At 39.6% G+C, this 144,179-nt stretch overlaps 4 protein-coding genes across 13 annotated transcripts; 2 read left to right on the top strand and 2 right to left on the bottom strand.

Moving 5' to 3' along the window:
- Positions 1–26,592: 26,592 nt before the first annotated feature.
- RAF1 (Raf-1 proto-oncogene, serine/threonine kinase) lies at positions 26,593–105,521 on the top strand. Of its 7 annotated transcripts, none has more exons than XM_082768420.1 (20): positions 26,593–26,785; positions 42,795–42,914; positions 67,549–67,604; positions 77,777–77,992; positions 78,882–78,994; positions 80,064–80,166; positions 81,151–81,308; positions 82,285–82,383; positions 83,823–83,976; positions 85,492–85,551; positions 87,376–87,403; positions 87,497–87,624; positions 88,188–88,305; positions 92,766–92,850; positions 93,900–94,076; positions 95,731–95,777; positions 97,210–97,328; positions 100,400–100,531; positions 102,169–102,303; positions 103,298–105,521. In XM_082768420.1, the coding sequence occupies exons 2-20, from the start codon at positions 42,890–42,892 to the stop codon at positions 103,436–103,438; spliced, it is 2,094 nt and encodes a 697-aa protein (XP_082624546.1). In that variant the 5' UTR covers positions 26,593–26,785; positions 42,795–42,889; the 3' UTR covers positions 103,439–105,521. The 7 variants fall into 7 exon arrangements, with proteins under 7 accessions (XP_082624546.1, XP_082624550.1, XP_082624547.1 ...); XM_082768426.1 differs by lacking the exons at positions 26,593–26,785; positions 42,795–42,914 and adding exons at positions 58,253–58,286; positions 62,087–62,182; XM_082768424.1 differs by lacking the exon at positions 82,285–82,383.
- Positions 103,806–121,554, bottom strand: MKRN2 (makorin ring finger protein 2). Of its 3 annotated transcripts, XM_082768428.1 has the most exons (9): positions 119,652–121,554; positions 117,420–117,548; positions 115,584–115,762; positions 114,447–114,751; positions 112,952–113,166; positions 111,331–111,441; positions 108,991–109,135; positions 108,211–108,366; positions 103,806–103,924 (listed from the first exon to the last, which is right to left on the bottom strand). In XM_082768428.1, exons 1-8 carry the CDS (start codon positions 119,789–119,791, stop codon positions 108,226–108,228), a joined length of 1,365 nt encoding a protein of 454 aa, XP_082624554.1. In that variant the 5' UTR covers positions 119,792–121,554; the 3' UTR covers positions 103,806–103,924; positions 108,211–108,225. The 3 variants fall into 3 exon arrangements, with proteins under 3 accessions (XP_082624554.1, XP_082624553.1, XP_082624555.1); XM_082768427.1 differs by lacking the exon at positions 103,806–103,924 and having other exon boundaries at positions 105,852–108,366; positions 119,652–121,553; XM_082768429.1 differs by lacking the exons at positions 103,806–103,924; positions 119,652–121,554 and adding an exon at positions 117,710–117,876 and having other exon boundaries at positions 105,853–108,366.
- Positions 117,720–122,802, top strand: MKRN2OS (MKRN2 opposite strand). Its single transcript, XM_082768430.1, has 4 exons — positions 117,720–118,072; positions 118,158–118,207; positions 119,056–119,218; positions 121,602–122,802. Exons 1-4 carry the CDS (start codon positions 117,855–117,857, stop codon positions 121,825–121,827), a joined length of 657 nt encoding a protein of 218 aa, XP_082624556.1. The 5' UTR covers positions 117,720–117,854; the 3' UTR covers positions 121,828–122,802.
- A 2,308-nt stretch (positions 122,803–125,110) lies between these two features.
- Positions 125,111–135,061, bottom strand: TSEN2 (tRNA splicing endonuclease subunit 2). 2 transcript variants are annotated; one of them, XM_082767972.1, is made up of 12 exons: positions 135,011–135,061; positions 134,692–134,887; positions 133,602–133,683; positions 132,709–132,745; positions 130,405–130,945; positions 130,211–130,288; positions 129,578–129,628; positions 128,756–128,894; positions 127,342–127,378; positions 126,576–126,687; positions 125,893–125,982; positions 125,111–125,419 (listed from the first exon to the last, which is right to left on the bottom strand). In XM_082767972.1, exons 2-12 carry the CDS (start codon positions 134,863–134,865, stop codon positions 125,360–125,362), a joined length of 1,401 nt encoding a protein of 466 aa, XP_082624098.1. In that variant the 5' UTR covers positions 134,866–134,887; positions 135,011–135,061; the 3' UTR covers positions 125,111–125,359. The 2 variants fall into 2 exon arrangements, with proteins under 2 accessions (XP_082624098.1, XP_082624099.1); XM_082767973.1 differs by lacking the exon at positions 135,011–135,061 and having other exon boundaries at positions 134,692–134,992.
- Between the last annotated feature and the right edge of the window lie 9,118 nt (positions 135,062–144,179).

Genomic DNA, 144,179 nt, shown 5'->3' with positions numbered 1-144,179 from the left:
GCAGCCCAGATACACCCAGATTCTAGAGCAGCCTCTCTAAGTTACCAAGAGGCAACTGTAGGTAAATACAGACTGTTCTAACTTGACTTGATTACAAGAGGAGAGAGCCTAGAAAAGTACAAAAGCAAAGCTTCTCTGTCCTTTCACACTCCCACCTCTCCACACTGCCAGGTTCCTAACTTAGTTTGGATGTACTAATACTCAGCTTGGATCCAAAAATGAAATGAGCTCTTTATCTGCACTTGACTGGATTCCAAATGACTTCAGTAAGAGAAGGCTGAGTAAGGACTTGGCTGTAGGTGGATCAGAGACTTTGCAGTGTTTATTTATTAAATACATCCCATTTGGTGTTCTGTTTGCAGCTTGTCAAAGCAAAAAAGGATTAAAACTTCTTTTCCCCCTAGATCTCATTACTGAAATAAAGAGGTTTTTTTTTTTTCCTTTTTTTTTTTTCTTTTTTCTTTTTTCCCCTCTACATTATTATTGGAACAATCTGTCAAGAAAGCAATTGAGTTGCTTTACCGTATCATAATCTTTGCCAAGAAAGGTTTAGCAGCAGGATAGGTTAATGGAAAATATTATAGCTGCATTCCTTTCAGACATAAATTCCGTGTAGAAAGATAGACATCTAATGGGAAAAAAAGTTTTTGTTCATATTACAGAGATTTATCAGCTTTATTGTGCTGTTTTTCCAATGTGCCGTTTTACCTGAAATAGTGCTGAGCACACGTGAGAGAGAGCTAAGTGAAGTTATCCGCCTCTTACTGAAGTGTGGATATAAAAATGACAGCATCCTTTCAGCTTTATTACACATTAAGTAGAAGTACAATCATAATGATTACAACTACTCTTTTGTAACCAAAAGGTAATTAAAAAAGATGTCCACTTATTGCTGTGCAAAGCAAGGTCAGGGGGTATGCCTGTTGGGAAGCAGCAGCGTGAAGTCAAGGCAGAAATTATCTAAAAAATGTAAACCTTATCAACAACAAAAAGATAACTGAATTCCATGTTATTTTCAACTAACTAACAAATGAAAACTATCAGGCTCTACCAATAGAGATGACAAACAGTTTTGTAGTTCCTAGAATATTTTTAAGTGCTAAAAATAGGCATGTCTCACTTCAATTGCATGAGAAACTACAAGCTGAGGATGAGTAAAAGGTCATAAAAAGGTGCATGGCATGAAGGTGAAAAAAAGCATCAGAGCAGTATGAAAAGTTATGATTAGGATGTGTATGTTAAATATTCTGCAGACCTGAATTAAGAGCTGCTTTAATTGTGTCATGAGAAGTCAGAGCAGTGTTACAAGAGCCCAGATAGGGTGGGGTTCCCCAGCAGTGCAAGTGTATTGCATTTGGAATTGTTAAAAGTGAAGACTTCCATGTAAAAATGCCTATAATTAGTCCTGACTTCCACTCTTTTCATGGCAATTCCATATGAATTAGATAGAAATTAAACAATATTCTTCTTGTGACTGTATAGTAATACAATTTAATCTTCCTTTTTTGGTAACAACAACACTAAATTTACTGATCTAATTGTCTGCTTCAACCAAAAAGAAAAACTTCGGCTTCAATACAAGCTATTCTTCTACTGGGATATTCTCAAATTGTTTTAGTGGCTTCAGAGGCCTATTTCTTCCTAGAATAAATGGCCCTGGAAATGCAAAAGGACATTGTGAAATATTCAGAGGTTCTGGGTTTGGCTGGCTGTTAGAGCACAAACAGCCCGAATCCCTAGACTCCATGTGTTAAGGGTAACTTAAAGCCACCTTCACAAACCAGGCCCTTGGAAGCCACTTGTAAAGGCTTAGGACATGCTTTGCATTTCGGAACAGTGCTCAGTGCTGTTTTCACTTCTTCTGAGGTTATTTCACTGTTTTAAGCAAGACTTCTACTCAGGAAGGAAATACCTTGATTTCCTAGGCTTCTTCTGATTAACATGTAAAATTTAACTTGGTGGGTAGCTGTCTAAGTCTTGGGTTTCAGGAAGAGGATTCACTTGTGAGTGTGTATGGTCTGTGCTGTAAATTCATAGTTCATAATTCACACTAGGTGTGGATGTACTGGTGTATAGTAAATAAAGCCTTGGAAAGAGTCATATATTGCACAATAAACATTTTTTTTTTTTTTTTTATATTGCTTTGGAAGAAGCAGGGGTCCTGTGGGATAACAACTTCAGTTCCAGTCCTGTGATACACACAGGTTGAAAGTGAGTTAAGAACACACATTGCCATCATCTGGACCTTGCCTAATCTTGGGGTGTTTTGACATCTCTTAAACGTGTATCTGCATGTGTGAATAGGTAGGAGAATCAACACAGCTCAGTGTTGTTAGCATGCCATTTTCTAGACAGTAACTGCACATGTTCTTTTGAGAAGGACAGTGCTGGATTTTCTTAGGTTAGGTTAATCTCATCAACCTCCGTTATATGCACACCTAATGCTGGTATTCCTTAAATGTGCATTCACTGGAAACGGTGTTTCCAACATCTGACCCATAGAGAAGCTGATTATTTCTGGTTATTTCTATTTTGTAATTTTATATGGGGTGACATTTTGTTTCCCTTGCGTTTTTTCTTCCCTTGTGGTTTCTCTGCAGTGGCAGGAAAATCCGCATACACATTCTGCGTGACTTTGGCATTGCACGTACGGCACAAGTAGTGCACACAGGTGGTGTGCTATGTAACTAAATTCCCAGCTCACTTTTGTCAATGCCACAACAGGACAATATATCATTCGTCCTTTACTAAAAAAAAGTGGCTTACATGGCTCATAACAGAAAAACAAACAAACAAACAAATAAACAAACACCACCAACCCCACCACCACCAGATACTATTATGAAAATGATAGGATTAAGAACTGCTATATCAAAAACAGCACAATTATAAAACATTAAAGAGAAAGATGTTCATTCTTCCATCTTCTGTAGCTTGACTAAGCTGCGTGGAAAGGAATAAAGTGAAGAGACTCTCTGCTCTGCTGTTTACTGCTCACTCGTAATGAGGGAAAGAAAACAGTGCCCAGATAAAAAGGGACACCCATTTGGAAGAGGTCTGCCTAAAGTATGCATTAAATACTTGCTGACTTCTTAAGGCAAAATAATAAGTGATTTTTTTTGAAGTTTTAGTCTTAAGAATGAAGGATGCATCAGAATAAACCCAAGTCTTTCTGAATGCTTGGAAATGCTGCTTGAATTTCTTAGCCATGACATGAACAATGAGACCTCACAGTTCTAAGGCATTTTTTTCCCCAATGGTTCACGACTATTAGGCAAACTTTACAACACCTTGGGAATGGAAGAAGAGAAACAGGATCGTTGCTGAAATACGGTCTCTTGGGTAGAAAACAGGATCTGCTTAAAAGCGCCGTTGATTCAATTTGGCCAGCGTTTTAGATTATAGCTCTTTCAGGAAGTGTTTACAAGAATAGCAAAAAGCAGGAGTACAACAATTATAAAGTATTTTTTAAAAGAGCTGTCAGCAAAATTTCTTTGTCAATGTAAGATACAGATGGGCAGAATAAAGTGTTTATTTATACTCCAGAAGGGGATTCCAAATGAACTACTTGAGTGATTTAATTGTCCTGGTCTATTTGGCAAATTATATCAAATGGTGCACATGGATTTCAGAACTGCAGATACTTGGTTTTCAAGGCATCTCTACTCCCAGGTTGGCAGTACAATATATAATATATGAAAACCGTTTCTTATATAAACTCTATAAAAGCAGATAGAGAAGAGTCACCTAAATGGATGATGCAGAAATGGTATTTCTTTACAGCATTCATTACTCAAATAAAATGGAGATAAAGCCTCTCTTTACTCAAAGGTAAGGATTGTTTTTTTGTCACTGACTTCCTACTTCATATTATAGTAATTAAATATGTGAGAACTCATCTTAGCCTCACATTATTTGTATTATCACCAGCTTTAATAGGAACACTTCATATTAAGGTCTTTAAAAATTATTCCTTTAAGATTCAGGCAACTGAAAGCCTAGGCATAACTGTATCATAAACAACCATCTCTAGGGTTGGTCGTACTAATAAAATAAGTCATCCAGAATGATGTTTTATCCATATGAGTTTGAAAATGATGAAATACTGATTTATAGGGAAGGATAAGAAAAATGAGGTTGTATGTAAAATTACAAAAAAAAAAAAAAAAGAGAGAGAGAGAGAGAGAGAGAAATGGGATACCCCTGAAAACTGAAAAATAAGTAGAATTGTTTTCTGCATTTAATTTTCAAAAATTAGCATGTGTCTTTGTCTTTGGTGTATACCAGGATAAAACACATCATCTGCGAGGATCCTGATTATTTTCCTGGAAGCAGCTCTCACTCAGCTTCAAATTGGGAAGAGTGAGAAAAGTGACAGCAAGTGGAAAGCACACTAAGAATGTATTTTCATCTGTTAAGTTTGGAGTGACCTTGGGTGTTGCCTGGTCCCACTATTGTTACAAATGCTCATAGGGTGACTAACGTTGACACTGGAACACTCAGAAACAAATACATTAATTAGTCAACTTGATAAACAGGTTCATGGGCATGGCACTCCTGCCAGCCTAGATGAGTAATTAAAAGCTCCGTGCTCTTGATGTGAAATAGAGGCCTGAAGTCCTTGGCCTCCGTTCTATTGCTGCCTGTCACTTACTCTTTGTACAACTGCAAGTTGTGTTGTAAATGGTCCTGATGACTAAAATCCACCTAGCAATACCATGATCAATAGCCAAACTCTTTCTGCATGGAGCTGAGACTCTTCCTCCCCTAAAGGTGCTGATTGCAGCAAGCCTGGACAAGTTTCCAGTCTGAATGAAGAAGAGGGAGGCATGTTAACCAAACTGTGCCACTGTCCTCCTCTGGTGGACACAGGAGTCGCTTCCCCTTGTGCGTGCATCAAGGGAAGGCCTGATGGCGCTCTCCGGTTAAATTTTCATTTGATGAGAGGAAACCTCCCTCTGCTAACATGGGAAGTGCCTTTTGGCAAGTCCATTTACTGCAGAACAGTAACTGCAGCATGTTGATGATGCCTATGAATTTCTAGACAAAATTAATCCAGAAAACCATACCAGTTATTAGAAGACATACAAAAGGTTGCAGACCAAGCACTCAGAGATTGCGGCATACTAGAGATAAGGTCCCTTATATTTTTTAATTTAGGAACCTTGTGGACAGAAGTGCAATAGCCTTTAAAGAAATAATTCAATGCCATTTTTTCCCTAGCCTCCTTGGAAGTGAATCAGGGCGGCATGCTAATGGCATGTGTACCGTGTTGCAAAAGCTGGGAGATGCACAATGGGACAGGAGACTGCAGGAAAGGGAAAGGACAACGTGATCGCTCAGAGCACTGATCGTTGTCCCCTTTAACTGAATTCTGTCCATGTTTGTGTCACCTAAATATGTGTGATAACAGACAGGTCACAAAAACAAAACTTTTCACAGGTGGTGTCTAAGTCTATATGCTTCATTTTCAAAGGTTCTGTATTTGAGACACTTTTGGAAGGGAGGTATGACCACAGCTGTAGGCAAATTCATACCTTGAAGCATGGGGACGCCTGAGTTACTCAGAAGAGGTCCCAGTAAAAAAAAAAAAAAAATGCAGGAAAATTATTAGAATTTGTTACAGTCATGAGCAATCCATCAGAGTCTTCCAAAGGTAAACCCTGGGAAATAAAACACGTGATGCTCTAGCCTTCTCTGAACTACCTCCAGATAAGTGGGGGAGCCAGTGGGAGAGATGACCAAGTGAGGAAGACACAGAATTTTCTGCCTTTCCAGTTTTAAAAAGTGTCATTGTTACAGAACAGCCTGAAAAACATGATTTTTAAAAGCATAACAAACTGCTCGTGCAAGTTCCTTCACACTGGTCATTCCTTTAAAACTGAGGTTGCTCAAGTACACTTTCTACTAATAAAGATACTAAAAACCAAAGCTCCTGCATCTAAATGCAATGTTAAGCTTTGTACCTGCTTCACGTGCTTCCTCATACTACCATTATATCCAAGTCTCCTGACTCTGAAATTCTGAAGTCTCCTCTCTGAAGCATACCCCACCCAGTGACTTAGAGGGGTTGAGCAAACCAATCAGCACGTATCCAGCTCTACGGTTATTAAACCATTGCAGTCAGCCTTTCTGAGTCTTGGGTGTGATGCTGACCTCAGCAAGATCATGGTGCTTTGTTAATGCCAGACATACTAGTTGACATTATTCTTACTCCTCCACCCCTCCACCTCGCCAAAAATATTCTTGATCTTAGTGCAGTCTGAGCTGGCATCAGCTGCTACTTTCAGTCGCATTGGTAAGGCGATGCAGATGAGGAACCTCAGCTGAGGCGGAGATCGGTGTCCTGTATAAGAGTCCTGTATAACTTCGTAATTTCCCACTGTGCTGCGCAGGTCTCATTTGGAACTCACAGGTTTTGATGACAGCTTGCAAGACTTTGCATTGTTTCACTTTCTTTTTAGAGAATAACTGGATAGAAATATGTTTCCCAAGTAAATTACTCTGGAGTACTTGGAGACTGATCAAATGCAATGTAAGTCAATGACTTTCAGTCTCTTTAACACAGGACAACTGGAAACATAGACTCTTACATAAATTGTCAAAATATAATCTGAAACTCCTGTTCATCTGTGTGTTATTTTTATTTATTTTATTTTATTTTATTTTATTTTATTTTATTTTATTTTATTTTATTTTATTTTATTTTATTTTATTATTTTTGATGCCTCTCTTTGTGTGCTTTAAGCTGAAATTCAGGAGTTCAGTACTTGTGGAAAACAGGAAAGTGAAGTCTGCTAGGAAAAGTTGAGCAGAGCCAGGGGAATCCCTCTGTACAGCCCAGCCTACGTTATGACTGAGAATAAAATCATTGTTCATGTCATACCCTTACTCTTGTGCTGTGTCTGAAAATAAGCAATTTAATTCTGGAAAACCGGAAAAGAAGATACTGAGAAAAAGGCTATCTCCAGCTAGTCACTAGCTTCCCCATCTAGACTGAGTTTAAACAAACCAGCTAAAACCACACCCAGTTAAAGAAGTCACTTTAAAATATTCTAATATACAACCCAGCTTACTTTTATTACTGTATCCTAGAAAGCCACTGGTTTAACCAGGTCAACATTTTGCTCTTGCACTTAGAAGCGTGACTGGATCTGCGAAGTAATTCTATACCTGAATAATGACAAGGCAGGAGCCACACAGTACGGGACGTGACGTGACCGTGGTCCATGCAGGATGAAATTCAGAAACTGCAAGGAACATGTCACCCTATTCATACTGTGTAGAATAGGATGTGTGAATTCCAACAGATCTAATTTCAAGTTAACTCCATATTTATATTTCTTGTGCTCATCTGTTGCACCAAGAAAAGATCATCAGAAAAATGTGATCCCTGTTAACAGTTAACAGATCCCTGTTAGAAAACTCATTCAGCTCACCGAGAAAAGCAAGCAAAACGATCACTGGCAGAAACAACAGATGTGTGCTTGACCTTTACCCATTCTTTCTTTTCTAGCTTCACATTCAGGACCAGCTCAATGCATTCTTAGGAGGCATGTATTTGTAAGGAGAGGGCTATTTTAATTCACTGTGTGGTTTCTCAGCATAGCAGGTCTTTAGGAATATTTCCTTTCACGTCAATCCCTTTAAGCATTCTACAGAGCTTAGTCTGTTCTGGGAAGTCAGAACATTTCAATTCACATTTTAAAGTTTTCTCATGACTCGGAATATAATGTATAGAAGGCATATAGCATAGTTAAAGAATAACACAAATGCAGCATATCCTGCTAAAGCTATTACCAGAATATTTTACATTTTCCATGCACCCAAATGAAACCCTTCATACAAGCAAAGTAATCCAAAACCATCTGGCACCAGAATTTGGGATTTCATAATGTTTTAATGCAAAACATGTGAGCAGGATGTCCAAAATGTCTGTGCCAGTAGGTTGAATAAATACATGTAAAAAAGACTAACTTTTCAACAGTTTCGTCCAGTTTCCATTACGTCCAGTCAGTGAATACCCTATAGCACTGCTGTTCAGCAAAGGTCCCTTCTGCACTGTTACCTTCCCTTGCCTGCTGGATGTTACTTCATTGTGCGTGAACACAGAGGAGTAGCCAAGATCACAGAGAGGGAGCCCAAACTATGAGGCCAGATGTACAACTCCAGCACAAAGCTAAATAGCCGTATGATTTTTTTTGCCATCTTTTTACTGGATGACAGTGTTTGTTACTACGGGGTATCCAAGACTTTTTTGGCCTTCAGTATGGAAGAGATGCTCATCCTTGGCCTAGTTGTTCTCTTGAAATCCTTTGGTACACCACATTTCTATTTAACATTCAGTGGTAATAGCTGTGACAAAAGGAGCTCACGATCACTTTGAACTCAGCGTCCCTCCCCGCCTCTCAGGGCCGAATGCTACAATGAGTCACCACTGGGTGACCAGGCCAATACTGGTTCTGCCTGGTGACAGCCCAGTGTTTTCAGGAACCAGAGCAGACTGCTGGCAAAATGACTGTTTACATTTTTAACAAACGTATACTTTCTGTCTCCTGACCATGCCTCTCCAAGATCTGCTATGGAAAGTTTTGCCAACACACACTTTATCTTTCCAGACTCCTTGGAGTCCCAGCCTGTTATCTTCTCCAGGTGGATTCCTTTGTCTTCTCTATCCCTGCTTTTTGAGGGCCTTGCCAGAAGTCTCCTTTGCTCATCACATTGGGTCTTGGGGTCCTAGGAACGCTGATAGGCTGCAATGGCCTTGCCCAGCCTTGCCTGGGGCCTCCAGCCCTGGGCCTTCAGTCCTGGCCCACGCAGGGTACTGCGGAGTATTGCTCAGCCACAGCTGTACCTGCCCATGGACCCACTGACCCTGACCTGCGGCTTGACCCCCCACCTTCAGCCTTGTTAGACTGGGGCTATTTGCAGCTCCCCCAAAATTCAGAAAATCCGAAATTTGGTGACAATGTAATCAAAAATAGACTTGGAAGAAATCTTGACCAAAAAAAATGAATTCAGAACTCTGATTATCCCACCAATCCTGCTTCAAAACAGAAACACTTCATCCTGTGTTGATTATTTTGCATTAACCCATGCGATGTCCTGCTTGATCGGTGCAGTGAATTCTGTGGACTGGTGTTGAAATATCCTTGGGACGTTCACACATTATGGCAGTACTTCACTGCCTTTTCAGCCCATTTGGCTATTGGCAGTAGCCTTCTGGCTGTACCATCACGAAGAAAGGTGTTCCAACCTCAATATTAGAAGACCTAGGTTCATCTCATCCTCTCTTTGAGATATGTTTCCTGTGCTACCACCTTCTTCTTTTCCCTAAATACCTTTTTGTGGATGGCCTGGGATGCAAAGTTAGGGGCACAGGAGGAATTTGTCCCAGCTGCACAAGCATTATGCAATGCTTTTCTTCTTCTTTCCCTATGTCCTGAACCTCCTTGCCTCTAAGACAAACTTCTCACATTCCTCAGTCCTGGTGTTCTCATAGAAGAGGTGGACCCTAGCAAAGCACTATTGTTGCATCCCTCATGAAAGGAAGTAGAGGCTCAGTGTGAAAAACTATGTGCAATAACACCTGCTATAATAGGCCTGAGTCTGGAGGTGGAGCAGCTATGTGCTTTGCATCTGGCAACTGAAATGTGGTAGGCATCTGGGAGAGCACAGCACAGGATGAGAGAGCTGGGCAGGGGAACCTGCTATGCACACAGTGGGGAGCATGGATGTGGAAAAACACAGTGTAAGGTGACAGGGAGGTACGGATAATTTATGTGTTAACATGCAGCTTCCCAAAGACATTTGAAAGTTATGCCTTCAGCAAGGAAAGACTTCTCAATCCATTTTAGATTTTACAGATGATGTGTTTTATTGTCTTTGCAGGCTCATCTTTTCCTTCAGAAGTTTTGCTCACAGAACGGAAGCAGAACATGTGTGTCTTCCTTCTTTCAACCCATCCGTTCTCCGTGATTTATGTAGTGAGGTAGTGAGACGACTTAAAGCCAGTCCCAAACAGGTCAGTGAAAGGGCAAGAAGGGCCTCTAGAAACTGTGGTCTGGCCAGCATACAGATCAATCACAGTATGGACAGGACTAAAGGATTCTGCAGATCTGAAACTACTGCCAGCTTTCAGCTTATGTTGGGCTGGAATGTAAGACAGCTTTGCCTTGGCAGGGTGGAGAAAGAGAATAGAGGATTCATCTGGCACCAAGTGTTTTTAAGACAAATTCCAAATAAAAAAATAAAAATTAAAAAAATATAATGGTGTTAGCAAAGTAAACACAACAATTAAATAAATCTGGAAGTCCAGGACTGAGATCCTCATGGCATTTTGAGTTGCTCAGTTATGTTAGGTAGTCAATCAAGCAAGGGATCTAGTTTCTCTAATTTAGTTATAGTTCTCTTGAAGCCTTGGGCAGCTATTTCTTATTTGGGAGAAGCACAGCTTACCCCAGCCACCAGTCACACCACTTTGTATTTCCACCTTCAGTGTCTGGATGGGCAGAGCAGGCTGGGAAGGGCAGCACGGCCAGACAGGGCAAACAAATGCCACATTGCTGCAGAGAGGTCAAGGTGCAGTGCTCGGTATCTCCGTTGCATCCAGTTTTTCAGACACTTTTCTACCAGCACTGGATCCAAAGTGGGACAAAATTTGGAAATGTCGTTTCCAGAATGTCTCTAAAATTTGCCAGCCTTATTTCTCTTGGCTGTCCTCTGGAGCTTTTCCCTTTGTTCCTAACTCAGACAAGCCACCCCCAGTTCCCAATTACCCATCCTTGCCAACTTTCCCTTACTAGTGTTCTCTCAGTACAAGCTATTCTCGTATCAGTAATTTTAGCAGGACTGTTTACTGTTAATTTAGTAGTTACTTTATTCCAGAATAATTATAAATTCTATTTTCCAAATTAACAAATTCAAGTATTTTGTTATTCTCTTTTTATAAAGCTGTTTTTATATATCTTTGAACACCAAAATAACTGCCAGGCCACCGTCTGTGTTGCCGGGTCGTGGCTAAGGACAGCCTGATCCATTTTAGGGCTTTAATGCACATTCCCCAAAACTGTGTGAATCTTCTTGTCAGCCACAAGAGGGAGGACGTGACATGCAGTACACTGAAGTTTCTAGTTTACCAAAGAAGTTTCCAGTTTACAGGAAAGTTACACTGGTTTACGTTAAGATTCTATTTTAAATCAGTTTAGTCAAAATCGGTGCAAGAAGTTGGCTGACATTTGTAGTCAAGCTTAAGAATAGCTTATTTTGGGTTGCCATAAACAGATTCCAAGTTGACATAAACTAAACTAAGAGACTTTACAGAAGTGTTTATACCAATTTAACTGAATAGGTTAAAACCTCCATGGAAGATTAACCATTGGGACTTCAGTGTTTGCATAAACATTAAGCCTGAAATACACTAATTTAGCTTAGAAAAGAAATGAAAAAGTCTAGTTTAACATCAAAAGTAAACTGTGTACTATATTCATAATCAAATTCACAAAAAGTCCCCCTTGAAGAAGAGACTCGAAGAAATACCCACATGCATCTGCTTGTTTCTATTTCAATATTTCTCATTAATTGTTGTTGTTGATTCTGCATCATAAAATCTCATAACATTGGGGCCACGATGCAACTGAAGACATGAGAGAGAAGATGTTATGGCACTTGGATATTTGAGAACTTTGCATTTAAGCACAATTTGTAGTAGACTTTGGTAGCTCTTTAATTTCCTCACAGTAGAAATTGTTTTAATTATGGTGCTGAGGTGTTTCTGGTCGGTCTGACAGGATTCTTCTACGATAGGGGGGAAAATCAGTTTTCTGAGTGACTCAAAGGTAAAAATTTTGTTCAGCTTTGAAAGGTCTGGATCTGTAGAATAACTTCCAGATATTTTTTGTTTCTCTCAGTTAAGATTGCCTTGTTCCTCCCTTTCATACACTTCCTTCTAGGCTTTGTAATCTACATTGCCCCGAGGAAGTGCAGCTGTCATGATGGTTCACAGATCAAAATTCAGCCTTTAAAGTAGCTAAGGCTTGATCCATTAACTACTTTGAAGATTATGACCAAAGCTTTAAACTGGCATCTGAAATATGAAACTTCAGCATGAGTTAATGAGGCCCAGGAAAGCAGCACAGGAGGCAGCTATTGTATCCAATACGATGTGATTATAAAGAGAGACAAAAGCAATTAGCACTGCAGCAGAAGTAAGTAGCAGAGCAAAGTCTGAGACAGTCTGAAGCAAGACTAAATATGGTCAGTTTTAAAACTAAGAGGGTATTTTTTTTTTTACTTCAACATTAAACAGACAAAAAAGCTAGTGAATTCTGAAGACTAGAGTGACTTGACCCTCCTCAGATTAACAAGAAGCAAGGCAGCAGTAGTCGTCACATTTAGGAATTTCCCTGATCAACACCAAATAGAGTGAGAGGTTGCCCTAGTAGCCAGAGAATGGGTAATGGTATTCCTAGAATGCACAGGAATAGCTTGACATTGGCAAACTCCAGTGATGCACGTTTTGATACCCAATTTTCACACTGTGGGTCAAGTCAGCTCAAAGTACATGGAGGAAAATAATCTAAACTGACCTAGCTGTGACAACCACATGTTCATATCTGTACGTTTCTTTTGAGTAAAAACTTCAAATATTTGAAACTTCTGTTACAAAACAGTTGCACCTACATGTTTATCAGTCCAGTATTGGAGTGCTAAAGACAGACCTACAGTTTTACTGGGTGTGAGCTGAAGGAGAAAATGAGAAGGAGTCATTCACAGTATCAACGAAACAGGATACATTTCAATGCCAGCATAAAGAGAGATGCTAAGATTAAGGATAGACCACAAATAGCCCAATAAGTTTCCATTCAATCAACATTTTCTGGTGGAAAACTGTCCTGGCTGGAAAGTTTCAGCAAGCTTAAATTGTTACATTGAAAGTACTAGTTTTCACTTCTCCATTCTATAAATAGCAAGTGCTCATGATTGCTGGCATTTATTACAATTCTAAATATGATCATGCTGTGACTCACTGGAACGCACCAAGTGAGAGAAAATGTAAATTGACAAAACTTAAGAGATTCGGGTATTAGAATTATTCCATTCAGCATATACTTCTTGGAGGCTTCCGTTACAAAATACATTAAACTTTTCAACTACTCACCACTGCTTGTGCAATTCACAGCAAAGTCACTACAACTTGGTTGTACTCCACATGTTCACTGCCTTCTCTTCTACACATCACAACACCAGAATGTGTTCCCTTCTGAATACTGAAGAGGACAGCCTACAGAGAAAAAAAAAAAAAAGTCAATTATTATATTTTCAATTTCAATTCATGCACGAGCAAATCTTTTATCAGGTGACACAAAGAAAATGGTGATAGCCTTGTTCGCAGTCCTAGGGTATCCTCCAGGCTTCCCCACTGGGCCAGGTAGGATTCAAATAGGAACAAATGGGAGATGGCAGGTCATCATTCGATAGATAACGAGCAATTTTTCTGTGATAGGAGAGCTAGACCTGAGGTTCAATGAATTTCTTCCTAGTTTTATGTCCTAATTTAGACAGCAATATAGATTAACTCAGTAACGTGGTCATTGTGAATGAAATAATCCCAGCAGAGTCAGTTCACAGCAGGTTGTTAGTGCCAGAGTCATTACATCAGACACATGCACATTGTAACTGTCTGTTGAGGGGACAGTTCAGAAATGACTTCTGAGAAGTGAAGCTCTAATTTAGGATCTGATATTTACTGCTTACTGTTAGGACTTTTGTTTTGAGCAGGTCTTTATTTTGTCTAGTTGTTTGACAGCCAGCTGCACTGAGGGGCCTGTCAGGCTCGACTCCCTGCAGCTGAGAACAAAAACATGAAATGCAGCTCAGTTTTTCATCGTGGCTCTTCTAACTTCTTCAACACCAGCTGAGGTATAGGTATAAAGGTATACACCTTCTTGCTTGTTTCCCAGGCCCTGTCTCACAGCTCCTTACAAACACTGGTACTTTGGGTCGTGGACGCCATAAGCACCACCGTGACAATGCCTTGAATAGCAGCTATGTCCTCCAAAACAGCTCAGCCCTTGTGCCATGGCAACAGCTCATGCATGCTACAGTCATACAGGCTCCAAACACATCTTAAAATACAGAGTCCTCTATCTACATGTGCAGCTGTGCTCGCTAATGAATTACAGTGCCTCTCATCTGCAAAGCCCAGACACAGTTTGTGGTTTATGGATTGCAAGCACTTGGCTGCAGGAGCTTCCACATGTTCTTTATATCCTTGTAGTTGGAATTTTTTAGTCTGCAGCCATAACGTGCCAGCTCCAGCGCTCCCATACTACCAGCAAGCACAAGATCCACATTTTTCTGAGAACGGCCTAAGCATCACTGAACTTTTGTGATACAGGACTTGAATAAAGTCACCTGAAAGAGGGGTTTCAGATATTCAACCCCTTAATCAATCTCCTCCACCCAACACTGCCACAGCCACAACCATGGGAAGAAAGACTTGTTACTGCTTGTCTGCTAGCCGTACAACGACAGGTTTGCAGAATCCCCTCTGCTCCTATATCTCAGCAGTACTTGTTTTTAGCTACCTGCAGGTATTTTGCTGGAGGAAAGCCTTGCTGCAGGACAGCAGGAAAATTATTTTTAACTCTTTCCAGGTGAGTCTGTACTCTGAAAGTGAGCTAGAAATCATGGATTGACACAAGAATGGCGGTGTTTTATTTAGGGGCTCCTCACAACCAAAGTCACATTGATGGCACCAAATAAAGCTCTTGGGACTCTGAGTTTCCATGTAAGAGTACATGGGTATCACTTGCTTTGAGCCACGGGGAGAGAAGACAGGGTTTACCCTCATTTGGTCCTCTTGCAGAGCTCAAGTCTGAATAATTGCCATTGGAAAAAAATGTAAGTCCACACAGAAAACCTACTTTAAGTCAGACAAAGAATACAATCTCCAAAACAGCATGTGCTCAGTATAGCATGCAGTCCCCTTTCGTTTCATCATCAGCCTCTCCTGCATCCCAGATCTGATACCTGCTGGAGGCTGGGTTCACCAGATCGCACTGTTACTGTAGCAGGCTGCTTTAAGGGATCAAGTCCAGTCAACCTCCAGGGTCTGGATGTCCAATGCAATTTTCCCCACACAACTTGTGGACACTTCAAATATTTTCAGCTTGGTACTGATGTAAATACAAAAGGAAATATGACAACAATGAGAATACGATGCAAGATCCTACACAGACTTGTTCATCCTTCAGCAGAAATCAAAGCTGTTTCCAGACTTTCCAAGGGAGGGGAACTTTAGGAGTCCGCTTACCAGGTAGTCAGAGACATTTATAAAACTAATCTTAGAAGGGATTTGATTGTAATGGGTTGTACTAACATATCAATTGAGCATCATACACCTTTTGTTAGACAACAGAATAGGAACATTTGTATAAAATAAGTTTCAAGCTACTTTGTTAAAAGGCAGAATACAAATTGTATAGAAATCTGAATTGTATAGAAATCTGAAAAAAAAAAAATGGTTGTAGTTTTGGTATTTTTTAAGCTTATTTTGGATTGCTATAAAATAGTTGTTATGGTTCTTCATTATTTATGGTAGTGTGCAACAGCCTACCAGTTCTCTTTCCCAAATGCTTCCCAGTTCCAAAATGTGTTATCTTGATTAGAAAAGCATGATCTCTGCTGCAGTTACACACAAATGATTGAAATCAAAACCATTTCTGATTCATCAAAAAATTAGTCCCGAGCAAGAATTTTAACAGGTTCCTACTTCATCTTTTGAGTATGATCATACTTCTTTTAAAATACATTCTTTTTAAGCTCAACAAATCAAAGAATTCTGACTATGAGGATGTCTAAAACATACCAAATCATTGAAAGGTGTGAGCTCCTTCCTTTTCAGGCATTCAGAACAGATAGGATTATTACAGTGTTGTCAAGAAGGAGTGCAGGAATCCACATATGGAAAGAAGCTAGTTTATTTCTTCATGAAGATACTTTTAAATGTCTAAAAGTACTGAAATATCAAATTAGCATCTATTTAGTTTCTTGCCCATTAGGTCATTGTAAATTGCAGGGCCCCCAGTCATTGATCACCATGTACCAGGCAATTTATTTTCCCTGAAATTATAAAAATAAATTAGTCTGAGTCTGTGATTATGTGCTATTGACAAGGAAGAAAAATATATAATCTTCCTGAGATGCAGGGGCCTTTCTCTGTTCCTCAGAGCCCCACATCACGTATCCCAGCAGCTTTGCAATTCCACCACTTTTGCTATTCCAGACTTACAATTAGTAGAAGGCAATCTGCTATTAGCTCTACCACCCCACTGAAGTCATCTGCGCTTACACAGATGTACGTTTCTCTGTGTCAGCAATGACTCTAAAAAAATCTCAAGTTTATCCATATTGGAACCTTGTGATTGGAAGGTCTTTTTCTGATACTATTTGTGATTTCTAACATTATTCAGGTATTAGAATCACCCGTTCACCCCTAAGCATTTTATCATAGGTAGGTTTCAAACATCTATGAAACAGTAAAGAACAACACAAAGCTGTTACCCCCAGTTCTAGGTAAATGCCGGTAAGCCAATGTCGCTAATGCAAAATTTGTGTTAAAGGCATTTGATTGTTTTCCTATGGTCAACAGGTAAAATAAACAGAGAGGTGAAGGGAGTGCAGGTGGCTACCTGTTTTACTGTTGATGAACATATGCCCCGCAACCTACTTAGTGAGTCTCTTTCCCTTTCCTTGGGATACCCCATTAGTCACAAACGGCTGTGCACTATTCTCGTGCCCCAAAGGCTGTATTTGCAGGCTCCTGTCACTCAGGCTGTTTCATCAGGGAAAGTATGTTTAACAGAGCTGCCGTCATAGGCACGGAGTCACTTGGTGGTGGTTAGGAAATGGTTTGGATTGCGTCTTGCTACTGCCCAGCAGCAGGAGTTTTGCAAGGGGGTACCTGTAGGTCCGTGCGACAGCCTCAGCAAGTTTGTTTTTTCAGTGTTCTGCTCTTGCCACAAGAAATCTCCTCCATAATATTTCTAGCAAAGCTTTGAAAAAACACTGTTTTCAATGTTTTCCATTTTACTGCCTTGTCACAGTTATGCACACATGGAATGACTCCTTGACTCCAAACTTCAGGAGCTGAATATTTGTGCCCCGAGTTTGGCCGTAGGTCAGTCTTCACACTCAGAAAAGTAGAAGCTCTTTCAAGATGAGATATAAAGCTCAATAAATAAATAAATAAATAAATAAATAAATAAATAAATAAATCAGCTGAAATTCTAGGGCTAAACTGTCACAGCTTTACAAGTAACTTTTATTCTGTGCAGCACTGCCCTACATTTGGTTACTGCTTATGCCATTCTACATAACATTTAGGAAAAAAGGGGGCAGCAGACTCTATCTGGAGAATAAAGACTCTGCTAGGGAGTCTGCTGTGTGAGGGAGTCTGTAAGTGATTTTTCTGGCTCTCTGTATATTCAGACAATGTGGGTGAGGACACGAATTCTGTTAGACCTGACAAATGGTAAGAAATGGACAAATAAGAGGACACCAGCTTCACATGGGTATGCAACGCTGAGCAAAACAATACCTTTCTGAGCTTCATTCCCGCTGTACGTACAGAACACAGTGCTGCACTGCTCTGCATGCTCGCCAGCATGCAGGACCCAGAGGTAAATTCACTTGATTGGGGTCCTAGGATGAAGCAGGGGTTAAGCCAAACTGAATTTATACATTCACATTACTGAATCATCAGTGGAGTTTATGTTTAATGAGGTTTAATGAAGTAGAGATGATTATCTGTGTATCTCCAACTGTTCCCTTGAAGCTTTTCAGCATCTCTCCCCATCTAGGATCCCCTGTCTTCTGGGAAGGAGCTGAAAGGCAGCTAACACACCTTGACTGCCTATGTCCCGGGACACTTCTTACCCAGATACAGAACCCCCGCTAACAAGGGGAGCAAAAGTGCTCAAAAGCAGCTAATAAATGAAAATGATTAGAATACCTAACTCTTGCTTTGAGGAAGGACTGTACAGAATGGTATTTAGTATTTAGCTCCAATAAATATAATATTTTATACTGTATCTGTAAGTTGAAGCTTTGTAAACAACCTTAGCAAACTCATGAAGTAGCCTCTAAAATGCAGAGTTGGTAGTCAGTTTCAGCCCCTTGCTTCTATGGTTTCAAGTTTTAATAAATACATTCCTCTTGGGTCAAAGCTCTCCATGCGTGGTTCCAGATCAGAAGCCAACTCTCATGTTTGAAAGACCGAGTGAAATGAGTTTTCAGCTGTGAGTTATCCAGAAATGGGGTAGGAAGGACAGAGACTTTAATGTTGTGATAAAAAATATTGCCCTCTGGTTACTCAAAATTTCTAATCAGCTTTAGCCATTAATCTGCTGGGACTCGGGGAATCAGTTCCCAGTGACTCTGTTCGGCCTGACTGGTTAAGTTGCTCTGGGAGACATTCTCTGCAGGGATTCTCATAGCTTTATTGGGGTCGGTGCAAGAGCTGGGCATCAGATTTCCCTCGGCCAGCAGTCCTGTACTAAACTTATCTGCACAGAAGAGAACCTGCATACAGAAGTCACAGTGCTCCTTCCTCAAGATGGTGCAAAAGCTCTCCCATCCGAGTAACTCTACATTTGTGTGAAGAACATGTAAGGGAAACGTGAATGCCCCCTAAAACAAAGCGCCTGAGCATGCAAAAGTTGGTGAATTTCTAAAGGTCACGCTGTTCTCATACTACCTTGGCTCTGGTTACAATTTCCCTTTGTGAGGTAAACCTCAGCCGGTACTGCTGTTTGCTCTTTGCATATAACATAAAGCATACAGGATATGAAACATGGACGATGACGAGATGCAGGAATACTTCTAAACTACATTTTCCAATTTAATACTGAACAAGAGTTACATTTGCACTTCTGGTTCGGTAGTTCCTCTCAGCACTTTGCAGTGCTTCCTTCGCTACTGAATTACGACGTCTCTTCTGGATCCGTGGCTGGCGACACAGGAGTGCTACGAATTGTCAGGGATGCTGTGCCTGAGTCAGCAGCGTGCCTTTGGCCTTGTCAGCCAGACTGGCTGGAGAGCAGACGGGCAGGCAAAGCAGATCAGCATGTTTTGCCGCAGATGCAAGAGCCCAGTTACCTTTATATAAAAAGCCTTAGGGGTAGGTGTCATTTGGAATTCAGATCCAGCCTGAAATAGCCAAAACCATTTAGGCAATATAATGAAACCTAGATAATGACTTTGAAAAAGACCTCACGTAACCACATATGAAGGACAGATGCAATCTTCAATGCTCCAGGTACCTGTGCCTTTAAAGGAGCTGACATTCACTTAACCTCCCTGGTATGCAGTGTCAGATAACCAAAGCTCTGCTGAACAATAGATAGAGAGCTGACAGACTTCCAGAGGAGCAAGCTAGGTTTACATTAGGCATTTTCCATAAGGTCTTTTGACAAGGTACGCCCAGATCTGAGAAAGAGAGCAAGCAATAATAACTGCACTTAGCAATGTGTACAGTAAACAGGCTCAAGAGCAGGTGACAGGCTCAGCTGAAGTGTGTTTCTGAGCCTAAAAGGGACTCACAGTGACATTGTGGAGGGCTGTCCCAATCTGTCTGTCTTTTGTTCATTTTATAAACAAGTTTTTCCTTGAACTGCCAAGGCTGCCTGTTCCCCAGGGAGCATAAAATCAAGTGGGGTTCCTCCTGACTCATGCTTCATAGACAGCAACTGGAGATGTGTAAGTGAAGCTCATTTAACCCTACCCTTGCTGCAAACTGTTCGCTCGGCATGGCTGAACACACGTGCAGCTGTGCTCCAGGTATAACTCAGCTATCTGAGCTGGCTCAGGAATGGTTTGAAGTGACTGAACTGAAACCATGCAGGGATTCAAAGTGTCACAATTAGACCAAAAAGCATCTTATTGTCACTACTGGAATTGTCACGCTGTCACTAACATGAAATAATCTAAACATTTAAAATGATCACAGACTTTTAAAATCATGAGTTTTTCTGCTCTTGGAGCTTAGAGAGAGCTCACCCTGCTTAGTATTTCTTCTGTTATTGTCTAGGATCTTCTACTTTTTGTATGGTAAATAGCAAGGGCTGATCAGAAAAAAAGTTCAGGCTGGTGCTCCTCTGAAAGAAAGAGCTGCAAAATGTTCTTTTTCTTGTCTGTACATTAATCCTGTGGTGGCTGTATAGCCTACCCTTCCCACAACCTCATTAAGGGCATGTTAAAAAAATACAGGGTCTGTAGCTTTGTATCAAATTCTCTGGCTATGAATCAGGGCAAGAAGCACTGTGCTGTGGTGGCCCTGTTTGTCTTGTTGGGCAAGGTAAGGGTATGTCTGTGGTTGTGTAGTTAGAACAGATGATTCTGAAAAGTAAAGTTTTTATTGTCACTTTTATTGTATATAGTCACTATTGTGACTGTTAAATGATTGGATTTAAAATTTAACTCCTATTTTACTTTGGACTAGAGTTTCCATAATCTTACTTTCTGTCAAGGGAGGGAAACTAAATCAGTGAATTGAATTTGTATCTATTGAGTTTCACTTTTAATACCTTTGCCACAGCCTGTTTGGTTTGCAAAAAAAAATAATACAGATAGATAGATACAGATACAGATATAAAACCAAAAGCTGTTTTCATTGATTCGACTTTTATTGTTGCTTTTTGTTCTTCCTAAGGTTAAGACACTGAATCCAAACTTCTTCATAAAGCACTTGAAAAGCTGTTTTAGCCCTCTGTAAAAATGAGAGAGAGCCCCATCAGGAGTCAGCCTCCTCTAGGAAAGAAACTCTAGCACTTGCTTCCCAGCCGATAACAGAGGAACATGGAGCCTGGGGACTCCTCCCACCACACCACATAAAACAAGGCACTGAACATCAAGGATCCAGTTTCAACCACAAAGCAGTTGTTATCAACACCAAGGAGTGTCTTTATTCTCATCCTGGCTCTTGACCCCGTATCATGAAGATAAATACGCTTTATGGTTGCTTTTCCTATGTATGTATATTGCATGGGATAAGGAAGAATGAAGAGCAATGAAAGTCTAAAGATCTTGTTCCAACAATTTCAATTGAAATTTTGGCCTGATCTCAGTATGTGCACCACCCTTTTTGCAACTTGCCTTTAATGAAACTATGACTTACTTGGAAGGACCTATAATGGTAATATTTTACATCTACCACACATACACAGCAAGTATATATTTTTCAGAATCCTTGTTACGTGTATTTACTGCTGCTCCATGCTGTTTAGATGGCACGTTGACCATGTTGATAGTAAAACACCTAACACTGTATTACTCAATTATGTTATTAATGGCATCACAGAGAATTTGTCTGTGGTCATGTGAGGGTGGCAGGTCTAAGACAAAACCCCTTACGTCTGCCCCACAAGTCCTTATGGTAACTCAGGCATAACTGTTGACTTGGAGGACTCTAGGATCCTCCCCCTTCCCCTTTTTTTTTCCTCTGCTGAGATGCCACATTGCTACAAGGACAGTTTATAAAGCCCAACAACTTAGTGCTTCCTAGCTGCATTCAAGAATGTACTAACTACAACCTAGCTCACCCCGAAGAATGATTCTGGCCATCAGTTTTCTGAGGCAAACAAAATGAAGCAGTTCTTTCCCTCCAAAATGATATAACTTCTGCATTATCTTAGACTCTCATTTTTAGACTCAGCCCTGTCCCAGATGTACAAAAATTGTAGTGTGTTACTTAGTAATGTGGTGTGATTGATCTAAGCAGGAGAGAGCCTGGTGGTACTTCCCAATGATGTAACAGTCACATGGGAGTTCACTCCCGACTCACATTCACTTGCTGGTTTTCTGTGTCTCCATCTACAGAGCACTATAAATTCCACGGAGATTTCAAGGGTATTGAGAGCCTGTATATGAAGGGCAAACCAAATGTTAACTGCTACATCATCTTAGATTATCAAAATGGCCAGGCATAGAAATTCCAATAAGAAATCCAGGATATTGATGATATTATTTTGGTTTTAATTTTGGTCAGTTTTAACCCCAAAAGTGAGGGCAGTAGTCTACCAGGACATAAAAGTGATGCAAAAAGTAGAGTAGCCTACTTCTCTGATTCTGAAATAATGCTAAGAATTAAATATATATATATATATATATATATATATATATATATATATAAGAAACTGTATCATCTAAAAATAAATTTATTTGGAGTAACACATTTGCTTATTTAAATAGTGACGTGTTTAACTGTAGCCAGAATTTGTGTTTGTTACAGACATCCAGGCAGCTGCTTGCCTGTCCTGCCCAAGTCTGTATACGTGCAATTGTGAGAGCACTTATCTCCTTTGGGCTTGGGTTTCTGTTCTGAGCAAGGAACCACAAAACATAGTCAAAAAGAGCGAGAAAGAACTAAAATAAAAATCCTGTAACAACAGTCATGAGGCAAGTCCAAGCCAATAACAGAATGGTCTTGCTAGGAAACTGAGTCCTTGAAAATATTCTTTGCATACATAATATTTCACCAAGCCTGCTACAGCTACTTCAAATAATTGACCTGCATGTGAACAATTAATTAAAAGAAGCACACAGTATAGGTTATAAATCAATGCTCCGTCTGTTGATAAATTCAGATCATGATACATATGAAATCCCTACATGAAGGAAATACTTATGATAGTAGATTTTGAAGCTTTTCAGCTGGTGGCATAAATGAGAGGCAAATGTGTCAATGAGATACATGTACTGAGCAAAATACCACACTCTAGCTCAGGGATCTGAATCTGGTTAGCATTTGACAGGAATTTTTTCATTCCAAGTGAAACAAGAGAGAGATCAAATCCTCCTCAGTCTAAAGCAAAATCCTCACGTTGAAGGAATTAATGTAACAAGGTTTGGCTCTGCTAATCCTGGCACACTTTGTACTCAACAGAAAGAGACAGGATCTTCCAGAAAGCAACTCAAAATAAAAAATGGGAGTCTACTTCTTTCTATAAAGACACTAAAGTTTGATACTGCAAGTTGGACTGTGGAGATATTCCCATCCCCTCTCAAAAACACAAGTAAAGTTGCTCTCCCTACAGTTGCAGAACTGAATAAAAACCTTAGGATTTGAACTTAAATTTTCTATGCCTTCCACACTATATCTCCGTATCATTAGTTTTAGAATCTGCTTTTTCCACAGCACAGATGCCTAACCTTTTTTTCACAATGTCCAAAAAAGAAAAAATAAATCAACAAAGGAAAGAGCAACACGCCTGCAAGAGGCATGACGGGGTAGGTAGGAATCTTTCTCTAGAGATTAGTTGAAAAGAAACTGTTTATTAGTGGCAGCTACACAGCACCAAGATTGAGGTCTGAATAAAATACACTTGCATTTGAGAATAAAACAGAAAAATGTATGTTTACCCTAATGCTCAGGACTCACCATCTGCTTTACAAATATTTACATGGTAAGAGCTTAAGGCTTCTTGTGTGTTCTGCTCTCATGGACTCACTCCTTTATATTGCTCGGTGATAGATATGCAAAAAGTTGATGAATCATGACCAGTAGTGGTAACTCAGTCCCCACTGTTAAATATCTAAGCAGCACCCCACATTCTTTTTACAGCTGCCTTAGGCTACTGTGGAGGCTTCCTAGAGTATCTGGCTGAATTTTCTGCCCAGCGCAAGCATTTATGCATCATCCATCATAGAAAAAGTACTGTTGCGTACATTCAAAGTACATACAAAGAGATACCACATTTAAAGCCACTTTTAGCCAAATAACTTATTAAATAGAATGTAACATGTACCCCCAAATCACACTTTGGTTCTCAATATCTTAGGGACTTGTAATTCTGCCATCCATGCTTCATTATGGAAAATTCTTCCCAAGTGGAGAAGAGCCCCTGACAAAGCCCAATGTGGCGTCACACATTTCTTTCCTGGTGCTCACCTACTTTCAGTGCCCATTACATCTTGGATTGTGCTGACCTCAAGAGGCTGCTTGGTGGTAGATAGTCCATAGTCCATAGACGCTTCCCAGAGACCAGGCCACTTAGGATGCACTGGACTTTCTGCCTTGTGAGGCTTCTGTGAGCCCCGTGGACTAAGCAGAAAGTTACTACTTCTGAGCTCTCTGACAACTGCTGTGTCAGCTTACACTGTTTTACATAATCTGTGAATATCTTGAATGCTGGAAAACAAAAAAAAAATAAATAGCAGATCAGAAACTCCCTTTCCAAAATCAACAAAGTTTTAGCAATTAAAAAAAAAAAAAAAAAAAAAAAAAAAAAAAAGTAACTCAGTGGACAAATTGACAATGAAAAATTGACAATGAACAAATTGCAAAAATCTTTGACTCATCATTAAGCCATGATCTGAAGCATTTTCAGGGAGCTGTATCAGGCTGCTAGCCAGTAGCAGGAAGACAAAGTTACGGTTTTGGGTCTCTTACACAAAATTCTTGATGTTGAGAACAACTCTACAGAACAGTTGCTTGAATATGGGAGACCTGCAAGACTTCCACCTTAGTTACACTTAATGTGATGAAACACTGAAGCATCACAGTGACAACGGAGACTCCTAAACTGTGCTGTTCAGTGCCAGGTGATAAATAAACCGCAGAATGATATCAGTTTTCTTATGTTTCCCTTTAAGAGCTTGCAAACTAGGACAATGAGAATGGAAGGTTAGCCATGGAGCAGATGTACCAAGAAGAACCAGGAGGAACTGTGATCCAAGAGGAACTGAAATGTTACAAGCATTACGCTGGGCCCATTTGTCCCATCTCTTCCCACACCAACAGCCCAGTGAAGGCAGAAGACCCTGCATGTAAGTAACGTGGCATCACTCACAGCTGGCAGAACTGCTTGGGGCTGGCTTTCCAAGTTTCTCATTAGCTGAACAAATGTGAATACCAAATACTATCTCTGCCAGGAGAAGAAAATATGCCAAGGCTACAGAAGTTGCCAAATGGCTTAAAAAATACAGAACCTTCTTCATGCAACGGAGAAAAGGGACATACAATGTCAGTTGCTCTGTTCAAGATCTTTGCTTTAGGGGTCTTCTACTCTGCATTTTTTACTTATAAAGAGACAAAAAAGCTGTCCTGTCAAAAATCAAGCAATTTCAGTGCTACATACAACTGTGTTCCAAGTGCAGACCACTCTTGTTCTCACAAAGTGGAGTTTTGCTGTTGCAACACTTCTCTGAGGATAAGACCAACACTTTTTCTGTTTCTCTTGATCTGTAGCCTTTCTTGGCAACAAACAATTAAGCCTGCCAAAACTTAGATAAATAACAAGGTGAAGAGTGAGGGCAGGAGTTGAGCATTTACCACCTAACTAAATGAACTTTATTCCCTTGAGGCTGCAGGAGGAACAGTGGTTTAGTGAGCTGCATATGGGATGGGCAGTCTGAACACTGTACTCTAATCTGGGCTCTGCTGCTGACTCATCATGTCACCTTTGGCAAATAACTGCCTTGATACTCTTGTTTTTTCTTCCGTGAAGTGGTCACACTCTGTTGCAGACACAAGTTACCAAAGTTAGAGATCCTAGAATAGTTAGGATGAACAATTTCTCACTCACATAAACTGTCAATCCTTAATTTTGTTCTCTTTTACAGGAAGAAGGGGCAGCAAGTGACAGAAAATTAAAAGTTCAAGCAAGGTAATTCAGCTCCGTAGTCTCAGAGTGGATTTATTCCAGTTGCGCACCGTGTAAAATCAAGGTAAAAACCTGAGACCTAATTATCAAAGGCTGGTTGAGAGACGCTGCTCCATATTGTTCCTAGACAGAAATGGTAGTTGGAGTTATGAGTGTATTGAATGAGCTATGAAACAAATTTGGAAAATCTGACCTGTGAGATTATTGTCAGCAGTGATCTGCTGCCAAGCAGCTTATTCTTATTTATTCCACTAAAGTCAACCTTGCTGACACAAGCCTTTTTTAAAGGCAATCTGCTTTGTGCGTGCCTGTCCTGTTACTAGGTTACTAGAGAATAAAATATCTGTTTTTTTGTAAACCTCTGTTCTTGCTTTTGGAAGTCCGGTCACACAAATCTGTTGTAGAACAGATCTATTTGCATCTTTGATTTCTGTTTACTTACCCCTAGCCTTTCCCAGCTATTCCTTTTTTACATTTTGATGAACTCCTCTTGCCTGCTTTCCCAAGCCCTGCCATAAGATAAATAGAGGATTTAGACTATTTGGTTTTGACCAGTGCCAAGGTTTTGCTCGGCAGCATGCTGATCATGGCTGCAATTCCTGGCTTGCAGGGATTTGGGATCCAGTTACATTTGCTGGCGTCAAGCAGACTCTACAGACCACTGTGAAAAATTGAATCTAAAAATAAAAGAGTTAAAAAGTATGAAACCAAAGAGAGAGGGATATTAAAATTCCAGGAAAATCTTAGAAAAGTTTGGAAGAGACACATAAGCTGCCTCAGGGGAAAACACTAACATATTGGGGGCAGTTTAAATTAAGCCTATGGGTTTGCCTTTTTTAGCTCTGTCACCCATGTGACACTCAAGAGTTCAGTGTGTGGGTCCAGGTATTTCTGCTAACACAAAGAACGCGTTACAGCCTTTGGGAGAGGCAGATCGTTCTGTCTCAGCTTATTCTCTTTGCTCTGCTGAGAACTGTTAACCCCAGGTACACTTTGTTTTTGTTTACCAAAATCCTCCCAGATGGGATCCCTTCTCGGTCTTCGGATTTCTCCTTCGGATGAAAACCACTCCTGATGGTGCCAGCAGGCGAGCTGGGCGTGGGAAGCATTTTCAGGCTCTGGTGAGTCTCGGGGGGGATGAGTGGGGGAATATTATTTTCACAGTTTTTGCAGAGCTTTTAAATTCTTTTTTTTTTTTTTTTTTTTTTTTTTTTTTTTTTTTTTGGTACAGTGACATACAAAAGATTTGTTAATCTGTGAAATGTCCAGGCTAAATGATCGAGATTAAATACCCGCAGGATTAAATACTGCTTCACAAGGTTGCAATAATGAGTCAGATAGGAAGAAATGAGTGCTATTTCTAAGAGGCATTTTATGAATCTATCATGAAAAACTTGGTGGGAGTTTGCTTGTGTTCTGAGGAAAGATGCAATTATCTATGAAATTATCTTTTCCTGTTTAACATTAAACCAGCACAAGAATTAGATTTTATTAAGTAAAAAATTGCATTTTAAGGACAACTTTTAAGGGCAACTGTCCTTTTCTCACTAGCACAGTTCCATTTTAGGATTTCCAGACTGCCTGTTTTTGAATTGTTTGCAAAAATTCTTTCTAGATATAATCAAGATCTATTTGCAAGAGACTTTATTTTTGCCTCCTTTTTGATGCTTTGAAATTAAAACCACGATGACTGTGAAGCAGAGGTTTAAAAGTAGATGTGTGTTTGCATAACAATGTATTATATACACACAATCCTAGAGCTCCATGGCTACCCGTAATTGCAGTGATAATTTATCTGCAGTAGCTCCTTGGAAGTTTGCATGTAGGTCAGAAGTTTCCAAATGATGACTGAGATTATATGTATTATGGATTGCACTCTCAAAATATGCCACGGTTTAGTCATGGGACTCATTAGCATTCACGAGAGCTGTGAAGTTTTGCTCCTGCACAGCAAACCGAAAGTCCAGCCCTGTGTACCTCTACCAGCCCCGTTCCAGGTTGCTGGGATGTTACAATGCCTCCTCTTAGCTCTTAACTCAATTTCTCAATGCATTGCTGCAATGGGTTCTATTGCAGGGGATGGGGCAATAGGACCGAATACCTTACTTCCTCGGCCATGTAACGTTATGCAATTTTGGGATGGCCTTGGTTCTTGATCTGTCTTAAGTTTGGTAGCTCACACTGTGCTTTCTAAAGAAACCTCGAAGTGACCTCCTGCCAGAATTAAGTGGGAGTTTAAAACTGCACAGGCATTTCTATTGGGGGTCCTTCTAACATGCGGAGACAGAACCTCTGTTGTCCCAACTGCGTGACCCAAAAGTACCCAACGTGCAGCGTTTCATGAGTTATGTTTTTTCATAGTGTAGTTAAAATGAAATGCTACAGTAACATATAATAATTTAAAAGGCACAATCCAAGTATCTTAAAAACTGTACTGCTGATTTATATTTCTTCATTTCTCTCATTACCTTCATAGTACAAATTTGGAGCTATGTATTTTACTTTGCATGAGAGGAAAAGCTAGTGGAACCAGCAGGCAGGCATTTGAGCTCTTTCACATCATCTCAGGCTGTGTGTGTTCTAAACAAAGACACCTAAAAAATAAGGATTCAAAATACCTGTTACTTAGGTATACGAATGTGACAGATTCCTTTATAGTTCTGCAGCACATCAGGTTTTCAGCTTAATAGCTGATTAAATTTGCCGTACAGTGAGAGGTTCTGAGAGTACAAAGGAATTAAATACACTGCTCTGTTACGCTATGGAAGTCACCGGGTCAGTGAGCCTGACTTAGTGTGACTCAAGGCAGAGCTGCTGTGGGAACTCTCCCCATTAGGAAATAGCCTGAAGGCTAAGCAAGGATCAGAAGCCCAGTGAGCCAGGCACTGTACACACGCACCTACAAGAGGGTTCACTCCTTGCTCTCAGTCCTGCTGGGCTTCTGTAATATCCCATCAAATTGTTGTTTCAGCTATAGAACAAATCCTTGGAAGCCCCTGTTTAATAAAAATGATTGCGTAGGTTACATTTCTCATGAGAACAAAAAGCTGTCAAACTCACCTCCCAGAGATATAGATTTTTAATTTTTTTCCTAGATAGTCTGAGGTTTAATACATTTCACCCATGTATATGGAATTCATTTTAAGGGTGTAACAGCCATTTGTATGTTATGATAGAAAAAAGTGACAAGTGTTTTGATGACTGTCCAGAAAGGGACAATTTCTGACAGCAGGTCAGAAGCCCCAGAGAAAGCAATAGCATCCCCTCTGTTAAGTTTGTATCAGCCGGGACATTAAGGTCTGAAGTTTCTGCCTGACTCCTAAGTTCTTCAGCTGCCGGAGAAGTCTAGCTTCTCTTAACTCCCTCAGTCTTGTGCTGGGTGTCGAGGTTCTTGTGAAATCCTTCCTCTTGCAGCTTCGTAAAAATAAGCGATTACATGCCTAGTATGCAACCCTACCCTACCTTTTCTTGTAACTGAAACAGAGGTCAAGACAAAAGGTAAGGCACGTGAAATACCAATTATTTTCCAAAACAGAGAACTGAGGCAGAGACTGCGTAAGTTGTTCAAGGACACACAGTTGCCTCTCTCGGTGAAGGAACCTAGCCAGACTCACTGAAGCTCCCAGGAAGCTACGACCACCACAGAGGAAGAGACGAGCAGGCTTCTGTACCAGACAGATCCAGTTTAACGGTAGGACAGAGCGCTGCCAAAACAGGCTGACTTTCGGGAGCAGTAGAACAGGTAGAAGTTTGAAGGGAAGCCAAGATAAGGCAAACCAGAATCATGGAAACCTGAAAGCTGCTTAGCACAGTCCCAGATCTGTTCAGGTGCAGTGAGGAAAGCATGTGTTAGAAGGAAGGAGGGGACTTTCTTCTTATTGTCCCTCTGATAGACTTTCTAAGTAAAGAGTAAACACATTGAAAGTCACATCCAGAGTCTGAGCGTTGTGTTCTCTCATTGCCACGTCTGAACAGTGCAACCTGTGATCATGGGGCATGCCCTGGGCAATGTGCAGGAATTTCTTGAGGTTTCACACCGGTGTTTTATGTTTCAGGGCTTCAGTGTTTAAGCCCCACTGTGAGGAAGGACACCAGGCACAATGCTGGCCCCTCGCAGTCATGTAGGAGCTGTTGCTGGTTATTAATTGTTTGCTGGGGATTGCAAATGACCAAGTGACTCAGCCTCTAAATGAATCTGGTGGATGACCAGCAAGGGGAATTTTATCAGTCTAAAAGATGTCAGTAGACACATCTTTAACCAAATGAATCCATTCATCAAATTTGAAGCTCTTGCTTGAAAGACTGGGTACACTACAACTTCAAAGAAATAGTAGAAATAGTTGAAAAATCCTTAAAAGAGTAAAGTTTACTTTTTTTTTCCTTCCTGAGAAGTTCATCAACTGTTGCTCTTCTATCCACATGGACACCCACACCCACAAAATCACCTTAGGGCAGAGAGCCAGCAGGAAAATTTACAGCCCAAACAATCTGTTGGCAAACTACCAAGCAACAGAAATCAGAATTTTGTCCTTGGAAACATCAAGCAGGCATGGCTATCTACACCACTCAGATGTGCAGTGTATGTTATGTGTCATGTTCTCAGATAGCTTTAAAATCTAGCATACTACCCTTATATGTTCAAGTAACTCTATCTGTTATTCTATGCCTTTGCTTTTGGTAGTATGCGGCCATAGCATTTCACAGAAGTCAGCTAGGTTTTTGTTAACTACGTTGCCTAATATCCCCCAGGTGTCTCTGCATGCATTTTCACTAGGGTCAGCAGCCGGTGCTAGCCACTGGCACTGAGAACAACTGAACTCTGGGGACAGCCTGGAGTATGCTACCGAAATTCTTTGGCTATTGGCTGGCCATCCAAACATTAGCAATTCAAGACCTGCAATGTTGAGCAGGGTTTAGTGACATCTACACTAATGCTGCCCCTTTTCCTGTAGCTATATTTAAGGCCCACATAACCAGGGTAAAGGAATTAGGACTAGCTCTCCCAAGATCCAGCTCACAAAACAGTTTCATGAGTTTCTGGGGTTGCTAACTAAGGTAGCGGCAGAGTTCACTTTGTTTGGTGTCCATTATTTCCTGTCTTGTTTTAAAGAGTGATTGCTGGAGCAAGTAGGATGTGTTGCATCTGAATATCAGTGAGGCAGGAATGCTGCCAGAACAACCAAGGAGCCAAACTTTTAGGCAGTTTTCCATATCTACAATAAAACTCAAGTCTCTAGCAAAGTTATCTAAGGAATCCAGGCTTAGAACAATAAATGAAAAAGGAATGACACAGATACGGCTCTGCCACGAGGGGAAAAAAAAAAAAAAAAAAAAAAAAAAAACATTTAATGACTTTGGACAAAGTTTCCTACACAGTTATATCACTGCACTGCTCTTATTTCTCATACAAATCTGAGTCAACTTACTGCCAACTTCAGTAGGTAGGTTCAGATTCTCATTCTGAATCTGGGTAATCTAGGCAAATGAAAATGATCCTGAAGAGAGATCAAAAGTTATTGCTCACCCTCACCCATTCAAGTGCTACATGAAATAAATTATGACCCTCTAGCCAATGACCAAACTGCTGTGTATACTTCCATCCAGCATCTCAATTATTTGGTGCCCCAGCTACATTGTAATTTGTAACAGCAGATAAGGATATTTTACTATATTTCTTATTCCAGTGTCACCCCCATAGAGCAAAAACCTCAGATGCTGTAGCTAAGCAGTGCCTGGCTGGCCTGTTATGTTAAAACAGTATGATGCACAATGGCTGGTTGCTGAGTTCTCTCTTTTTTTTCTTTTTTTTTCTTGTTTTCCTTCAGCTCAGGAATGAATATGGTTCCTTTTTCTGTCTTTGGCTGCTGACTTCCAAGAAACTTGTAGAAATGTAATTATTTTTGAGACCTTGGCTCATGTGTTAAACACGTCTGTAATTTGGAGCGAGAGATACACTGAACCATTACATAAGCTTCCTTTCCTTAGGAAAGCAAGCTAATCAAGATTGTTCCATGAAAATCCCCACACCCAAATGACTGGAAGTGCGTTTTTTCACAGAGACCAAAGCCAAACACTAAGCATCAGAAGCCCTTTGCCCAGTGTCCTTTTTCTTGGCAGTGATACACGCTTGTGTTTCAGAATGAAGCACATATTGTTTGTCATCTGCTTCAAGGAAGGAGCTTCTATGTTTTTAATAGTAATGTCACGTTACATTTCCAACAATTCAGCCAAATGGAAACCATCAAAAGATTACCACTAATCAGGCCACAAGAAAAAGAATAGGTATAACCAAATGGAACAGTAAGATTTTTTGCCTGAATGCTAGGTTACTGTACTTCTTCCCTCTATGCTCCTAAGCTATATTCTAGCTCATAGCACTGGCAGACTCCCATACATCTTCAAAATCTGAAGCAAAAAGAATGGGATGGGTATTCTGGGCATTCATACCATGTCAGATTAATATTGTTGGCTATCTACGCTGCGTACCACGATTAAGTCAGTGCTGCCTCAGCTGCAAACTAGTCTGGATCACATCATTGTAGCTGATGTGGTCACTACCTGCTTCAGTTTCGGAGCTTGTATGCTATCTTTGCTGGAGTTCATATGTTCCTATAGCATGGATTGTGCTGTCTGCTGAACCCTCTGTGCTCCTTTCCAGTACCTCTCTGTAGGTGGGGGAACAAGGGAATTTTGCTTGTACTTTCCCCCCCCAAAAGCACAAAGATGCTCAAAGCACAATCTCTCCCAGTGGGCAAGCCAATGGGGGTAGTGGTGCCATCTGTATAAACAAGACCAGCAGCTGTGCTTTGTTGTGTGCACAGCTGGAAGAACGGACCAGCATCTGCAAGAAAATGAGCTATGTTCCCCTTGCAATTCAGCTGATCACTTCACAAAATGCTACTACATTTAAATAGTTTTCCCACAAAAAAAAGTGCTTGGTTTTATATTTTTTCATCATACTGCAACAGAAGTTTAGTTGAATCCCTGTTCATTTTGATACTCAGAATATATTGAATTTGACAATCAATCAAATAGAAGTATATTCAGTTTGATACTCAAATTTAATGCTTGCTCGTGTGGACTCCAGAAGGTATGCAGAAGCCCCTGCTTAAAGAACCCCATGTCTGAGGATCCTTAGCTTGTTCCCTCCTTTGAATATTTTCAACCAGTGACCACTCTTATCTTCAGCTCGAATTTTGGGAGAATCAGCTTATCAGTTATGGACACGAATTGTTAAAACATTCCTCACAGCAGTAAGTGTCAGGGGGGTCAGACAGAAGAAACCTTCTTACTTTGGAGACACCAGAGAAAGAATCCAGAATTCTTACACAAAGCTTTGTTATACTGTGTCTTCTACCTTTATTAACTCACAGGACAAGAAGAAAGCATGTATAGTTCCATAAAGAATGTGGACTTTAATTGAAATGGAAGACCATGTCCCTCTGGTGCTCTGGTATGTGAAATGATTGGTTAGTAAAAAAAAAAAAAAATCAAAGTTTTGGCAAGCCCTGGTTTTGCATGCCCCAAACACCAGGCAGACACCTGCACAAATGTTTGCATACAAATAAAACCCTGTGGACACAGAAGCCTGGAGAAAAAAAAAAAAAATAAAAAAAAAATCTAAAAGCTGAACCACACTATAGAAGCCACAGTTCTTTACTGAACTAGCGATTAACTTAAAGTCATTGTACTAAAGGAAAAAAACACAGAGCAGAAATATTTTTGCTAAATGATGGCAGATTCATACCCTTTGACACAAGTGCTTTACTCACATTTTTAACTAGTTGACTGAATTTTACACGGAGGTATTTTTAGCTGCACCTGTAGTTTGTTTTTGCTTTTTAAAAAAAGTCTACACACATACCTGTAATCTGGTAAACTTTCCCACTGTATCAACACGCTGATCAAACCAGCACCACACACTTAAAGAACCGTCTCGTGGAGGTTCTTGCCCACAGGCAGGGATTGCCTGAAACAGACGATCCTGCTTTATAACATGCATAAGACTTAGAACATCATTTTCTCTTTCTAAAACAGGGGAACCTGCAGGTGGACAATGCAGGACTTAAACTGTTCCTAAGCAGAGGCCACAAACATGTTCACCTTGAAAGCTCTTCCAAGCTCACCGTGGTATTTCAGACACTGTTACAGAACCATAGGCTGCTTTTCCCTCTCCATGAATTGTGCATCATTTATAGGCCAGGTGTGAACTAAAATGCAAAAAAAAAAAAAAAGTGCTTGAACTAACCCCATGCATTTATGGATAGCAAGAAAACATTTTCTTAAGCCGGACTGAAATTAAGCCCAACCACCAGCTTATTTTTATTTCCTTTTACCAGTTATTTTCCTTCTTATTACATACATGGGAATAATTCTAGTATTTTTAGGCAACTAGAATTTAAGCTGTCTACTTATTCATTGGTGCCTAAAAAAGCTAGTTAAAACTGAGTACCTTCTTCAAACTTTTGTATGGAGAATTATTCAACCTTTTTTTGTTAGGAAACATAGTGGATATCAAACAAACCTGGTAGTTACAGGAACTACATGACATGAAACACTTTTGGATATAGAAGCTTGTAACTACAGGCAGCAACAGCAGTGCTCCTACCTAGCATGAAGGGTATCCAAGATTTTCTATTATAAACCTTGAGCCTTTTGTTCCAAAAGCCAAACTTTGAAAACTTAGGGTTAATTATTTTTCTGCAACATTCATTCTGAACTGCCTAGGCTGTGTGCCTGATTTTTGTGTCTACTTTCTTCACTACAGGCTTTTTGCATTGGGCTTATGTGCAGCATGCTCTTTTTAATTTGATTCCGTGTGTATACGCAACGACAGTGGTGAGCGGAGATTTGCTATTGGTACAAAAAGGACTTGTCCAGAAGCAGAACATTGCTACACCATTGCATACACAGAGCTTATCTAATGACTAACTACAAATAAAAGGAAATCATTTACTGGGGGGAGGCTGCGTAGTTCTAGTGCAACATTATCTTGCCCAGTAGACCACATGGGAAGCCTTTTAGGGAAACGTTGCATCTCCTTGAAAGAGAATTGACTTTCTTTCTACCCAAAGCTCATATATATTGAGCAAAGAGCCTGGTTTGTCTTACATTATTCTCAGGATTGTTGTCTGCTTTCCCACGTATACAACAGAACAGAGACAACAATGAAAGAAAGGGCATGGTAACAACAACAAGAGAGAAAGAAACCTCATTTCTCCTACTCCATGCTCTTGCAGAAAGCAGAAGTCCATTAAATTGCTTAACAGCAGAAGATATTTCTTCAACAGAGGAAACAGCTTAAGAAAAGGTTGCAGTAGTTCCACTCATAGAGAAGGTACATAATTACCCTCTAAAAAAGAGGGCAGGCTTCTGCGCACCGACAGACAGGTAGACCACCCATAGCCACTGTCTTAATCTAGACCAAGGAGACAGCTGCTAAGGGCAGTAAGGCTGCTATCTGCTACTAAGGGTGGCAGCAGGAAGAAGAGGCAACAGGAACAGCTGAAGGAACAAAAGGCAGAAAAAAAAAATCAGTGTTTCTCAAACTGGGGAGAAGGAATGTAGAATCAGTATTCTAGTTCAAGACTTTTTTTTTTTTTTTTCTCCTGCTGCTGCACTAACACAACATAGTAATTTGCAATAAATCCTGCTGCTGCTTCCTCCCCACCTTTGTATTTGCATTGACTTGTACAGCTAGACATGTCAATAGCAGAACCTTCTCAAACTGTGACAGTAGAAGATGTGTTATTGTAAAACATTTGCGTAAGTGCAAAGCACCAAATGCAAAATAACAAGAATAACCCTGATTTTGCAAAATGGGGAGGAGAAAGTGGGTCAAGCTAAAGTATACTCATTACAGATCTGCCGAATTGCTAACACCTGAAGCTAATGGGTAGCAGCAGCAACTGCAATTGCTCATTGAGGTTCTCCTTGCCTTATTAAATCAAGTCAATACATGTTCAATGATTGGAATCTCTAGGCTTCAATCTTGTGTTGGAGCTCAGGGGAGGAGACTTGCATGCTGAGGGCTTCACTGTTCTCATAAGAATAAACAGTATAAAAATGGAAGCATGAGCGATCTGCCTTGCCTGGGGATATTATTGAAACCTGGTTACATGTGGATTTATACTTATTTGGTGACGGCAACTCCCCATCTGAAGTCACCTGTAGCAGGTGAGGAATTCCTTGGGTGTATCAGATACTTCATTTAGCTTTGGGCAGATAACAAGAAAAATTACAGGTTAGCTAGCTAGTTCAAAAGAGAAAAAAATGCATTGCAATTAGAGAGTCTATTATAAGCAGGAGACTAATACCTGCCAAGCTGCATTCTGGGATGCTGGGATCTGTTCCCAGTGCCATCAGATGACATGCAGAAGAAGATGCAGTAAGTACAAGGCTTTGATTTTGAAATTATATACATAAATATATATACACATATCTTTTTTTTTTTTTTTTTTTTTTTTTTTTTTAATCTGAGGAAAGATGGTAATCACTGTTTAATCAAGGATAATGTTTTCAAGGTGTAGAAGCAGCTCTGGTCTTCTTCAGATTATATATTAAAGTTGGCTATATACTTATAAATCTTGTGTTGTCATGAGAAAGAGTTTCAAATTGTCTGTGGGGATGGTTTTACTCTCAACAGTACACCATACATTGCCCGCTAAGTACAAAAATATATGGTTGCTGTCTAGAGAGAGCTAAGTGCCTAGTATATAATGTTAGTTAAGAAAAGCTTTTAAACACCAGAACTAATTTTACACGGGGATTGGAGACAGCTCCAATTTTGTGTTTCCACAAAGTATGTAACAGACCCTTGTGACAGCTCGGTGTCCCCTTTGTATGTGCTCAGCTCATACGTTAAATGAGCACTGCTTAGAAATGCTTTATATGCATACATATCTTGAGGCCTATGTGGCAACACTGAATGAAGCAACCAGCACTCAGGAATTTACGCAGTCACTGCAGTTATTTGACAAATGTATCAAGGTGCAGCCCAATTGGCTATATTACCATCCACTATTCAGATTAGCTGTTTCCCATTAAAGCTTCCATCTCTATATTGTGAACGGTAGATGAGGCTTTTGACGTGTATAGGCATGTACAGGACGGGCTTCTTGTAGTGACTTTATTCCCTAGATAACCATTCTTTTTTTCCTGATGTGAATGTAGGAACCCTTACCTCAAAGACTGTAAGACCGCCCACATACTGTGTTAATTCACAATACGCTACTTAATGCACAATGATTGGTTTTAGATTTACAGAAGATTCAATTCTTTAAGAGGCATTAAAATATGCCTAGAATACCAAAAATAATATAACTCCACGCTGTGAAGTTTATGCTATCCTGTTTTGCTTATTAATGACATATCCATTGGCCAGAGTTAAACTGTAAGAACTAGCTTAGTGTAGTGCTGTGAAAAAAACAACCCCAAACCTGCTTCAGTTCCACCCAACCTGCCTACCTCAGTCTCCCTGCCAATTTAATTGCTCACTCCAATCTTGCAAGTGAATGCCTCCTACAAAGTGTTTTCCAGCAACTTCCTGATTTTGGTTTCTTTCACTGGCTTGCATTTGGATTCCTTTACATATTGCCAAAAGCTCCCAGTTCTTTCCTCAAAATCTCAAAACCCCCAAGGTTTGCCTACCTTCCCAATTCTCCATATAAACACAAAGCTGCAAGAATTCCATGATAGTCTGACCTCCATCAGGAATATCCAAGCAATTGATATTGTTTAAAGAGCTGCGAATTTTTAACTTGCATGAATATATGCTACTCCTACTCAAAGTTTATTTGCCAAGGAGGACTTGTGGAAAAATTATTTCTCCAAAGAATTGCACAAATTACTGAATAGGCTAATGAAGAAGAACTGTTACATAAAACCAGAGCAATGTCTTAGAAATTTTAGACTTAGTCTTGTGCAATAGAGCTTTATATAAGTACCCAGATTCAAATTTGGTTATTATACTACTATTCTTAAGCTAAATAGATTCTATGGTATATAATGAACAGTCACATTCCATCAGGATAATGGTAAATGAAAGAGATTACTGATTGAAGTGTTTATTTATGGACACAGATACTAGAGATAAACCATGGAGTAACAGGATCATTGTTCTTTGGTATAGTTTAGTGAAATGAATACTTTGTGGTTGAAGTACTAAGTGTAGCTTTCACACCAGTACTTTTTATCCAGCATTTGTCATGCTTCCTGTTTTCCCCACTCACTGCAACTTTAAATTATTAACTATCGATTTATATGAAAAATATTATTTATGCTATCGCACTATCTCTTTGCTTACGACAAGTGGAACCCTGCCTGTTTATGACAAACTGCACCAAGTCCCACCTTTCTGTATCCTGCATCTCCAAATGTGAATTCATACATACTTCATGGATACAGCTTGTCTTAAAAAGACAGTTTTTGTTTTCCTGGTTTCAATTACACATTAAATTCTGAGATTATAAAAAGATATGATCTCATTGCTTAACTGTCTCCAACGACCAGTGGATTTATTTATTTTTAATTCAACAAGCAAAATGCAGTATTTCATTGCTCTTTTGAACAGTGCAGAAATCTTAATGCAATGTTGCTAGCTCTTACATGCATGTTGTGCTGTTTTTTAGAAAGACCCGATGAGAAACAAAAACATATTGGGTATGTTAACAGAGCTTTGGTGGTCCCTCTTCTATGGTGCAGTAATAAGACATAGAATGTTCAAGTCAGTCTTCCACTAGTGGAGGGGAAAAATCATTGAGGAAACCAGGTGTTTACCATGATGCTTGTCCTGTTTACTTTAATCTTTGTGCAAGCAGTGATCAGAGATTATCCAAGAAAAATGTATTTTTGAAACTTTAGTGCCAGTAAGTAGGCCTGAAGATTGAAATATCCCGTGGCTCCTACATGATAAATGTCGAATCCTTTCAAATGTTGCAGTTGAATTACCTATAAAGGGTATATCAACGCTCCTAGTGAAGCTTGTGTCATGGGATTGGTAGGAGTATCTTAATTTTATTGAACTTCTGGACATGTACCAATATTAACATCTTGAGCATAGATACTAATGAGCCCCTACAGAATATGTATACATTCAAATTGCTTTCAATGGTGATACCCATGGTAACTTCTTACTACTAGTACTTGTTTCTTTACCTATACTAGAACAGGCAGGTATATAACCTGATCACGTCCCCTCTTGCAACGTAGCATATATTGTAAGTACTTGAACAAAACAAGATGTATTAGATATGTTTTGAAATGAGCACAAAGATAATTCAAAACATTCAGATTCTCTTAGGTTCACATAATTTAACTGCTTAGAGTCATGTGGTTTATCATTAGTTGGGCCTTAACATTCTGCTCCAGTGGAATTTGTTGGGTAATATCAAAAGCAACTGAAAAAAAAAGTTAAAAATGAAATACAGCTTCAATCTAGCTATATTGTTCAATACTGGCAAATGTAGTACTTCTTTCAAACAAGCAAAAAAGCAATTATCCAACTAACTTGTAATTGCTTCTAACAGGAAGGAAAAGATGCTTAATCTCTTTCAGAAGTAGTAGAAATTAGTCATATGCAGAACAAAATCTATTCATATGCAAAAATCACTCATCTATAAATTGCAGCTGTTTTCAGATGCAGTGTTAGATTACTTGCTATACCCTGAAAATAACTGCAAACCAGCAGAGAATGCTTATGTATATTTATTTCAAGTTAATTACTTAAGCAAAATGCATCTGTTGGATGACACTGATAAAGCTCATGATTTTTCACATTCTTTGTGTTGCACAGTGATTGTTCAAAATGTATCTCAGTTTAGAAAGAGAGCTCATCAAGAATCTTTCAACAAAATGTTTTTCCTTGGAAAATGACATTCAAAGCCAAAAGCTTTGCATGGAAGTTGAGCTATTTTGGTGAAGCTTTTGTCAGGAAAGGTTTCAGTGTTCCAAGACAAAGCTTCTGGTTTAGATGACAGTCCTTCATTCCAAATTAGCAAATACTGTAGCAAGCAGGCCAGTTGCTTAGAACAAAATAAGCTTTGGGATTTTGCTACTATTAATATGTATTTCTGTAAAGAAAAATATCTCCCTTGGGAGAGACTGGAAGACCTACTGAGAAGCAGTCACCAAAGCTGAGTTTGGGTATCCACCTCAGTTATGGCAGAACTTGAAGACCTAGCATGCAGAGAAGAAAGAATTTATCCCTAACTTTTTATTTCATTTATTGACAAGTTTCAGAAATGGTCCCGTCTTTACTCTCTAAAACTTTTTTGGGGGGAGGTGGGGGCTCTTCCCAAAACACTTCCAACACATCAAGTAATTTCTAATCCAGAGAGAACTGCTTAGCAGGTGGCAAGTAAAGTTGCACTGTTAAGGGACTCAAGCTAGGAAACAGACTGCAGTCACTGTAGCTTAAATGAACCTGAATTCCTCCCTTCAGGTAAAAGACGAAAAAAGTCAAACCTGAAGGAGGCTCTATGTAGAACTTGCAGTTTATTCTGTAAGCAGGTTTATGTAGTTGAATTACTTAAGAGGTTAAGGAGTAGAGAACTAACTTTCTTTAAAGCAGAAGCATCCTACTTGAGCCTTTTTTTGTACAGTACCACAGCAATTTTCCCCCCAAGGGTTTTTAACTATCTTTCCCTCCTAGCACCATCTCCTTTCATACTTAGCAGAAGCTAAAATGCCAGACTCTTCCCTCTCCAGTATGCTTTGTGATAGGAAAACAAATGGATGAATGGAAATGGAAAATGTCTTCAACTATAAATTTAGTGGTGGTATTGCAGAAATAACTTCAAAAAGCCCAGGTTGGATGCCAAAATATCCCGAGGAAGAAAATTTCCACAACAAAACCAAGAAAAGCATATGGAGGGAATGTGTTTTATTTAGATTATCCTGAGCACTCTGAACTTGGCTCTGTAATGTTGCCAGTTGTCCTAAACATATAGAATGCAATTTGCCTTTGGGGTACAGGAACTTTTGAAACTGCCTGGCCATAAAGGCTTCCAGCAGTACCCCACGCTCTGTTCCACCATTCTGTCTAGCTAGATCGGCTAGAGAGGCACCTGATCACCACTTACAGCAGCCTGCTCTCATTTAATCATGGTTTTGATGCCCTTACTTACGTTCCTACTCCATGTGGGTTGCAGTGTGCACCTGCTCTTACCATGAACTTAAGACAGCTTTTAGACTGTAGCTCTCTTCTCAAACCTGAGCAAATAGAGGAAATCTCAACTCTTTCTCAGACCTCCTCTAAGCTGAGAGAGAGTGTGGAGCCCGGCTGGCCTGCTGTTTGCAGGAACAGATGGGGAGAGGGGATGAGTGCTGGCCTGGGCTTCTGGACACTTTCTGTTTCTTTTTCTCCTATGAAGATGGTATTAATGACTGCCCTACCTATTTAACCTAAGCTGGAAAAAATCATACTGTCTCCTGAAAGAGAGAAAGACTGATCCGTCTGCCTTGTGATGCAATGGTCTAGATGTTCTACCTCGGGAGGTGGAAGTAGCAGAGAGTTGGAGGGAATTTCCCCAGAGAGGGCTGAAAATGATACAAGAATTGAGCTGCTGGATTTCCAAAAGACTGGCTGGATCACAGGACAGAATCATCCTACTCATGGTAGAATCATGTGAATTAGAAACATTGCAGTCATAGTTCAAAGGAATTGGTCAGGGACTATAATCTTGGTTTGGCTTGAGGAACAGACTGTCTCCTGGATGAGCCATACCGCTACAGTATGTGGAAGAATTTCCCTTTGCAGGGTTAAATATGGAGTTGTTGATATACAGCTGGCTTCAGGACACCAGAGCTTACTGCTAACAAAATGTTGTATGTTGGCAAAGAATTTAAGATAAGTTGTTGCCACACAACTTTTATTTTGAACTTCCCACTGAAAGTTTGCATACACTTTCCAAAAAGATCCATAATCCATGCTCCTTGCTGTTTTCCAGAGCCCCTGATATGGCGTATCTCAGCAGTGTTTAATTGTCCTTCACATTAGTTAGATGAATCAAAGTAAGTCAGAACCCTATGTCACATGACAGCTTGGAAACAAGGTGGTAATCAGCTTTATTCTCTAGGGAACTTGCTGATTTGTGATGCTATTTGCATTTCGTACCTCCTGACATTTACAAATTTAGATCAATATAGCTGCTATAAAATAATACCAGAGGGACAACTGAGCACCTCTAACTACTGCAGCATGAGCTGAGCATTAATTTTCTTCCTTCTTTCATGGGTCATGGGAAGAACAGGGTTGCTAGCCATAAAACTGCAAAGTTCACGTGTTATAAGGTCATCTCAGTATGCTGATAAGCGACTAACTCCCCTGACTCTGATTCTGTTCTGGACAGCGAGAGCAGACTGTCCGTGCTGCAGGTGTTCTAGTGAAACTCCTCCTAGATAGACATTAGATTTTACAGGTGTGTAAAACAAATGTACAAATATTATGAGTAGTAAGAACGCATAAAAGATCAAACTTAAATTAGAATCAGTTTTTCCTAGTGGGAAAGGATATGCAGTATATGTGGCTTTGGAGAGCACACCCTTCTGTGATAAGATTCTCTACAGATAACTGAAAGTCATTCTCCCTCTTCCCTCCCCCCCACTCCCCCCTTTTTAGTTTAGAGCCATGAAATTATTCCTCTTTCTGCTCTAGTGTGCACTTTAATCCTTCTTCCTGTTCAAAGTGTTAGCTTTTCTTTGGTTTCCAGTTGCTCATCCTTCATTAATACTTTTTTTTTTTTTTTCCCCATAGCTTTCCAGTTAGTAGGTATTTTGGGTATATTGTTTTCAATATTCTGGTTACACCTTGTGCTAGCAGGAATTCTGCCTTACGAATGGGTATGTCCCTCACATAACCAATGCTGATGCCTCACACAATTGAAAGTGTCGAAAGAACAGGGGAAGCGTGACAATTTTCTAACCTTGGAATGTAAACAGACCCTGACTGAACAAAGCATTTTGCAAATATGTTCCAAAATATTGGAACAGAGTCTTCATTACAGTAGTGCCCAGAAGTCTTGTGAAGTTTAGCTTACCCGTGCTTTATCCTTCCTCACTGAGGTATAAAGTTTAATATTAGAACAGAGCATGACTGAAAACTGCGTATTAAAACTGTCTTTAATGTCTCAGAGATGACCTCTCAGATTGCATTTGTGATGTGACCATGAAGGCTTGGAACCTGGTGGCCCTGCCCTGGGCACAGCTGGAGCATACTGAGAAGTCTGATGCCTCTGGAGGTGCAGAAGGGCAGTAAGTATGGGCACTTAACAAAAGTTATTCTTACAGCTGCTTTGGAAATGGCCCTTTTAGAGCCTTCTAGACATAGCCCATGTAACACAGGCATGTGCAAAACTCTCAGGAGTGCTGAGGTTTTTACCTCAGTCACTACTTCAGTGTTGTCAAGTCCAGTGACTTCCTTGCATCATGCAAGTTTGGTGAAGATTGGTATTGATCCTGTGAGGATATGAAAATTCACAGCCCTGTCGTGGGTTGCAGCCTTCCACAAGAACAGGGCTCTTCTGAAAAGCTGCTTTCCTTGCTGTACTGCCAGGCTGCTGCTTCTAGCGGTGGTGAGGCTAGGACTGGAAGCAGAACTAAGTCACTGAAAGCAAGGAGACTGAAATGTGAGTGTGGGAAAGAGCTCTTGAATTTGGGATCAAGTAAACTTGAGAGTGGTGGTAATAATACAATGTGTGCTAGCCTCTTATCTTTTGGGGGAAGCTGAGGGAGTTGAAACAACCAAACAACACCTCTCCCCACCCCTCCCCTCCATGGGACAGATGTAATCTTTAAACAGGACTTTTTTTTTCCTCATGATTTTGAGTCAATGATTTTTTTTTTTTTTTTTTCCTTTAGAAGCTGTAGGTGCCACTAACTACAGATATTCCCTGTTCCTGCCTTGCTACTTGTCTTTTCTTGATGTGTACTCTTGTTAACAAAGTCATTTTGGGATTCTTGAAAATCTCTCTTATGTTTAACGTAGTCTCAGAACCAGTAAATGATTTAACATCTGTTTAAGCACATTTCAATTACTCACCTAAGTGACTTGACTAGTTTCTGGCAGAGCTACAGCTTGAGCCCATCACTGCTTTAAATCCAAGGCCTTTGTAGTTGTCATTCATTATAATCTAAAACTCGCTATATTATGGTGTGTATTTTTATTCTGCATTTTATCTTTTGGACACATTATCTGTGTCTATGAAGAGAACTAAATGGTACAAAGCATCACATTTCAGTACTCAAGTACTCTAGAATAAAAGTAAACTGGAATGAATCAATGGAGATGGCTCATAAGAGCGACTTTAAGAACCAGGATCTATCACAGTCTCTAAAGCCAAATGAGCCTGTTGCTCAACTCCTTAATCCTGTTATGATGTGGTAGAAAGAGAAGGCAATGCAAAATACATTTATTGGCTATTTCAAATTCAAGGCCAGTTCTAAAAGATGGATTTAGCAAGTCATGTGCAACTCAGCACTTTATTTTGTTTTCTTTTAAAGGAGATTCTAAAACTTTGTGTGTGGCCATATTCCAAGCTGGAGAGAGCACGGCTTCTCTCATGTGGTTTGAAATATCCAGCCACTTGGCCAATGATCTCATGCACCAGGGCATGCAGAATTAAGCTCTTGCTTGCATTAGTATATTAACACATCGCATACAGTCATTATCATCTCCTTTTTAACCATTCACAGGTCAGCACTGTGGTCTAGCATTTTCCAATGTATGCTAATAGAAAATAAAACAACTTCCAATATTTCTTTCTGGCTTGTTTAGGAATGTTTCAGGGTTACACTTGTGAATGAGGTTTCTTCAAAATATTACCTGCTTTGGCAGGGGTGTTGGACCCACTGATCTTTTGAGGTCCCTTCCAACCCCTTCAATTCTGTGATTTTGTGATTTTGGACTTCAGAATATATGTATGTCATCTTGAAGCTTATTACTGTAGGAGTGGGAGGGCAGGCTGGCAAGGTTGAAATGCACTGCATCACATTGCTCTGCTGCATCTCAATTTTTCCTTTGTATGTTTATTTAAAAAAAAAAAAAAAAACATGGTAGAAAAGCAACAGATCAAAACTCCTCCATATTTGGGAAGTCATGCATCTCCTTCATGAGGATAGAGATTCATAATTTCTTCTGCCCAAGTACAAAAGTAGATATATGAAAGTAAAACACTCCATTAAGTGGCTAGTAACTCTTCCCAAAATGAAGGTTTTTTGTGCAGTGCTTTGCACTCATATGCCAAGGTTTCAGATTTTTCTACTATTGAATATTGATGTAAGCATCAAATGCATACAGATGAATGCTGGCCTTGACCTGATTCAGTGCACTGAGGCTAACTTTTTTTTGTTGGCTTGTGTTTTTCCTAGAGTTTCACTGAATATAACTTTTTTTTCAGTTTATAAAAAGCAAGGACTTATTCCACGTTCACATTACATCACTCCATGTGACTTCTTCTGTAGCTATTTTTGTAGCCTGTGGTCATATCACTTAGTTCCTAGAATCAGGATGATAAAGTTTAACACCGAATGATAACTTCTTTAGTAAACTTCTGTATTATTTTTTTTTTCTGACTACAGAGTTCCTCATTTTACTTCTCATTTGAGCTTGGCTTTTCTGTAAACTGTCTGTTTACTAATGTTGGGTGGAGTCTGCTATACTTTCCAGAATACCTGCCTGGGAAAGTGTTCTTTCTTCTTCTCCCCCCCCCCCATTAGGTCTATAGGCTTTCTTTTGTGAACACTCCGTCCTGTGTGCTTTAGGTTTGCTTTTTTGAAAATATGCTGCACACTTAATGTTGCTTTGTGTTGCCAAAAAAAAAAAAAAGTGCCACATATAAACAATGGTACCGACATATTTTTATGTGCTCTGTATCTTAATTCCAGAAGCTACTATCTCAGTTACTTTAGGATACACCTGTCAAGGATTTTCAGGTTATGTACAAATTTTTTGTAAATACAGAATAGCTTTTTAACTGTTCAAATTAAACTAGATGGTATTTCTACTTTACTGTAAAAACTTTCAAAATATTTTTGTCATATTGGTATTTTTTCCTCCATTTTCTGGATGTTGGAGGAAAAAAACTGTGTTCATACTGTGTCAATTCTAGAGGTCAGTCAAGGCAAAACATGGAACCTCAAGATGTTTGTGAGGATTTTGTAAAGGAGCAAGAGCATCCCTAAATCTGAGCCATAATTCTTCTAAAAAGCCTAGGCGTTCTTAGGTTGGTATATCAGGATTCTTACAATAATAGAGCATTCAGAGAACAGATCTTGTCCTTGTTCTAAATCTAAAAATCTCAATCCAGAAATAGGAAAGGGACAAAAATAGCTTGAAATTATTTGACTGAAATGTTGTCACTTAAATAGCGAAAAACTGATGATAATCAATGTCTTTGCTTTCTCCACTGAAAATCTAGGTGCATTTTTCATCGCTTTTAATATACAGGAAAAAAGTGTTTTTGTAATATTGGCTGCATTTTGTAAAAGTAGTGCTTAATTTCAGAAAAGCTATGTATACCTTTTTGGTGGGAATCTGCTGTGTAATTTTATTGCATTCCATGTACTTGCTACATGTACTTTAGAACACTAAAATCTAGGATTTTTTTTGGAGGTGCATGTAAGTTGAAATATGGTAATTGAGTTCAGATGTCTCTGTTTCAGTCATTGTGATACATCCCATTAAACAAATGGAAGGTATTTTCTTTGTAAATTACTTCTAGATTTATTCAGTTGACCCCTGTCAATAGGGCACACATTCTACTTTAATTGTGGTCTGTAATGAGATGACATAAAACTGAAATCTTGATGTATAGGAATATTTCACTGTTGTTCAACTCCTAGCATATCTCGTGTAACTGTTTGTCAGTATGGTGAAATGGCAGCGTAACTGTTGCCAAGAAGTGACGATTGCTGTTCTTACATAATAAGACTTGCAGGGGGAAGTAATATGGTACAATGCCAATATCAGTCATGCATGAAGCTAACTCGTCTGCTGAGTTTGCCAGTAAATGAATGTGTTTTGATGATGAGGGTTCTCAAACCTGACTTCTGAGCTTCATTTTTCTTGTACTGACTTAGAGCTAGTTCTCTGACCCTCATACAGTGTGCTGCTTAGCACTGAAAATCTGCAACAGGCATTTCAGGCAGCTTGACTTCTGGAATGCTAAATTAGATTCTTAGGTTAGAGCCATCTACTGAATCATGAGCTATGCTGTCCCTCCATACCTAGCTCATTATTCAGATGAATGTATCCAGGTGAATTGGTGGCCTCCTTGTACAGGACGCCAAATGATAAGGTTGCTGATTGAAGAATTAGGTGGATCCCCTTGGAAAAAGAGGTCAGTGGAAATATCTCCTTTTCCAGAACTCTACTGGAGTCATAACACAATAAAATACTCTGGCGAACAGACTCCTTGCAAAGAAATATTGTTTGGATGCTGAAACAACAGACTTGCCAGCCTTTGCTCCTCAGTTTTGTTCAGGTTATTTCTCATTAATGCGATATGTGCCCTTAGGCAAATCAGGTTCATTCTGAGGTAACATCTAAAAGGGTAAAATGCTTGTAGGTGTCTTGGAGTTTGAAGATGCTATTCCAGAGACAGTGCAGCTTACTGATTTTAAAAAGGGGAGGGACAAAAAAAAGGGGGGGGGGGGGGAAGGAGGGGGAAATAATCCAAAAGGATTTTTCCCTCCAAACCTAATGAAGGAGAAAAAAAGTGTAAGTTATTTCTAAATTTAAAAGCCCTTGGCTCCAGTATTTTATATATAAAAAGCTATAGCTAGGCAGATACAAACTTCAAAAGATAACAAAAGATAACTTACAGAAAGCATGAAAAATACAGAAGACTGTCAAATGCACAGAAAGAAAGTCAGTCTCTAGCTAAGAAAATCCTACCTCAATTGTGTGGGAAATCATAGTAGATGGAAAACACCTGTTTGTTTTGTTTAAAGCAGTCTTCCTAATAATCTATCACTGGACTCATTGTAGTTTATAAAGTGCTCTTAACCTAGGAGAGGAAATACCTACAAATACACACCGAAGTACCTACATTCTGAGTTTGCCTAACTTAGCCATCTTGTAGTAGCTAAAGATAGATTTGAATAAATGGGCATGTGAGAAGTACTTATCTTATAAAAATAACTTTATTTTTCTCTTGGTCATTCTTTTATTTTCCCATCTGAAAGGTCCTAATCTACTTAGTCACTTATCTTATGGAAGCTGTTTTCTTATCTCTGATAATCCCCTTTGCCCTTTTCTGTTCTCCTAACTTTATTAGACTCATATTCTGGCACAGGAATAGATTTGCATGTTATAGTCAAATGTGGGTACAATCTTGATTTATACAGTGCAATAAGTATTTATTTTTCTTGTTTGTTCTTAGCTTCTTAGCTTTCATCCTAAATCCCTAGCATTTTCTCATTGTTGTAACCATTGCTGAGCACTGAGTTGGCACTTCTGGGGAGCTATTCACAGTAAATCCCACATCTCATTATCTGGTTGACAAGAAAAGAACCAGAAAACCCTTGCTGTTAATGAACATATAATGTAGGTTTTCCTTTCCTAGACTGTTGCTTTGCATTCATTTGCAAAAGATTTAATCTAATATTTCATAACCTAATACTGTTTTTTGAATGTCTGTATTTGTCTTAACTGTCTAAAAAATTGTGTTTATCAGCAAGCTTTCTTACCTTTCTATTCATTCCAGTTGTTCTTTTTATAACCTTTTGAAAAAGTTGTGTTTTTTGTTCAAACATGACTATCTATAGTGTAAGAGGTAAAATAAATTACAGCAAATGAAGTATATGAAAAACATACAAATCTAATTTAGCAGCTGTGACTGCATATAACATTACTACTTATATCAGTGTGATAAACAGAAGAGTAAGAAGGTATAGCCTTTGAGATATACCTTGCATATACAAAAAGATATTCTTTCTGGGATCACAGAGTTTCTAACTACTTAACTACTTAGGCTGTCGTTTCACAAACCAAATAATTGGATGTGTAGGCTGTTGCTAAGTGGGAAGATTCCAGTCTCTGCACACATCATCCACTAGTTGGGCCTCTCTGCTCCTTCCGTTGCGTTGATCAAGAAGTGCTGGGACTGTTGGATTAGTCATGAAAACAAAAAATCTGACTCACCGTTTAGTCTCATGATTGCTAGATCCAGTGTGAAAGAGGGGGTGGAAACGTGCAGAAGGCGCTAAAAGGGGGGGGGGAAATCTAATTATAGACAGCTGCCAAAGGATGGTCACTATGTTAAATTTATTGTGAAATTGCACTTAGGTCATAAAGCATAGCAGTGTTTCTGCTGCTTCTTTAGAGGACAAACCTGAAGTGCAGAGAGACTAATGAAATTCAGAATCTCCTCCTCCCCCCCCCCCCCCCCCACCTCCCCCAGTGAGGAATGTAGCCCAAATGTTCTGATTCAATGTGAAGCTTTAACCCCAAAGAAAAAGATGAATTGCTGTCCACTTTGTCAGACCTATGGTTTGCTTTGGGCACATCATTTGTGATTGTTATGCAGGTTAGAATTGAGACTGCTTTTACTGAAAGTGAAAGCTTGTGTCAAGAAATTAAGGCAATAAATGAAGTTCTCTAATGAAATACAAAGGCTGATTCAGTTAAATCTGAGAGTCTAATTCTAGTGAAAATAATTTGCAGAACTTTATTTATTTAGACTACTTCTATGAATTGAAAAGCCCACTGCAGCCTTCTATAGATAAAAATAGATAAATGCAGTTGGCATTCCTGCTGGGAAAGCATACTGGGTGGCATACATCTAATGCCATGCAAGTGATGCAACAACTTTGGAACCGATGGCAGTAGTGAAGGCGGGGGAAGGCAGAGAAGAATGAAGGCAGATAGCGATTAAGGCTCCCTGATAACAGTGGTCTTTTTCCTAGTTGTTTACTCTCGTATTATCAGTGGGAAATCAGAATAACAAGTTCGGTTTAAACTTAAAAAATAAAGCAGTTTAGACTGTTTGAAGATAGCTGCTTTCAGTTACATTAGCATATGTGTAGCATACCAACAGCTGCTCCAGTATGACATACTGGCATGCATAAGGATATTCACTTATTCTAAAATGCTAATGAAGACTAAGGGTGTTATGCCTTGTAGTAAACAGTGGTGTGCAAGAACAGTACTTACGTGGCTTATTGCCTTGGAAGTTTTCCACTGCATGAAGTTATTATGAAAGGATAATTCTACATTCTGTCTTTCTGTGATAAAAGGCTCCTTGAAACTACTATTCTTTCTTTTCCTTGAACTAGGAATGCAGCATTCCATGTGAAAAATATCTATTTTCATAAGAAGAGCTATTTTTAATAACCTACATAAATATTTATAATATTCCTTAACTTTGGCTACCTAAGACTTTATTTCCTTGTCGAATCTTTTTTGTAAAACAATATTTTCAGTATGGTTTTGGTATTGTAAAAGACTGCTTAGATTTCTAGCCCAGCAGAACAATAGAATTTACTCAGGGTAATCAAATTCTACAGCAACAGCTACTTCCAAGTAGCACTCTCTTACCAAGAAGTTGAACTGCAAAGTTAAGGTAATTAAAACATATTTGCTTTTTGTCAAGTTCAAAGTAAGGCTTTCTTGGCAAACATCATCACCCTAAATGTTTCATATAAGTTGTTCTGTACCAGTTTCACATTCCTCAAGGAAAGCTATTCTACAAACAGGAATCTCAGCTATCCTTATTTCTTGACTATTTTATTATTTACTGTTCCATATCACTACTCAGCAGTGGCATATTTTGTTGTAAATTCTTTCCATTACTCATAAAGCCACACAAACATCTTGGCGCTTTCCTCAGAGAATTCTTAACTTCCTACAAAAACAAGCAACAGAAAGCTACCAGGAAAAATAACCAGAAGTTTTTAAATCACTTGAGTCTATTTCCTATGCCTAAAAGAAAGTAGGATTTTCCACATTTAAAACCTCAAGTGAATTAGATGCCCTATATTAAACGCAACAAAGCTATGAAGTATTATTTAATATTATAATCTGTTCTCATATTTGACACAATGTATATTTCTTACCCATACTCAAACATTTCCTGTGATTGCTACAGAAATGGAAATTCTTCTTTATAGGCCTGTTTTCCCTTTTGTTCATTTAGATGCGAGATTTCTCCGCTTCTCTAATGTATGAAGTAGCTGCCAAAAGCAGTACCTTTTGATAAGTGGAAGCTCCTTAAATCCTAGGCTTTAAATATAAAATAGTGGCTAATGCACGTGTACAACATCTGTACCTTAGCTTACTGTGGTGGCACTGCTCTGCCACACTCCAGCTCTTACAGGACCTGGGATACATGGTAATACCAGCATTTACCACCTTGAATGTGATATTTTTGGTAGTGCATGATGCTAAAGCTTTTATGTCGATAATGTTTAAATACTCTGGACTGGTCTGAGGTGTGTTCAAATGAAAACATAATTGCACTAAGGCTTGGCACATATCATTACATATTAGTGTATTTAAAGTATTAGCCTACCTTGGAGAGAATCCAGAAGCCAATCAGAATGACAGGTACATCTGGAAGAGGTTATTTTTCTTCTAGTCAGTTTACTAAATGGAGACTTACTAAATTTACTAAATCTTATCAAATATTTTGAATATGCAGAAAATTTGCTTATGAAAATATGCACTGATTATTTTGAACAAAACTGTTTATAGTCACTAACACAGTATTCGATTGATTGATTAACTTTGTTATCAAATACTAAAGTTTACAAAATACTAAAGTTTAGCAAAAAAACTTTGCTTGTATTCGTCAGCTAAAAGCATGATCCTACTTAAACTCAATAACCCAAAATCCATTACTGGGGGAAATAACTGCTTTGTACTGAATATTTCACACAAATATTTAGTTAAATAGCTTTCAGGATCAAACTTTGCAATCAGCTATAAGAAGTCAGAGCTTTTACCCAGAGTGTGCTGGGTCAAGCAAGCACAAGAGACGTTGGTGTAAAGCATCTGAAGGCTGCATGCATCAATGCAAGTTATCTTTGGTCACAGTGTTTCTTATTAACCTCACAGCTTTCACAAGGGCATTGGGGAAATCCACCTTAGTTTATTTTCAGAAGATAGCCTTAAAAGATACGTATCTGCCAGGAGTGTCCTGGGGAGATCTCAGCCACTGGTTCTCAGATAGCAATACTGCTTTTGAGTTTCACACTACTTGCCTCGGGAAAGATTTAACTTTACTTCAATTGCTGTGTCGGAACCACCATAAAGTACCAAAGACTCCATAGTGCTGAAAGTAATATTCCAGTTAGGATTACAGTAATAGCATGGTGTATAGAGAAGAATTAAAGTAGTGGTATGTTGAAATCATCAAACCCCAAGTTGGAATTGTATGTAAATACATATTATATACTGGCAACAAGAATCTGCTGTTCCTGTTCTTCCCTTCAACTTTATTCCCCCCCCCCCATATATATATATTTTTTTTGTTTCCTGTGTGAAAGTTGGTGGCTGCACACAGCATCAGAATACCCAAACTCACAGATTCTAGCAACACTTGCTCCGTGAGATACAGAGCTTTAGTCACCCACAAAAGACTTTGCTTTTTTTCTTATTCAGCCCTGCTATCGAACAGAACTGATGTCTCAGCAGCAATGCTTTAGCAATGAGTTAAGCTCTTAAGTCACTGTTCCATTCATGTAAGCTGTCTTCTGCATTTCACCTATTCTGTTGCTAATATAAAGCTTCTGCCTCCACCAGGAATATGCTTGAAATTAAGGAATGTCTGAATAAATTAATCTGAATACATCTGAGCAGGAGATATCCATCTTGAAAGTATTAAAAATACTCAGGTACAAGCAGACATGTTGATACTCATTTCTCAGCAATTGCTGAAAGATTTAACAAACCTAACACGGCATACTACACTTTTGGAGTGAGGCATAGCAATAGACTTGTATGTTTGCATTCCTTTGACCTGATGTCTTTGCTAATTACTGTTCAAGTAATTTAGTTGTTTTGCTCATAGCATTGTTTTGTTTTTTTAGTATCTTGCAAAAAGAAACAAAAAATGTTCTTATAAAAATGGGACCAAAATGAACATCAGCTTGTGTTAGCAGGTTTAAAAGTAATTTGACTTTTCCACTGAGGAAAAGCGTATCCTGATGCATATAGTCAGTCTCATTACCACTGACCAGTCTAAGAGAAACGAGTTTGTAAAGACAGCAAAAAAAAAATTAACAAATGACATCAAACGATTTGAGGGGATGAAAACATCCCCTCCATTAAAATCTAGACTCTAAATTAACCATATGCCTTTTGGACTAGCATATCTACACTGTGTCATCCTACAGAGCTTCGCATGGTGAAGACTGCTGATGCATTCTGCTGCTACAAGAATAACAACATCTGTGCCTGTCAGACATCTGGCCCCTACTGAAATTTTCACCAATGCATCCTGGTCTGCAGCTGAACTATTACCTAACAGCATGCCTAACAGCCACGTTACACACCTGTACAACTACAAAACTCAGTCAGCTTAACAGTGAAGGGTTTTTACAACTTCAGAAATAGCATACTAATGAAAATATGTGCTTACACCAGAATTTTAATTGTCATGCACAATTTGCTGTATATGACACTGATACACAAAGTATCAAAGGCTAGCTAAAACAGGTATACTTGCCAAGGCAATGTACGCCTTTGATCAGCTATCTTTGTTTATCTGAATGTTTAAGATGAACTTGAAACACAATGGATAAATAGGCTGATGCTGAAAGCCAAATACTTTTTTTTTTTTTTAAAAAAAAAAAAAAACAACAACTTTGCATCATGTTTTATAACAGAACTCAGTAAATGGGCCTTCTGTTTATCTTACTACGTGTGTGTACACAGATGGACTAAAATGGACTTTTGTCTTCCTGCTAGACAGAATTACGTTAAACCCTTGAATGATGTCAGGTATTCATAACCTTATACCTATATTATAATTAGTCTGGCTTTATCTGGGAATAGCAGCGCTGGAGAGCGGCTTGGAAGCTGTTAGATATGCTGCCTAGACTGCTTTTGATTCCCTTGTCTCTTAGGATCTACCTTTGATAAACGCTGTGTGATGTCAAAAAGAGCATAAGCTAGCCTTTCTGTATTCAATACAGCCATGTGAGTACAAGAATAGTGTTTTCTTCCAAAAAAAAAAAAGTTTGTTTTCTGAAGAATCACAAGTTATAAGACCAATGAAAAGGTAACAAAATTGTAAGTTTTGCTTTTTGTTGCCTATCATCCCTCCGTATGTTCTGAACGTGTGCATATGTCTGCACTAGTCAGATGTGTGTATGCATCTAAATCTTCCTTTTTTATTCAGCTGCTCCTGGTTCAGTATCTGTGATTCTTCAAGCGAAGCTGAATTTTTTACTGTCATCCTAATGTACATCATTACAATGAGCAACTTCTAGAGAAATCAAGTATTGAATGAGGTTTGGTTACTGCACACCAGAAACTGTTCATGCACGGGAAAAATAATGCTTGAGGTCATGCCAAATCAGATGACCAGACTATTTATGTAGCTCTGTATCAGGTAAAAATAATAATAATAGAAACCTTCTGAAGCTGAGCAATTATATGCTCAGGCTTGGTTCTAAGAAGCTTGTCAGGAAGGAGCTATTTATGCTTGTTATTTTTAAACTGTGGTACCTAGCTCTGAGTACATTTTATTGTGGTTAGACTTCTTCAGAAAGTCAAAATAAACCCAATAAACCAGCTTGGTTAGGTTTCAAAAATAGAATACATGTATAAATCAAACTGCTGTATTTATTATCTATGAAGTAACAATGATTCTTCAAACAGCAACAAATGAAAGCTTTTTTTTTTTTTTTTCTCCTATTAGAGCTCACATTACTTATTCAAACTGAATATTTATTCACTGTGCAGAATATCCATGCTTCAGCATCTCTGCTTTAGGAAAACATTACTCAAAAACTATTTTCTTGCTTTGATATTCTCAGTATACAGTGGTATACCAATTAACTTAGCAAGCTTGTATTAAGCTCTTCTTGGAAGCTTCCTAGGCTCTGTTTCTGACAAAAGGTACATGGCTCAGGTTCTCAGCCCTCTTGCTGAGAATCTAACTGCTATCTCAAATCTATTTCTAACTCCAGATGGCCACAGCTATGGTTACCTAACAAAATACAGCTATGTCAGATACAATTTAACAGATCACTTTGAAACTATGTGGCTTTAATGATCTGTATTATTTTTTTCCTCATCATTTGCAAACAAATGGGCAGCCAAGGTGTGTAACATGGAATGAGCCGGTGGACATGAGCTGAGTCATGCAGCAGGGACAATGGTCTGTAACCAGGACCTGTGTTCATGTTCTCAGGTTTCAAACTTCTGAGCAGTATTCCTGTGTGGCACTACTTCATTTCATGTTAGAGGAAAAATAAATCTTGGTAATAGGCACTGCAAATGAGTACCTAAAATTCAAGAAAGCAACACCTCCTGTCTGGAGAGCAGTTTGAGAGAACTGGCTGGGGTAGTGCAGCACCTCTGGATTTTCCTAGAAGCAATTGCATTGCACTGAAATTGGAGAAGATGAAATTCTCTGCTGCACTACATGCAATAAGCCTTGAGACACTGGATATCTATAATACCATAAATTACAGTGGGAGCATATGGAGGATGGCAAACTGGTAGACAGCTTGTTGAAAAGTTTAAGAATATGCTCTATGTAAGACTATCAGTGAAGAAAGCCTCATACCATTTTTTTCCAGTAAAACTGTTGCTTACTGTTTATAGGCTGCTCTCTCAGAATAATTTATTTCTGTATTGCTTAATGAAAAACTATTTCAGTTTCACTCTGATGTGCTTCCACACAAACTCACATTTGAAATCTATTGCAATTGACATTTCTGTCAAATATTTTTGTTCTTAAGTTTATATAAGGACCACCCAAGAATCATAGGCATAGGTGTGCCTAATAGGTGGGCCATAGTATTAGAGATGGAATTGATTCTGGAAGAAGGAATCTACAAATTTGTAGAGGACTATAGCCCTTGACATGACAAAGAACTCTTTTTTCCCCTAGATAAATATGCTTCCTAAATGAACGTGTTTATAGTAGTAGGAAAGGGGGGAAAAAAAAAGGAATAACCAAGAAAAAAAGTGTATAAAGACAGAATGAAGTGGTCAATAAACCTAGGAAAATGTGTTTGCAGTACTGTGGAGTTAAATATGGCACAATATATTTACCTCTGGCAGAGTGTCTCAAGGGGTATGTGTATGTAAAACATACCGAGCTTTCACGTAAAGCTTCTTTTGTTAACTGTCTTAAAGCACTTAAATTGGCTTGACCCTGAAAGTGAATTTAAACTAAAGTGAATTTAAAAATAGATACTGAAGTGAACTGTAAAGTAGTAACAGCATATACTCGGTTTGTATTGGACAGTCTATTCTATATCATAAAGGATGACTTTATACTCAAAAGATTTACTAAAAGAAATCTTTGGTGGTTAGAATCTGCAGACACAGAAGCCTATGTAACCCCATCTCATAGCCTGACTAGCTTTCACTGAATTCTTTGAGTGCATGAATTGCTCAGATGGATCTATTTCCAGAATCTAGGCTTTCCAGGGAAGTAACAAAGTCGCTACCCACTTAATCTATGATGATAAATGCTGAAGCTTTTGTGGAGAGGCATCTCTTGTGCTGCCCATATGGGGAGTTAGATGTTATTTTCATAGGAAAATAAAAACTCCCAATGCTTAGCTCTGCTATTTGGCTGAAAAGATGCTGGTGAGAGTGGAGAAAAGGTATGCAATGTTAACAGCCCAAGAGCATCCACTCTTAGTTGGGTATGGATAAAACCAAGTTTGAGTTTTTTCAGGATAAAACAACAAAAATAATTAATGAGAACAGACTGTGCTACAGTTTCCATTCCAGCAAAACAAGTACGCTGCTTTGCTAGCTTCATATATAAGATGTCCTATTGTTGTAAACATGTATAAAACTTAAATTCTACAATGCAGGGAAGAAAAAAAAAAAAACAACAAAACACACCACCCAACTCTAACTTACATTGTTTAACTATCTGAAACTTGGCTTGCTTTCCTCCCTGTCTGTAGTCACTTGTTCCATAGCTACTACTACTCTTTCCACTCTTTGTGAAAGTTTAAAATCGTATGAATGGTATTCTGTCAAAACCACCCTTTAAGTGAACATCTGTTCTATCCTCTTTTCTTTTTAAACTTCTCATGCCATGTTTTTATTCATATTTTACTGTATTTTGAGGTTCTTTTGCCAAAGTCTGTACTGCTGTCTACAATGTTATAGGGACATGCTTAGTCTTAAGACATGTGAATATTCACTATATGCACTGCTTTGGATGTATGCATTTCTCTTGGGCCAGCACTGATACATGGTTACGAATCCTGCTTACGTGACTGTGCATCAGCGGACATTGTCAGTTTAAATGTGACACAAGAGAAAAGATGCTCACGAGAAAATTGTAAAGTATGATTCACATTTGTAAATTTTATCCTTTATAGACGTGATCTTGGTCTGGGTTTTTGTTTGGCTGTTTGTTTTTTTTTTATTTTTATTTTTTAGGTAGGTTGAGTCCATGGCAGTAGGGAGAAAGAGGTGTTTTTCAACACAACTGATTGTAGAAAAGTGCTACAAAAGATTTGTTAAATCTTTTCTTTGTTTTAGCAATATCCTCAAAATAAAAGGCAATATTACACTGGAATAAGTGAATAATTTCCAGAATATGTAGGAATAAGGTATTGAATCATGGTATTCCAGGGACAGGGCCACTTGTTGCAGCTGTGTAGGGGTGCTTACTGCTGTCACTGTTTCACTCTCCTATTACTTGGCAACCACACTTCTTCCTGGAGGGCACCAGTAGCTGAGGTCTTTTTTCTTTCTTATTTGGTGTTTAGGAGAAGCAAGCCCTACAGTACTGCTTTTTCCCTTCCCTTTGGTATGTTTCTACAGAGTTAGTGAGTTTTTTTTAACTAAATTCGATCCTTGATTTATAGCCGAACATGGCTTCTTCTGCAGAGCAATCCCAAACAGGGCCGCGACAATTCTCCTGGAGGCTCTTTCTAACGCTCACTTGACAAACACCTGAGGGAACTTCTGTAGCTATAAACACCAATGTGCGTGAAAAGTCGTGGTGGAGCCGCGTTACTCCTCAGGGGCTCTCCCTGCAGCCCGCTGTGGGGTGGCGCAGTGACCGCCACGTCCCCTGGGCTTCCCCATCCCCACTGCGCTGAGGCGCACGCAGGGCCCTGCTCCCTGACCCCTCCAGGGGAAGAGGCTCCAAATTAGCTTTTTTTTAACTCTTTTCCCCGCCCCGCGGAGGGCGGCGGGGGCGCCCCCAGGGCGGGTCCGCGGCGCCTGAGCTCCCAAATGGCGGCGGGGGGCGGGCGGCGGGGAGGAGCCGCAGCGATCGCTCGGCGCTCGGGCCGCGGGGAGGGCGGCGGGAGGCAGGCGGGAGGGAAGGAGCCGAGCGCCGGCGGCTCGATGAGGCGGCGGATAAATGTCTGGCTGAGCGGGAGGCCGCCATTTTAGATGCGGAACGGGACGGACGGCGCCGAGTGACGGGAGCGGGGCCCGCAGCCGGCGGCCGCCGGGGGGGGACACGGGTAGGAGCGGCGGCGGGCGCGGAGGGGCTGCGGGGCGGAGGGGCTGCGGGGCAGCCCCCTTCTCCTTCTCCTTCTCCCTTCTCCTTTCTCGGGGCAGCGCCGGCCGAGCCCCGGGCGCGAGGGCAGCTCCCGTTCGGCCGCTTGCCCCCTGACAGGGGCCGGGGGCAGGATGAGGGCGGCGGTGCTGCCGCCGGGGCCGGGCGGGCGGGTGGGTGCCGACGAGCCCCGGGCCGTGGGGGGGGGGGTCCGCGGCGGCAGCCGCCGCCCCTCGCACCTCCCCCCCTCCATTCCCGGAGTCCCCCCGGGCGGGCCCCGGGGCTGAGGCGGCCCCGAGCTGCGGGGGGCCCCCAGCGGCTGCCCCGCTCCAGGCCGCCCGCCGGGGCCTGCTCAGCGCGGCCGGAGCTTTGTCTGCGCCCGGCCTCCCGCGGCCTCGCTGCTGCCCGGCCCGCGGGGCCGTGAAGGGAAAACGGCTTCGGGGCGGCCCGGCGGGACCGGCGGCTCCTCAGGCGCGTTTCTGCTTGAGCCGTGGGTTTGGGTTTTGTTTTCCGCGTAGATTCGGTTCAGAAAGCAGGGCGAGGGGCAGCGGTTTCCTGGTTCCCTCCGAGCTGTCCCGGCTGCGCCGTGTGGACGTGGTGCGGCTCCGGGGCAGCGCTGTTCCCGGACTCTTTATCTGCAGCCCCAATGTACACAGCAGGAACCGGCCCCCACCGACAGCACCGCTGCTCCTCGCCATTGTGTGCCTCGCCTACGTCAGGCACAATAACCCGAGCAGGTTTTTTTTTTTCCTCCTTAGCCTCTAAGTGACATCCGTAAGTGCAGGGGCCTTCCCTTGGACAATGGGACCTCGGAGCCAGCTGCGGGGGGGCTGCCCCAGCAGGACAGGTGCCCCCAGCTGCACCTTGTGGCTGTGCAAAGCCAGGGGCTCTGATGGGCTCAGCCTGAGATTCCACCCAGAACAACAATGGCTGAAAATATTTTTGTACAAAAAACTTCCAGCACTTTTAAAGTTTTTTTTTTTTTTTTTTTTTTTTTTTGGCTTCTGAGAAGCCCAGCTCCAAATATTGCCCAAGATTTCTTCATCGGGTAAGCCAGGATAAAATTTCAATGGATAGGCTTATCCTCTAGGATGTGTCTGCAGTGTGGGTGCAGGAGAAAGGATTGCACTGATGCATGTGAGAGTGAATTCCTAGCAGTTCAGTTAAATCTGTTATGTGGGCACTTGTTAAGAATGGAAATGGCTTTAATTTAGGTTGTCTTAAAGAATATTTTCCGTAGGCAAACCCTAAGGCTACAATTAATCAAAAATGAGTGTGGGTCTGTATTTTATGCATATGAAATGGATGATTGATTAATATGGTGAGCAATTTAGTCTTAGATTATTAAATCAGAAGCGGACTAGCTTATTTGGGTTGGAGCAGTGCTGCTTTCAGAAATCTGGAATGTGTTTTTCATGTGGTTTGTTGCCATACTTAATATCTTCAGGACTGGACAACTTATTGTGCAACACTGCTGACTAACCTGCTTTGAAAGAAAATCTGGAAGTAGAAGACAAAATATCTGTTTTTTCCAAAGAAATAAAACTATGTTTTTCAGTTTAGTGCTTTTGCTGTGTACATAAGAATTTTCATTTTTTATTTTTAATGGCAATAGAGTCTATTCAAATTACACAAGAAGTTTACTGCTGTCTCAGGGCCTGAACTTACTATAACTTATTAAAATAACTCATATTTTATAAACCACAAACATGAGCCACGGAAGTTGTTGGTCAGCATTTCTTGGTGTGCTAAATCAGCAGTAGTTTCTTCTGGGGCATATACCGCCCTCCTCCCCTCCAGTTTAGTTATTTGTCTCATTCACTGTTGGGAAACCAGGAGTTGAGGGAAAAAACAAGTTTTCCCTGTTTTCTGTCCTTGAAAACAAATTAAGATGAGATGGTGAGAGCTGTTAGCTCTAAAGCTGTTGCGGGAGATGAAATCAAAAGCTGCTAGTTGAAATTATGATGACTAAGTCAGTCCTTAATCAGTTAGTTTCAAATGCAGGACTTGTGCTGATAACTTCATCTTTGAGTTGTATATACAGAATGTTTAAATTATTTCTTATATTACTAATAAAGTCATGTGAGCACATGAGCCAATAAATCTACTAAATACATATTTGCATTTGGGTGTGTGATCATCTCTGCTGCAAAGATGCCGTCTCTCCCCTCCTTGACACCTTCACTCGTTCCCTTTGCCACAGCTTTCCGGTACCTCCAGCATCTCCTGCCTCCCCGTATTTGATATTGCCGTGCTTGAGCACTCTCCAGGCTTTTTCTCCCCCCTCTCTCTCTATTCATATGTTGCTTGTCTACCTTTTTGGCCTGCCAGCTAGGCAGGAGGGAGGTTTTTTCTTGGTTTGGTTTCATCACGTGGCGAGGTGCTGCTGCAGCTGGCACACCAAAGGCTTGTGCTGCGGTGCCCAGCTGATGGAGAGGCTGCAAGAGTGAAGGATTCTGTTGTGCTCTGGCTCCCTACTTCCATAGCCTAGGAACTTTATATTCTTGATGCCTCTCCTTAACTGGTTAGTCGAAATAAGCTTGTGTGCCCAAGAGTTGCTGGAGGAGAGGATGAAGGACAGCTGGATGGCATGGCCATGTGAGACTAGTTGCTGAGGACACAAGGGTAAAAGTTCCTGCGTGCGGTTTCATTTCCAAAAGTTCTATGTAAATGCAGCTTGAAACAGATGAGTAATTGGAAGGGGTGGTTGTTTCTTAAACAGTAAGCTCACGGAGCATATTCCAACTTAAAAATGCAGAAATCTAGAGACTGCAGCTGCGAGAAGAGGAATAGAAGTGAGCGCTCTGTTTCTCATAAAAATACCGAATTGCATAAGTCCAAATTATCTTTATTTCAGGAAGTAACAAAAATACAAAAAGCAAGATTAAAACTTACGAGTTAACTAAAATTTCAAGTATGATAATTTAAGCATGATTTCAGTAAGTTTAAGATCAGTTTGTACATGAGCAGGCGTTTTCATCACCATTGCACCAGTGTGGTACACGATGGCTTCCACAAAAGCCTTTGGTATTTCTGGTATGAAATCTAGTAGCTGAAAGAAGCTTCTAACTTAGAAATCTGTTGTGTATTGAATAAGGTTGTGGAAGCATTTTGTCAGCTCTACAAGTTAATTAAAAGAAAGGATGATACAACACTAGGAAATGGGGGAAAAATGTTGCCTTGATGACAAATTAAAAAGTTTTTTTTTTTTTAAGCAAAGACCATGCACTAGCTTATTTGTTTTGAGACAGCATGAACTAAACGCACCTTACTTTGTACGGCTTTCTCCACTGGTGATCCAGATATATATTTGGTGATGTTTGTAGGCTTTCTGAAAAGCAAGTCTGTTTTGGACAGAGTTCTGTGAATAATTCGCAGTGCTCTGTTGGCTCTTGCTGCGTACACTATTTTTCTGTAAACAACAATTTTGCTTTGAAAAGCAGCTGGCATACGCTTATTCCTTTAGTGACTTGAATATTGTGTTTGTACTATAAATGTCATCTATTTCACACAAAGTTGATTTTATTGCAGCAGTGTGTGCTGACCTTTTACAGTTTAATAGAATATGGTCAGCTTGTGTACTGAAATGCTGCAGAGCGTACAGTAGATGAGGATAAACAAAAGTTCTTGAGTCATTGGGAAAGGAGTGGAGCATTTTCTGGGCAGATTTCAGAGCTAAGAATTGTAACCGATAATAAGCAAGAATGTTTACATAACGGAGTATTTTTTAAGGGATCTAATGCGATCGAATCACTTATTTTGCAGAGGTTTCTGCCCGCTCATGGGGAGTGACGAGCTTTTTAGAGCTCAGCTTGAGCAAAAGCTCAGGATTCGTGTGGAACAATGTAGTGGCAAACGCAGGTCAGCGCGGTTGTTTGCTGTCGCAGGTGTGTCTGTGCTCTGCTTCTCCTGGGCATGCTCCTCACGTCTGCGTGCTGCCGCAAACACAGCAGGGCTCTAGCACAGCTCAGAGCCGACTGGTTTTAGCTCAGGCAAAAGACTTTGAATTGCCTTGCAGGTAACCTTAGTGCATGGTGAGTGTGTGTCTCTGCCTCGTTGTCTTTGCATTATCTGCAACCTGCTGGCAGGGCCTTTATTGCCAGCTCAGTGGCATTGCTCTGTGGGGTCATCTCGCTTGCTGCTTGGGGCTCTTTGCAGGTGTTGGACCGATGGCTGCAGTGGCCTTGGACTGCTGCATTAGGTGGCTCCGTTTCAAACTTCAGCTTTTGCTGCGTGCGTGCTGCTGGTTTCACACCAAAGTACTCATTTCTGGCTAACAGCTGACAAAAAGGTGTGAATTCATACGCCTTCCACTTGAAGTACACAGTATCGGTTAAGAGCAGTTGAGACATCTTGTGTATTTTTAGTTCCCAAGCCAGGGAGGTTGCTTCACTACTGTGAAGCTGGGTGTGGCGTGGGGTTAACCATATTAATTAAAGCTAGCTCAGAGGTTTAGACTTTAAAAAATGGCTCAGAGCCCCCATCACAGCGCTTTGTTACATAACTTTTTCCACTAGAGAAGAAGGTAGGGCTCTGCCAAGGAGTGCTTTAGGAACACCTAGCTGCAGAGGCAGGCCCCAGAGAGATGCAAGGTGGTGCCCCGCTAGAAGAAAGAGGTCTTTAATGCTACCTTTGTAGGGCTGACTTTTAAGTATGTATTGAGAAAGGTTCATATGCAACCAGTTGGCCTTTTTGTCTTTCTGTAGCCGTTCAGTTTGGCCGTCATTTGCCCTAGTATATGTCTCTGTCACCTCCATCAGTAATTGGGGCTTTTTGCATGTTCCACTGTCTTGTTCCATTCTCCACCATTTAATCATGCTTGCCCAAAGTCTGGCTGTGCTTTTGGGATTTTCTAGAGTGGTCTCTTCGGTCTGTTAGAGTAGCACTAAAGGCACTGCCCGCTGTTCCTACCTGCGGAGAAGATGGAGGTGTCCTTCCCAACCCCCTGCCCAGCCACAACTGCCTGTTGGGCAGCTGGGTATTGCCAGCCTTCCTGCTTCAGTCCATCTCTCCCCCTGTTCAGAATAAATTGCATGCAATACTTTACACACAAGTTTTTTTGGGGAACCTGAAGGGATCCCAGCAAGACAGGTGAAGGTGAGAATTCCCTTGCAGGTGCATGGAATTGGCATGGAAGTTGTGTTTGCAGGGACGGGGGCGGCCGTCCTGCAGGGGAGGGAGGGCTTGGGCTTCAGGCATGGTAGTGCTGCTGGGAGAAAGAAATACGAGTTAAGTTTTATAAGATTTTTTAAAAATTCCTAATTTATTGCTACCAAAAATGCTAGATGCCTGATTCCCAAGTCGTCATTGTTGAAAATAAAACATTTTTGTAAAGGTCTTGTTTAAAGTGAAGATGAAAGAACCTGTGCTAACTTCTGAAATGAGTTATTCCAGTTGAAAAGGCGTGTTCTGATGCGCAGTAAAACTTGATTTTGTTAAGGTTTGTTTTAGAAACTTTGTTTTTAAGTTGCACCGAACGTTGATCACACGTGTGCTGTGGGATGCGACTCCAGCTTCAGGTTGTATAAAACCTTTTTTCAGGATTTCAGAGGTTCAGAGTTTACCTGGCAACTGTTAATTGCAAGTTCTTGTCAGGTAAAAAGTTCCATTATTTTACTAATCTCTGATAGAACCTGAATTTCTTTAGGTCTAATCTGTTTCAGAAGCCCAGTAAAATACCCGCTTGTTTTATCAGTTCTTTGTGCATTTATTGTATTTTATTGTAAAACCTGCATGGTTGTAAAAACACTCGGCCAATGTCCCAACTCTTCCTGCTAGACCTACGCCTAGCTCTTCGTATGGGCACACACTGCTGGGGCCGCGGGGTGCTATAAGGCATGGTTCTTACCAGGGCAGCAATCCCAAGCGTACGGAGAGTTAAATACACTGACATTCCTTCAGTCTTTTATAGAACGAAGTAAAAAATGTAAGAGCAACTTTGTGCAAGCTAAGTCACGTCCTGCTGTTTTGTGTCTTTTTTTTTTTTTTTCCCTCTCCCCTTCAATAACTGCAGAAAGCCGTGTCCAGTCAGTAGCAATACGTAGGCCTGAGAAGGCGTCAGGCTGCGCGTGGTGTTGAAGGTGGGAGGAGACTGGTTTCCTTGTACCTAGCTAGAAAGCTGAGCAGTTTCGGCCATCAGTAAGTCAAGTGGTGGCTAAAAGAGCTTGAGCTTGTAGCGCAGCAGCCCCTGTGCCTTGCTGAGCGCTGCCCTAGCAGCTGTAGATGTCTGTGCTACCATGGATGCTACCTTTCTGTGGAAGCATGGAAGAGAACATCCTCAGGTGCTCCAAGGTGCCTGGGGCTGGGGGATGTGTTTGCAGAAATTGGCCCAAATGGGTTGATGGGGAGCAGCCCAGGGCAGGTGCTGGGGGAGGCAGGGGGCTACCATCCTGAGTTGCAGCCACAAGAAATGAGAGAGTGCGCAAGCCTCTAGCTTTGTGCTGACATTTAGCAAAAAATAAGTTGTATTTCGGAATTACATCATTCGTATTAAATGCTTTTAGAAGCAATTGGAAAGCTTACCCAGGCACTAACAGCGTGCTGCAGCAAAGCCTTCGTGTCGGTGGTCCAGTGGATCGATTTCAGCTGAAAGGGGTTTCGGAGCTTGCTCTTCTGTTCCTCAAACCTTTTAAGTTCTCCGTGTAACTTGTTCACTGGCAATCAAGAGGTTATAAAAAGAGAGCCAGCTGATGTTGCAATCTAAGCAGTGGCCATATAGTGGAAAGACTCTCCTTTGGCATGTTCACTGGAGCTATTTTTACCTATTCCAGTAAGATCTGCCCTTGTGATGTTAAATTACAGGACGGTACCTGGAATTATTTTGTTTTGCAGAAGCACAATATGCTCTGAAGAAAATATTCAATAAAATTATCAGGCAGATTGAGACTAAAATTGTCTCAAGCTTGAAAATATTTTTCCTTCAGTCACCAGAAATAGTATTACTGCCGTGGCTGCAAGATATTTTTTATTTTTTGTTTGCATATTTTATGTCTGGAAGAGGCTTTTCTTTTTGTTTTTCTGTTTTGGTTTCCTTTGTATATTGAGTGTTTTGTCTGTCTCAGTTTCCCATGTGGAGCCTTTAAATAGGCGGTGTAATTTGAAAGATGGGAGTTAATAGCGCAGCCGAGGAGTAAGGGTAGTAGGAGGTTTTTTTGTCATAATTTCCAAGAAGGCCAGCGAGTGTTAATTAATTTTAAGCTGCCGGTTCCTTCGCTCAACAGAAAATGCATTTAATACAGTTGCTCAGAATAGATTTTCAGTGACAAAGTGCCATATCTGCCCGCCCGATGGTAGTGCACAGTGGAGGAAACAGCGAGTGTGGCACGGCAGGGTGATGCTGTGGTCTGCATGGGCAGCAGCACACCCAGAACGTCCCCTCTGCGGGCTGCCGGGCTCACAGACAGCGAAACGCCGAGCTTCTGTGCTTCTCCTCTCCGGTCCGGTCCGGGTATCTTTCCTAACGCCGTCAGCATCTACTTCCAAAGTGACCTGACAGCACTGAAACACAGCTGCCGCTTCACAGCTCTGTGCTTCAAACTCTTGATGTCTGTGAATTCGGTGTGATCGTAGCAATCGTGACTGTTTCGGAGGCGGTGTTCGGACACTGTGAGTAATCTGGGGTGAGCGTGCTCTCCTTCAGTGTTCCCCGTGCAGAACACCTGCTTCCCCTGCTCCGTCCCTTGTCCTGTGGAGTGGCTCAGGTGGAAATCCTGCAGTAGGCACACTTCCTCCAGCACAGCGTAGTTTTCTTCTGCCTTGATTTTGCTATTGTCTTAGGTAAACAATTCTACTTCTCAGATTTAATGGAGCCTCCCGTCTGCAATAACAGCTGGGATTTTTGTCAGCTCACTGCATACGCTCTCCTCCTTGCCAATTCTGCTAGCAAATGCTCTCCCTGAGTTCAGTCGTTGCTCACCAGTCCTGCTAGAACTAAAGCCCTCGGCTTGTTCGGTGCTGTGCGAAGGCCCCCGCTCCCTGCCTGCTCCACAGTCCCCCTGTTTTATCCTTTTCCACCACGGAAAGCATCGCAGTGCTCTGCGTGGAGCACGCTTGAAGGCTGCAGAGAGCTGTGCAGGCTGGGTAGATGTACGGTTCGGACTGTCAGGAGGTTTAAAATAAGTAGTGTAGGGTGAAGATCACAAAGCATTCTTCTGGTTTCTTGCTAGGCTTTGGGAGCTTGCTGTCTTGGGTAAAATCATTTTAGCTTCCTGCCCCTACACACCTGCCCTGTCCAGGAGAGACAGTACTGGCAACTGAAAGTGAACTAGCAATATAAGGGCTCTTCTAGTTTTTTGGTTTTTTTTTTTTTTTCCTTGTGTACTTCCTCTTATTTCATATAAGGATGGACTTGGGTGAGCTGGGACTTCTTAGCCTGAGGAAGAGAAGGCTTTCGGAGAATTGTGTCAATGCGTAAAAATAGCTGGTGAGAGGACCCTAGGCTTTTCTCAGGGGGCCCAGTGATGGCAGGAGGCAGTGGGCACAAATTCAGATACGTGAAACTCCATCTGAACACAGCAAAATCACTTTTTTCTTTTCTTTCTTTTTTTTTTTTTTTTTTTTTTTTTTTTAAACTCTGCATGTGGTCAAATTCTGGACCGGGCTCCTCAGAGAAGCTGTGCAGAGCTTGTGTTGGTGGAGGTGCTCGAAACCCAGCTGCCCCCTGGGCAACCTTTTGGAGCAGACCCTGCTAACTAATTGGAGCTTCGTATCTTTAACCAAGGCTTCTGCAGATTCCCTGGGAATTCCTCCTCTTGCACTTAATGCTTGTACACAAGATAGAGAGCCTCAGAGGTTTGCCTTGTTACCTTTTCCTTTCTTGTTTTTGGATCCAGGGTTTGTTGCAGTGTTTGAGTCAGCGAGGTGGTTGCTGTGTAAGTAAGGGCCCGATGGCTGAGAAGAAAGCGTTCAGGATGTACTTGCTGTTTACTTTAGTGAGTTTCAGCAGTAAAAGATTTTTATGACGTTTCTTGAATAAGAATGAGATTCTTTAGCTGTTACTGGCATGTTTGTCTTGGTTGTCTTGCAGCCTGGCCTTACACAGTGCATCTCATTGCCCTGAAGTGAGTAAACATCATGGAGGGCCCCGAAAGGTAGTAGAATAGAGAGAAAAGTTAACCCTAATGCTGATGTAATTCATGAAATAATCTGTTGGTTATTAATTTGGTGTGTATGTTTGTCTATTAAAGTAGTAAATCTCTCTTTTTATTTTTTTGTCTTATTTTCCACAGATGATGTACTTCATCGTTTTGTCATAGGACTTCGTTCACGTAAAGGAGAACTAAAGGTATAAACCACTTTCTGTCTTTCCCTTCCTCTTTGCTCTGCCTCTTCCTTTCTTCCAAGTCCCCTGGTCACTGTTAGTGGGAATGGAACCTTAGCACACCGAGTTCTGTGCTTGTATTCCCTGACTACTGCTGAAATTTGCTTTTTTGTGTTTTGAAAAATTCCACAAAATTGGTATGATGTCTACAGCAGTTCCAGCATTTGCTTTACCAGAAGCGCGTGTTTAACTTAAGCTCTTGCTTTAGTCAGTCTCCGTGGATGTTTACTTTGTAGAGGAAAACCCCTCCCCGGTTTAGAACTTTATTGATACTTCTCTCTAAATAGCATTTGCCTTTCTCCCAACTACTGTTGTGATCTGTTGTGGGTAATGTAGACCTGATACAAATCAAGTCTGTGGCGTTATCTTTCAAGTGGTGAGGTTTTTGTTTTGGTTGTTTTGTTTTGTTTTTCTGAGATTGTACCTCTGAAACACTCTGCTAAATAAATAAATAAAACCCCACCCAGGTAAGAACTGTAATTTCTTAAAAGTATTTAGTGAGATAATGTAAGATAGAGTTAAACTGGAATGTAATTTTTCTCTTCAGGCACTAAGGACAGTGCATGTTTGGCATATATTAAGTAATTTTGCTTGTATTCAGTTGGTAAATTCTGCTTAGATTCAATTTTTATTTGCCGTTTTATGCAAGTTTCGTATACCTGTGCATTGGAAACAGTAAAAGAACATTGGTAAAACTGTCCAGGCACTTTGTAACTAAAATACTGGAGTATTACCACGTTAGGTTTGGTTCATATTGCAGATGCATACGTTGAACCATTCTCGGGTGCACATAACTGGCTATAAAATCCAAAGGGAATCATTAATTCTCATGCTGGAAGCTCCCAGAGATGTATCTTCAAGGTTCCTTCCAATCCTTTCTTGGTGCTGTTTGCCCCTACTCTCCCCTCGCCCCTCGGGTGTGGATTTGTACATTGTCCATACCCAGGCCCTTAAAATTGCAGCCCTGACCTCCCTGGGGCTCTGCTGGTTCTGGCTCAGGGCTCACATGTCATAAACTGAACTTACCAGTTGAAAACTGGCCGGGGTGAGTGCAGAGGACAGCTAACTCTTGACTCAGCTGGATCACTGAATCCTGCTCTAACTGAACAGATCATGCAGCATTATCTGCTATTCTGTAACATTTTTAATAGCAGTTGTGTTACGTTTGAACTGTACACAACAATTCAGACGTGCATAGCCTTCGTAAGCTGCACCTCCCAGTAGTTATTTAATTAACCTAATCTTGGGCTGCCTTCCTTTTCAGCAAAGCTGGGGTTTGTTTAAGGAGCCATGGTGGTGTCCTCAGTGGTGCTTCGTTTCCTACATGCAGCTGGGGAGGAGAGAGCCGGGGCCTCTTTGTGCTGAGGCTCTCAGCAGCTTTTGTTTAATTCTGGAGAACTTGTGTGGGAAGGGCGTTTGGTGGATTGCTGACATTTGAGTAACTTTTTCATCCTTGCTGTAAAGTGGATGAGTTCCAGGGAACTCTAAACACAGTTTGGGGCTTTCATCCATACTTGAAACAATTCAAGCATGAGCAAGTTCAAAATGCAAATAAGCACATGTCTGAGAATGGACAAGCATTTTTTTCCACAAGTCTTGCTATCAGCTGTACATACAGAGGCTGCCTTGCCTGTGTAATGTACCATACACGTGGAAAGTCAAAGCCCTGCTCTGCGCTGCGCAGCCCCCTGAAGGGCTGCCTCCTGCCTGGGTCTTTCCTGGAGGGACGTGGAACTTCATGGAGAAGTTAACGTGGTGAGAAACAAGAAGTCTGAGGGTGGCAAGGGTGCCTTGTGATGTGACTCTGATACAGTCAGGTATAAGAAGCACTGTTCGGTATGCTTTTTGTTTCTAGCAGTGCATTTGAATTGACCAAATTGAAAAGTGAGAGTCTGAAATATCATCTCAGCTGCAGTAGTCTGAGATGTAAGAGAACACCTTAAAACCATGGAGTGAACACCTCTTGATATTTATCAATTTTGATTATAAGATAAATATGCTAGGGCATTATGCTTCAGGTAACAGTTACTAAATCAGCTTAGGTTTTACATCCTGCTGAGTTCAGATGCTTTGTTGGCAAACCTTGGACATAAGTGCAAAAAAATGCGTACTTTCCCAGCTTCCCTCATCCTTTTGTGACAATTATAAAAGTAATTTTATTTCTATTTATTTATTGTGAATCTAAAGTCATCAACAGTACTTAACTAGAACTGTAAAAAGGTACGATCGAGTGCTTGGATATGCCCACAGCAGTTTTCTTGTTACCTGGGACTGTTCTTTGCTTTGGGAAAGGGAAGGGTTTGGATTTTGTATCACTTTCTGTTCTTTTAGATACCCGCAGAGTGTTCAGTGCTTCTGTTTCTTCTAATTGAAGGAATTTGGCTTTCGTAGGGAAAGTTACAGAGCTCGGAGTTTGAACTTGGTATCAACTCCCTGTGAAGAAATGGGCGACTGACAAGCAGGCTCTCCATGTGGAAAGGACAAGCCCAACAGATGTTAGCAGCAGGTGTTCAGGAAGAGTAGCCTGGAGCCATTGCAACCACCAGGAGGAGAGCAGGCACAAAGTAATCAAAGGTGCAGATAGCTTTTGTGATAAATACCTCATAACCAGAGCCCAAAATCCAGCCTAGGAACAGAAACTTATTAAGAAAGATGGTTTCCTATGCCTTTACTGAGAATTGGCATAGAAGGTGGTGCTTTTTGAAGAGCTCCATGATCGCAGAGCTAAAGTACCAGCATGGCGTGCTGCCTGTATTTGCTGTAGAGGAAATGCTTTTTATTTTCTTTTTAATCATGCTTTCAGAAATGCAAAATACCATTATTATTATTATTATTTTTTTAATGTTTTACACTTGTTCTGCTTTTCTCAGAAAAAAAAACAGTTTAGAACTTTGGGGCTGTAAAAGCAGAGCAGTATGATTTGGTTTATGCTTACTAGCCAAAGTTTTGATCTTAAATACAGAAAATTAATAGACTTGCAAAGGTTTAATCAGTCTGGAAATGTATCAAACTGAGCGGTCGTATTCCGCACCGTGTTTTCCCTCCTTGAATACCTTCAAGTTATAGCAGCAACAGAATGATAAGAAATGAATGGCTGAGAAAAAGGTTAGAGAAGATGCTTAAAAGATCAGAATAACTGAGGTGGAAAGGTTGTATTTTGTGGGTCAGGGGTTTTTGTTTGTTTGTTTGTCTTTTTTGGACAATTACATTTAGGAAAAAAAACCTGTTTTTTTTTTTTTTTTTTAAAGTCGATTCTACCAAGAGGGACCTTGCTTTATGGTGTTCATCTCTTTAAATGCAAAACATCAGAAGGAAAATCCCCAGCCTTCTAGATGCACGCGAGATGTGCTTGGGTTGTTAAACCAACCCCAACTCTTGCCCTGTGTTTATGTTTGCGTGCATAACAGCTGTATTTATTAGGATAGGAATGGCTCTATATTTTATCTTCTACAGCTATGTAAAATTATTTTTAAAAATGTAGTACCATATATCAGAGAAGACACTTCTTTGGTGTGGTGTTTTTATGTATTTATTTTTTTGCTGTTGTTTTGTGTTGCTTTTCCTAGACAATTGCTCACCCATGCAATATTAAATCAATTGAAAATTGCTGTATGGGAGGGGGGCTAAGAAAGACTCGGGTAAACATTAGTGAGCTTTCTCTCTCAGAGATGAAAACATTTCTTACAAGCAAATTTTAACGCTTCTACCTTCTAAGAAAAGTTTTCATTTTGAAAGTTTTATTTTTTTTGAAAGTTTTCTCTTTTTTATCCTCTCGCTTTGCATTTATGTATGCCATTAATTGAGTATGACTGTTGGGTGTTTGCGTGGGTAAAAATGGCAAAGTGTGTATGTGTTTGTTGGGAGGAGGGAACTGTATTTACATTTTCTTTAAAAGGTTTTGGTATCTGTTTCAGAAATAAAGGAAAGGGCAAGGCACTTAAACTGAGCCTACTGAGAGGAGTTCAGCTTTGTACGCTGTGAACTTTGGGGCTGCCTCGTTACCAGCTTGGCACTCTTCAGGAAGACAGACTGAAGTTTGAACAGTTCAAACTAAAGGCTTTTGTGGTTCTAGAAAAAGTTAAAGTAACTTAAAGTATCTTTTAGATTTGCTAGATAGTTTGTAATGGACAGGATTTTGTTTTGACTCACTGCTTACTTTAGCTTTTACTGACCAAAGGATGCCTCTCCATGCTTCCATTTCTCCCAGTGCGAGTACGATACGCAGACAGTTTGTCTTCAGTTTCTGATATTATTAATTAGGATTAACCAAACCTTGAAACTAGAAGTTGTTCTAGCAGACAAATTGATTCAGGAAAATGTGACTTTCACAGTAATTAAACCAGTTTTTTGTTCAGTGTTGGTTGTATTTGGAATGGGATTAAATTTTTCTAATGCCACCATTTGCGGAGTGTATTGGTAAAGCTTAGATAAGAGCAAATGTACTGCTCCCTAATGTCTGCTTTGATGAGGGGAAAAAAGATTCCTGAAGTCTATTAAACATTGGAGTGTTTATCATTGGGCAGAGATTTTTCCACCTAATTGGTTTTGGAAATGAAGCTTTGGGACTGTTCAGTGAGGGATCTCTAGGAATTGCTTAGAGTTAGGTGTGTGCATCACGTAGCCATTTTGTGCTTTCAATTTTAATGCTTGTACAAATTACTAATTATCAAGATCTGCCATCTGTGCAAAAAATACCAGGTAAAGATGCAGTCTTGGTCCCAGCACGTAGTACAGCTGTGGAAGGAGGAGGAATAGTGAGATTTTTTTCCATGCAGCCTGAGTGTTTAATGTGAAATAAATCACTAAATCAGTTTGCTACTGGTACTGATTCTAGAAGGGGATCAATATGCTCGTACTTTAATACTTAAGATAATATCTGAATGCTGTTGTTGCAGTTTTTCGGTTGTAGACAGACTGTAGTAATTTCCATGAAAGTGAAGAGTAGCAGGAAGAAAAATCTTAAAAAGATGTGTGAAAGCATTCAGCTGGCAATGGACTACTTGAACACAGTGTAAAGATCTACTATCTGGTAATGATTATGTTTCAAAAACAGGCTCGTAACTCATTTAAAGGAAGAAAAACTAGTTTTTCTGGAATAAGCATAAACTAAGAATGATGTATTTATGAAGGCAGCGTTACACAATCTTTCTTCCTTTGTTTTAAATTAAACTTCTCTTCAGAACATATCAGATAGCTTTGCACTGGGGTGAATTGGTGTGGATCTTGGGAGATTTCGAGTAAAAAATTTAGTTTCAGTGGAAGTGGCTTTCATGGACTGCTGTTTGGAGCAAAGTCCCCGTATAGATAAAGGAATTGGTGCTAGGGCACAAGGGACCGGGCACTGAAAGGCAGGCTACACCACTGCACGTCTTACGTCTTAGGGTGGCCAGAAGTGGGATCAACCCGTGTCCTGTTGGCTCCTGCTGTTGTGCTTCCTTTGGTATTCAGTGTGTGTATGTGTTCAGATGATGTGTGTACGTTGTGGGATTATACATTTTTCATCAGTTCAAGTAGTTGCCATTCTCTTACCTCACATTGGTATGTGAAACGAGCTGTTTGTGTTCAGAATTGGTATTTATTTATATAGTTTTCTAAGCTAGTTTCCTCTGTGCTAAAGGGCAGTGGAAAAGTGAGTAATTCTTCACTTATTTCTTAAGGAGCAGTTGTTTTGGCCCCGTTCTGCCTGGATAACAGCCCCGAGACCAGTGGCTGGTGAGGAGGGAAGGTGTGTGGTGGCTGCCCGTGTCCTGCCAGAGTCCCGGTGTTCCTGGCTGGGCTCCTGGAGGCCTGACGAGTCCCTCCAACGAGCCAAGGAGGTCGAGAACAGAGTTGCCACAGTTCACAAGTTCTCTGTCTCTCCTCAGACACCAACGCTTGTCCTCTGCAGCAATCTACATGTGCCGTGTAGGCTCTCAAGAACATGACACTAGGGCTGAACATGAGAGCGCTCCTGCAGCAATTTGAGCCCTGCCGGGCATCCCGCTCTTCCCTCTGCCTTTTGTCACAAGGCTGCCACCAAGATGCAGAGGCACAGACCTCAGGGGCTTGCTTGCTCAGGAAGGCAGGAATAGAGTCTTCCATTTTTATTTGCTTGTAATGCTGTTAGTGTAAGGTTCTTTCACAATCGTTTCCCATTTTTTTTCTTCCCTATTTGCTGCCCAAGCTCCTGGAGTCCCTCCCAGGTTTGATGCGAAGTTACCCAGTAAGCTCAGTCAGCGAGGACTCAGGTGGGTTCGCTCAAGTAAATCTCCCTACAGCAGATGAACATTACCTTGACCTGCAGCAGTTTATTCCTATTTTCTGCCACTTTGCAGTGTTAGTTATAAGAAAAGGACATACATGACTGCTGCCTCCTCTAGCTTATATATGTATGAATTGCTGGTGAAAGCTGCAGCTACCTCAGAGCGCTGACTGTTCAGAGCCTCTGAATGTACTGCGTTTCCTTGAGCAAAACGCTTACACAAGGCAAAGCTCCTAGGAGAGAGAAGGACGTGACTGCACGATGCAAGGTACTGCTGACATTTGTATTGCGCAGCAGGCTGGTAGCAGTTGATGACCTTGTTTTTGTAATTGTGTGTACAGCAGGCTCCAAATTCACTTCTGTGGGTAGGCCCTTCTGTGGCCTCAGCAGCCTTTGGTACTGGGGCAGGGCGCTGCTGGAGTAGGGAAGGACCTTTTTGTGGTGCAAAACCCGGCTTCTGTCAAGATGCAAGTTCGAATTTTTTTTGTCATTTCCTGTTTTCACTTGAATTCTTCAGGAAACGTTGGCAGCATGACAAAATAAATTAATGTTGCGTTGTTGTCAGCTGACTTGAGCAGTAGCAGCAGGGAGGTGTTGGTGTTGCCCGGCTGTTGTGCACCTCAGCGTGCTGGCAGAGAAATCCAGCCGAGCTCTTGGCTTGGTTTGTCCTGTGCAGTACCCAGAAATCTGCAATAAAGAAGGATTCCCCACAGTGTGGGTAAGTGGAGAGGAGGACAGAGAACAGACTAATTGGGTTTCATCTTAATATTCTTATGTAGCAATTTACTCCCATTCTTTTTCTTGCTGCTGTCTAATTACTCTTGTAGCTATCTGTAAGCTCAACGTGGTTGTTGCTGTTTTATGTACCATTTTTTCTCCTTTCTGTTTCCTAGGTATAGGAAAATACTTATGAACGCTTGGATTGTTGTACTTGTAGTTGGTTCTGCATGCTGAACTCTGTTGTTTTCCTCACTTTGATCTCCACTTCTCCCTCCTTTTATCAGAACTCCTCTGTCTTCCCAGTCCTTGTTCCCACCAACTCTAAGACCGCTGTCATTAACGTGCCATAGGTTTAAAAAAGAAATAATTTAAAATATCTAAATGCTACTAGGTCTTGATTACGTATAGAGCTTTAGATATCAGTGGCATTTTAAGGTACACTATGAACCTTTGAAGCAGTGGGCCTGCAGAGCTGGTGGCACTGGTGCAGGAGTGTCGACGGCAGGCAGGGGGATGTGTGTGCTCGTGTCTGCGGCCACTGGGTACGTCTGCAGTGAAAGAAAGGTTCACCAGCTAACCTGTAAGACCCCAATGGCATGGAGCGTAAGAGGCCACAGTGTGGAGCGGATGGTGGAGGTGTGGGGTTCTTAATGGGCATGGAGAAAGGTGAGGTGGTTTTGGTACACAACAGATCTCATGGGAGAGGGGACAAGCAAATGTACCAGTTGCCTTAGAAATAAAAGGGAGCACAAAAGACCTTTTATTTATGCACCCTGTGTCCGTTTCCTTGAAAAGTACACACAAGAAAAACTTCTCTATGGTTTAGAGCCTGACATCTTTCGCATCTCCAAGTTTCTGACCTGGTGTACCAAGGCTGAGCACAGACCCTGACAGGGCGATCTGCTTTGGGTTAAGAGTGGTTCATGAGTAACTTCAGGTGCAGTTTGTGAGCGGGTTGACTGCCTGAAGTTTGCTCCGGTACAGTTTTGGCCCTCTTCAGCTGCAGTCTTTCAGCAGAACCAGTGCTCACCTGACCCCATGGGTGAGCTGGTGGAGAGATTTATAGGGAAGAAAACAGGTAACTTTTTCACTGAGTATGTTTCTTGCAAACTTAAATTAATTCGATTTGTCGTACAAGTTCAGGAAATAGTACCAGTTCCAGTACCAGTACTGCTACAGTAGCAATATTGTAGGATCAGTACTGCTCTTGCTCTCATTGCCATCTTTTTAGACTTGCCATCTAGCCATCGTTGTTGCCTAGTTAATGAGATCAGTCATCTTGCTTGCTAATGTTCTGTGCCTGTGGACTGTTTCTAGAAAATATCAACAGGACGTGACAAAAACATGTAGGTGGTAAGAACACACTACAGAAGTGTGCTTTTCAGAGATTATGGGAAAATCTTGTATACGCAGTCTTTTGGGAAAGAAGATTACTTCTAGGCCAGAGAATGGCACCGGAATTATGCCGTTCCTTTCTGTATGATGTTGTTTCACTGAAATTTGAAACAGAAACCTGATATAATTCCTCCCATGAATATTTTTAGCAGTATTACATGCAGTGGATTTGTTACATAAATTAAAAGATACGTAGAGAATGAGGTAGGTAGTGGTTTACTAAAGAGAGGGAATGGATTCTTTTTCCTTCTCGCTTCTGCTGCAGTCTGCACGCAGTGGTAGGTGTTTCACATCAACCAGACCCTTTTCTTGCAGGGTGTTGGTCATGGTTCCTTTCTAGGTACTGGTCACATCTGGGTGTAGGGCTGTAGCAATGTCGAGTGCTTACCAACCTTTTTGTAGCTGTGCTTTGAGTGGAACCTCTCTGAAACTAAAAGTTTATACTTCTGGACATCCCAAAACGGACACTTAACACCAGTGGAGATGTTTTCCGTGAATTCCATTACTTCAGCTCTTCAGCTGTAGCAAACAGCCTTTTTTCTCTGAGCAACGTGTGTGTCTGTTTGGGGTGGGGGGAGCACACGGTCTCTATCATGGGTGCTGGGCCTGAAATGAATTGGAGGGTTCAAAGAAGCACAAAACGAGATTGAATAACTGCTGGTAGGTGTTCAGTACAGGCGTGCCTGGTGTTCTGCACTGAGTTGTTGGTGGCTTTAGGAAACAGCAGAGGTCTCTCAGTGTAGGCTTTACTGGGCCATAAGGGGATGGAATTAAGATTGTTTGGAAGCCCGTTGGTTTGGTACTTCCTGGCTGACTTGTTTTTTGATTTAACAGCTTTAATATGACTTTCTTTCCCCTTCATAGAGGTGAGCAGGAATATAGTGATTGTGCACAAGGCCTAAGACTAAAGCTGGCATTAATCTACTAACGTGGCAAAAGTACACTAGGTAGTGCTGAATATCAATTTCTCAGATGTTTATAAAGGGATGCATTTTTTGGGTGGTTAATAAGCTACCAAGCTTATTTTCACTATTCCATTATTGCTATTATTATTACTATTACTGCAAGCTTGGTAATGAGTCTGACTACTTTGCAATTTGGCAAGGATTACATTTCAAATTTCAGAACTGTTTCTTACTTTGCTTAGTTTTGAATAAGATGCATTTGGAATATGATCTGGAGTTCAAACTGTACTGGAGTTGTAAGAGCTGGGAAAAAAAATACCTTTATCATTATCCCTGAGTTTGCAAAAGTAGTACTGGGTACACATTTAGCAGTGTGCAGGGGTGTGTACGTGTCTCTGCACTTGGAGATGCTTATGCTGAAATGTCACTGAGTGTTGCTACTCTTTTCAAAACAAACAAACCACAAAAACAGAAAGGAGGACCCAAGCCAGCCCCCCAGAGTCACTGATAAAAACAGATGTATTTTTTTTTTTCCCTAATGTTTATTATAATTTCTGTTGGGCCTCTTTTTCTGTCTTAAAATATACAATGTGCTAATGCTTGCATACCATATCTTGCACACAGGACTATTCTTTTGGCCTGCAGCTAGCATTTAACTACCTTCAGGCATCAAGTGTCTAAATTAAGATGGTGGTAAACTGCTGCTTGGACACCAGAGATGCAGTGAGAATGGAATTACACATATATGCCCGATGACCTATGAATGTACAGAAAAGCAAATGCTTTCAAGACTTGGGCTAACTTTGCAGATGTGGGTGAACTGTACGATGTATATTTTAATTTTCCCTCACTCTCCTAATTTTGTTGTTTTTCAGACTGCATCAATGGAGCACATTCAGGGAGCTTGGAAGACTATCAGTAACGGTTTTGGACTCAAGGATTCAGTCTTTGATGGTCCAAACTGTATTTCGCCGACTATCGTCCAGCAGTTTGGTTATCAACGCCGAGCATCTGATGATGGCAAAATATCAGATACTTCTAAAACGAGTAATACCATTCGGGTTTTCTTGCCCAACAAGCAACGCACAGTGGTAAGTCTGTGTTACTTTTATGTAAGAAACGTAGTACTGTTCCCATTGCGAATACTATGACGTGTATTTGGCAGTAGAAATACCAAGCTTCACAAAAAGGTCTTTCTGTGTTTAAATACATTGTCATCAGTTTTCTAATTCTAGAGGACACATTTTGAAAACAGGATGGCTGTATTTTGAGCACCGGTGTTTCTCTGTCTCAGTGCTGTATTTTTTGAATGTATGTGAGCAAGACATGATGCTTAAATATTTAACAGTAAAAGAAAACAATTGGCTGATGTAAACAATTATGCCTGTGTGAAGTAAATTGTAGTCATTTCTGTCACCATTTTCTTCCCTTAAATGTCCACAGTGAAGTATGGTAGATAAAGCTGAAGTAGAACTTTTTGAGGGAACACTGCTATGAGATTTCCTACAGCTGAGTGTACCAGCAATAAATACAATCTTTAGCAAAGTTTCCTGAAGTTTGAATTAAGTCTTTTTCTATATTTAAGGTAATTCCATTTGTCTGCATTTCTGTTGTTTTTATAGGCTACCTACATGTATAAGTGCTGTATAAAATTGTTTCACAGAAACTTAGTAAGAAATTAAAAAGTTATAAAATGGCTTCAAAACTTCCTTTGCCTCAAGCATGCAGGAGCAGAAAACATGCCAGTCCCAAATGTTGGCTTAACATGCAGGGAATTAAATGGGAGGGCACAGCAGTCTGTCATTAAATAAGTCAAGTATATTTGTGTATTTATTAACTTAAAATGCGCAACTGGTTACTTTTATACTGAAACTTCTAGGGAAAAGAAGAGGAGGGGAAAAAAAAAAACACTTTTATTTTCCAAAAAAAATTAAACTAATTGTGCCATCATTCATTACAGTTTTTTTCCTTTGTTCACAGGTAAATGTGCGAAATGGGATGACCTTACATGATTGTCTTATGAAGGCACTTAAAGTAAGAGGTCTGCAGCCAGAATGCTGTGCAGTTTTTCGGCTTGTTTCTGAACCAAAAGGGTAAGTCCATAATGTTACAAGTGAAACTGTCAGCTAGATCATTTTAAAATCTTGTTTCTGGAATAGCAGCAATAACGCTTAATTTCCCTGTTTTACTAATTTATTTTAGAAGTGCAGTTTGATTGTGAACGCTTCCATGTTGATTTCTTTACCTTACTCTTTTGTCTCTACGGCAAAACCTTAAGCTTCCTGGGTATTAAAAAGTTTGACTTTGTTTTCTAGCTAAGTATTAAATGTGTTCAAAATTGAGGGGTATGCTCAAGTTGCTGGTATCATTTTACAAAGATTTTTGCCATGCTCTAGTTGAAGTGATGTGATATGACTTCATATCTGAGGTGCAGTTCTCGTGTGCATTTGTAGTTTGTAAACATCAGTGCTAGAAATTCTTGGCCAACTTAAATGAAGATCTCCTCTGTGTGCTCAGTTTTAAGGCTCTGCATTCCTCTACAAATTTTCAGTATTTGGATTTAAATCTCACTTCAGGTATTCCTTATTTTTTGTAGGACCGGGGATGCTGCTATTAAATACCAAATGATTCTTTTACAAGCTGAGGGAGTGAAGGTATCTCATGGAGTTAATACATTTAACTTCACACCTCGAAAGGCGTGGGCTTAATGCTCTTCTAAGCCTCAGTCATGAGGCAGTCATTTGTGGGTTTATGTCTCTATGTAACTGAGTCCATTTTGAGGTCACAAGTAACTTCAGTGCTGAAGCACATAATACAGCTTTCATGTCACTAAGTCATAATTCATAATTTCTTTTGTTTTGTTTATAAGGGTATTTCTGCGACTCCATTATAGCTTTTAGGTGTCTTAGTTCAAATAATTTTTATATCTAAATGACTTACATGTTAAAAACAGACATAAAAAGAGTTGAATTGCTATGGCTTCGAAATTGCTTCTAATGTTTTTATGTTAAAGAAGTGAAATACAGCTTACTATAAGAAATTAGCTGCGCTTTTTTGTATTTGCTTTCAGTTTATTCAAGAAAGCTTGCAAAACATAGATCATTGGTGAGACATAACTTCTTATCTCCTAAATAAATTTGTCCTCTCCACTTTTTCTTTCAGTAAAAAAGTGCGTTTGGATTGGAATACTGATGCTGCCTCCTTGATTGGTGAGGAATTACAAGTGGACTTTCTTGATCATGTTCCACTCACTACACACAACTTTGTAAGTATTTCTTTTTATGTATTTTGATATAAATTATACCAGTTTAACTACGCATTTAGTCAAAGAATGTTTTAGGCATTAGGTGCCTTTTGGTTCTCTAAGCAGGGGGAAATTTCAGACGTGATGATTTGAATCCTTCCCCCACTCCCCATGAACTGAATTTGCTAAATATGAAATATCAATTGATGATGGAGTGTCAGAATCTTACTTACGTTTAGTGGTTCATAGGTATCAGAGACTTTAAAAGCTTGTGTTACACATTCATCAGTGGTCAGATGATTGCCGTTTTTATTACTTGGGCTTATATAAAAAAGTTTCTGTAACTGTTGCATTAAAATATCATGTCTTTAGAACCCTGAATTGGGAACTGACTTGCATTTTCAGTCTCTTCTGTCTAATCTGTTTTAAAAAAAAAAAAAAGGCTCAGCAGCCTTATGGATCTGTTGGCAATTGCACTGAATTTACAGGGGTGCTGTTAATTCTGCAAGGTCATGGAGTTACTCTGTGAGCTAATGCTGCCTAGTAATTTGACAGTCTCTCTTTTGGGAGAGGTAAGATTTGTCCAATGGAGAACAAATGAATAGAGCTAATAAATGATCTCCTCTTTCAGTTTTGGTGATACTTTGTAGACAAAACAACAAAAACATCAACAAAAAACAATTCCCACCCCATCCAACTCTTCTGTACTTACAAAGTATAAAATGGTGATTTTGAATGTTTGAACACTTTGTCCTTTTTTTTTTCTTTTTTTTTTTTTTAATTATTGATTAAATAATGCCATAAATGTTTGTAAACTTTCCAGGTTTCCAACCAAACTGGAAATACATGCAAAAGTGCTTGAGTGTGATTCAAAGTTCAGTAACATTTTGGGGGCACTGATAACATTTTATCATTGCTTTTATTTATGTCAAGCTCGAAAGATGTTCATCTCAATTGACTAAGAGAAGCTAGTATCTTGCATTAATCGTTCATTGTGTTTTCTAGGCTCGGAAGACATTTCTAAAGCTTGCTTTCTGTGACATCTGCCAGAAGTTCCTCTTAAATGGGTTTCGATGTCAGACATGCGGTTATAAATTCCATGAGCACTGCAGCACTAAAGTTCCAACCATGTGTGTGGACTGGAGCAATATCAGGCAACTCTTGTAAGGACTGTTCCTTTTTAATAGCAACAGTAACTCTGTGACAGACAAGCACTTTTTCTTTAATCTTCTATAATAGAGGTGAATTCGGATCTTTTTTTTTTTATTAATCTTTTCTTATAGAGGTGAATTTGGATCTTGGGGAAGTGTAATCACTTTCATCGAGTTCCAGACCGTGTGTATTGATTTCATAAAACAGCCAGCAATGACTGTCTGTTCCCAGGTGAAGAAGGCCATTTATATGCATTTTGTTATTGCTGTAAATTTAGATATTCTGGGACAAGCAAACAAAGTTCCTGAATGAACAGGCAGGTACCATAGTGCCCTTTTGATTCAGCATGGGAAGGCATCCTAATTCCTCTTGCGTAATACTTGCGTTAGAAGAAGAGAAATCGTGGTTCAGCTGGTTTTTAGCTGTTGGAAATGTGAGTGTTTCAGGACTGCCAGTGCCTTCCACACCCTATTGAAAATGAATGGAACAGTGAGAAAAGTGATGAAGGATAATACTTTCATAATACCAGTTAGAAAAAAATGAAGATCATTATGTTAAAAGTTCTTGTATCCAAAAGTGTTAAAATCTATAAATGGCTTTATGTCTTGATTAGTGATTGCATTTTTTTAAAACAACTGGTCAAACAGGTATGCATTTGCTTCTGCTGATTAGTAATTGGAATTTAGGATGATTGTGACTGCCTGGGTTTAATAAAAAATTTGGCTTCAAGTACTCTGTCAGGAAAGTCTGAAGTCTTGCAGATTTGTATCTGAAGTTTAGTAAGAACACATGAAAGTCTGATGGGAGTCCGATGACATAGTTTTTAGTCATATCATACAGAAGGAAAACTTGATGTAAAGACAGGGACATGTTCATGAAGTTAATTATGCCGAAAAGAAACAGCCCTTTAAATTCTCAGTTTTAAAGAGCATTGTACAGGAGGTAGTGTAGCAGTTGAATTTGTAATTGTTTTTGTTGATATTTCAGATTGTTCCCAAATTCAAATATCAATGACAGTGGTGTCCCTGCACTACCTCCCTTGACAATGAGACGGATGCGGGAGTCTGTCTCCCGGATACCTGTTAGGTAAGCTAGTATTTCCTGTCATTTCTGTTTTGGGAAATACAGTTGTTTAAAAACAAAATACAACAACAACAACAAAAAAGAAACACCCCCAACTACTTGAAAATAGAACAGTCACATAGAAGGTTGGGATAAATGTGCAAGGCAACACCACTTCGTCATAGATGATACATAATGTCCTTCCTTGCTCTTAGATTCAAGCAAAGCATTGATTGGGAATCTATATTTTTAATTTTTAGTCCTTAGGTTTTAAGTGAGGATATTAAAAGGCTTGTGGAGACATTTGTGTTTTTGACTAAGAAAATTTGAGGATCCCTTTGGTTTTGTGTGAATCAAATCTATTTCATCTCATCAGGTAGTATACACGTAAGGGTTAACTCACTTATTATACGTGACTCGAATGTGTAAAATAAAATAAAGTCCTGACGTTATGACCATTAATAAGGGACTAAAGAGAGAACAGTGGAAGCAGAAAATATTGTTCTTTTGAAGAAAGTTCTGAGACCTAGCAAGAATGTTCCTGTAGTTCTAAATGCTGGAATAAATTTTATTTTCTTCCAAAGGGGCCTGTCTTCTGATCCTAATTTGTGCCTGTATTTTTTTCCTCTAAATTCTAGAGCCTGAAGAAGGCAGGCCATCTTTTGTTTTTTCTACATCCCTTTGAAAAAATCTTGACCTATTCAGGAATGAGACACAGAGCACGTAGCTGACTTGCAAATGGTTCTGTTTGTTTATTTATTTCCTTTAGCTGGAACTACATCAGTAATTGATTTTGTTCTCTTTGCTGTCTTACTCTATTTCCAGTGTTACTGAGCAATGACGACTTAACTATACTTTTTTTTGGTGAAGATTGGTTTTGGTTAAGCTACCTGTGTGATTTGTACTAAATAGGGCTTGATTGACATTAGTTGTGATTTACAACTCTTCGTTGAACTGGATTTTACTGTTGGCCTCTTTTTAACCAGTATTGGGTTTCATGACTTCCTTGCTGGCTGTTCTGTGTGAACAGTTGAACAGTCTTGCAAACTTAAAAACGTAGGGCTTAGCAGTAAAAAGTACCTTTTAAGCTGTTCATTTAATAAGCTTGAAATGAGTGGTTTGTTTAAATTTAACAGGTCTGAATGAATCCAACAGAGTTAGTAATTTATGTAATTTATCAGTATTTTAAATGAGATTTGATGGGGATTGAGGTGAACCATGGCAAATTTTGTAATGGCAGATGTACACTTGGAGGTACACACCAGATCAGTGGTGTGTTTCTAAGCTGAAGTGAAAATAATTCAGCTCACCAAATGCTTTAGTTAGCACGTTAGTCCCAGCTTTTCCTGTGTTTGAAATCCTGTGTACGTTGTTGCTTTGGGACAGGCTATGCTGAACAGTATTTTTCAACTGCTAGACGGGGCGAAAAATAACCATAACCACTTTCTCTCTTTTCTTCCCAGTTCCCAGCACAGGTATTCTACACCTCATGCCTTTACATTCAACCCATCAAATCCTTCCAACGAGGGCTCCCTCTCCCAAAGACAGCGATCTACATCCACCCCAAATGTCCATATGGTTAGCACTACAATGCCTGTAGACAGCCGGATAATTGAGGTAATGCTGAGAGGGATGGAATATCACACAGTTAAACTACAACTGTAAATTGTGACTGACTATCTGATAGTCCAGGATGTCCTGTCCAGTCCAAAAACACTTTTTTCTTTGCTTCTGTCATTTGTGTACAGTTTCCCTTGTAGGCTGTGATGAAGAATATAGGTGATAATTGCCTAGAAAGTTGATAGCTCATTTGCAGTCTACTAAAATTCTAGGTAGATTTTGGTGTCTGTAAAGACATGGGGGAGCTTAACAATCAAGTTTCACATATCTGAAAAGAAAACAAGCTCTGTTTTTTTGAAAAAGTATGCATTAATGGGCATATTTTAAAATGTTCTTAGGGACTTATAAATCTGGATTATCTGGGGGGCTAATGTTTGTTTTTAAGTCAGGCTGGAGGTGTAAGTCTAGATATTATACTTCTCAGAGTTTGAATCCTCTAGTCAAAGCTTACTGACAGTAGGTTGTGTGTTACACCCATGTGTAACTGTTGGGGATTCTGGGCTCATGTGTTAAAACCACCTGTATCTTGAGAATCCTTCTGCTGTTACTTGATTACAAGAATACTTTTTTTTTTTTTTTTTTTTCCTACCTTAGAGCCTTAGACTGGCAGCATTGAGAGAGAATTCTTTGAAGTGAGGCCTAAAGAGTTCTTTTTTTATTATTATTATTATTATTATTTTTAAGTATTATTTGTTTGTGTAAGGGAGTGGTTTGCAGGAAAGGCTTGCAGAAAGAAAGTGATGAATTGCAGAACTACAGAAAACATGCTGTTTTTTTTTTTTCCCTCTGGAGTAGTTTAAAAACTCCTTAGGCCAAACCAAATCCTTTGCTGAGTTTACTTGCATGTTTCTTCAGCTGTTAGCTTGTAGGCTTCTTTGAAATATGAAGGCTTTCTTCAATGCTCCAGAGAAGTCCTCTGGATCTTTGGTGGAAGTGAAGCAAAGTGCACTGCAGCCCCATGAAGATTTTCTGGTGAGAAGCTTTGTGGCAGCAGGGTTTCATGGGGAAGATATCATTCCCTATAGGCTTGCAGTTTGCTCTATTTTTATTTTTTTTTAACTGCTTCAGAAGCCAGACCTACTGTCTTCTACGGCACACAAAAAACGAAGCAGTCCAGAAAGAGAATATACATTATTAAACATGGTAGTGTAACGAGCCTTTGAGGAGACATTGCTTTTTTTGTCCTTTATGCATAGCAGTAAAGAAGGAAATGATTTCTATTCTGCCTCTTCTTAATAGCATAGAGGATTGAATAAAAAAAGAAAGAAAAAAAGATAGTAAATACCTTTAGATATGCTATGGGAAAGGCCACCCTACTGAAGGATTTTACGAGAGGTTGAATAATATATTTTTTGGCTTGAAGAGGAATAATTACTTAAATGTTTCATTGCACTTAATTATCATATATCAAACAACTTAGGTTACATTTTCTTTCGTTTATCCTAACATTTCATTATATTTTTTTTATACTTCCTCTGTTCTGTTCTTTTATCTCTTACTGTGTTGGCCTAGAATAACAGCCTGAATGCTTCTCCCAGTTCCTGGTGCAGACGATTTTGTTTGAGGGGAAGAGTAGGTATTTCCTTGGTGCCTTTTGTTTTCTTGTGATTAACAGGATTGCTATAACTTTTAAGCCATGGCAGTGTCCACATGAAGTGTTTAATTTGGAGTTGATTTAATGAAAGTCTTTGTAGCATGTTCATACTTAAATACAGAGGACAACAATTGAAAAAGGCAAATTGATAGAGGAGCTTCATTTTTAGTTAGGCGGGTGAAGCCATACTACTGTGATACTTATTATAAACTTGAACAGGCTTGGATTAGAGATGCGTTAGGTCATGCAGATTTTTAAGTCTAAAACCTTCTCAAATACATCTGTTGTGTGGCTGTTTTTCTCTGGAAACTATTTTGTTGAATTTAGCTGTACAAAAGCCTAGATTAGGAACATGATGTACTTCACATCAAAGCAAAGGTGACAGGCTGCAGCACTGGTGCATGGTGTTTTTTGTGCTGTAAGAAAAACTCTGGAGAACACTTTTGGTTCGTTTGCTGTAGAATTCATAAACAAAAACCATATTATTCAAATCAGGACTGAAGTTCAACAAAAATACCTTTCTTCTTGGATAAGAGCTACTTATATGTGACTACGAGAGCAATTGAAAATTATTTAGTGATTCTTTGCCAGCTTGAAAGAAGTTATGTTCTCAGGCTGATGTAGAAAAACGCCCCTTGTAATTAATGCAGGTTCCTGAAAATAACTTCATGGTCCTCAAAATGGACAAAGGTAATAGTTCGCAAAAATTCTTCTCTGTTAGTTTATATAGATTTTAATTCACTCAGGCATAGAGTAGATGAGTTCTGCAAGAATACACTGTTTAGAACTCAAGCCTGGAATACAGCTAACTGGCTAGAATGATGCATTTCGTGAATGAATCTTTACTAAGGATAATTTGGGCTAATTTGAAAACTCTGTGGTGCAATATCAGCTTGTTCTGTCCTCCTGTGAAGTCTTACATTTGTTATTCTACTAATTAGTTAGAAAGTTTGAATTGACTTCTATTAACTTTTACAGTGTTTAACATTTCTGTAGTGCATGTTCTTGCTTTGTACTTATACAGTACCTGGATATTTTACCTTTCCTGTATGTTCTTTGGGATAATACATAGCAGGTGAGAAAAGTTGTGAAGTCATGTTTGTCAGAGCTTAGTTTATCTTGTGCATGGCTGTAGAGTTGTGTTGTAAAGTGCCTGTGGCATGAGGTGAGAGCTGTCATACTGTACCAACTAGTGAGCTGTGTAAGAACATGCTTTTCAAATATCATCAAACTTTAATCTGTGAAAAAAATGTTTTGAAAAGGAGCTGTTTTTTGTATTAGAGCACAAGATGTAGCTTATTATGTGTTGAAATATCTCTACCGTACTATTTCAAGATGTATGTTGACCTGGAATGCTTTCGAGGCTCTTTGAAGTTTCCTATTTATAATCCAAAACCTTTTTGAAAAATTGTCCCCTGGAGATACAGGACCATGACATGAGCTATGTTCAGATCTGAAATGCAAGCATGTACAGCAACAGAGTGCTGGGAATGCAGAAAGTATTTCTGGTGTTTATTCTTGTTCGATGTCTTCCCCCCCCCCCTTTTTTTGATAGTAATACCTTTTAATATGCTGTGAATATTTTTAATATGTTGTAAAAATTGAAAAAGTGCATGCTTCATAGCAAATAGGGTTCTTATAACTAGAAAATAACTAAGCTGTTATCTTTTAAAGGGTCTTGGTTAATATCGTATGATACTTGATCAAAACTATCAAGAAGTATTTCAACACAACTACTTGTGCTTGGTTCTTTGTATGCTGCTATGTACTTACTAACTCTTGATCTATCTTCTCTGTTTCAGGATGCAATTCGAAGCCATAGTGAATCAGGTATGGTTTCAATAATAATAATAATAAAAGTGTAGTGTTATTTTGTGTGTGTTTTATGGTTCATAACTATTTTATTCTATTTTTATATTTAAGCTTCACCCTCTGCTCTGTCTGGAAGTCCTAACAATATGAGCCCAACTGGCTGGTCTCAGCCCAAAACCCCAGTCCCAGCCCAAAGAGAGAGAGCCCCTGGATCTAATACACAAGAAAAAAACAAAATTGTAAGTAATTTTTACTATTTTTAACATTTTAAATATGTAAAAGAGTTCTTCAGATTGAGGGTTGTGATTTTTTTTTTTGAAGTAAGTTTCTTAAATATTTCAGATGTCTTCAAAAACTTGATTATTTGAACCCACAATTATTTGTTCTTCTTGAGGTCATAGATCAGGGTTTAAGTTCTTAGTGCGGAAATTAAAGATAGTTTCCTAAGCAGTTAAAGTCTTCCAGGAAGAATTACATTTTGTATTTCTTCTATGAAAAGAAAATAGTTTGGGAAATAATTAAATGGTATTCTGGAAAATAATTAAATGAATAAATAAAGAACGTGTATTAATATTTTCTTTGGTTATCTGTTTAAATTTTTATTTCATTTAGTGTTGTTAGGTACCCCTTTTGCCTATCAAAACTGAGAAAAACAGAAATGCAAGCTACAGAACAAAATCCTCAAGGCTTTAGTGCATCCTAATTTTGTGTGAATGAAATTATTTAATCTTGGTGCATATATTAATGTATATAATCTACTTGATTAAATAATTAACTGAAACTATGCCTATTTTTGTTCCAGAGGCCTCGTGGACAAAGAGATTCCAGTTATTACTGGGAAATAGAAGCAAGTGAAGTCATGCTTTCTACAAGAATAGGGTCAGGTTCTTTTGGAACTGTTTACAAAGGCAAATGGCATGGTAAGTTCTTGTCTTCTCAAAATGTTGATACTGTAGAAGGACAGTAATCTAGAAAACTGAAACTGTTTTAATGGTGCTGTGTGCATATCTACCACCAAAGGTCCTAGGTGAGAAATACTAATTTCCTAATTTTAACATTGGAAAAACTAAGACACAGACCAGACATCAAAATCTGAATCTACCAACTGCTATATCCATGTCTGTTATATTGGATCCAGCATTATTTTCTTTAATACCATGTTCTGAAATTTCACAGCAGGATGTTGAATTAAATTTACCTTTTTTCATTTTAATACCTCTGTGGTTTAATTTGCTTAATTATATTCAAGGTGGCAGGGGAAGGAAATAACTATAAATTGCTTTCACTGTGGATTATTTCTAAGGGAAAAACATGGTTAATGTGAGAGTTCATAATAAAAGGTTGCTGGAATACTTCAAAAAGAAGCACGCTGCAGAACTACAGAACTAGATTCCAAATTCAGGGCATCTGATATAAAAAGAAACACAACACAAAGCCCTTGAAACACAGAAATCAAGAGGGGGAAAAAAAGTAAGATGTCACTAAACAAGGTTATAAATGTGAATTTCTTGTGAATACTTTTTTTTACCAAAACATTTGCAACTATTTTTGGTGTATCAAGAACTTCATGCGTTAAATGGGAGCTGTGTGGAGCTGCAATTTACAAATGACCTTCAGTTGTGTGCACAAAATAGCTGTATAACTATCACCTAATTCTATATAAGTAAGATTCATTGTCTTGTTTGAGTAACTGGATATAGTTCTCCTGTTTTCGGGGAAAAGATGAAGTTAAATTACCAAAAGACAACAGTTTGATTTTATGAATTAATGTCAGCAAAGCAAAGTAACTGAAATCATTCTTTCCTTTTTTTTTTTTTTTTAAATGTTGCTGACTTCCTGTTAAAGTGAAATTCTAGGACAGCATTTTTTTTTCTTTTTTTGTTTTTGTTAGTTGTTTTTGTAACCGTCAGTTGCAGTGTTGTCTTGAAAGATTTAAAAGTGTATTTCTTGCAAGTCTTTTCCATTTAGAATAGTAGAAATGGGGAGTTCACAGTGCACAATTTAATGAAGTGCAGATTTTTTTAGTAACCTATTCTAATAGTACAAATGCAGCAATAAAACTGTCTTGGTGAAGCTAAAGGAAATCAAGTATTGCAGATTGCTGCAAACTTAAACAGAAATTCTGGGTTCAGGTAGAGGTGTCAGCTTTCCTAACATGCTCAGCCACGAAGGTCTGTTTGCACTGTATGTTTGGAGAGCACCTAAGAGCTGTTAAGAGAATGTGTACAACTGTGTGTAAACTGTATTAGGTTTCCACTAAGATTCCCTGACTTAGTCTTCCAAAATAAGAATTAAATTTATCAATTTCATTGATATGATAGTGTCAAGGGCAGTCTTGCTATGAGGAGTGCGTCTCTAGTTGAACAGGTATCTTGCACTTCCATACTTTTCCAGATTGTTCTGATGGTTAAGTACTAATTTTAATATTTGCACCGCTTCTGTTACAGACCTCATTTGGATCCTGTAGTGTCCTGTAGCATGCTTCTAAATTTAAAAGGAGGAAAGAGAACCAAGGCAGTTTAAATGGGTTGGAAGACTACCTATCATAAACACTCATTTCCCCTTTGACCCTGGTAATCAGTTCTAGGTTTTTGGTGGTTGGGGGGTGGTGGAAGCTAATTGTCTTCAGATTGCTGCTAAACAAACAAGTGCTATTGTGTATTTCTTTCTGTAGAGGAAACTGCTTGGGGAATACCATGCAGCCTAAAAAAGTGTGGCACCTGATTCGATAAATAGTGTGAAACTAAAAACATCACTTAATTAGTCGAGCAAGGATCATAATGGAGAATATGTTGAAAAATAATATGAAAATACTTGGTTTATAATCAGTGGATGCTGCATCCTTGTCTTGGCATATCCTAGCAATATACTTCACGTACTGAGAGACATCTGTTGGTCTTGCGTTGTATATGAACGGTAGTTGCAGTATGTACCAGGTACTTCATGGGCTGGTTTTGGTAGTCATGTGAGACTGGTTGTCTTTCTACCAATTAATTTTTTACCGTTCTGATGTGTAAACAGAGAGGTCTCTTAAACTATAGAAAAAAAAATTCATACTGAAAATGTGAGATGATTCTTTTTAGGAAGATGCTGAAGGATGGAATATGAAGTACATTGCGTTTATGGAAGTTAAAGGAAGAAGATATAAATGTACAGCAATGTGTTCAATACTTGCACTTCTTTTCTGTAAATTGAAATTATACAGTAACTACAGTGGAAGGTACTGCAGTTTCCATCAGGGTACTTTCTCTGAAACTTTCAAGTACCAGTCTGCATATGCTTTTTGTATTTTGCATCTTTTTTAATTGAGCTGTTAGTATTCCTAATGTCTTCAGCTGATCATTATGTTCTAGAGAATATAAAATTCTCTAAAATATTCTGTGTTCCATGTGTATCTTGGAAGAGAGACCATATTAAGAATGAGTTGATTGTGGTAGCAGAGAAATCTGTCGTTCTAGGGATTTTTTCTGTAGTGTAGGTGGTGGTGCTGCAATGCGAAGTGGCAGCAGCCCCCAAACGGTGCAATAAGCCTATCTGAGAAGAGAGCTGCTCTCAAATTTCTCTGCTTGTATGTGCACTAAGAGTAAGTTTCAGTTTTCCTGAGCCCCTTTTACCTTCTTGGGACGGTGTCAAGGCAAGTTTACCCCCTCTTGAATTATAAAATGTTCTGTCCATCCATAGTTAATACGATTTTGGTGTTTACATATTTCACTGAGGAATCGGTGGGTCTTGCTGTTGGTGGCTTTACTTGTGTTAGAACAGTCAGCTTCATTCTACTGTTGTACCTTTTTGATCAGTTCAGTTCTACTGTTTTCTGGATGTACACTCTACTGTTTTCTGGACGTACACTCTAAAGGTTTTTACAACTTTATTCTGCAGAAATAGTCCTTAAACAGATAGGACTGAGACGTAATGTATTCATTCCTTTCTGGATTACCCTTCAACAGACACTGAAATTTAAACCAAGCATGTGCACTGACATCAATTCAAATTAATCTTTTAGGAAAAAAAATATATCAGCTTAAAGAACAGTAAGATACTTTACTTAGACCCCAAGTTGTTACTGAAATCTTAAAATCAGTTATATTGTTCATAATTTTTCTGCTATTCCTGAACAGAATATTTATTCCTCCCGTTTCTGAACCTTAGCAGCTGGGAAATTTATGTACAAATCAGGGAACGGTTTGGGTTGGAAGGGACCTTTCAAAGCCACCTAGTCCCTGGGAAGGGACAGCTGTCACTAGATGGGGTTGCTGAAAGCCTTGTCCAGCCAGACTTGGAATGTTCCCAGTGATGGGGCAACCACAAGAAATCTGGACAACCTGTTTCAGTGTCTCAGCACCCTCAATATAATTCTAGAAGATTTTTTTTTCATTGTAAATGAACCTTCTTGCAGTTTAAAACTGCCATCCCTTTTCCTGTTACTACACAATGTGGTAACAGAAAATAATAATAAAAAAAAAGTCTTCCTCCATCTTCCTGTTGAAAGGCTGCAGTAAGGTCTCCCTAAAGCCTTTCCTAGGCTAAACGCCCCCAGCTCTTTCAGCTTTTCTTCACAGGGAGGTGTTCCAACCCTCGGATCATTTTTATGCTCCTCCTCTGGATGTGCTCTCACAGGTTCACCAATGTCTCGTACCGGGGAGCCCAGAGCTGGATGCAGTGCTCCAGGTGGGGCCTTGGCAGAGCAGAGGACCCTGGAATGCATCTTGTCAGGTCCCATGGACACGTGTGTTCAGGTGTCTCAGATAGCCCTGGACCTGACTTTTTTTTTTTACAATGGGAGTGACTTTGTTCCCCCAGGCCCTACCCTGAGATTCAGGGACTTGAGATGTTTATAAGTAAAAATAAATATCCAGCTTTAGGATAAACAGAGTTCGTATGTATTCTAAAAAAATAAAAGTTTATACACACACATGTATATGGTAAAGCTGGATATAAAAAGGATAGTGATGAGACTTTGCATATTGTTTGGTAGCCAAGAGACTCTGTCGTGACTGTGCTTGAACTAATATGCTGAGAATGCAGCTACATTAAAAGATCATCCTATGAAACAGCTGTGACTGCACCCATTTGAGATTTTAATAGCTTCAAATCCTGCAAAAAAGCATACATATAGTTCTAGCCAACTATATCTGTTAAAAAATAGAAGGGAAGCATGTTGAACAATTAATGGCTTTCATTGCTCTCAAATTCAGGTAAATGAGTTGTGTGCTACTACAGAAGTTCAAGTGTCTGCAGGAAAATCCTGACCTATGTACAGATTACTAGAGGTGTGCTGTGCGCAACCTAGGGATTTTGCATATACCGTAAAGTACCATTATTTATTATTTTTGGAAAACAAAGGCATTTTAAATAATTTTTACTGTAAATGTGTTTTCAGGGGATGTAGCCGTGAAGATACTAAAGGTTGTAGATCCAACCCCAGAACAGTTCCAGGCTTTCAGAAACGAAGTGGCTGTATTAAGGTGAGTTCACAGTTTGTTTGCTACGTTTTGTTATGTGATGGCACTGTATTTACCTACTACCTCTCCTTTAAGCCATCTTACCCAATATTCTATGTTTGATAGGTAGAAAAAGCAGATCTCCAGAGAAAAACAACAGAAAAGAGAGCATATGGTGAAACCCCTGAATACTATTGTAGAGCTGTGAGACACCAGCAGTAACTCAGTGGTTCTTCACTGAAATTTGTTTGAAAATTTGAAATCTGAAATTTGTTTTTTTCAGATAACTAATACTAACAACCATAGTCCTTCAGGTCACATTTGGCATGTAATAGCAGGTGAAGATTAACAAATTCTGCCATAATGCTCATCACCAGGTAGAATATTCAATCTGTACCTTTTCTAAATTGCAGCATAATTCCCTTGTATCCATGGGAATAATTCCCCTGATCCATGTAACTTTCCATGTATTCTGCTTTCAAATACTGGTATTGTAATGTCTAATTAAAATTAAAGTAACTAATTTTAATACTGAAATGAAGTAACTAATTTTAAAACTGAATCCTGCAACTGAACCTGTTAGGATATATAGGAACTGTATTTTTCATCTGTTAACTCCTTTACAGGTTATAATAACCCTTTAGTTTCCTATTGGGATTCAGTCTTATATTTTAAGTTGTCACTTTTTCATAGCTTTCAGGGAGATTTTTATTATTTCAGTCATTTATTCTAATACCACTTGCAAGTGTAACTGTTGGTTACTAATTTCAAAAACCCTGAGTTTTCTTGACTTCTTTCTCTTAAATGTTGTTCTTAAATAACTTCCTTGGAATTAAAGGGAAGTATTTTATCTAAAAAGAAAATAAGCTAATAAAAAAAAAGCAAACAAATTAGTGACTGTGGCATATTTTTATTATTTTTAAAAACAAACTTTACACGTCTCTACTTAAACTGTTTGTTTTTGGACTTGAAAGCTGAAATATACGTTCCTTCAGATGGGAATACATTTTCAAAAGAACTTGAAAATACTTTTTGTAAAGATACTAATTTGTTTTTCTGCTCCTTTCTATTAGGAAGACTCGGCATGTTAATATTTTGCTCTTTATGGGCTACATGACTAAAGATAACCTGGCCATTGTTACACAGTGGTGTGAAGGAAGCAGTCTGTATAAACACCTGCATGTTCAAGAGACCAAGTTCCAAATGTTCCAGCTCATTGATATTGCTCGGCAGACAGCACAGGGAATGGAGTGAGTAGGATCAATAATGGTGTCTGTTCTCATCTCTTGGAATTACCTTTCCTTTTCCTTCCCCAAACCTTAATATGCAACCTTAGAGCTATTGCTCTGAGACTTTAATCTATCCAGCTGGTATACTGAGTCAGGAGTTAGTGTCTGTGTACAGAGCGTGTGAATGAAGATTTGTGATGAATCTACATATTTCAGAACTTCTTAAACACTAATGAAATCTTTGCCACATAGTTCTAAAAGGTTACGTTCTGATCCATGTCAAAGGACTGTTAAGACTGCAAAGTTAAGTACTCAAATGAAAAAGATTTTGTGCAGCCTTAATCCAGCACTGTTGTATGCATTGTCACTTTCTTTCATCTAGGATTTTTCTGATAATCTTGTCTTAATTCATGTTAGACCACTAGCCAGTAAGAGTCAATGTTTCTGTATTTTATCTAGGTCGTACCTTAAGGTCTTACTGAAAAGCAATAGATGAGATCATATTCTAAACTTGGAATTATTAAGTTCCTTCTTTTTTTCCCCTGTTGTTGGATAATATAGGGACTCTGAGTGTATAATAATGCAAGTACAATTTAAGACAGGTCAGACAGAAGCTTTATCAACTACGTATATCTTAGTGAAAGAACATTGGACAGCATCTCTGCCTCTGCTCCCCTGTTCTTTGCCAAGTGATTGCAAAGATCTATATGCTGTTAGAGGGGAAAAAGGCAATAAGGAAAAAATCATCCTGTTAACAAGGCCAACTACTTGGTAGGGTTGGCCATCTCGAGTAGCTTGTTAACTGCCATGGTTTTAGCAAGGAGTCGGTGTGACAGTATGGAGAGATGGCTCTTGGTAGAGCCTGTAGGAATGGCAACCTCACTATTATCATACCTCAGAAGCAAGAGGTTGGAAATAATCGCAGACTGATAGCTTTTAGTTGAAAGGAATGTTCTTTTAGGTAAAATAAACTTCTTAGACCTCTCAAAAATAATAATTTTACCACCACACAGTGTTACCATAACATTGCAGTGCTTTGGTAAGCACTAATTAATATTGACAGTACTTCTGTGAGATGAAGGGATGGCTCTTTACATTCTCCAGTGGCAGATCCGTCACACAGATAAATCTTGGAAAAGTTCTATAGATGTCTGAGTAGAAACAGTAACCACCTCAGTTCTGTTTCAGACCAATCAATGAGTATTCATAGCATAGGAGATGCTGACATTTGCTGAAGCTGTCAGTGCTCATCTGTTTTGTAAGTCAGGACCCAGGTTTCCAGTCTGACACCCAGCAAACCAGGCACATATATTATGACTGCAGATTAAAACAGTTTGTGAAAAGTGAGCCTTAGCAGAGCATGCAAATTTCACAAATAAGAGGATGGCATCAGATTCTCTAGGGCGTTATTACATTACACGACAGCGATGCTGCTGTTTCTCTTCTTGAGATTTATTTACGTGGCTTTCACTTTCTGTAATGCTGGAGCTTTGTCGTTGACTAGCACTTGCTACGTTTCTTTTTCCTGTAAATCTATCTGTATCCTGTAAATTTACTAAAGCAAGAGATTATGAACGTGGTATGTAGTAAACTGACAGTGCCTATCAGTAAATCCAAAGACCCAGTTTATACGAACAGCCTCCAATATGTCACTTTTCTGTTTTTTCTTTTGTAGCTACTTACATGCGAAGAATATCATCCACAGAGACATGAAGTCCAATAGTATCCTTTCCTAACTTAATCACACTTTAATGTGAGTGATTTGTTGTTAACATGGATTTTCTGGAGGCTTGAAATAACTGTTTCAAATGTATATAACTAAAAATGAGCAATTCCTCACTCAATTGAGTGAGAAGATATGTTTAGCAAGGACTTGCATAGAAGGTATGTGCATGCTTACTGAACTGTTGTTATGAAGATGAAAAAAGAGATGCAGCAGGCCTGCTCCAGAAGTGTCTTATTTTAATTAAATGGTATTTATGCAATGTATCTCTGTTAGCTGGAAGTTACTGTAGGGACGTGCTACTTGATGGGGGGATGCATGTGCATACCAATGCATATGTACACTCGTTGGCCCCACGCTGTATCCTCTGTATCTTTAGTAAACTTAAAACCTTTTCAGATGACTGGCAGAAATGAAGCCAAAAATCCTAATTTAAACTCAAGAAAATGGGACCTTTTACCAATATATTTCTTTCAAAAATGTGAATTTAGTAATGCATACAGAGTATGTTGTGAACTGATCTCTTTCACCCTTGAAAATGTCTGATTTTGAAATTGCTGAGAAGAGAACTTACTGAGTTAGCACATGGGTGGTAACTTCCTTTCCTAACGTGAACAGAATGTTTTGCAAAGGTATTAAAAGATAGGTCAAATCCAGTAGTTCCATAGTTTAAGGAATTTCCCTTTTCAGTTAGGCTAGAAAAATAATCACTTCAGTATATAGGAATTTAGTGTATAGGAGGTTAGGACTTTGTGATTCCTCATTATGGTAACCTTGAACTATGAGTCTTTTGTCTGTCATGATATTTCTAAAGCATCTTTTCAAATTTAAGACATTCTTAAATGAAATTGTAAAAGTATTTCTTCTTAAAATAATCCAAAGAAAGTTCTAGCCTCTCAATCTTTACAGACAAACCTGTTAAGCAGATAGGTTACAACTAGTGCAGACCTGCATTTTTCCAGTGGGAGTAGTTAGATCATGGTTAAATTTCAGGAGATCCACCAGAGGGCTTTATGTAAATAATTTTATTTTGATATTTGTTTTGCAATATTTTTTTTCTTAGTTTTCTTTTTATTGTTGTGATGACTTCTGTGGTGTTCCTCTGTGTCTCTTGACAGCATTTACTTTAAGTACCTGTATTTGATGTCAACAGTTAATTTCTATAGTACCTTGTAAAGAAGATAAATATACAAGTAACACTAAAACATATAGTCTTGTTTGGTCCTAAGTGTTAATTCTGTAAATACAGATGCCATAAAATTACTTTTTCTCTAAGATGCAACGCATAGTAGGCAAAAGAAAAAAACAGCACTGTTCCTGGATAGTTGACTTGTATTTGTGAGGACCCTAACCAGATGCTTTGTAATCGTGACAGAAAATTCAGCATTATTTACTCAAGTTTTCTACAGAATTTCTTTAACAACTGTTCAGATATATTTCTTCATGAAGGACTCACAGTGAAAATAGGTGACTTTGGTCTGGCAACTGTAAAGTCCAGGTGGAGTGGATCACAACAGGTGGAACAACCCACTGGTTCAATCTTGTGGATGGTGAGCAAAACACTGTGCTGCTTCTTGAATAGTTTCCTTTCATTCTGTTAAAGTATGTTTTGTCTGTTGAGCATGAGATCTTGGACAAAGCTTTAAATCTAAGTGACGATGTATGCTGTTAGTACTGTGTAGACATTTATTCCAGTTGTAGGACAAGTTAAAATTGAAGAACGAAGTGCTGAGGTATTTGATTGTCCAAAGTAGACACCATTCACCGTGTGAATCTAAAGGTTTTCCTCTTGCATTTTTGGAGCTCTAAACATAGAGGGTAGAGACAGAGCTGTTGGTGGAATTGCAAGGAGTTGTTCCAGGAGGAGAGGAGAGTCTTTCTCCTGCAGTCATCCTACGTTTCCCCCCAAAGGGCTCTCTGCACGGGAGAACAGCAGCCTTTAATCTGCTTAATAGTGGCTTTGGGGGAGCTGGGTGAGGTGCTGTCTTTATCTGTGTTCTTCATCGTGGCCTCTTCTTCCCCTGCGCCCCGCTACAGACTCGGTGATATCTCACCTCATGTACTTGCTGGTTACACATCCAGCAGCTTTGTCAGGTGGCTGGGCACAGGATGGGAAGTGCTCCTTGAAGTGTGGGGAGGAGCACCAGTCATCTTTGGTGCTTGTACAATGCTTGATATGCACCCAGATGGAGCTGTGAGGCCCACCGCTCGTCCTTCCCTTGCACGAGATTGCTGCAGGAAGTTTTGAGGCAGCTCAGAAGCGTTGTGGGTGAACGTGAGTTTGCGTGTGGAAGTTCTCAAATTCTGCTGGAAAGTTTGGGGGGATTCTTTTGAAGTGTTATGGCAAAGTCCTTGTCTGAGAGGACTTTCCCAGTGATTGCCTTCATGTTTCATTTCTGCAAGAACCTAGAAGGCAGTTCCACAATTTTCCTTCCAAAAATCATTTGGAAAAAATCAAGCAACTTTTCAGGTATGTGACTTGAATCCAGCAAATGGAATAATTGAACAGTGCCAATTACCAAGTTAAAAAGCATCATTAAAATTATACAAGGATGTCTTGTTTAGCACCAATGTTCCATAAATGTGCTGTTGAAGTTTCACTTGACCCATTTTTGTTAATACTGTGTGATGTATTTAGATTCAGAATGTGGCTTAATTAACAGTATTTTGTAGCTCCCAGGTAGCAACGCTTGTGGTATATGCTTCATAGAAGTGTTAACCAGTTAGAGAGGACTTGCTGAGTGTGACGTGTTTGTACATACTACATCTTCAGATCCTTAATGCTGAATGACTTGCAGGTGTTACTTGAAACAGGTTTTCCTTTTTATTTTTATTTTTCTAATTCCTAGCAGCCTTCATTGTTAGTTGGGTATTTGTGCTTTGAGAAAAGGCAGGAAGTGTTCATTAAGAATACCAGGATACTTGGCCAACATTTGTTTGTGACAGAAAATGCGCAAAGAACCTGAAACCAAGTTAGGAAATCAATTTAAACAAAGCTCCTTATAACTTCCATAAGATACTTAAAATTAGCACGTAACAGTATGCCTATATACATAAAGCATCTTGGAAGGAAAAAAATGCATTTTTTGCTTTTTGCAGTTTTGTCATTTTAATCAGTTATAGACCATCTTGCTGACTTGTCATTACATAGAAAGAAGATCAATTTGGTTTCCTTGAAAGTTGATATGATCTGAGTTTTTGTCATGCTGTGGTACTTTTAAGTAGTGCTTTGTTCAGTAATTCTGAGGGACTTCTTCAGGGGAAAAAGTCTTAGTTAACCAGAAAGATGCTTTGATGGTTTATGCATTGTTTCACTAAATCAGTCAACATTTTTTTTTATTTTTTTGTTTAGCATCATAATGTTACTTTGCTTTGCAAAGATGAGAGTGCTCTTGCATTTCTTCCATGATCTTCAATATATGCAATTTTTTATTTTGTGTAAATGTTTTATTATCAATTTTTCAAGCAATTTAGTCTGTATAACAGTTTTATATTTAGGCCTCTTACTTGCCTGCTCACGGGTTTTTAATGGACAGATAGATTGAACGTGGTTAAATGTTTAAAGTAACAGAAAAGAATTTGGGAGCATTTAGGTTTTGTTGGAAGAAGGATGTGAGTTCTGTTAACAGAAGAACAAAACTGCATGTCCATTTGAAATGCCTACTGGTAACATTAATGCCCTGGGAAATAGTCTTGAAGCAGGTAGGGAAAAGGTCTCTTTTCATGCAGGTGCTCTAACCACTGGTATTATTTTTGCATCCATCTTACCTGAATTATTTTCTTCAGAAGTACTTTCTCGTAAGTTCAGGAGAGGAGCAGAAAAATGTTCTTGTGCCAAACTGCCTATTGCCATTGACACTTCCTGAAGTGTGAGATAGGGGCTTGAATGCTTCTGGGTGGAAGAGAGCATCGAGCGGTTCTTCTAACTCAAGGCAGCGTGCCTGATGGAGAAGGCTCTTGGCATGGGACCTCCTCATCCTCCTTCCCCAGCCCTGGCTGTCAGCAGAACCAGGGGGCTCAGTGCCTGTGGGTGTGGGCCGAGTGCCCAGTTCTCTGGAGCCGCAGGAGCGAGTCTGCTGCAAGGAACCTGAACGGTTTAGGCAGTGCAGCTTTAGGCGTTCTTCTTTTTGTATTTTTTTTTTTTAAGTCCATTATTTGCATGCGTGCAGCTTTGACTTGCAGGTAATATTTTGGAACTTCCTACCCAACAAATAGTGTTCTTGTCAGGCAGGTGTCTTTCCCTTTTAACCTCTATGCTTGCTTTAAAACTGACAGTGAGAAAATCATTCGCAGTTTTATGTAAGAGATAAAAGAAAAAAAGCCAATATATATTGCAAATATAATGGCAAAATGCTTGTTGAATTCAAGTGTTGTTTTTTTTGTTTACACTCAATTGTGTGTATATGTATCTGCATGTGTATTTGTAAGATGCAGAATAACACTGAACTCAGGATACTTCACGATCTGAGTTTTACCTTTGTTTACTAATTATTTCTGAACTCTTCTGCTTTCCATTGTACATTCCACTTGTCTGTTTCAAAGCTTTGTTAATACTTTGAATTAATTCATACTTTCAGTACTCCATTAATGCTTTTAATTTGTTTCTTTTCTCCTTCTGAAGGCACCAGAAGTGATACGGATGCAGGACAGTAACCCGTTTAGTTTCCAGTCAGATGTCTACTCCTATGGAATAGTATTATACGAACTAATGACAGGAGAGTTGCCGTACTCCCACATAAACAACCGAGATCAGGTAAGAAGCAATCTTCAGAATACTGCACTTTATTTCTAGGCATGATTTTTGACTTTTTCTAAAGAAACGTAAGATAAGGATAAATGCAAAACACCAATAGGAATGTTGTTTACAACATCATTTGTTTCAGCAGTAAATCTGTGTAGTTGAATATTCAAATATTGATAATGAGTTACTCCACAAAAAAAATGTTTATAAATGTTTTAAGTGCCCTGTGATTTAGTCTCCACGAGGTTGTATTCTTACCAGTCAGTTAACAGCTGAAGAGGCACATTAGGGATTGAAACCTCAACTGTGTTCTCTTCAGATGAATGCTTTTTTTTTTTTTTTTTTTTTTGCTTAGCAAGTGTAGAGCTAATTCATTATTGAAACCTTTTTTTTTTTTTTTTTTTTTCCCCCGAAGGGCATGAACTTAAAAACTCCTAGATCTTTTTGATTGTTGTTTTGCTGATCCTCAGTTTTTTTGTTGTTTTGTTTATTTGTTTGCTTTGCTATGTTAAATGAAGATCTAATAATGAGCTGGGGGGGACACAAACCACTGGTTTTGCCCCTATTGTTTATCATCTGTTCCAAGCAGGAGAAACCAGGTCAGTTGAAGAGACTTGTTGTTATTTTAAAAGCTGTCTACAAACTGTGATAGTGGAATGTGTTTTAATTCATCATATTGAAATTTTGTAATGATCAGTACTATCACAAAACATGTGACACTTACCCCTCAGATAAGTTTGTTTGGGAAGGACGGAATATAGCCTCGGCAATTTGACCTTATTTTAGCAACTTTATATGGACTTTTTTTGGAGCTAACATAACTTGAAAAAGAAATAATAGCACAATTAGTCCTGCTTAAAAACAAAAGAATAATCACCCTTTCCTCTCACCCCCCCCCCCAAAAAAAAAAAAAAAAAAAGGCAACTGCAAACAAACGAACCCCCCTTTAACCAACAAAACCTACACTGTTTTACAAGTCAATAGGCTTACCAGCACTTCAGTTAGCCATTAAGGTTACTGGAAATTGGATAGAATCTCAGTGGAGATCCATTAACTTGGACTAAAACAGAAAAATGCATTTTCGAACACTATTTCATAGTGTTTGTTTAAAAAAACAAAACAAAACAAAAAAACAAAAAACAAACCACACAATAAACACCACACAAACCAACCTTCTTTTCCTTTATTCCTTTATGCTGCAATCGCAGCTCATTATGAGCTCCTTTCCACTTGATAGCTGTATGTCTGGTGTTGCAGATATATTTTACTGAGATACCTGAAAATGCAGCTCTACTGACCAGTGAAGCTGTTGTGCCAAACTGGCTGCTTGTAACTGCTCAAGTTGAGCGAGGATCATTTGGCACCTGCAGACTTCAACTCAAGGAAATTGCCGTGGCACGTACTATGTGCTGTTCTGTTCTAACTGTAGCAGTGCCTTCACTGCTTGGAATATGATAAACCACAGTGTCACTCTAATTATGTTCTTCAGTTAACTAATTGGGACAAATCTACATGGTGTGCTTGTTTCTGTGCTGGTGTGTTTGCCTGTGGTGCTCATGTTTGATCATTTTGGTACACTAGAGCTTTCAGTCAGTGAAACAACTTTTACAGCTTTGGTTTTCTGCTATTTACTTGTTCTTCTTTTCTAGATTATTTTCATGGTTGGCCGAGGGTATGCTTCTCCAGACCTCAGCAAATTATATAAGAACTGCCCCAAAGCAATGAAGAGGCTTGTAGCAGATTGTTTGAAGAAAGTTAGGGAAGAAAGACCCTTGTTTCCACAAGTAAGTGTTTGTTTTTCTGCAGATAACCGTTTCAAAGTATTTTATAAATAGCCATTAGCACACAAAACATTCTAGATGGACACAAGCATTGGTTTAGAAACTGAAGGTAGATGCAGGAATGAAGTGCGGCATGCTTCCTCTTTTTGTGTTTATTCACATGTACCTTTAGCAACCCAGCTCCCTTGCGCAGTTTATAATTCTGATTTAAAGGAATTATGTACAAAATCATTAAAAACTATATGCATGCTGACTGAAGGTGTGTTAGACTGACATTAGAACAATTTGCTTTCAATACCTGAACCATTTCAGAGATAAGCAAAAAAAAAAAAAAAAAAATTGTTTGTACGTTGATTTCCCTTAACTCTGCACTGAAATAAAAGAGACCGTTCCAATTTTCCTTGCCCTCTGTACAAGCAAATACAACTTGCTAAGGGATTTAAATTCACACGCCAGTTTTTGTTATTTTTACAAAGCATACTTGACCCTTGTTCTGTCACTGTGAGGATGATTAAGGGACTTTTTTTGTACTCATTAAATACCTGGAACTGAGTAACAGCAGATGTTTTAAAAACATCTTGCTGTTACATTTAAGTGTAACTTCGGTTGTTGAAAGCCTCTTTCTAAATTTGGTTGTCTAAACAGATGATTAGGCAGAGGATGCAGTTCTTTCCCTGTGCAGAAGAAAAACTCTTTTCCCTATGCAAATCTTGGAGATTTGCATAGATGCTTGCACATTGATTGTAATATCAATGAAATAATGAGACGTATCCTCCCCTCTCCTGAGACTCCCCGTAGCAATAAAAACGTACGGCAGTTCAGTTGCTCACACTGGCACATTCCCAAAGTATTCCTTACAGTGTCTCTGCATAACGTAGTGTGGTTCTTAAGGAGGTGCTTAAAGCAGAGAAGGTGCTTATCAAATAAAGGCGTAAGACTTAATTAGAAGGAGATGCAGCTCTAACGTCTCTTTTCATTTTATGTGCATTTCCCTCAGATACTGTCTTCCATTGAATTGTTGCAACATTCTTTACCCAAAATCAACCGGAGTGCTTCTGAACCATCTCTGCATCGTGCAGCGCATACAGAGGACATAAATTCGTGCACATTAACATCCACAAGACTACCTGTTTTTTAGGATCGTGCGCCCCTTCCCTTATTCTCTCCAGTGATGGGAAAGAAACAGAAGTAACAGAAGTTGTGCTTTTAATGCCTCGGTGTACAGGATCAGTGCCAGCAGGATTATCCGCATCCCAGTTTTAAGAGCAAGCTGCTAAGGATGTCTGCAGTTCTTATCCTGCAGGGACACAGCTCCACATTGCCTTTTTCTACAGTTTCTTTTACTGGGATAGTTAACAGACTATAAATCAAGAGGTCTATTACTATTTTTTTAATAGATGCACTTGAGCCTTATTTTTCCCATACACAGAGGAGATGGATGTTTCTTCGGCAGTGTTTCTGGATTGATTTAAATCTGCTGATAAATTGGTATTTTTTACAGCAAGGATGGCTCGACTTGGCATTTGAGGAAAGACAATGCGTTTTGGTGCTCTTTGATTGCCCCAGGCCATCTGCCGCTTCAAGTCGGGGGAGTTTTGCTGGAAATGGGTATCTGCAAACAAGACTGAGGGAAGAGGAAAACAAAACAAAACAAAAAACTTTGTGGAAATCAGCTCCTGCCTAAGAGCTTTCATCAAGCCAATGAAATAAGTTAAAATGCTAATTCAACACGAAATAGTTTTGCAATAGTTTTGCACATAGAAGACAAACTCTTGCAAAGGAATGGAGTATATTCTAAACTGTACTGCTCAGAGAAGGAAGCTAGCCAGTCTTGCTATGGTCATCTTGAGTAACTTAAGCAGCTTATTTTGGTACTATTGACTTGTTTCTTGCAGCCCAATGAGGTGGTAAGTGCAGAAAGACAGGCTTTTGTGGCTGATAAAAGGCTAATTAACAGTATCAGTATACTTCTGCGAAATGAGCATTGTTTTCATCCCATCTGAAGCTGTCAGAGATGCACTATCAAGAGGAAACTGAGCATACACAGTTTTTCTTGCTGATTTGGGTTTTAATTTTGTTTTTATTGCTCCTGAGAAAATGCATTTATTGTAAGCCAAGGTTCCTCTGATTATCTTATTTTAATAAAATAAATTAAATTTTAGGTTTAAGATTCAATGTCATCATTTAATATAGTAAGCCATAGTTCTGACACAGACGTGTAGATCTGAAAAGTTCAGAAAAAACAACAGAATAACTTTTTGAAGTTCTTAGGACAGATACTACTGTACCAGTAAAAATGGTAAAAACAGGTAAAACATACTTGATATGACAACCATCAGTTTCTGATCACTTGCATTACAATATGGTTTTATTCTACTGTAATAATCTTTCAGCAGCATCTACTTTTTAACATACCTGTACTGATACACTATCAAGCTACTTCACTGCACCATTTTTGCTCTGTGCTCCATCTTCTGTAAGCTTTTTTTGCTCAGGTAGTGTGTGTTTTCTCTTGGCTGATATGCAGTTGACAAGAAATTGGTGGTTTAATCAAAGAATTACTCATAAATAGCATTATTTTCAAATACGTTCATTAATGGAAGACAAATTTCCATTCTTGGGATTTTACGTGCTTTGCAAGTATGGGGTTTGTATCCACATACAAGGTCTAGTGAGGAAATGGAACCACTTATCTCAGGCTAAACTGCTGCCTCTAAAATTTGTTAGGCAAAATGGAGATGGTTTGTTTTGCCATGAATTTTGACATCTTCCATATGCAACTTGTAACTGCCTGTAATGTCAAAATAGACATTTCAGCTTCTAATCTGCAGCAAGCAAAAAAAAAAACAACAAAACAACACAAAGCAATTATCAAGGAAAGGAATTTGAAGTATGTAAGCCAGAAAGGTTCCACCATAAAAATATTTAGACTTTGTCCTCAGAATATCAGTATAACATTATTGCCTAGGGAATAATATTTCCACCCTTACAATTGAGAATGATGACAAAATTCATGTTTAGGACTGATGAAAACAGTCCTGTAGAGTTCTGCATGCTTTTTATCAATATTCTTGGTATTTAAACATAGCCCTCTCTAAATATCCTTTGTCTCTCATTTTACCTTCAGTTGAATTTGAAAAAGTTTAAAAATGATAAAAAGAAGTGGAAAGCTGCTCTCACCTTAGCACTGAATTCCAAAAGAGGAACCATTAACTCCTAATTTTTAAAAACTGGTTATGTGTCTCTGGAAAAACTAAACAACATTCTTGATAAAAGCAAGAGGATTATTTTGAACCAGTATTAGGTATAGCATTAGATTTTGAAAGCTGTAAAATGAAGAATTTAAAAAGGTTTGAGTTTGTCTTACTGCTCTTACATTAAAAGTTCCTTTTATGTAATCCCTAGGTAATTTTGAAAAACAAGTTACCTTTAAATTTCAGATTTTTGTTTTCCCAGTTTGTTTTCATGGAGCAAAGTAAATCAGGCATGTCTTGGTTAACTTTAAGGTAAAGAATATCCTCTCCATTGTTCCCCTCCCCCCCCCCCCGTATATGTAACCACTGAAATATTTATCTCTGGGAAAAAAAAAATGCAGGAATGGCTGAAAAAAAGCTCCAGCAGGGAGGCTAAAGGGTGCAACTATTTAACTATTTTAGGGTAGAAAGTATGGCTGGGCTGGAGCTCTTGAATATTCATCTTACAGAACTGCATTGCTCTTAGAGGTACTTACTTTTCTTCATCTCTGTAGTTAATCAGTAATGAAGAATTATATTGTATGTCTAGATTAAGACCATCACCTGTGCCTTCAAATGCCAGTTTTAAAAAGGAAACTGAACGGTAAGTAGTTATCCATGTTTACAAGCTAAGGACTAACTTCACAGTAAGCATTGTTAACAATTAGTGTGGAAATACACAAAAGTTACTTTTCCTAGATCAGAACAGAGAGCAACATTTGCTTGCTCAATTTGAGGGAACGGTTAGCCAACAGAGATGGGATTTCTCCCTCTTCTGTTGGAACCCTTACAGAAAACTAGTACTTTTATCCCACATGCTTCTCGGATTTAGTTTTGACCCAGAAATGCCAAACAGCAGATGAAGCAGATAATCCTGGAGTAAGTAATCTGGTACTATTAAAAAAATTGTGAATACCAGATCAAGGTTCCTGCTGTTTGCTTTATGACACTGACACAGATTCTAGTTTCAGATCAAAGTAGTGCTCGAGGTGTTATGCTGAGACAAGAGGTTTTTTGCACAAATGCCTCTAAATACACTTTGTGTCACAACAATTTTTGTTGTGTCGATCATGTTTCCTGAAATGGTTATCTTTAAATATTCTCTACAGATGAGCAGCCTTTCAAGGCCATGCAGTCTCATCATAAAGGTATCAGTAAAATTAGCCCTGTACTTCATTTTAAAATTGCATGCTGAACTTGCTTGGAAAAAACAAAACCCAAAAACTTTGCTTGTACTCAGAATATTGCTCAGTAGCCATTTAAAAGATAGTCCAGACCAAAGTTTAGTTTAACTGCAAAGTTAATACAAATGACCTCGCAGAAATAACCTCTTACAAACTGCACAATCATACTGTAAACTACTTTTGCTCAAAGTGTAATTAAAAAAACAGAACTTATAGTGAATCATAAAGCTTCTGCAACTCAAACATGAATTAAATTTTTAAAGAAAATACAATTCAGTAACAATTCAAGTGGCTCAGAAGAGATGTGTTTTAATACATAACTTTCCGGCCCTCTATCAGTGTTGCCCTTAATCAGAGAAGACAAATCAGCAGCTGGAGACAGTCCTCCTAAAGAACTGCCACACTTAAAAGTAGTAAATGTTGGAGCTTCTCCCTGTGGTTTCAGTAACAGCATCTGCCAGCTGCAACTGAGGACAGGAGGTACATGGAAATGGGGCTGAGACTCAGAAGGATGTGTCTCAATCCTAGAAACACATGGAGATGGAAAAGGCTAAATGTCTACTCCCCACACAGTTAAGATAAGTAGTGGTTAAAACTAATTTCAGTCACAAAAGAAACAATTATTTAATGTTGTACAGATATGAACTGTAAGATCACTGATAAAATTATTTAGTTACCTCATTTAATTTTGGCTACTTCATTTAACCTGAATCAAGGTTTTCCCTTCAAGTTAAATACATTTGGAAAAAAAATTACTATTGCAATTAATACTGAAAGTTATCTACTTACTATGCAGTGTGCAATATCCAATTTGTGCTGTGAAATTAATTCAGCTGTATGTTTGTAACTCCAGTACTAGTACTACTGCTCTCTGCCTGGATATAGCACAATTGTATTTGCTTTCCAGCAGGTGCTCCAGGAGGCATTTCCTGCCACTATACACTTGATTATTTTAAAACAATGGTAGGAACCGAACTTGTATGGTCTTCAGTCCCATTCCTGAAACACTCGCTGTAAGAATACAGAAAGCTTTTTCTGAATTCTAAGTACTTTGAGGTATAATGTATTAGCTCTTAAATCCCTTCTGTAAGAAAGGAGAAGCTACGCTCATCATAATTCCTAGTGGGTTTTTGTAGATACACATTTTTTAGCGGGGAAAAAAAAAGCACCCTAAACAGCTTTAGCAACAGTTTTTAACAGCTTATGCTTTAAACGGCAAGAGAAGAGCCATATTTAACATTACCACTCAGTTTACAAGACAGCATATGTTAGACCAAAGAGGAAGAGAATCCTCTTGGTATTAAGGGATTTTTTTCCATGCAATCAGTTTAACTTTTTAAATATATTTTAGTTTTTCTGTTGCCATACAAAAAACTATCTGAAAACTTTACCAGGACTGCACAAGTAAACCACAGGGCACATTCATTCTAACTGTGCTGTAATAAGTAAAACCATCGCTAAATAAATAGCTGGATTGCTACCAAAGAGTGCACCTTTAGTTGCCTTTATTAAGAAGTAGCAGAATCCTCATCAGCCCCAGAAAGGTGCATGAAAAGTTCTCCAAGTTCTGTTACTTGATCATCTGTGCTGGTCACAGTCCTACTTTCTCTGTCTTCAATAAAGTCCCACAGACGAACAGAATTGAAGAACTGCAATAGAAAAAAAAATATCTTATTTAGCTTGACATACTTCAGTTAAAGTATTTTCCGTTATTGGTCCTCCGTCCTCCTTAAAAACAAAAAAAGGCTGAACTTGATACTTAAAACAGCAATATTTGCTGTTAATTTAAGTGACAACTGGTCTCTTTAGTGTTACCGTATAAATAATAGTTTGTCAGACAGGGCAGCATTAATGAGCTGTATCTAATATCTCAATACTATTAAAATAATTAGGCCTGTCTTGACCATTCAGGATGGCGGCCAAGGCACGATGAGTTTCTGAGAAGTCTTTAACCATCTTAGCTGGTCTCAGTGATAGCTACATGCAGGCAACTGAGAGTAGTTTTTAATTGTACTATAGGTGAAAGCTCTACCTGGTTTGTTTCTTTGTAGAGAGGTTTGCAATGAGAAGCACTGGTTAAAAAAGATAAATTTTTATTATTAAATGAAAGGTGCCCTCTCTCCCCAACAACAAACTCTTCAAACTTTTCCCTCATGGAAATTCGGGGGATGTTTTCTTCTCTTAAGGCCATGCATTACACGGACCACATTTAAGTGGTACCCTTCACATTTAAAAAGTGTTTTCAATTACAACTGACTGGAGTATTCCCTTACCCGCACAGTCCCCTCAGAGCTGAGCTGTTTCCTTGGTTTTTCAGGTTCAGCTCGTGTCCCATCTGGATAGGCATGAAGGTAAAGACACTTTCCTCCAAACGGACAAGTTCCTTTCCCTTGTTCAAAGTACTTGCAGGGTTTTTTTCTGATTCAATTAGAAGAGAGAGTTATTAACTTCAGTGAGTTTGGAAGCAGATACAGTTAATTTGCCACGGTTTAATTATCTCATCATATTCAGAGTACTACTGTTAAAAACAAAACCAACAGTACTACTGTTAAGACCAAAACTCTTGGTGTGTTAACTGGCAACAGTTAAATAGATGGGAAAGAAAACTAAAGGTGAACAAAGAAATACATAAAAGAGCAGCATCATAAGTTAAAAAATAATAATAAGAAAAAAATCTTAATACACTAAAAGTGAAGGATGTCCAAAGAATGCCCTCTGTCCTGCACAGGTATGTTCTCATTCCCATGAACATAATCTATCGCTTTCTACCGCTTAGTTTTTATGAACCAGTTCCTCGCATCATCTCCTTTGGAAGTTCTGTGACAATACTGTATCAATTTAAGTTTCCATCAGCTTTGTTGTTCAACTAAGTTGTTCTAGTGACATAGCTTTTTTTTTTTTTTTTTTTTATAAAGGCATTACTAGGGATGGAGTGGAGTTTGTTGTGTTGTTCTACCATGAAAAATAGATGAAGGTGAAGCTACAGAGAAATTGCAACTGAACTTATATGCAAACTTAATATGCAAATAGTGATAAAACTGAGCCCTAAGTCCTAAACACAGCCTCCCAAATAGCAACTGAAGGGAGAAGAAAGCTCAACAATAACAAGAAACAAACACCACCACAAAAAAAAAAAAAAAAAGCAGGCAGTGCATTAAAAATGGAATTTGTCTTGGGTTAGAACACAAGTGATCTGTGACTTCCAGTTTTCTAAGTTTGGCTTGTTTTTTTCTGTGCTGGCATATGAATCAGAATGGGTTTGTGCTGGGATGACCCCCTGCTCTGAGCTCAGACTCCCCTTCAGTGAACATTTTATTAACATTTTCTCATTGTGTGTAATATTACATCCTCAAAGCTAAACTGACTGCCAAGGCAGGTACTTGTAAGACCACTTTGGTACAGAGATGCTTAGGTACAACACATTAGTCTTAGCCAAACACTTAAAGCAAAAACCATTTTTGTATTCTCAAAATACAAAAGCAAAAGCCAAAACCAAAACCCAGCTCATAACACTACCTGATGGCGCTATTCCAATAAAACAAAAGCTTCCCTTACTTAGAATGTGCAGTCATTTAAAAACTGCCTACGCCAAGATATTGAGCACAACTTACTACGCTCAGCACAAAGTCCTTCAGGATTAAAGTGAAAAACCACACCAGCAATAGGGTATTGAAAACCAACAGTATCAAGAACCTCAGTGTAAAGTGATTAATTTTATTCAAGTATTTTGCCTGACTGTAAGGTAAAACAAGAAGCTGGATTGAAAATGGATTAAAGATTTAATGGAGTAGTACAGCTTTCAGCAATTCTGCTGAAAAGTTGTAACAATACTTCAAAGGCAAATCTTCCCAAACAGCTACAGCTTTAAATCAAACCTATTTTTTTCTGCAATCCAAAGGGCAAATTTTAAAAGTTGGCGCATATCACAAAATAAAGCTGCACAACCTTTAGCAAAATAGTCATGACTCATTTGGGTCAAGCATAAATCTACTTGTTTCCCTTTAAAAGAGTGAGCAATGAGATAAGTTAATGGTTCCTTATTGTTCCCTGAACTAAGTGACCTGTACATACTCCAGGCAAGCACAGCTTTGCAAAGCTGCTGTAAAACAACACTTTAGCAGACCTCTCCCAGTGCTCCAATCACCAGGCAAATCTTTATTAGACAATAAAGGGAATGGAGTGATGTATTTTCCATTTCCAGTAGCCATTACAAAAGATTTGTGAAATTTTAAGCCCATATATCAAGATACTATCACAAAAATCAAGCTTTCCTTCCTTATTTGTTTTCTCCATAACTGACAGCCTTCCAGGCAATTACATCCAAAGGATCAGCAGAAACTGTACAAGTCCAGTTTTGGCAAGTGAAACGACAAAGCCTCAACCCTTCAGAGCACAATGAGTTTGAGCAACTTCTGATCTATAAATACAACAGACCCTTTCACAACAGCTGAAAAGTTAAGCTAAATAAAAACGGTGTGCCGTTAACAGAGATTCAGAGTTATTTACTGAATGGTTTGTAATCACCTAAGTATCAAAATACAGGGATTTTAATTGAGTAAGTCTTAGTGTATCTTAAAGACAATGTAAGTAATATCTACGGTTAATGAACTTACCCCACTCCCTGCTTAAATGCTTCAATCAGCTCATTCTTCTTCTCCTGGTCTTCTACCCAGTACGCACTAGGGATGACAAACTCTGATATCACACGGCACTCTGGACAAGACCTTAATGGATCAAGACAAGGAAGGAATGCTTTGTTACTTTCTGAAAGCAATACTTAATAAATTAGCCCGAAACTGCAGGCTCCTGAGTGTAAGGGCGACAGTTTGTCACACGGATGCATCAGACAGCTTCACGGGTTAGTACAGCACATTTCTTACTTGTTTCAACTGAAATAATCCGAAATGGCACGGTCAGGCTTGTGCTGCCTTGCATTTGTTTCAAAACTTGAACAAAAGCGATAGGTATTTCCTGAAGAAACATAGCTAAAGGCCTGATACACAGAAATAAACTAACTGCTATGGAAGCGCTGCGGCTCCCATACAGCAGAAAGCCAAACCAGAAGAATAAAGGAAAAGGATTGTCCCTAAGCCTTTTGAAATATGATCTGAAATCTACAGCACTGATGAGTTGTTCATTTAGTGGTTTCACGAGATGGATTTATTCATTAGGAACTAAGATCAAGAATTAAATAAGCAACTTCTGGTACCCCAACAAGCCTAGGAAAACCTTTATTACCTGGTACCTCCCTGTAAGTCCCATAAAAACACCTCGTGTCTCTGCAGGCATTGCTTTTGAAACTTATCCAAGTCCATCATTTAGAGTAACTATACAAAAACTGGTATGTTCAGTATTGTGAATAATTTAAAAAATATTTTTGGAGAATTTATATCAGTGCCTAATCACACCCAAACCTGATTCCAGAGCACTGTTTCTGCAAAAAAACCACAGTCCCTGTTGTAACCAGAATAGCTCATTAGGCAGGTACAGAGACAACTTTCACTTCAATGGAATTCATAATGAAAGTTGCCCAGGAAAGTCGACTTTGGCAGCAGACTGAAAATATTTCCCTCCTCTTGCTCAGTGTGCTTATATCTCGAAAGAGTTTTCAAAGAGATTCTAAGAAAAGGAAATTGCCCTAATTGGATGTTTAAAATTCTTTCATCTAAGGAAGAATCTGTTTAGATTATGTTTTTTACATAGTTAGAAGATGAAGGCGTTTACTCAGACACAGATGTGTGATTAACGGAAGGTTTAGCTTGAGTAAGCTATATTTGAGAGAAGAATGCAGTAATTAAGCACATAGATAGGAAGGAGTTACTGTTTTGCAAGCAGGTTCCTGTGAAGGAAGCAGGGGCAGAAGTCAACTCAGCTATTCTGCAGCTGAATGTTTGCACTTTGCCATATGGTCAATGCAGCGAGAGAGGGTTGAGTTAAAAATGGCCAACATGCTTAGCTGCAGTAAACTTACCAAAACTTAAACTTAGTTGCAAGTAAACTTACCTGATGCCTCCTACCTGGACGTGGAGGTTGATCTTCTCATCTCACAGACATACTCTGATGCCTTGCACTTTCCCAGCACTCAGACCAGGATTTTCTGAGCTTAGATCTTATTAATGGCTAGGCTAACATTTACTGCTAAGGAATGACCACATTTATTTCCAAATCAAGTCAAAGCACACCGCAGAGCCCATCTCACTGACACAGGCCACAGTCTAGTTAACACAAACTTACTTTATGATGGGATTCTCAAACTGCTTGGCACATCTCCACTGCCGGATGCAGGACAAACAGTACGTGTGATTGCAGTTGGAAAGGATCCCAAACCTCCTCTCAGAGGCTGACGGTTTTTCATATACCACTTCCATGCAGATACTGCACACTTTGTCCTGACTTGCCTGAAAGGCAAAGGCCTTCTCCATGTCATGCTCGAATGTTGCCATGCACATCTGTCACAGGAGAGATGTCAGTGGTTATTGTAGTCATAGAGAACATCATTGTTCCTTGTAAAAACAGAAGTGTCTATGACAGAAATCTGACAGGAAACACAAGGTACACTGATTAAGAGCATCATTGCTACCCTTCGTAATCATTGTTTATTTTTAATTACTTCAAGGGCGATCACACAATTCAGCCCTCTGATGTTCTCTGCAGCTTCAGAAGCATCAGAAGTAAGGCTGCCTGAACACTCGCAATGTACACCTGCCTGCATCTGTCATGGAACAGCTATCACACAAGGAAATGCTTCAAATACTCCTAAATATCATTTAATTCAGGGTCCAGAATGGATACCACACTCAAGATGTTATCCTGTTTGTTATTAAAGCCACCCTCTTCATTCAGCAGGTACTAAGCTTTACCCTAGATAAGGGATTAGTCCCTTATTACGGGCTTTCCTAGAGCATCTCATCAGGGTATCCCAGTACTGACCATCAACCGATTTACTTTTACAGCGCTACAGGGTGAGCTGGTGCTTGTGCCCGCATGTGGGATGAGAACTCCCACAGCAGCACGTTTTGCCAGCATCTGCTGGGAGTGCAAGAACTGAGACTCTGGCCCCTCAGATTCCACTCCAGGCTGTGGAGGGACCATGACTCAGCAACCACTGAAGCTTCTGCTCTTTCTCCTCCTCAGCCTTGAAATGAAAACTGTTCCTCACCTGCTCTGACCTAAATCTGGGGACAGGGAAGAGCAGCCTCTTAAGGCCTTCCTCACCCAGCCAATGCCTCATCCAGGCCCCCCGTCCTTCCTACTTGAAGTTCATCTCCAAAATCTTTGTACTCCGTTCAGTCTGCCCCTGTTTTACACTGCCCTGAAATCCACCCTGAACAAGCTGGGATATTTGAAGAGGCGACTCGGCAGACCAGCAGGGTGGTTGCTCTAAGACACCAGCCTACCACTGAGACCTCTTGTAAGCTCCGAAAGACATTTTCCTGGTAGAGTTTTAGGGTGTTGTGGTCTCCCAGAACTGCAGGCAAGTTTCTCATAAGGAGGAAAAGGGGAAAAAAAGAAGTTGCTGTATAAAGCTACTTGCACCGCGGTTACGATTTAAGTCCTAGATACTTAAACAGACCTCTGTTAGGATCACTGTACAGCCAGAAAAACAGCACAACAGAAGCCCTTTGGAACAACAAGCTATTCTACATAAAACACCTTTGGATTTTAGATCAAACAAATCCACTCTTGCAGCAAGCAAACCAAATCCAACGCAATTTCATGTTACTATTACCATCTCATGAGCCTTCCTCTGTTCTTGGTCGAAAGGGTGAAGTACTTGCAATCCACAGATCTCACACACGTCTCCGTGCAGGTAAAGGCAGCGATCTCCAAAGTGGCATGCTCCTGCTGCAGCGTAAGGACACCACTGCTCTCCATCAGCACAGGAACTTCCAGCCACAGGATCTTCCAGTCCACTGCAAATAGCTTCCAGATACGAATGGGGCTTCATTTCCACGTTATCAGTTTTGTCACTGCAACACACCACATCACTTGTGGCACTGGGCTTCTGCTTTTCTTCATTCAAGCCACTCAGATCTTGTGAAAAAGAAACATAGTATGAACGATATAGGATAATGCACACAACCTACTCAAGAAGCTTCCTGTACTTTCTTTTCAAGGAATAGTAGGTTTTTTGTTTGTTTGTTTGTTTGTTTGTTGTTGGTTTTTTGTTTTGTTTTGTTTTTGTTTTTAATTCCTTCACAATTACATCTTCTCATCCTTAAGCCTATTTTGGTCCCAAACTGCAAGAATTTTCACAAACTACTTACTGAAAAGACGAATTTCACAGTCTCTTGAGCTGTCTTCTATTTACAAACAGGATAAAAAATCCTCCCATTTCACATCAGGGCAACTGGCTCGTTTGGTGTGACTGTGATAAGGGGTAGGAACAGCGTGCTGGCAACAGGGGGACTCAGCTCCTGTCCCCGGGTGCGAGGCATGGAGGGACACCTCTGGGGCTTGTGTTCCTAGGCACTGACACAATCCTCCACAGAGTGGTGCCCTGGCACAACGCAGCCAGGCTTCTCACCATTTCAGATGCCCTCTCATTGAGAACAAAATGCACAAAAGGAGTGGGGATATTTTAACAATATTCCCAACCTATCTACCAAAAAATCCACCGCAGACCAAAAACCCCTTTCAGGGAACACCAGGTTACAAGCAGGTCAGTTAAATGCTGTCACTGAAAGGTACTGACAGGCACAAGTGTTTACAGGAAAGGGGACTCATGAGTTAGGAAGGCCTACAGCACCCCTCTCCAGCTGAAATTCAAGTAACAAAAAAAAAAAAAAGGTGAAGAAATACCCAACTCCCATAAAGATCAGAGGATGACATCACTGAAGATGAGCACAGAACCAGCCCTACTCACTTCTGTCCCGGAGCACTAGTGTTTTCTTTTCCCGTCTGCCAGTCTCACGCAGCTTGCTCTTGATTACCGGCGCGTTGTGCTCGGGAGGCTGGCGAGGGCTGTGCAGCGCTCCCGACGTGAGGGGAGGTGGCACAGGAGCTGCTGCACCCCCTGACGCAGGAAGCCTGGTGTGATCATATCTATGAGAGAAACAGACAAAATAACTGGTATGAAAGCTAAACCGAGGCACAGCAGAGGGACAGCTCCCTCGATGCATTTCCCTGTCCTTTTTGTAACAAAATAAAGCTGCATAGCTACTTTAGCTACCTTTAAAAAAAATAAAAATAAAGGATTGTTTTTAACAAGTTGACTGAAATGTTGACTCTCTTTCAAGGCCAGACTAGAAGTTTCTCAGTCTCAGAAAACAGATGCCTCTGAACGCACACCTGGATTTTCTTCTCTAGAGACACCAAGCATAGCTGAAAGAACATTATTCATGTGCATATTAAATCAGATCTTCGTCATCTCCCCACACAAACAGGTTTGCTGACATTTCTCAGAGAAGCAAAATTAAAAGATGTGCAGTAAGGACTGACATTTTTTGATCTTGTTTTCCCCTTCCAAGCAGCAACACTTAAGACTCCATGCTGCCACACCACAGGCAGCAAGGAGATGTGGTGTTTGTGTGCAGGATAGGGAAGGATTCAAGACACCTGGTAAAATAATGGAAACATGCCTAGCAGTAGAACAGGAGCAACCGGTGCAGCTAAGCCACAGGCACACCTGAATGCTAGAGTGCTACTGGTGAGAACAGAAATATTCTCCACACTCATTTCTGGTCCTGTACTTAGCGCCCAGTTTTGCCGTACACGTCAGTAGGTTACGTGCATCGCGTGCCCTCAGCTGTCCCCAAACAGCTGGAGCAGAGCAGCACAGGCTGCAGGTGTCCTTGTGCTCCTCGCAGCGTGCCAGGTGCTCCCAGCGAGCAGCACAGCCAGCAGCAGCGTTACAAACGGCCAGCTCCATCTGAGCAGCTTATGGGAGTCAGGCAGCTCACTGAGGTTTGGCTTCTTGCTCCAAGCCTGATACCATTAACAATGCCAAAGAAAGGATCGCAACAAAGCTATTACAAACATAGTAACACCCTGAAACCTCCAGCTCCTGTCAGGCGAACGTGCAAACACACATTTCTTATCTGTGGCCAGAATTTGGCTGTGAAGGACCCCGGGCTGGCGGGATGTGACAACATTCACCACCACACAGCACTTACTGGAGGTCTCAAGGAGCCTCAACCAGAAGGCTGCAGGAAAGGGTGCAAAGCTGTTCACTTTTCCCACAAAACCTAGGGGAACATGAAAAAAATGCACTTTGCTCTAAGACAGAGCTGGAAGTCCTCAAGATTTGTCATTAGGATCTGCAGGAGCACGGCTGTGAGCTCCACAACACAACCCAGCACAGTGCTGCTGAAACGAGGCCCCTTGCCCACCGCGGTAACACGGGAAGCAAAGCACTGCCAGGTGCCATTCCTCGTGAGGCTGCACACCTGAACTTCTGGGTTTAGCATTTAGCAGTTCTCATAGTAATAAGAATGGAGTAAGAACACATGGGAAACCTGGAGCTGAGTTTCTACAGGATAGGATCATCCCTGAAGCTAGGACACTGTCAAACTACAACACTGCATTCGTGAGCCGGTTTTAGCAGTGTGAGACAGGGCTCATCATCGCTTAACGCAGCATTTCATCCCTTTTGCTGTTCAGAAAGCCCCGGCTCTTCCTGATCCTCGTGTCCCGGGGTGTCAGGCCCAGGGCACGCACCGCTTCCCCCGGTCCCTCGGAGCGCAGGAGGCCGGCCCGTTACCTGCAGCGCGCTCCGTAGGCACACTGTCCCTTCTGGTAGTACTTGCAGATGGTGGATGACTTGCTGGTGGCCAGGTCGTGCGAGAACAGGCACTTGCTCCCCTCCCGGCACACTCCTTGCAGGTAGTACCTGTGGGGAAGCAGCGCAGCGCTCAGGAACCCATTTTGTGGGGACGAGCCCGGCGGCGGCCGCCACCTCCCCCGGGGGGCGTCCCCCCGGCCCCTGCCCGAGCCCCCCCTCCGGCGCCGAGCCCCGGTCGGGCAGGGGCTGCCCCGGGCCCCGCGGCTCACCTGCAGGTCACCTGCTTGGTGCTCATCGCCGCCGCCTCCCCGGTTCCGCTGGGCCGCGGGGGAAGAGGCGGGGCCGGGGCCGCCTCCCCGGCCGGGCCGGGCCGCGAGCGCCGCTCAGCGGGAGGGCGGCGGCGGCGGCGGGGCCATGGAGGCGGCCCCCGAGCCGGGCCCCGTGCTGCGGCTGCGGCACTGCGGCGCCGCCATCTTCTGCCGCCGGCCGCCGCCGCTCTGCCCCGCCTGCGGCCGCCCCCTGCGCGGAGCCGGCCTGGCCGCGGCCCCCGTGCGCCTCCCGTGCCCCTTCCGACACGGGCACCGCCAGCGCCGGGCGCTCCTCCTGCGGCCCGCGGCCGGCTCCTTCCTCGGGTAGGGGCCGCGGGGGTCGCGCTCCGAGGGAGGGCGCCTGCGGGGGGGCGGCCCCGCTCAGCCCCCGGCGGTGTTTGTCTTGCAGGGGGTACGACGGGGGAGCCGACCTGCACGTGGGGATAACCAACGGCGACGGTAAAATGTAGCTGGGAGCTGCCGCGCGGGACCCTGCCCCGCGCCTCTCTGCCCTCTGCCCCCCTCTGCCTGAGGTAATGGGGTTGCTGAAGCCCCCTCTGCCACCGTGACTGCTGGTAGGAGGGCGGCTGCAGCACACACACGGCTGGTGCCTTGCTGGGGAACGGTGCAAAGGTTCCTTGTGCACACCACAGGAATTGGAAACGGGATTAGTTTTGGACTGCAGGAGTATCACACCAAGATCAAAAAACCCCAATCCAACCATTTATCCTGCTGCCCAGCAGTGAGCGCAGGGCTTCAAGCCGAAGGCACCAGTCCCAGTTCCACCTAAATGCTGAGGAGGTGCAGAGGGAGGGACAGGTGACTTGTACTCCTGACACGGAAACACAAAGCTAGGCAGCCTATTAAAAAAAAGTTCACCCAAATAAAAACATTTTCAGGAAATCTTGACTTAGAACTATGTTTAAGTCAAAAATCATCCCTAACAAAAAAAGAGCCACAGTAAGTCGTGACAGGTTCTCAGAGTGGCTCATTGTTCAATATCTCACTTGAGATGTTTATTTAATAGAAAACTAGTCTAATCAGGAGGTTTCAAAAAAGAAACATGTCTGTCCTTAGGTTGTTTTCCTTATCAAAAGCTCCAAAATAACATTGTGAAAAATAAGAACAGTTGTTCAATAAAAGTAAACACTGCATTTTCTACTCTAGCCATAGAAGGCCACTGATGGGAAGCTATGATCTTAACTAGTTAAGAAAGAATGGCATTAAGGAAAATTACTTTTCAAAATCACGGAAAAGTACATGTGAAACCATTTTCTCCAGTGCTATCTGTTGCTCTTTGTTTTCAGGAGTGGTATATAACTACGATGAGGAGGGCATTCACAGAGATGAAACTGGATGGGAACAGTGCATTAGTGTCCCACTAGTACAGCCAGATATGTTTGAGCTTCTTCAGCAGTGGGATAAGCTCCTAGAGGAATTTTCTGTGGGAGAGGCCTGGCTTCCTCACAGGTAGGTTGTTTAAAAGGTGAATGTAATAAAGGTACTTAGCCTGGGATGATAAATTAAGCTATTCTGTTTTGGACCTATGAGGCTTGTGGTGCATTCAGCTCCTTCACAACACACATTGCTAACAAACTCAACTCTTCCAGGTTGTCTTGATGCTCGGTGGCCTTGCTAATCTGCAAGTGTTTTTAAGTAGCTGGACTATAAAAGTGCTAAAATAAGAGAACATTTTAGGGGACTTTTCAGCAATAAAATAATCTTGCACAAGAAGGAACACTTCACTGGAACATTACCTTTGAAGAGTATACCGCTGGGTACAGAAGTACAAAAATTCAGGTGCAATTCTGTAATAATTTCTAGGGTTCAACAGTTTTAGAGGTATTTAGATTTAAAGGCTGAAATCATGACTACACTGATGAGATTCTTGCCCAGATCTTACCTCCAGATGACTTCTTTGCTGACAGCGGTCAGAAATGGGAAAAATAATGAGGCTTTTCTAGCTCTTCCAGCAGGTTGGTAACATTGCTTTGGATAGTTACACACAGAAAGACTCCCATAGATTTTGAATTGAACCAGCATGTTCCATCCAGAATGTTCAGTTCTCTTTGCAACTTTCCTTCAAGTTAATGCCTGATGACGGTGTTACAAGTTATGCAGCCCAGCAAAAACATTCAGTGCCACATCACCAAGCCTATTGGTGACAAAGCAGCTGCTGTCCCAGAAATCACCAGTCCTTGAACTGCTCATTGATAATGGTACATTTAACAAGCAGTCTGTCAGAGCAGAGTTCTGTGAAGTGTTTAAGTTAATGGAAGTAGATGTCATCTTACGTAAAAACAACAACAAATCAAAAGTAGTTTTTAGCAATTCTGCATGTGTTTGACTATAAATTTTCAGAGAGAGTGTATTATCTCCCTAATATCAGGAGATGAAAGAATTTGACCTAGAATAATTTTAAGAAATACCTCCAGAACACAAATCCTATCGGCTTTACAATCATCTTTGACACTTCTACATTTCCCAGTGCTTTAATGTTATTACTGAAGTTAACTTGATGTCAAAAAAGCAATGGCAGAAGGTGGGTAGATGCATGCATCTCTTCCACAAGCTTTCCTTCTGTTTTCCCCATGTGCCACCTCCTGGCAAAGCGACCTAATTCAGCACTGAGCTGAAGTGAATCCAGCATTTTTGCTATGTAATTTTCCATTGTTTTGCGCTGCAGTGATGGTCCCTATCAAAATTCCTCCTACCTTTTTTTTTTTTTTTTTTTTGGTGACAACTATTTTGGTAAAGAGCACTGTAGCAAATTCTTGCTTGCTGCATGGGATCTCGTATGTCACTTCAAATAAATACCTTTAACAAACCAGAAGAGCTTTGGAGAAAACAGTGAGCAATCCTGAACTGGGCTCAGGGTTGATTTTGATAGCAATAGTCCTCAGAACTTGCAAGAAGATGTCATAAATTCCCAGGGCTGACATGCAAGGCTTGCAGATGATTCCCTGTGGCAACACAAACCATGGAGCCACTGACAGTATGAGACTAGGAGTGAGTCACAGGGCTAGGAAGAGCAATAGAGAAGTGACATGGGATGAGGCAGTTACAGAAGCAGCTTGAGAAGTAGGCAGATAGCAGACAGGAGACTGACCATCAAATCCAGTTGCACAGGGCCAACAGAAAAAGCAGCACTATGCAGCGAGGGAAAGGAGTAAGTTACTCAAGTTGTTAGTGACCAACATGAAACATTTGGCAGAATCTGCAAAACATTCTGACAGTGAAAAATAAAGGTGTTGTGCTCCTAGCTTTGGACAGTGGAAGAAAGGAAAAAAAAAAAAAAAAAAAAAGACCAGGACATTTTAAATGGCTACTCCATTCAGGTAGTAGTGTTTCTGTCCTTGCACACTTGGTACAAATGCCTGCCAATGGGAATTTGACTGGCACTCTGTACAGCAAAGCAACAGTATCAATTATTTATCAGTGATAGAGTCTGCTTGATTTTAAAGCAAGCTTCCAAGTTAATGGCACACAAAGCAGCATATATAATGGCACAGGATGTTACTGCTGCAGGAAGAACTTTTCAAGGTAACAGAGTAAAAACACAGGAGAAAGCAAAGATTAACAAGGTAAAAACAAAGTTATGTATAAAAAATAAGAACTCCTTATTTTGAAATCTGCAGCTTTTGTTTTTGGTTTCATGCTCACAATTTCTAGTATCCCTGTCTGGAAAGCACAACTTGCTATTAATAGAATATATTTAAGCACCAGCAACGAAAGCAAATGGCAACAGATCTTGGAGATTGTGTGCTTCTTTATGTCACTCACTAAAATATTCCTTCATGCACAGTGATTGAACAATTAGTGCTAACTCTTATTAATGAGATATTTTTCCTAGGTATGAAGAACATGACTACAATTGCTACACGTACGCACTAGCATTCATTAACAGTATACTGACTGCACAAGGAAAGCAGCAAATGAGTAAAAGTGAATTTACAGAGAAATTTGTGATCCCACAGACAAAGAATGCTTCTAAATATATTACCCTGCATCAGGAGCTAACTACTAAAGATTTCTACATTGTACCCCTTCCTGATCAAGAAAACCAGGGTGGAAATTGACAAGTTGTGATGTTAAAACACCTATGCAAAATATAGACACCCTAAAGCAAAATACAACATGAAAATAAAGCCTTAAGACTCCAAATCTCAGGGTTTAAGATATATGAACTGCTTGATGTATTTAAAAATACAACTTCATGTATGTTAACCTGCATATTATGGAAGGATCGTGAAACTAGATTTGTGTATTTTGAATGAAATAACATGCACATGATGTACATGCTGCAGAAAATTTCTATGGAAACTGGGAACTATGGAAATTTTTTTTTTTTTTTTTTTTACATTCACTATACACTGTGTTCTGCCAAGAGCCTTAATATCAGAAATCATAACTGCTGGGTTATCAAGGGTTTTAACAAGTGAACTGTTGTAACTTAAGCTGTATCAAACCAAACTATCACTTTCCCTATCTGTTTACAGATAGGCAGAAAAGGAATTTGTGCTTGCCTGCTGCTCAAGTCTAAAGTCTATGACAATGCAAAGTCATTTTCCTTTACTTCAACTGCTAATAAATATAACAAGTAAATCCAGCCTCTTTGTCTGACATATTTCTTTTCCAATTCTTCTTTGCATTTTGTACACTTAATCCTCACACCAAGACAGATGCTTAGAATTAGAAGCTAGTCATGTAGTGTCATGTCTGTGCTGAGCAACAAACTCAGCATTTATCTGAGAGGTAAAACTTGAGAATTTACCAAAAAGAAACTTAAGTTTAAAGAGATCCTCCAACAGCACTTCTACCTATTGTAGATTATAGAAAAACATATACTGAGGATTAAATTCTACTGTTCATAATTTGGCACACTTTATTTACACATATTCTAGTTTAAGACAAGTATTCTGTCTTTTTCCTTCTACTAGTTTCTTCAAAATAAGGTAGGACACAAATCTAGACCCGAACTATCTGCTCGATGATGGAGAAGTAATCATAAAAGATTGTGGTTTTGCCCATATCTAGTGTATAATTTTGTATGCATAAACTGCATTAACCCTGCCCCTCCACAACACTGTCTAGTCGCAAAGACCACGGTTTCCCACCCCCATATTCTTTCACTTCTTGCTAAATTCTAGTTCCTTTAAAAGCATATTCAAAACAACAACAAAATAGAGACAACCAGTTTGACACACAAAATTCTGCTACTATTAGAGATTTATCCTGCAACCTCTAAAGCAAGTCAGAATCCTTCAACTAAGATTTGGCTTACAAAAAGAAATTACATTATGTTATTTCCGAGTAAGTCAGAATCCATACTTCATTTAAGAACTGTATTTTAACTGTTAAAATATAAATACATGGGAAGTATCAGTGCCCTGGTAGAACAATCTGAGTTATTTGGTTCAGTAGTACTGAAACATGAACCGTAGTTATCTGCAGCTGGAAATAAGACACCATGCCACATACAGCGAACACATACATAGATGTTGAGCTTGAAAAAGCTATTACACAATTAACATTTTCATTTTATGTCTTTCCATTAAATGAAAAACACTAGATCTTCCACTAAGTTGCATATCATTCCCTGCATTCATGGCATGTCTTTACAATTTAAACTCCTCAGTAAACAAGATTGTGGTTTTGTGTTTGGTGGGAACAGACGGAGCTGACAGAATTCTTACCAGCCCTGGGAATTTTACTGGGACCAGAAGTAACCCCCTTTCTTATAGTGAACAAAAGCAGCACAAGGAAAATTCAAAGCCACCATCATTGTCAGTAACTGTAGTATATCCTTACCATAGCAGCAAATGTTTTGTCTCACAGCACAGGGGAAAAAAAAATAAATGTTTCACAGTGCTGTGAAGCAGGGAAGCCTACTGTTCAGAGACTAAGATGGAATTCAGATGCCTGCCTGAATCTATAGGAGCAATACTCAAACTCCAGTGTAGCTGATACTTAAACCACAACTGCTGGCTGTACTTGAAGGAGCTGAATCCTTTTGTTTCTTTTTCATTGTTGTGGGATTTTTTTTATTTATTTATTTTTTAAACGCGTCTTCTCAGTAGCAGACACCCTGTTTAGGAACCTGCAAGTTAGAAACTAGCAGGCACCCAGTGTTGTATGGCAGAACTGCTCAGCAGTATCCTATGCCTCACTCCACAGGAGAAGCAGTCTCCCAGTCCTTACGAGGTTACCCAAATGAGGAAAGGCGTCCCTGCACTTCCTACTGCCTAACACCTAAAATTGCTGTTAGGTGCTTAGACTCCAGAATTAATTTAAATCCTTGCACGTTCTGGGAAGAATTCATCAATTCTGAGCACTGTTTGTGAAAATAAGCATTTCAGTTGGGACCACTGAATTCCAGGGTCTAGCCACCTAAGAGCCTGGACTGATCTTACGTTCCAAAGACCTACAACGCTCAAATACTGCAACAACCAAATCTCTTCCAAAATCTAAGTTTGTACAACTTCATCAAGTCTATCATACCAGGTCAGTTTTCAGTGGAAGATGAATGATACCATAGATATTTCAAATCCTAAGCCTCCAACTGAATCATTAAGCCAAGCCTTCCTCCCAGCAACATTAACATGGATTTAGTTCAACTGGAGGAAAAAATAATAATGTATTTCAAGGTTGAGGGGCATAGGGTTTGGTTTTTGTCACTGTGCATGCCTACTGTTCATTGTTGTGTTCTGATGTTGAGAGTGGGAAGAGAGAGAGAGAAAATATTCAGACAACAATCACTTGCCATCATCTTTTCAATGGCAAAAGAATTTTAAAGAGAACTTGAAAATAAATGCCAATTTAGAAAAAAAAGCACAGCAAAGGAAAAGAGCAACAGGCAAAAGCCAAATCAAAAGAAAAGCCAACAAAGGGCACCACATCTCCATAGCATTTAGAAGACTTGGATCATTTTAGGCCAGAGATTTTTACAGTCATGTAAGTATAGAAGATAAAGTGCTGCCTAGTTTAAAGACAGAAAGGTTATCTGACTCACTGTAATTACTGCTTTTTTTTTTTTTTTTAAATTCCCTTTCAAGCTTAAGTCTCTTTTTCTAAAGAAAATTATGTCCCTGTGTGAACCACAGAACTAAACGAGCCTTACAACTCCCCAGTTCAACTTTGAAGAATCTGTGAGGTATTATCAGAAAACTGTTTGATTCCTCATTGCTTAGGCTTTCAGTCAGAGATCCATGTTTTGGACTTCAGTGGCTCTGCAAGCCATACTGCCTATTCAGCACTAATGCATGAATCTGTCAGAGTATTAAAAACATCATTACTAATCACTACAGTCTAGTCACTGTTCAAAATAATACATTTTGTAAACAATTTACAATTTATAAATTATAAGAAAACAGCATAGTAGTTTGACTTGGGACACAGCTTTAATTCCTCCCCCTTCATATGCATTATTATAGTCCAGTCATTATTTTTCAATACAACATTCTCTCCACTAAATAGGATATGCCTCAATTTTAGACAACATTTATACATACCAACTGAATGTTGATAAAGACTGTTCTGAGGCAATGGTTCATTGTGAGATCAGGTTAAAAAATGGCAATGTATTTAAAAAATAAGTTCTTATACATTCAGTTAAAGGTCATCTTGCTCACTACGCTCACGGGAAGACACCCAACGAGTTACAATAAGTTCCTAAAATAAAAAACAACAATACCTATTATGGAAATGAAAAGGGAAAAAAAATGCTAAAATCAGTGAGAGATTGTGATTAAGCCTTAGCAGATTGACATATATTATATAACCGCTGAAAAACTTCAACAGATGACTATATTTGTTCCTGAAGTGAGCTCCTCTCATGCTTCTCTCCATTTTTAAACATTCATAAACATTAGTCTCCATAGTTATAATTTTCTCATGCACATGCTTCACAGTAGCAGTAACATACAGATTTAGACTGGAAGACCTGAAGTTTTTAAATGGCATGTCATACACTTCTCTTGCCTTGGGGCGCAAATGGATCTAGCTGTTTGTTTTATTGCAGCTATTCATGCAAGAACAAAGCATGCTAAAAAGCAAGCAGCAGTTCAAGGGGGCTCTTATGATCGGTATTAGCTGTCCAGCTGCCCCAGAGCAAAACTACACAGGCAAAGAAGAGAATTACTCACCTGAACCTTAATTCTTTTCAAACATTCTGGTGTGGACATCTCTTTTTCAGTCATATCAGATGGTCTAATCAAATAGCATAACATAAGTTCCTGTTGGTAAACAAAATACAAGAATTTCATCTGGTTTCTTTCTACACAAGTTTTAGACTAATTAGAAATGCAGATTCCATGTTTCCTACAAGACATCTTCTGCAAACCAAGAGCTGTACAATTTGGATATCTCATTTTCCTCATCAAAGCACAATAAGGTTATGAAATAAACTAGAATTGTAACAAAACACCTGAGCAGCATGACTATGAGAATAAAGGCATTATGTATGAGGCTCTGTCACAGGAAAAGTCTTTGGGAAACTTTAAATTCTGCAGTTGAAAAGGAAACCTGATAGATGGATACGGGTTTAAAATCGGAATTGGTAACCAGAAAAGCGTCCCTCAGGTCTTTCTATTCTTCATGCAACATTTACATGTAAGATTCCTACAGGGGACAGGACTTTAATAAGTTTTTTCCAAAAGTCACGTGGATATTGACAAATGAAACTCGTTTGCCTACTAGCAACTCAACATGTTTCTGCAGACTAGAAGGATTCACTTTCCGGCCTCGCTCCTAGCTCTCTATTCTCTGGAACTGAATTGTGTATTTGTCATTTCAAAGTTATTTTAAAACGGGTAGCTTACACAATTACCTTAGAAGCATTAACAGTTGTTCTGTTCAAGCCAGACAAGGAATTCCAGGTGAATGGTCTGCGAAGAGAACCTTCAAAAGTGTCATCCACTAATTCAGCAATGACAGAGTAACTGGAAAACAAAGCAAATTGGACAATTCACAGAAAGAAAATTACTGTTTTAGGAAGATTGTGTATCTTAAGAATAGAGCCTAAAAATCCATGTTAAGCAATATGCCAGCATGCAGTAAGTAAGCTCTGAAGCTTAAGTCTGTAATAAGCTAGAGGAGAAAAAATGAAATTGTGAATACACTGACTGGCACTTTGCCTCCTTACCCTTCTGCCAGTACTTGGAGCTATTCTCTTATGAACATCAATCTGACACTTAACATCAATTTACTATTTAGGAGTTCAATTTGACTAGCTAAGGAATAAAGATATTAATCATCCCTTAAAAGTTGGGGGGGGGGGGGGCGGGGGGTATTTTTATTTTTTTTTGGAGGGTCAAATCTCCAACCAAATTACATGTTATTCATACCATATATTTTTAAAAGTCATTATTACTAAATTAAATTACATTCCTGAGTGCATTGAAACTTTTAATTTTAAACATCTTACTACTGTCACAGAATTCAATAAAATTGTGTGACTTAGTACCTCTGCTAAATGAATACATCTGGCAAAGTATTTTGGGTGAAGAGTATGTCTTAAATCAGTGAAGATACTAAAATAGTGAGAGAAATTTTCTAGTTTAAAACAAAGTTCATAAAAAACATCAGCTTCAAACCTTGCATGATAGAAGGGTGGTCCTTTTCGATATAGCACTGAAAAGGGAGAGAAACATCTGAGTTAGATAATCAAAGTTTCCTTCTGAGTTTCATATCTGGGTCCATAAATATTTTCAGATGCTTCATAAATTTTAATTACACAAGACAAAACTTCAACACATTTGAATTCAGAGTTAAGTTGTCCCAGAAAGCAAAGAGGGAGGGAAGAGAGACAAAAAACATGGGAGCAGCAGAGACAGGATAGTGGCAGGTAGAAAAAAAAATAAACTAAAACCACAGAGCCAAAAGACAGTTCGCAATTGCCATGGAGAAAAAGGATTTAGGATGGAATTTTTCTGTAACAGACTCATGCTTTTAACACTGTCTTTGCAGTAGAAGTTGAGCTGCTGGAATGCAAGTGGAAGATCACTAAGTCAGTGAATTTCTGTTTGAAGTGGACATTTTCCACAAGTTTTAGGAGAGGCAAAAGGCACAAGATCTTAAATACTGCCACAGTTCTGTCTGTAGACCCACTAAAATTTCCTTCTATATGTTCCAATAAAGACAAGACTCATTGAAGTTGGACTGTGGTTAACTGAGCTAAATGGTTACATTTCCTGTCTCCCCTTTGTTATGAGCTTCTAAGAGGTGACTATCTAGCACAGGCTTTCTTTTACGGCTGGCTAGCTTAGACCTTGTCAGGAAAAGCATGAGCTGCACCTCATTCCAGTGGCAATCGTGATTTGCAAGTTATCTGTTATGCACAGTCGTAGCAATATGTAGCAACTCGAAGAAGCTACTGCCAAAGAACAAGACACTAGAGGAGCTCAAGAGAGGGCCGAACACTTGCCTGTATTAAACTAATCCACTTTGTTTGGCACAAATCCAAAGGCATTGATATGCTAGACACCACATTCAGGCTAGAACACAAATAAATGATGACCACGCTAATATAAATTTCACATACACATTAGGTGATCAGTACCAAAACCCTATCCATAGCCCTGGGTATTAAGAATAAGGAAGCTGAATTCAGCCAAACCTACATGCCAATCTAGAGGACTAGCTCAGCACGATCTTGACATACTTGTTTTCAGTTACTCAGTAAGGGATTATGGACACTACTAATTATTTTTGTATGATTAAAAAAATGTAACCTGCAATCCTATGTTAATTCTTGATTTCATTATGCAAAACAAAAGGACTCTTAAGCTATCTCTTCAGCTACTGCAAATGTAATGTTATGTTTCATTCACATCCTAACTTTATTGCAAATCTATAGTCTAGCCAAAGATGTCATTTGCTAACTACAAGCAGCAAAGCCTTCTGCTGTCATGCAGCTCCTCATTGTTCAATTTATCTTTGGCACCGAAGTCTTGCACTGGCTGTCACATCTGAAAGGAAGTCAATCGCAAAATAAAGGACGCTACTCACAGAGATCGGTTCCATACTTCAGTCCAACTTTGGGGACCCAGCCCTTACTGCGGAAGTAATGATATGCCATGTAAATAGTTTTAAAACTGGGCTTCACTTCACTGAAAAATTCCCATAGCTTCAAAATCGTTAAGGGCTCCTGGAAGTCAAGCAAAGGCATTAACACATCTATATTAATATTACAGCACACAGAGAATACCGTGTATAGTACAGCACAGCAGCAAAATATCAGATATCACAGTCCCACTGCAAAGAGAACAAACTTCAGGCAATAAAATGTGAAATCCCTAAGTACAAGACAGAATCCTGTAGTTTCCATTTAGTTTTTTAATCATTTCATGATCACTCCCATAAGGCTTTTGTTTAAAAGGAAATCTGATAAATCTTAAACTAGAAGCATAGGTTTCAATTATTTTATCCTTACATTAGCAGTAGTTTGATATATTTATAAACTAATACTTAAAACGCCACAAAATTTTCTTGTTTCAGGAAAGAAAGAATATTCACCATATTATTACTCCCATGCTTCCTTTCCCTATATTTATTGCATAAATTACAATGAGAAAACTTTCTCTCCAGAAAGACCCTGCTTAGATACATTTGTCTGGGTAGACATAACACTTTCAGACCGATATTTTAAAAACAGAAATATTCAGATAAACAGATTATATTCATAATAAAATTTTACGAATTACTGTGCCTTCTCCTCTTTTGGAATTAACAGCATACAATGCTGCCATAATCAGTAAAAAAAAAATTAAGTCCAAAACAGTTCAAAACCAATGGCATCCCCATTAATTCAAGGTCAGTCTCATCTCTTACCTCACCATAATAAATAGTTAAACATCCCAGAGCATACACCAAGAAAAAAGCCTGAAAAAATAAACAGAGTAAATTTTAACTGGTATCTAGACTCTTCCTGTAGTTTATATTTCACACGAACAAGGGCTCACGTTCATTTTATACATAAATCCTAATGTCATCAGACAAACAAGTTGCCTGAAATTTTCATTTGAGCCTTTTCTTTACAACCTTTAAATTTCATCTAATGCAAAACTACAAAAAAAAAATCTATGCACGCCCTGTAGACTCCTGAAGGCACTGTATTAAAGTAACATGGATATATTCAGTAGTAGCACAATAGAAACAGGATTTATATAAATATTATACTCCTCATATTTCTACACTTAACTCCTGTAACTGGTCTCTTTGATGTCAGCGGGAGAAGCAAATGGGATTGGACCCTACTTTTTTTTGTTGTTGTTGTTAAAACAAACATTTCCTGTAATTACTGCAGGTTCTTCAAAAATTTGTTTAATGACCAAAACATCCCAAATATTTAGGAGACATGGGAGAACCCTGTACTTCAGGGACAGATATTAAATTACAGTGTAATATATATCAATGCTTACTTTTGGTGGTTAAAACATACACTACAACTTATTTGAAACATACCTCTTCCAAGCTGAGTTGTAAATATTCAAAAATCCTAAATGGATTTTTTCTACACACCAGTTTTTCCTTCTTGACAAGCTACAACAAAAAATCGATATATTACTAAAACTTTAAACTGGGAAAAAACACCATATGCTTAAATTAGCAGTGATTACATGATTTCTCTGAAAGAACAGGACTCTCTTTAGCCTTACATTTTCTTGCTCATGAGCAGAGTCACTTTCAGGACATAAGCCACTTTCGTCTTCCTCCTCCACCAAGACATATTCTGGAGCACATTCGGTTGACTCGACCATCTCACAAGATTTGCGTTCAGTGCTCTCCTTAGCCTTGCAGCTGCAACGCACACAAAAACTATGCTTCTGGCAAGACACTTCAGCTGCCTCTTTCAAGTCAGCGGGCTTCTGTTCTTTAGGGCCAAATGCAGCCACGGAATCCGAAGCTGGACCTCCTTCCGAACAGGCCTTCTGGTGGCCTTCATTATGGCACTCAGGACTACAGGACTCAGGATCTACTACACTTCCAGTGTCTGCAGAAGAATGTCTGGAAAGCTCTGTATTTTCTGCATTTGGGCCCGTGCTGTTACAACTATCACCAGTTTGCTCAGCTCCCTCCCTTTCCAGAAGTGGCAACTCAAGAGGCTTAGTGTAATTTTTAAGAATTTCAGTAATGGAGCAGTCATCAAGTCCTTGCTCTTGCAGAATACTTTTAGCCCACTGAACACGACACTGGTACCTAGTAAACAAGCAAAACAAATGAAGAGTTCTAGAGCATTACAGCCTCTAATTAATACCCTAAAAACAAGTGTATTAAATAAAAAAAAAAAAAGACAAAGGAAGACTCAACACAGTTCACAAAACAAATCTGAACATGCATCCCAATAACTGCCCCATAAAACATGAGAGGGCACTCCACTCCTCCGAACACTTCAGACAAGAAGGAACACCCAAGATTTTGCTACTTTCTTTGGCTTTGTTTTGACTTTTAAAATTTCTGTGGCAACAAACAGGGCTACAGAATGCTACACCAGAACTCCACATGGAGAACTACTCTGATACAGTTTCAAGAAGCAGAAACTTCAAGCAAAAACTCAGTTCGTCCACACAAGTCTTAAGTACTACTTCCCTGAAAAAACATCTTAGTATCAGAGTTCGCATGATTAAAAACTGCAACAAAGAATTTGAATATAGAGCTCTTAAATACTTCATCTATTACACAGCTAACCACTGAGAACAGTTATCTTCAAACATGGCTTTAACTACTTTTGAAAACTTTTAAACCAAATTCCTCTCATCTCTGAGGAATAGCAATAATCCCACAGTGATTTATTAGCTGAAAACTGTAAATATGATTTACAGTTTCTAATAATTACCATAATCCCAGATGTTAGGTGTTAGTTCTCAACTTGAAGATAGCATTAATATCCAGTTCAAGACATTAATCTCTCTGTGAAAGTTACAGGTAGCTGAGCACAGTTGTCCTTAATCAAACCTGGACAATTATGGCACAACGTGCTTTACTTCTCAAAACAAAACTTTAACACAGCAATTATAAGACCAGGTAATGCTGAACTGCAAAAGCAATTAAACACAAATTTCATGTGTCAACACAAAGCACCAATCCTCTCTGAAGTCTCATAATAAAGCCATATAATTCAGTGTTGTACTTTGTTACAAAAACAGACTCCTCTTTGTTCAGTGACTTAATTACCATTTAATTAGCACTTCCAATCTACTGAGACAGACACAGTGCACCTTCTGCACCAATGCAATGATACTTCCACTAATGCTCAGCTCTATCTGCTAACACATTAAGCAGTCACAAAGTAGACTCATAAGCATGGCAAGTGTTTCTGCAAGTAGTAGTAGTAGTAATGTTGCTACTACATTTTTACCTAAAGTTGAAGACTGAAGAAGTTGAACTTTACATTTTATAGTATTTTTACTGTCATCATGTCATCACAGAATAAAAGCAAACACAATATGCATGCTATGATTAGATCATACATTATTTAAGCAGAAATAAATAAATACGTGACTCCACGCTGCTTTGCTATATGGACAAACTGTCAATGCTAACAGAGACTATGGTAAAAAGGTAAAGCATTTATGTAATATAAAATTCAAGAGCTGTTTCAGCTCTGTATTAATTCACTAAGAAATTGGAAAAGATTTTAAAGTCAGCCCCAGAAATTTCCTTCTCTTCCTCAACTGAGGAAGAAGTTTGCTATGCTTGCTACTGTGAATTAATTACCATGTTACTATGCATGCACTCAATCTTGGCTTCTATTTAGCATGTAATATATATAAGCTTACATGAAAAAAACAAACTATCTAATTTATTTCATTTTTTTTCAAATGTAATTTATAACTGAAATACAACAGAAAGAAATAGAAGTCATCACCTGAAAATAATAAGATAAAACACTAAACAGGAACTCCTACCTTCTACATTTCTACATATGATATTATTCTTGTAAAGAATATAAGTTGACTTACTTTTTTGACGTAATTATAGGCATGTTTACATTAGCACCTGTATTAAGAAAAATCATACATTGCTTCATCAACATTAAAAAGTTTTCATGACATTTTGATCATTGAGATAATCTACAGCCTAATAATTTTCAATTATTAGTACATTTTCAATACTGTGCCATTTTGGTCCTACGTGTATTAAGGACACATGAGAACTAGAAAAGGTGCAGAGGTAATGAAGATGAAATGGCCTACACAGGATAACTAAATAAACTATTTCTCTCCAGCTTTTAAAAAGACAATTCTGCAAGGATATTATAAAATCCAGTGAGGTCTGTGTAGACTTAATTGTCATGGAACAGATGGATAAAGCACGACAGTCTTTCTCTAAGGAAACGAGCACACCAGCAACTACTAGCAACTAGTAGATAGACAGCTTTCACATATCCTTGCCTCATGATTTCATGGACACTAAATCTGCAGATTAAAACCTAGAAAAACTGGACAGTTATGGGAAGACACATCCAACGAATACACCTTTACTTAACAGAGTACCAAAACAAATCAGTGGAGGTTAGAAGAATGCGCTAGGGAGATATCAACATACGTATTTTTTCTGGGAATCTTGTACTGGCCATCATCAGAGACAAGATATGGGAATAGATGGATTTTGATCTGGCACAACAGACAGACTCTGTGTGCTGTTTATACATGTATATAATATATGAAGTATATATGTATATATATGACGTATATTATATATTATTACATACTATATATAATATATAGTATATACATTGTATATAATATAATATATATGTATATATGAAGATATACATGTATATCTTCAACAAGTGAAGAGAAATCAAAAGTATTATTAGTTAGTGAATAAAGTACAAATGGGCACAATTTACCTTGCCATTTAGAAACCAGGTAAGGATTGGAAATGCTGTACACTGGTCGACTTTTCGAAAGAATACCTTTTCCAAAATAACCCTTCAAAGATAAGGAAAAAATCTTTATTTTATCATCAGACAAAAATGAATCTTTATTCAAGTGACAGAATATTTACTGCCCTCATCTGTTGAAAATAAGTATTTGAAATCTTAAGCATGTAATCTTAGCCTAAAGCTTTTTGCTTAGCTTCTGATAACTAGCCTGATAGCACAGCCTCTTGTGCCAGTTTGGTGAAGGGCTGCAGTCAGAGCTGGTCTGCACCGATCTGTTGTCCCTGTGTTAGTGAGCTTCACTGAACCAGGGCCTACATTTTTTTTTTCCACCTTTGTACAGTGCCTGACACAGGCCAGTCTCAATTTGGGATGAGGCCTCCAAAATCTGGATCAAAGTAGATTTAATGGGAAAGCATAACCCATGCACAGTACTCTTGCACTCAAAACTTCAACCAGGGGAGTTTTGTGTCTTTTTCCTCAATTTCAAGTATTTGTCAGATAACATCTTTAAGCAGACTGTTGAAAGCAGATGCAGAAGAAAGCACCTGATGTGTGACAATGTGTAACAGAAAACAGAGATGGATAAAACTACAGCTTAAGAATGGTGATGAAACAGTACTCAGACATAAAGGGCTCAGAGCTCATATTACTCAAGAAGTAACTTCAATAAACTCTGAGCTTAAAGGAATTTTACAAGCATTTATAACACATCAATATTCCAACTTTCTGAGCTTTAAAAACAAGAAAGTGCTTCTGCAAGACTGCATAAGCATTGAAAAAACAAACAAACATAACAGACATGAACTTTTGTTTGTTTTTGCTCATGTCACTTCATTCCAGTATTTATTTGCTGGGTTAAGGATGAAATACTTTCTGTATTTGTTACAGAAAGTATGTTTTGTACATATGTCTGGAGAGGAGGGAGATGTGGTGTGTTAATGGAGGTTAACAGTGCAGGGCAGCATGAGGCAGGCAGGTTTTAAACAAACATTATGCTCTACGGGCTCTACCTGTGCTTATGCACTAGAGGTACTGTGCAGAAGCTGTACACCACCTTGTTATAGAGCCGCTCAATGTCCTCGGGGTTCCTCACAATAACATTGTTGTTCATAATTTCAGCCTGGCACATTCTGAAATCCTCCCCACCTACATCCACGGGAAAGGGGGCTTCGTACGACTCAAACACTCTTCTTTTCCTCCTCGGGGGACGGAAAACCGCCTCTGCCATTTCCTACTATTAACGTTTCCTCCTAAAAAAAGCGGAAACAAAACATATTGAAGAGTGAAAGTTCACCCCTTTTTACGCTACCCCCCACGCCGCCGCCCTCCACACACAGCGCCTGGCCCTGCCCGGCCCCGCCGCCCGCCCGCACCGTCCGCAGCGCGGGGAGGCCGCGCACGCCGCCGGGCGCCGTGAGGCAGCGCCCCGAGCCCCCGCCCCGCGGGACGCTGCGCCTGCGCGGAGGCTGAGGGGAATGGCGTGAGGGGAGGGAAAATGGCGGCCGCGGGAAGCCTGTTCCCCTCGGGGGTGGTTGCTGCCGGCCTGGGTGCTGCCGGAGTGCCCGCAGGCTGCCCGACAGCCCGTGCTGGCGGTTCAATAAAGCGAAAAAGTCGGCGTTTTGTGTGGAACGCCTGTTACTGAAATGAGTGATGATCTTCATAATGAGGGGCGGCTGAGATACACGGGTGGGTGGAACTTTATAGCTGTGGGAGGTAAGGGAAAAAGATCGTTTTCAGCTTGAAGCGGTTGGTTTTGGCGCTGTGACAAACCCTTGACTTTGCGGTGACTCATGTGGCTGCCTAGGATAATGCAATGCTACTTGCACAATTTAACAGAGGTGATTGTGCAGCTTATTACCAGAGTTGAATTGAGGAGGAAATGGCAGTGTAATTAAAAAAAAAAAAAAAAAAAAAGAATAAAATGCGAAGCATTTTCAGTTGGTAGTAAGAAGCAAACATCCCTTTTTGTGTTTTTGATGAAATCAACACGTCTTGGCCTCATCAAATTCACCGTCATACACGCAGTTACAGCGCAACTACCGTTTCTTGCTCAGGGGTTACGTTGTGAGGTACCCCTGTCCAATAAAGGACCAAGACATTTTGGTTTGTGGGGGACAGACTCTCGGTAGGGAAGTCCATCTGATTTTCAGTGAGGAGATCAGTGAATGTACTGATGGAAAATTGTAAAACCACATCATTAGGATGAGGTATTTCATCTTTTATTCCCATTTTACAGACAGACTCATGAGGCACAGAGAGGGGAGTGACAGTTATAAGGCTACTCAAGAAATGTAGAGCAAAACATGAGAATACCAAGCAAGTATTCTTAGTTATTTCCCATGCAGATCTACTTTACATACCACCTGATGAGTGCTTATTTATCTTGAACATTGATTCACATACAAAGCATTGAGGGTAAACCACAGAGGGCCCTGTTATATTCTTGTCTCCAAAGTACATAGCTCTGATAATTTCAGGTTCATTCTTAGAACTTTACCATTAAAATACCTGTGAGCTAAACTATTCTAGGTAACATGAAAATACGCAAATATCAACGATAACACTTGGTTTCAAAATTCCTTGAAATTTTGTCAAATCAAGTCAGTCTTATATGTAAGTAGACCATATCTAGGATAGATATGTCTATATTCTCTCATTGTGCAGACGTATTACAATGAGACGTACATTAGAGTGAAAAGTAGACAAAACATCAGAAAACTATAGGTCAGTTGCTTTTCTCCACATCTCATTATCTTCATACAGCCTTGAGAGGGAAACCACAGTATACGCCATTCAGTCAATTAACTAAATCACACTAATTTATTCAACTGAATATGCAGAATACGTATCTGTTCTTGTTTCTTTTTCTGATTATAAGTTCAGATTGTTCTTCAGCCAGAATATTTGCTATCTGAAGGACAAGCTCTCTTTAAGACGAGTCATGACAATATATATATATATATTTTTAGAATATCAGTGATTGTACAGATGCTTTCACGAATGTCTGGATTTCTCTTTTTATGATGAGACAGCAATGACAAGGCAGCAGCTAGATGACTAGGCAGTAGGTCTGAAAAGTGAACCCTGAGGATTATAGTCAATCACAAATTGGGAATGTGTCAGAAATGTCATATTGTGAAAAAAGGTATTACACTGGCATTTATAAGCAGGAGTGTCATATCCAAGACATAAAGTAACTCATAGTTCTTCTGCATGAGATGGAATCTCAGCTGAAGCGTGTCTAGTTAGAAGAACTGCTCATGTAGAGCAATTGGACAGAGTCGAGAAGAGAGTGATGAGAGTGACATGTGAGGAAAGACTGAAATAACTCAGTCTAGAAAATGTAAATTTGACAAAACAGGTCATTATAGAAGGCATGACCATTAGATTACATTGCAAAATAATGTTGTACTTAGGAGAGAAGGTCAACTCCATCTTTATCTAGGAGGATAGGATTATTTCCATTGCTGGAAATTTTAATAGCAGGCTAGACAAGCATATTTCAAGAACAGTTCAAGTAAAGTTGATCCTGCCTTGAGACAAGGGACAGTACTAAGAAGACCGAAGATCACTTTCATGGCAGTTTTCAGGATTTATCCTTTCAGGAGGTTTTCTGATCTCATTGAAGTGCCACAGAAACTGCAGTACTCTATACTGCCCTACGGAGGCTGAAAGCCCATACCTTTTGTTAAATCATCTCTCAGATTTCCATTCCTGTTTTACAGTCTTTTGGCTCAAGAGTATCTTTGTGAGAATAGCCTATTTTGTGTTGTCTGTGGCTGATTCATTGCTTCTAATGTGGGGTACTCCATTACTTACTATTTCTTGATACTGAGCTTAGTTATCCTGTATCAAATTAAGGTCCAAAACCAACACCAGCTTTCTGAAAAGTCTGATATAACCCTCTTTTCCAAATTGTAATGAGAACAACTAGACGTACATTGCTTCAAATGTTAACACTCTTGCCGTTGCTGTGCAGTTTTCAGCTGTCCATTGCCTGGCTCTGAATGTCCTGTTGTTCACATTGCCATACTCATGATTTCCTGCCAAATATCCTATCTGGGGACGCTAGTACCAGTTCATATGTGGTTGTCCCTCTGAACTAACAGTATGTCTTTCTAGGGGGAAGCTGCTAGCTTCTGTTGGTGCAGAATTTCTTAGCCAGTGGTTGAGGAGTAGAACTGAAAAACAGTTACAAAGGAAAGACAGGCTCTCACTATCTGACTAATGAAACTCTTAGTGATGACATATTTGAAAAATATCCTTTAAAATCATAAGCATTTCCAATCATGTATTCTCAATCTTTTTGCATGTTATTGTGTCCTTCCACAATAGCAGTTGTATTAGAGTTTGCCTAGTACCATTAGATAAAACACATTCTATTCATACAATGAGAACTCATTTAATATTATATTTACCGATATTTAACACCTAATATTAACTTATTTTCATGCTGTGAAGCTTCTACTGACAATAAAATTAAGTTGCCATATGCAGAAGGTGCTGGAGAGTTTTGTTATCAAAGGTGGTTGTTTTCTGGATGTTTGGGGACTTTTTCAAGGGGCTGGGAAGTTAATTCCCAGTGCCATCTCAGCAGAAACATACAGGCTAGGTACTTCTTAAAGACGTATTTTACATTCTTAGGCTTATTAAAGGAAACAGAAATGTCAGTCTGTAAAAATATTTGCCTATGTAGCATTTTCTTGCATCTTCTCAAGGAAGTTAGTCATAAAATTGTAAAAGAATGAGATGTCCTAGTAGTGTCTTTTGTTAATTTTGGACTCCATACAACTCAAAAAACCAGTTTTTTAATAGAGTTTCATGAAACTTAAGTCATGATTTGTCATTAGACTCATTTCTGTCTCTGTTTTCCACAGAATGTTCCTGTAAAGTTTTTGTATCCCATGCTAGCTGTAGTCCACGAAAAATATTTTGACACTTGCTTTTAAATAAAGCCCATTTCTTTCTCACAAGGTGATTTGAACAGTAGTTGGAGGATGGGCTATAGTTATTTACATTAGCCAGTTCCAGTTTCCCCAGATCAACACAAATTCCCATGGAAATTCTAGTTACATTAACTTTGACAGAGATATGGGACTGTTTTGGGAAACTTAAAAAAAAAAAAAAAAGAAGAAAAAAAAAAGAAAACCAACAAGGGAATACTTTTCATTTTTATTAATATGCAGTATCTTAATTTTGTTTATTAAAGAAATAAATTAAGGTTAGTTTCTGCTTAGTTTCAGACAGTTTTCACAGCGGACAAAAAAAAAGAGAAGTTGGACAAATATTGGCCAAGCATCAGCCCAGTAAGAAATCCCATAGTAGCAGAAATTCCAAGGTGGACAGCGATAAAGCGAATAGCATGAGAAAAGAGAATACTAAAAATGACTATGTAGATATCATACTTAATGGAAAATGATTTTGTATTCTCGGACTTTAAACACACCTTGATGAGGAATTCTTAGGGCACCGTTGGATCCAGCTGACGTGCCATCCTGTCAGTATGACCCGGGGGCTCTCTTCAGCCATTGCAGTGCACTTACAATAAAATGCATTTTGCAATTTTGTCCTCAGCTAGCTCTCAATGTGTATTACAAACTGTATGCATTTAAAAATGATGTAAACATTAATTTTCTCTGCATCACAGCTTTCGACACTCCCAAAGTTATTGCTTTTCTTCTCCCCATAGAAATTCATGCAGAAGGTCTGAGGCTGCAGTTTCAGGGGGATTTAAGGGCACTTACAACCTCTGATTTTCACCCATCCTTACAGCTCCATTATCAGATTTATTTACCTTTTGTTTGAGAAACATTTGTTCCTTCATGGGTCGTTAGTTTTTCTGCTCCATCAATCACCTAGGTAAGTTAAGTGACGCACAGCTTCTATTTTGCCAAGTTCTGACTGCGTCACCTTCACCGCATGCAGCTGTGCTGTGGCCAGGCAGCAAAGGGTAAGGACAAAACTCCAGGCTCCTGCAAGACAGTCAGGAACAGGCCATTTCATTTTTTTTTTTTTTTGGGGGGGGGACTTGCGGGGGGGGGTGTATTTCCATTGGAAGGTAAACTGTAATAATTAGCTGTCTCCACTAGATGTCCGTATTTCAGCAATTTTCAGTCACAACTTCAATGAACGCAGTTGCCCTGTGCAAAATGCACAAAAAGTGCTACGCTCTACTGAAAGTTGTAAAGACAAGACCGACTTTCATACTAGTGACGTTGTGTGCCTGGGTCTTTATATAAAAAGGCACTGAATCTAATGCAAAACATACACACACAAAACCCCTTTTACTTCATGCATCTAATAGTCATTAAACCACATTCAGAAAAAGGACCTAGAAGGCTATCAGATCAGTCAGATATTGAATATTATTTCTCTGTTGTTTACAACATTGCATTTCTTAATTACCTTCCACCCCCCTCCCCCCACCTCACCCCCAATTTTATGTGCTTTGAATTAACTGGCAGGAGTAAACAGTTGGAAAAATTGGAAATATTTTTAATTTATTTATTTATTTATTTATTTATTTATTTTCAGTTTGGCTTCAAGCTTTTCTGCACACAGTTCTTCTTGCATTCACATGCATGCAGATGCCAAAAACAGTGGCTCAACTGTTTAGGTATGCCTGAATAATTAATCGTTCAATACTAGCTTTGCTCATGGCATTTCTCTTCAAACAGTGGTAGCCAATATTTACCTACTTCTCCAATGAGTGCTGGGAAACACAGTTATGCTCATGTGGACATATGTTTTGGTAACTGAGCACATGTTCTTTTTTATGCTCACAATTTTGAACAAACTGTCTGTAGACAGCCTTTTGGCCTTGGTATTCGTTTACTGAAGATGCTTTTCACTGCTTTGGCTGTGCAAGGGACCCTTATGGCAACTGTGAACAGCAGGGTTTGCACTCCATCTTAAGTGCGTGCTCATCTCCTGCCAAAATAGTGAGTGCAGCGCTCATGGAAAGCACCAGGCTACGACTCCAAATATCTATTTGCGTGTGCTGGCAGACGAGCATCTCTGTCATCACTCTGCTCATTTGCCTCGGCATATCTGGAGAGTCATCTTGTTATGCCAAATTGGTAGCATTCTTACTCACTTCCCTGGTTACCTGTAACACTGCGAGTGGAGGTACCTGCTTATATCCTCCATGATGTTTTTATGGATGATGTTTTTATATACTTTTTAATTATTTATAGTTCAAGTACTAGGCAATTCCAAGGAGCTGAAATGAAGGTGTTACTTAACATTAGTTTATCCTGAGCTGAATTCCATTCTAGGAATAACCCAGAAGAGAGACTTTTTTTCACTGTTTTTCTTCTTCTGGTTTCCTATGCATTGCCAGTTATATTAAATGTAGGGATAGAATAGATTTTAGAGAATGCTGTATATCAGACCGTCTAAAGACAACTTTCAGGACCACATGCAGACCAGATACTAGCGATTTATGGTTCATGTGGATGTGTGTATAACATCTAAAACTGAATTTGTCTCCAACACTTTTAGCTCATTTGCAATATTAAGAAATCAGAAATAGGTTAATTTTTATTATACAGCAAAATGAAAAGTTGGTTACACTCCATTTAATCTCAACACTCTCTAATCCAGGAGCATGCTTTAACATAGCTATCTGCCACTAAGGACACAAATAATACTATTGGGATTCAGATGTTATCTGAAACGTGTCTCAAACGTCTTCCAAAATGCTATCCAGGTTCATAACTGAAAAAAGAACAAAACAACAAGCAAATCAGGATGAATCTCTAAATCATCACATTTTTTAAGAATTGAAATAAGCCAAATAAATCAATTTGCTGCCAAAAGTATATATGGTTTCAAATACAAAACAACAGAACATCCTCTTATGGAATATCTCCCAATCCTGAATATTTACTTTCCGTTTCTTTAATAACAGGAAAAGGTTTGTAGCTCTTTTGTTGAGTTTTTCATGTCAGCATCTTAATATACCTATGCTATTCTTAAAACTTTTACCAGGAAAAAAAAACACAACCCATACACAAAAACCAGTGCCATGGCCTATACTAGGAAATGTTCTGTTTGTTTTAAATGCATTTATGAGCACACAAAGGCAAACAATTGCCTATCATAAACTAAGGGAGCAACTTATAATGGCTTAGTATCTCATTTGTACTTCTTTGTAGAGTTCCTTGGCTCATTTGTCCCTGCCCTTCCTGTGTTCTGTTCATTACCTCTGTCTGTACCTTTTGAACTCAAGTGTAGATTAAATCCTTTTCTTCATTTCCGCGTTACCTGCTGGGCTCTGTTTCTTTTGGTGTCTTAGCCATAGTGAACATTGGGCTAAAGGTTTGTCGTACAGCTGTTACTGGATGCACAGGACGAGGCTTGCCCCTGGACTGAAGAAGTGGAGTATCAAGCTGAGGGGCTGCTTTTTAGGTACACTTTCAAAACTCTGTAGGCTTCGTACAGAAGTACTTTAACCTATTTTGGCCTTGCCTGTTCTATGGTGGCAGCTGAAGTAACTACAGCAAATTTTGGCGTAATCATGTTAGAAACATAGAAGAGTTCTGCCTCTGTAGGACAGGCCAAGCTGTACCAAATAGGCCAGTTCCCTGCACAGAGCCATTACAAGATGTGGGCCTGTTTGAACAATGAGTAAGGTACAAACAGCCAGCAATTGGATTCCCTTAGGATTATAACTGCAGGCACAGTAGAGTTTGAAATCCAGCTTTTAGATTAAAAAAAAAATCATAAAAGGAAGTACAGAATAGGAAAACCTAGTTTCTACGTGTCAATACACATAAAGGACAGCTGTACTGGTATATGTAGTGAGCTTCATGGAGGCTACCAGGACTTGGGCCTTGAGGACATCTTATATACTTCAAGGAACTGGAGGAGAATGTGTCATTTTTGCTCTTTTGCTATGCATCTTCACTGACTTAGCTACACAGCAGATCTCTGGCTTAGAAACCAAAGTTTCAGAGGTAAATGGTAGGCTCAGAGACTTCACTGATGATATCTGCTCCTGGTTATTGTTACTAAAATATGATTCAGCAAAAAAATAGAAGGATCAATAGCACCACTTTAAAAATGGCTGGCCTCACTTTCACTGAATAAAAAAGCAATGCTGTTGATCTGGAATAGTTTACCAATAGTTTGTCTAAGAAACACCTTCTGTAAGTGAGATGACTGTGGCGGATTATAACTAGAATGGGTAAGTCAATCACAAGTCCTTTAAAACTGCATGCTGATATGGGCATGCTACTTCAACTAAAGTAGACGTCTTTACAGCATGTTACCAGGTCTGTTGGGTGGGATTTGAACAGTGTTTAGTAGGAAAGGGCTCTATAAGAAAGATATAATTTGGAAATTTCAGGGCAAAATGGAAGGAGCTGGTCCAGAAAGACTTTCTACATTATTCTAAGAATTGAAAACATGAGCATATTAACGCTGATCATGACCATGGTCACTGAAAGGGGTGACTGTGTTAATATGAACATGTCAGTAAGATCATATTAACAGCAAACTAAAGAGGCAGAAACAGGACAGAACTAGTTGGTCAGGCTTTTTTCTGAGCAGTACAACCAGTAAACGGTGCTTTGAGTCTCAGAGGATGTATGGGTGGTTGAAAATGACCTCTGCTAACCTTCTGAAAGAGTGGCATTTTATGCTGCATTTGACTTGTGGATGGACAAACTAATACAGAAGCTACCATAGTACAGAAGACTTTGTTTTCATTGCTTAAAATGCAGGCTTTTTCACCTTGAAACAGGTGAAAAACTAGAGCTATTAGAACTATTCTGACGTTAAAAGAGAAGACTAAGCACTTTATTTTTAACATGATGTAACTGAGCTATTATCCAAACCCACATTTGGAGCTGGCCTTGAAGTGCTTGGTCTTCACTGAGCTTTTACCTCAAGATTACTTCTGCACATTGCTTGGCACGAGGTAAAAGTCATAGCTTTTTTAGTAGCCAAATTAATACCTTAGAATACGTTTCTGCAAGATTATTTTCACACATGATAAAATGTACACCAACCTACAGTTCTTTTGCTCAAACCCTTCTTATATAAATCCAGAACAGAGGCATGCAGCCAAGCAATATGGGTGGCTGCATCTGAATAACAATGAGCTTGTCATTGTAATGCAGCATGAAACCTACTGTGCGATTAATGACCCGATTGGATTTCATATCACAAAGACAGAAGCTGATGAACACATGACTACTAGTTATTGGCATTCAGATTCGTAAAAAAGTCAATACAGGCAAGCAAATCATTAACATATATTCAAAGTCCCAGCAAAATTATACAGATACATAGCGTGCATAAAGCTTGCCCCCCATCCCATTTCTCATAGCCTTTCCCTGACAATAGCAGATACAAATTACACATGCAATTTACTGATCTAAAATGTATTGGCTTTCAACGTTTATCACATTTAATATATGTGATTGCTATTCTGTTGTGTCCTGAAACATTAGAGAAAAATGAGGGATGTTCGAATTGCTTAACGCCTTCGACCTGCCACAGATGGAACTCCGTCTACGGATGAATATGTTCCAT

The sequence above is a fragment of the Aythya marila genome (genome assembly GCF_965140915.1).
Source record: "Aythya marila genome assembly, chromosome: 10".
NCBI classification, from domain to species: Eukaryota; Metazoa; Chordata; class Aves; order Anseriformes; family Anatidae; genus Aythya; species Aythya marila.
Note: the sequence above shows the minus strand (reverse complement) of the source record. Positions and strands in the feature narration are given on the sequence as shown.

Excerpts from the sequence above, each read along its gene's own strand:
- RAF1 (XM_082768420.1), top strand. The coding sequence starts at position 42,890 with ATGCCTCTGGAGGTGCAGAAGGGCA. Across the intron at positions 42,915-67,548 it reads TCTGGAGGTGCAGAAGGGCA|ATGATGTACTTCATCGTTTT; the intron begins GTAAGTATGGGC and ends TATTTTCCACAG. Across the intron at positions 87,404-87,496 it reads TCGAAGCCATAGTGAATCAG|CTTCACCCTCTGCTCTGTCT; the intron begins GTATGGTTTCAA and ends TTTATATTTAAG.
- MKRN2OS (XM_082768430.1), top strand. The coding sequence starts at position 117,855 with ATGGAGGCGGCCCCCGAGCCGGGCCCCGTGCTGCGGCTGCGGCACTGC. Across the intron at positions 118,208-119,055 it reads GGGGATAACCAACGGCGACG|GAGTGGTATATAACTACGAT; the intron begins GTAAAATGTAGC and ends CTTTGTTTTCAG. Across the intron at positions 119,219-121,601 it reads GAGGCCTGGCTTCCTCACAG|GTATGAAGAACATGACTACA; the intron begins GTAGGTTGTTTA and ends TATTTTTCCTAG.
- TSEN2 (XM_082767972.1), bottom strand. The coding sequence starts at position 134,865 with ATGGCAGAGGCGGTTTTCCGTCCCCCGAGGAGGAAAAGAAGAGTGTTT. Across the intron at positions 128,895-129,577 it reads TAACTATTTATTATGGTGAG|GAGCCCTTAACGATTTTGAA; the intron begins GTAAGAGATGAG and ends CTTGACTTCCAG. Across the intron at positions 126,688-127,341 it reads CCACCCTTCTATCATGCAAG|TTACTCTGTCATTGCTGAAT; the intron begins GTTTGAAGCTGA and ends TTTGTTTTCCAG.
- MKRN2 (XM_082768428.1), bottom strand. The coding sequence starts at position 119,791 with ATGCTGGTTCAATTCAAAATCTATGGGAGTCTTTCTGTGTGTAACTAT. Across the intron at positions 114,752-115,583 it reads ACTAGTGCTCCGGGACAGAA|ATCTGAGTGGCTTGAATGAA; the intron begins GTGAGTAGGGCT and ends CTTTTTCACAAG. Across the intron at positions 113,167-114,446 it reads AGAGGAAGGCTCATGAGATG|ATGTGCATGGCAACATTCGA; the intron begins GTAATAGTAACA and ends CTCCTGTGACAG.